Source organism: Stylophora pistillata, chromosome 3, assembly GCF_964205215.1.
Source record: "Stylophora pistillata chromosome 3, jaStyPist1.2, whole genome shotgun sequence".
Classification (NCBI taxonomy): domain Eukaryota; kingdom Metazoa; phylum Cnidaria; class Anthozoa; order Scleractinia; family Pocilloporidae; genus Stylophora; species Stylophora pistillata.
In genome coordinates this window covers 24799790-24920534 of record NC_142521.1, presented here as the reverse complement: position 1 = coordinate 24920534, position 120745 = coordinate 24799790, and the positions used below count along the sequence as shown (strand labels likewise).

At 38.8% G+C, this 120745-nt stretch overlaps 5 protein-coding genes, 1 long non-coding RNA gene and 4 pseudogenes across 20 annotated transcripts; 4 read left to right on the top strand and 6 right to left on the bottom strand.

Annotated features, from left to right (window-relative positions):
* Positions 1 to 1826: 1826 nt before the first annotated feature.
* LOC111335725 (zinc finger protein 862-like) lies at positions 1827 to 4235 on the top strand. The gene has a single exon (XM_022941715.2). It carries the CDS (start codon positions 1842 to 1844, stop codon positions 3960 to 3962), a length of 2121 nt encoding a protein of 706 aa, XP_022797450.2. The 5' UTR covers positions 1827 to 1841; the 3' UTR covers positions 3963 to 4235.
* A 6485-nt stretch (positions 4236 to 10720) lies between these two features.
* Positions 10721 to 29309, bottom strand: LOC111342571 (uncharacterized; annotated as a pseudogene). Its single transcript, XR_015998821.1, has 2 exons — positions 26638 to 29309; positions 10721 to 26105 (listed from the first exon to the last, which is right to left on the bottom strand). The product of XR_015998821.1 is annotated as an uncharacterized LOC111342571 (transcript).
* On the bottom strand, positions 10721 to 33927 carry LOC148735191 (uncharacterized). 3 transcript variants are annotated; one of them, XR_015998824.1, is made up of 3 exons: positions 33844 to 33927; positions 32896 to 33037; positions 10721 to 11009 (listed from the first exon to the last, which is right to left on the bottom strand). It is a non-coding gene; the product is annotated as an uncharacterized LOC148735191 (long non-coding RNA). The 3 variants fall into 3 exon arrangements; XR_015998823.1 differs by having other exon boundaries at positions 32896 to 32953; positions 33844 to 33920; XR_015998822.1 differs by lacking the exon at positions 33844 to 33927 and adding an exon at positions 33692 to 33827 and having other exon boundaries at positions 32896 to 32953.
* Positions 33928 to 48384: 14457 nt separating this feature from the next.
* LOC148735190 (uncharacterized) lies at positions 48385 to 49609 on the top strand (annotated as a pseudogene).
* A 142-nt stretch (positions 49610 to 49751) lies between these two features.
* LOC111342576 (uncharacterized) lies at positions 49752 to 50617 on the bottom strand (annotated as a pseudogene).
* Positions 50618 to 53010: 2393 nt separating this feature from the next.
* Positions 53011 to 53569, top strand: LOC148735189 (uncharacterized; annotated as a pseudogene).
* Positions 53570 to 56392: 2823 nt separating this feature from the next.
* LOC111342572 (uncharacterized) lies at positions 56393 to 57361 on the bottom strand. The gene is made up of 2 exons (XM_022949669.2): positions 57161 to 57361; positions 56393 to 56848 (listed from the first exon to the last, which is right to left on the bottom strand). Exons 1-2 carry the CDS (start codon positions 57359 to 57361, stop codon positions 56393 to 56395), a joined length of 657 nt encoding a protein of 218 aa, XP_022805404.2.
* An 11733-nt stretch (positions 57362 to 69094) lies between these two features.
* On the bottom strand, positions 69095 to 94067 carry LOC111342573 (xaa-Pro aminopeptidase 1). The gene is given in 26 exon segments (XM_088753778.1): positions 69095 to 69845; positions 70435 to 70485; positions 70924 to 70971; positions 71452 to 71528; positions 71762 to 71836; positions 71930 to 72034; positions 72149 to 72218; positions 72698 to 72758; positions 73383 to 73454; positions 74104 to 74181; positions 74518 to 74579; positions 75163 to 75213; positions 78981 to 79070; positions 79214 to 79261; positions 81026 to 81161; positions 81580 to 81661; positions 82388 to 82483; positions 82610 to 82733; positions 83023 to 83045; positions 83451 to 83502; positions 89999 to 90039; positions 90573 to 90677; positions 91306 to 91369; positions 91470 to 91586; positions 93789 to 93850; positions 93970 to 94067. Coding segments are annotated over 26 exon segments (2043 nt in total). The 5' UTR covers positions 94004 to 94067; the 3' UTR covers positions 69095 to 69626.
* A 207-nt stretch (positions 94068 to 94274) lies between these two features.
* On the top strand, positions 94275 to 98045 carry LOC148735188 (uncharacterized). Its single transcript, XM_088753777.1, has 3 exons — positions 94275 to 94980; positions 95337 to 95518; positions 96394 to 98045. Exons 1-3 carry the CDS (start codon positions 94435 to 94437, stop codon positions 97655 to 97657), a joined length of 1992 nt encoding a protein of 663 aa, XP_088609903.1. The 5' UTR covers positions 94275 to 94434; the 3' UTR covers positions 97658 to 98045.
* Positions 98046 to 105267: 7222 nt separating this feature from the next.
* LOC111347601 (secretion-regulating guanine nucleotide exchange factor) lies at positions 105268 to 120395 on the bottom strand. 12 transcript variants are annotated; one of them, XM_088754153.1, is made up of 15 exons: positions 120265 to 120395; positions 117660 to 117708; positions 117087 to 117163; positions 116553 to 116578; positions 113000 to 113999; positions 112779 to 112920; positions 112293 to 112442; positions 111560 to 111651; positions 110448 to 110511; positions 109088 to 109177; positions 108909 to 108977; positions 108335 to 108511; positions 107685 to 107809; positions 107305 to 107341; positions 105268 to 106166 (listed from the first exon to the last, which is right to left on the bottom strand). In XM_088754153.1, exons 5-15 carry the CDS (start codon positions 113054 to 113056, stop codon positions 106000 to 106002), a joined length of 1170 nt encoding a protein of 389 aa, XP_088610279.1. In that variant the 5' UTR covers positions 113057 to 113999; positions 116553 to 116578; positions 117087 to 117163; positions 117660 to 117708; positions 120265 to 120395; the 3' UTR covers positions 105268 to 105999. The 12 variants fall into 12 exon arrangements, with proteins under 12 accessions (XP_088610279.1, XP_088610275.1, XP_088610273.1 ...); XM_088754149.1 differs by having other exon boundaries at positions 119516 to 120290; XM_088754147.1 differs by having other exon boundaries at positions 120150 to 120289.
* Positions 120396 to 120745: the final 350 nt, after the last annotated feature.

Here is a 120745-nt window from a genome sequence, read left to right as displayed (position 1 = left end):
TTCGACTTCAACTCTGATGAGCGGATTGCCACACCCCGTATCATTGTGTACCTTCTCAATCTGTCTAAATTCTATATCTGGCAATCTCGGAATGACTTCCGCTTCCGTAACACCCGTCCTGGCACTGTGGCGGTCGTGGCTAACATTCCGTCTTGTCTCAAACATCACCTTCCCATCTTCTTCAAACACTTCAAGTCAGACAGGCGCCAGCACTTATTCCACCGACAGTGGGGCACCCATGGCATTGTGGCCTCTGCCATAAATAGCTATCTTGTATTCTCCATATAGCTGTTCCCCTCCCCTGTGAGCATTCTCGTTGTGTTCGTCTCTTTGCCCCTTGTGCTGGGTCTCCTTAAATGGTGTACTGCACAGGGGCTCCTGTTTTGCGTCCTGTACTATGTAGGTTTTTTTTTTCATGTGCCACCCCTTGGCTGGCTAGGGGCTATTATTAGTTTTGTTTTTTCTGGCACCACCGCGTGGCTGGCTCAGGGCTATAATTATCAGGGAGTGTGTTCAATTTTTGGTGTGTGTGTTAATTTTTGTTTGAGGTGGGGTTCGATTCCCCAGCGAAGTTGGTGTCTGGTGACCCTCAGTTTCTGGCAGTCCCAACCCTAAGGCCTTGCACTTTAGCCATGGGTTGGATCACATGTGTGTTCGGCAGGCATTGCACCACCCTCACGGGAGCCTGGCCGTCCACCTTAAACACAAAAAACTTTATAATCCAGCGACTGCCTCAAAATGATTCGTTCAACTTAAATATACTCCCTGACTGTTAGCTTTTCTTCTCCTTAGTGTTGGATCTAAAAAGTCACTTGTAACTTGTGACAATTACTTGTGACAATTCCTTGAAGTAAGAATGTACAACATCCTTTCCTTTAGCATTTAATTTACAAGTGATTGCAAAAGATGGTGAAATCTAATTCTCTATTTGTTTGGTTCTTTTTTGAGAGGGGCAAATACAAACTTCTGTTGCTCAGAAAGATGCTGTAAAAGTAGAGCAAAAAACCCATCAAAAGTGTGGAAGAAAAGGAAGATCAAGTAAAGCAGCAAGAGGAAGAAGTAACATAGTTAATTCAGCAAAATCTTAAATCTTTGCTCAAAATAAAAGAGGCTTTTCAGTAGCTAGGAGAAAAAATGCCAGTATACGTTATGCTATGATTACAAATGTCAATTCAAACACTTAGTACAGACGAAAACAGTACATAAAAATATATTAGAATTCATTCATGGAGGAAAAGAAGGGTCAATATGTAGGGCTTGGGATTATATTTCACCTACTGCTAACAATCCGTAGTATGGCGGGTCACTCAGGAATCTTCTGCGTGGCCTGAGTCCAAGTCATCTCGGCCGAGGTTAGTATATTCGTACCGCAAAGGTGTACGCAGGTTTTTTAGGGCTAGGGTTAATAAATTCATATTAGTATTCATAACGTGTAGGTGTACGCGAGTGTTCTTTGCATATATTTAAAAAAAAATAACGGTTTCAAGATGCCGTCCCAAACAAAGGGACCAAAAGATTCCAAGATGGCGTCGGGATTATGCAGTGCTCGAAACTAACGGTCGTTCACTCATCAAAAACGAGTAAAATGTACCATTGGACGAGTGAGAATTACGATTACTCTTACCTTTGGACGAGTAGGCAGTTTCTTGTTTTTATCTGCTTTGTATTTTACGAATTTTAAGTCAATAAAAACATCCATTAAATGTGTGCTTTGTCTTTATTTACGAACGTGCAAAGGGGCATGCCGTGACGCCATTTTGAAAATGGAGAGGAACTGGTTCGAGCAAAGACTTCCTAGCATGCGCAGTAGATAGCAGCATGGCGGGAAATTGATTCGCATCATGGCCGCTTGCCGTTGTTTTTCTTTGCTTGGCTATTTCAGAGGAACAGAGCAAAATACAAAGCAAAGTACAAGCAAAGATAAAGAAGCTTCAACAACAACAGACTGTGAAGATTCTGAGCCAAAAGCTAAAAAAGCCAAAAAGGAAAGGGCTTTTAAGGAAGCATGGAGAAAGGAATTTGCGTGGTTGATGTACGATGATGAGTCAGGGAAAATGTTCTGCCAATATTGCCTACATTTTCCAAACAGCAAAAACAAGCAGTCTTCGTTTTGTTGCGGGAGTCAAAATTTTCAGCTGGACGGGCTAAGATCTCATGAAAGATCTGCTGGACATGTATTGAGTGTGGATGCTAAAGTTGCTAAAACCAAAGGTGCAAGAAAAGGGACAATCGATGCTGAATTGCTAAGACTAGAGAAAGATACTGTTGCAAAGATGGAAAAGCTGTTTAATACAGCCTACTACGTATGCTATCTCAAGATGCCTTTTTCCAGTTTTCCTCATTTGTGTTCTCTTCAAACTAAAAATGGACTTGTGTTAGGACAAACATATAGAAATGATCATGGATGTAAAGAATTTTGTAAGCATATATCCCAGGTCATGAAAGAAGAACAAGCAGCTATTATTAAGAATGCACGATTTCTGTCTGTATTGGCGGATGGAAGCACAGATTTTAGTGTGACTGAGGAGGAAATTGTTTATGTGAGATGTGCTTTGCCATCAGCAGAAACCATAACATTTTATGTGGGACTGAAAGAGGTTCCTAGTGCAAAAGCACCTGGAATTCTTCATGCCATTGAAACAGTGATGGACGAAAAAGATGAGCACTGGAAAGAAAAGCTTATTTCTACCGGTACAGATGGTGCTTCAGTCATGATAGGTAGACTAGGTGGTGTTGTGGCAATGTTGCAAGCCCAAGTTCCACATGTAATTGGAATCCACTGTGTTGCTCATAAATTGGAACTAGCTTTTGCTGACACAGTCAAGTCATGTGAGGTCATGAAACAGGTGAAAGAAGTGCTTACTGGCTGTTGGAAACACTACAGGTACTCTGCCAAGGCAGTAAGAGAACTGAAGGAGCTTGCAGATGCTATGGAGGTCAATGTGGGAAAACCTACAAAGGCTGATGGGACCACATGGGTACCACACTTTTTACGAGCAATTGAAGTGTTAGTTGGGAAAAACTACAAGGTGATAGTTGCACACTTTGCTCATACAGCAGAAGCAAATGATTCATCTGCTGAGATGCAAGGAAGAGCGAAAAATGTCTACAAAAAACTGACTAGCTACAGATTTTTACAGTACTTGCATTTGTTGTGGGATATTGCTTTTGAAATATCCAAAGTCTCCCTTGTCTTCCAGAGAAATGAAGTTGCAGTATCAGATGTGAAACATGAACTAGACAGGGTTGACCTTGCCCTGCATAACATGGCCAGACGTGGAGGTAGGCATTTGCAGTCATTCCAAGAAAAAGTTGGTGATGGAGAAGTATTTCAGGATGTGAATCTCAAGAGAGCAGAGAATGATACAGAAACATTTGCTAGAAACAGGGAAAATATTCTCAGTGATTCAAGGAGATTTGTGCAGCAAAGGTTTGAGAGTTTCTGCTCTCCTGTTCTGAAAGCAGCAGCTGTGATTACAGATCACAATTCATGGCCAAGAACAAGGGATCAGCTAGGAATGTATGGTGAGGAGGATGTTGTGGTCCTGGCCAATCACTACAGAGATGTGCTGAACAGAAATGACTTTGATATTGATGAGGCAAAAGACGAATGGCTATCCTTGAAACTACATGCCTTGAATACCAGGGCCATGGAAACCCTGACAAAGCAAGTCTTCTGGAACCAAATATACAAAGTAAACCATGCACAGTTCTCACATGTGCTTATGCTCGTGGAGATAAGCTTTACCATGGCTGTTTCAACCTCTTGTTGTGAAAGGGGTTTTTCTTGTATGTCAAGACTTAAGACTGAATACAGAAATTCCCTTGACGTGTCCACAGTCTACCACTTAATGGACATTTGTCTGAATGGTCCCAGTCCAGAAGAATTTGTTGCTGAGAAAGCCATTATTCACTGGGTGCAAGAATCACAGAGGGCTCGCCGACCTAACTTCTTGGATTAAAGTTTAAGGGACAGTGACAGATGAAAACACCTCACAATGTTGATTTTCTAGTTATCCTTTATTTCAAAACTATTTATATTACTGTGGATAGATAAGATATCATGGTACTGACAATTTCAGGTCCATCATTTTCCTTGGAAGATAGATGTAACTGCGTATTCTTCTGAGTGAATGATTCAAAACAATATATGGGACTAGTTAGATTCCTTCCAGGACTACTGAAAATTTCCTACTACTTGTCCCGGGAAAACCATTTCAAAAAGTTAGTTTCGAGCACTGTTATGCGCAACACCGTTTTTTGCATTTGAAAACTTTATTGTCACACAACACGGTATTTGATTTGTAAATACGCGACATAAGCCAGAAAGGAAGTCATCATATCTCAATATATTCGTGTTTTTCTCGTTGCCATGTTCCCACCAATAACGTAGCCCCATTTTCTGCCTTTAAAAGCACACACAACCCACAATTTCTCTATTCGCTCTGACGAAGGGCTAACGCTCAAAACGTCAGCTTTTGTAATCGTTATGGTGGCCAAATTACCATTTCAACTTTGTTGATATATCCAAAATATGGGCAAGAGTACCATATAACCCCATACATTAATTATGCATTCAGTCTTTGGTCAATGAAAACAATAGCAATAACAATAGAACTCCACAGAGATTAGTAGTCTTTGTTTTCAAAATTTGGATTTTTTTCCTAAGTCTTTTCTGAAACAGGGTAAATTCGACGAAATTTGAGGCATTTTCCAGAGGTTTTTAATTTTGAAATATAATTTAATGTTCAGTTTCGCGTTGAAAGCTTATGGATGGCCGGAAAATAATATCAAGGCTATCGTCAGGCTGTAAAGTTTGTCAATGCAAAGTTTAAATAAATGTTGTATCTTACCTGTTCTTGTGGTTTTGGTTGATTCTTTCATTATGTTTTCGTGCCCGAGTGATGAAAGTAGATCACAAAGGCCGGTGCATACGGTGATGCAAAGAAACCTTTATTAATATAGTCTTTCTGGCCTTCATGAAGGTAGGCAATATGTTCGATAATGATTCCAAAGGGATCGTTTCCGTAGTGCTGACGCCACATATAATCTTGTAGGTAGCCATCGAGAAGTCCTTTGGATGTTCCTGTTTGGGGCAAACCTCGCTTGATTTCATAACATGTATTTTCGATGCTCTTTGGGAGGGCACCAGTGTCTGGGTCAACGAAGTTTAGGCTGTGGTTTACTGTGCAATGTTCATAGCCCTTGTCATTTAGGCAATTGTAAGCTCTCCATAAGTTGCTCATCATGCATGTCCCCAGCAATGTTTGAGGGCGTATGATGGCCAATAGTGTATCTTTGTCCTTACATTCTGCCGGAACAAGGAAGAAGGCCTTGGTTTCTCGGCAAATGCCACCGAATACCCACTTTCCTTCGATGGCGTGATCTCGGTAAAAAGTTGGAAAGAATCGTCCTGGAAGAATCGATTGCGGAATTAAAAGAGGAAGTAGAAGAGAAAAGAAGAAGTTATGAGGGATTTAAAGAATAAAGAAGACATAGTAAAGTTACAAGAAAGATAAAGAATATAAGGAGGAAGGTGAAACACAAACTACCTTTGACATTCTAGACTTATGAAGTGTTAAACTGTGGTGTGTAAAATGAAGTGATATGTAATGTTTTTTATAAATATGTTTGAACGCAAATGTCTCTCTCGGATTGACTGAAAAGCTGTCATAAAAAAAAAGCATATATAAATCTACCGCTTCATCGCCACATGGTTCAGTGTAGCCATGCCTTCCTTTTACGACTTATCATGGGAATGCGGTTGATGTGAATCGTTTATATTAAAGGACGAAATAGAAAGGGAAAGTCAGCAAAAAGCAGCAGAGTATACACCAAAGCTGCTACAAAAAATCACAGAGCACATAGCGCAAGTCGACTTGAAAGATGCCTAAACAGGTCACTTGGGGTAAAGCGAGCATGTATAAATCAGAAAAAATATGCTTCCAATGTACATCGTGTTGCTATTATACTCCCTATTATCTAATTCGTTGCACGAAATGTCAATACTCTTTACATCGACTCAACAACGAACGACCAATGGATATTCCCTAAAAAACTCTAGGAATACAGTTTATATACGAATATACAAATAGAGTTTATATCTGACCACTTGCAGCCCAGAGGCTGAATTACGGGTGCAGTGTAAGGTTGAGAACAGACGTCAGCAAATCAGGCGCCTCTGGTAGCCGCTTCAGTCTATCAATCTCACCTTCCCACCCATCCCACAACAGGGGAGGACATCCATCACACAGTAATCTCGTGTATGGGAAATTAACGTCTCCTACCCCAACCCTGCAGGAGACAGGACCTCAATTTATTCGTCCCTATACGAGAAGACTAGATTATCTAACCATTTCTTGATGTTATAGAAAGGTAGCAAATTCTTCTCAATTATTTTAAGACCTGGAGTGTTGGTCCGGCCGGGGCTCGAACCCTCGACCTCCCGCACAACAGTCCAGCGCTCTATCCATTGAGCTATCTGGGAGGTGGTGAAATCAGTTTAAAATCAGTCATAGCGAGGACGGTAAAGTGAACGCATCATGACCGACATAAGGATTTTAAACGACTGTGAATTACAGTATCAGAACAAGTATCTATTCGATTTGTGTGCGCCTAAAAAAACTGTGTATTTTGAGGTATGCCAACGTTCCCATCTGCCTAAAGAGATGCCACGAAATCATTTCTACATCGTTTCATTACATGGAGGTGTATTATTTTCTTCGATATTTACAAGCCGTCTTTGAAAAGGAGTTACCATCTCTTGATATAGACGATCTGGCATCTAAACAAAGGTTTATAAAAGCCTGAGAGGAATTATTTGACAAGACGGTCAGAGAAGTCAACGAATGGCCAAATCCAATAGGGGGTCACATGCAGATGTATTTATTCAAGCATTGGGAAGCGTTTGAAATGGGTGAGCGCATGAGGTGGAATAATTTTTGTGGACGATGTGACCGAGGTGTTTGCTTCATTTCGCAATCCCATGATAAGTCATTCAGATACGATGAGTGAAATGGTGACTTTTATTATAAAAAATATTCGCCTGAGTGGTTTAAGAAGACTGCAGAGTCGCATCGCTTTATCAAAGATTGGTGACCATGTCCTAGCGAGGAAGGAAACATTTAAAAAGAGTGATAGAGAGACGCTATCGTCAAGCCATAGTTCGTTGTTTGTACCCATGATCATGTCGGGGTCAAAGAACACCAAACTGAAGCCCATGTTGTGGAACAAATGTTTTCAGCACAATTGGCACGAAATCAGGTTATTGGCAAATAGAACTTCATCCTTCTGCCAGAGAAAAGACTGCTTTTGCTATGCACGATAGTGTGTACAAATTCTTGGTAACACCTTTCAGTCTTACAAATTCTGGACAGAGTTTCCAGAGACTTATGGGCCATATTTTGACAGGATTGGAATATCGGTTTGATATCATTATATTTTCAAAGTCGGTCGATGAAAATTTGGTCCGTTTAGAAGAAATTTTTAAGAGACTTCGTGAAGCTAATATCAAACTAAATCCACAGAAGTGTAATTTCATTAAACAAAGGGTAGAATATCTTGGTCATATCGTAACTCCTGAAGGTATTAGTCCCAACCCAGAAAAGATTCGTGTTGTGCAGGATTTCCCTACTCCAACTAATCTCAAGGAACTCAGGAATTTCTTAGGTCTCGCTAATTATTACAGGCTTTTTGTCAACGGTTTTTCTCACATAGCAAATCCTTTGAATGCATTAACTAAGAAGGCTGCTTCTTTCAATTGGACAGAAGAGTGTGCCGTTGCTTCGACAAGTTGAAACATGCTTTAGTGTCTGCTCCTATTTTAGCTTATCCTAACTTTAAAAAGCCTTCTCTACTGTTTGTCGATGCTAGTTCTACAGGAATAGGATTTACCTTAGCTCAAGTCCAGGACGGTAAAGAAGTAGGGATTGCTTATAACGGTCACGGTTTGAATAGTGCAGAGCGCAACTATAGCACAACTGAGAGGGAAGCACTTACATTATTAGAAGGGATTTAGAAAATTCAGCCCTACCTTCGAGTCACCAATTCACGGTTGTTACTGATCACAGTTCGTTACATTGGTTAATGAATGTTAAGGATGCTTCTGGTCGTCTTGCAAGATGGGCTTTACTTTTGCAACAGTACGATTTTGAGATTGTTCATCGCCCTGGTAAGATGCATGGAAATGCGGGTAGTTTGTCTAGACGTCCTTATGATACAAGGGAACGTAATTCAATCCAAAGAGACGAGCCCCAAGCAGCGAAAGTACGAGAATTGTAAAGGAGTGATTTTGACCTTAGTGAGATCATTGATTACCAAGAAAATGATACTTTACCGTTGGACGATACTGCGGCGTGCAAGCTTTTACTTGTGAGTGACAGTTTTTATATCGGACGTGATGGTTTACTTTACCATTTAGGCAACAATTGAAAGCGCAATTCTTGGGATTCATTTCCTCAGCTCGTTGCACCTCCACCATTGAGATTTGAAATTTTGTCGAACATGCATGACCACATTTCCAACACGCATTTTGGAGTCCATAAGACTTTCAATAAGGTTAAGCAGCGATATTGGTGGAAAGGAGTGTACAAAGATGTTGAACATTGGAGTAAGTCTTGCACTAAGTGTTCCATGAGAAAATCGCCTTGGAATATCAAAAAGGCACCCTTACTTCCAATTCCAGGGGAGAATGCTTTCGATAGAGTAGCTGTGGATGTGTTAGGGCCTTTTCCACCTTCTAACAAGGGTAATAGGTACGTCGTCATTTTCAGCGATTATCTTACTCGATGGTGTGAAGCATTTCCTGTTCCGAGCGTTGAAGCAACTGTAATTTCTCGTCTATTAGTGAATAAGTTCATTGCCAGACATGGTGCACCTAGAGTTCTGTTGTCTGATAGAGGAAAAAATTTCTTATCTAAAGTGGTAGCAGATGTTAGTAAGGTCTTCCATATTCACAAAGTGAACACTTCTAGTTATCACCCGCAAACTGATGGCTCCGTTGAAAGATTTAACTCTACTTTATGTCAGTCACTTTCAACGTATGTTGCAAAGAATCAAAAAGATTGGGATGATTTTATACCGCTAGTTTTGTTTGCCCATAGAACGTCGATTTTAGAAGCCATTGGCGATTCTCCTTATTACGTACTGTATGGCCATGAGCCGCGTTTGCCTGTGGATGTCAAGTATTTACCGCCAGTCAATGACGATGTTACTGCTTCAGTTTTTGAACATCATAAACGAATTGTTGAAAACATTGAATTGGCACAAAATTTGGCTAGAGAAAATTTGCAGCGTGCTCAGCAGAAAATGAAGGATTATTATGATCAGAATACTAAAGAACCAGTGTTCGAACTTGGTCAACGTGTTTGGGTCTATACACCTCGAACTAATCAAAGGCTCTGTGAGCCAACTTGTGAATTGGATAAGCCAATGTAATTTGTGTCGTCAATAGAAATGGGTGTTTGATTTCCTTACTAAGGTATGAATCGTTAGACTGGTAAATGAGCATTATGAGGAATATGATGCGAGACTAAATTAGGCCTCAAAGACAGAAAATATGGCCTGATTAGGATTTGGTGCAAGACAATCACTGTTACAGATTTTACTGTTAAGGTTTGTGGAATGAAAGTTCAAAAGGGTGCTGTTTTGTTTATAATAAAACTAATGTTCCAATATTGAGCTCAGTATTTACTTGCGATGCAAGCATAGGGATTTAAAATCTGGATGGAATGCACAGACATAAGGATAAGCATATATGCATAAGATTATCAAAACGTTGCCTTCTTTTTATGCTTGTACTGTCTAGTTAAGACTTGGTTGGCATAAGCGTAAGGATAAACATAAGCAAAAAACTTTCAGGCAATCAGCAAGCACTATACTGCTTATACCAACCATGTCCCTATTTAACATAACATCGACTGAGCACTTGTGCTCATGTTTATGTTGCCGCTGAACCCACCTGCACATTAGCTTGTTATGTTTATGCCTATGCTTGTGTTGCAACCGAGTAATGCCTTTAAAGCCTGTTTCACACTTCTAGGATAATTATTAGCACGAGGATGAAAAAACAAGTACAAGGATGTTCACACCACTCTAAATTCTATGTTTTTCGGAATTCTTATTGTTAGTCAGTGGATACTCAAAACAAGGATTTTTTCCTTATTTTGAGAGTCAATTCCTTAAAATGTAAGGATCAAGATATCTGCTTATAAGAATTTTATACTCTCCTATGAAAGTTTCTCCGTTTAAGAATACCACCATTAAAAATAAGATTTACATTCCTTGTTTTAAGAATTATGACTTTGAATCCTCATTTTAAGGATACTTCCACTATTGAATAAATATCTCAAGTATTCGTTTATGTAGAAAGGTTCTTCCAACTAGATTTCTGATAAATCCTTGCCAAAATTTCAAAATATCTGTGGAATTGTGCTTGTCAAATTCCCAAGGAAATAGAACTATATATAAGTTGAAAAAAATTTTTACATTGATTTTTCTTTCATATTAACAAAGATTTAGTAATACATTTTTCTTTCAACACACTCAATATCTGTGATTCTTCATGAAACAAGACCACAGTTTTGAGTGCTGCTAGTTTACCCTAAATTATTAGGAATATCCTTGTTGCATCTAATTCACAAAGACTTTTAATTTTAAATGACAAAGTGGTTGACAAAATAAATCCTAAATTTGTAACTTCCAGAAAAATAAGCATGGAATGTAAACTGCTACCATTTGTAATTTTTACTTACAATCATGTGATTATTATACAAAAAATTACTGAACCAGAGTAAAGAATCTCAAACTAAATATAAACCACTTGTTGACAGAAGTAATTCTAGTCATACACCAGCAAGGATATTCATCCTTGTAAAGGGATTGTTGTTGTGACTGTCAACTTATTGTTTTAATCTTGAGTATGATTCAAAAGAAAAGTTACTGTATCAATTTCTTGAAGAATATGTCCTAGGTGTAAAGCCTCTACGATCAGCATTTAGGTACAGGCAAATCTGTGGCAAGATTTTTGACAAAGAGAAAGAGTAATCTTCAGTATGATTCAAAGGAAAGGCTACTATACCTATTCCTTGAGGAATTTGTGTTTATCATGAAGCCGCTATATACTGTTTATTTTAGTATTGGTGAATCTGCATAAAGATTTTTATTTAAGAGTTAAAATTTCAGCATATTAAGTTAACATGTAGCTGTGCCATTTCTTGAAGAGTTGGTGTTAGGTATAAAGCCATGTCACTTTGCTGTTAATTTGATATACATCAAATGAAGCGAGGTGTAACTTAAAGTCTTGCTTCAAAATAAAACTTGCTGCTGTGCAGGTATCTTAAGTTCAAATAATGTAAAACATTTTAAAGAAAGCACATTTTGGGTTTATTAATGTCAGATTAAAAGTTTTTGTTGAGTTTGTAATATGGCCTGGCTAACCTGTGTTACATGCACAAAATATTGATAGAAAGAACCACTTCCTGGAGTTAAGATCTTTGTCTCAAGGACAAAGGGATGATGTATTATTTAACAATCTTTGAGAAGTGCTTTCTTTTGAGATCTTTACTTACTCATTTTGAAAAAAATAGGTCTTACTCTGAGAAACTTTAGTCACCTAATAAGGTAAGCCCTCCGTTATCAGATTTGGGCAGTATTTGTCACTCACTGTCAGTGGATATTCCTTGTTCTGAGAACTGATAATCACCCTCATTTTGAGTGATATCAATTGCCATATTTAAAACTTCCTGTTCCTTACTCCAGGACGCATTTTTATGAAAAAAAACCTTAATTCAACCTATCTGGAAACATACTAACGTAACAGTGCAGTGCGAGTTACACCATTGAAGAAACAGCATATCGATTGATTGAACTTATGCTTAAGCTTCTTTCACTGCAGTTCCCACTTGTGAACCACTTTCCAACGTCGATACAGCTCCAGGAATACCAAACAAGCCTCAAACAAGTCGCTTTACGAGCAGTTGGCCGTGAGCAACACTTCAAAATCGGACTATCGGCGAGCAGCAACTCGAGTTATTTGAGCCCGCGGTTGAAATTACCAAAAGACCAGCGTTTTAAATGTAAAATTTGTATCTAGATAAAGTTTCGCCCCAGGGTAACAAGCTGTTTCAGTGGCCTTATGGTTAAAAGCAATGCGGTAGCTGACATTCTCAGGTTTTAGGTTTGATTTTATTGTATAGTTCTATTACATAATTTGTACACCTTTGCAATTCAGCTTCCAGCTGCTATTAAGGTATTCTTCTCAATAAACGTCTATCTAAAAAAAACGTCTATGGTAGCAACGTAGGTGGTTCAACTGCGACGTTCTCATCTATATTCTGAGTTTGGCTTACCTTTCCTTCTTTATTTTCTTTTTTTTTCTTTTTTAGACACAATAATCATTTTCCTGGATGTGTACATTTAAAAATAGAAGTATTTATGCCATAAATGAAATATACACTGCAAAAGATAAAAGTGTATTCGGAGATTGGGCAAACTTTAATTAATTCACAAATGAAAAACGTATACTTTTTTACTCCTTCAAGATTATCATTGGCTTCTTTTTCACGCCAACACTATTCTTAGCAACAAAGGTCGCCATTTCGCTTGTTTATCACTCGCCAAAAACTATCAAATGCATTCAAAAGCCTAAAATAGAGAAAAGTTTACAGGAATCGACTAATCGAGCGAGCAAGCGCCATTCATCACATCGTACCTACAACTCACTCTTGCGCACGCACAATTCACGAGTTAAAAAGGGTTTATCTAGGAAACTTTTGCACAATTGGTTAGGACCATACAGGATAGTGGAGCAATCATCTCCCGTTCATTTTCATTTCCGCACTGATACTAATAAGAAAGTTACCTTTGCCGTGCATGCAAATCGAATGAAGCCATTTATCGATCCATCTTTACGACCAATTGAACCTCCACTAGTGGATGACCCTAGTGAGCCTTATCTGGATGAGTCTGATATTCCAGATGACTGTTTTGAGTCAGAGGTTCTTCTCAATAAGAATGTTAGTCCTAAACCGCCAGTTTCAGATACTACTAATTCAAGTTCACATTCAGACAATCAGGTCCAGCCTTGTTCGGATTCCTCAGAGAAAGCAACGACAGAATTTTTCAAGCGGAACGAATTCTTAAATCTCGTAAAAAGAAAGGCAAAATGGAATACCTAGTTAAGTGGCATAACTTTCCCAGAAATCAGTCTACTTGGGAACCGGAAGAAAGTATTTTAGATAGACGACTTGTTGATAATTTTAACAATTCGAAGAACTAGCTCCCACGTAATCAATTTATTTCTATTTTGTTCTTCTCCAGAAATTTCAGAATCATAGGCAAAGATTTTCTGTTTTCAAATTGAATTAGGGAGTTTTTGTCGTTGATGAGGATTAATATTGTTGTCTTGGTTAGTGGCCACCTTGCTGTTGATAAGGTTGTTGCTGCTACTGCTGCAACACGAATTAATTCTCTTGTAGTCAACTCATTCCTATTTTTGTTATCCTCCAGGAACTCTAAGACTGTATACAAAGATTTTTGTTTTTATATCAAATTAAAAGATTTTGGGTAAATGGATTCCAGGCTCGCGTCCTGATCATTGCTTTATCTCATATTGCCTTTGTTATTGTTCAGTTTTGTGTGACACATGCTCAAAATTTTGACTCCCCCATGCAGAAAGTAGAATTTTACCCTGCCCCGTTAATGATTGCTCATTCCCCTAAACCGCTTACCCCTTATACTGAGACAAAGTTTTTGAATACTCACACAGTCTTTAATTTTACAGAAATGGAGAGTACTTTTTCTATGAGAAATACATCCTGTTCTGCACCTACAGGAAAGTTTTTTGATCAATTACTCCTGACAATTTGAGGCTTCGAAAAGGTCATTCGGCGACTTCTTTCTTTGCCAGGCTTTTCAACCCTAATGGAGTGCGACACATATTCGCCAAGGTATTACCAGTTTATGGTAGGAAAAAAGTCTCGAGAATGTTGTGTCTATAAGAGCTCCATTTCTGAATGCAAAACTTAGGCGTTAAAGTTCTGTCGCGGTCTGTCAGTTGACGAAAGACAGTGGTTATGAGGACAGAGTCGCACGCGACGTCCGAATTGGATGTGTCACGCAGGTGTTCTAGGTATTTTTCGTGCAATTTGGACTGGGACAGGACACAAATCTCAAGACAACCATGTTAAGAGCCTTAAAGCCACTCTGAGAGCTCTGACTTACGCTATGTCTATTTCGCAAGCTATGATGCGAGTTCTCCACGGAAAGATTGTTTTTTTTTTCAAAATTACTGATCAGATGAACAGCAAACTAAACTTTTTGTCTCAGGATTTAAAAATGGTCCAAAGTACCTTTAATGACTGGCAGAAACAGCTAAAAAATTTGCCAATTCAGCCAAATGCCGCGAGGGAATGACAATTCAGTTTCTCTCTAAGTATACTGCCGAAATTAATCGTGCTTTTACCACATTTCTAAGACTTTTTGAAATCCAAGATACCTTGAGTCAGATATACCATCTACATGAAAAATCATTAGTAGGCTATTCTGATTTACCTAAGTTTATGTCTTCCCACTTGTCTGCCAAACTTTCTGCTGATCATCCATTGAGGTTGACTATAACAGCATTGGAACAAGGTTTGTCTGTTCTGGCTAGCCCAATGGTCAATGTCGAACACAGCGGTCAGGATTTAACTGTCGATATTTTATTGTTAGCACCAGAGATTGCAGATAAAGACAGGTTCTGCGTCGTACAACATTTGACTCCACTTAAGTTTAATATTTCGGGAAAATGTTTTTCAGGGCCTGTCCAACACAAACACCTCGCTTTAATTAATTGTCCAAATGCAAGGCAGGTAGTCTCTTTAGATGGATTAGATAGGTGTTTTAGAAGTCAAGTACGTTTCTTATGCCCTAAAAATGTATTAAAGATAGTTTCTAGCTTGCAATGGTTAGGTTTTGCTTGCAATCCAGACCTGAAACTTTCTTTCCCGCGAAACCATGTGTGGAGGCAGTGTGGCCGAGTGGTTAGAGTGTCAGACTCGTAATCCGCCGCTCCCGGGTTCGAGTCCCACCCTGACCACTGGATTTGTTTCACGGTAGCCCCGAGTTCAGATCCTTGGCCACCCTTGTAAATAGCCAACTGGTTTGCCTCTGGCCAGTTGGGGTTCTTATGATGTGATGATGTTATGATGTTATGTTCAATTTAGACCATTTGTTTCATTTGTTTGCAAGGACCACAATGGAAACTACTGGTTCACCAGTAACTGTGTAATTCTATACAAAGACTTTTAAACCATCAACCTACTTCGAAGTACGACCATATCCACCCATTGGCTCATCTTGGAGGCAGATATTTTCTCTCCACCACTTCTGGAACTTTGGCTTTGAGCAATGCCGAGCAACTTAACATTTCTCCATTGGCCATCTATAACTTACCTTGCAACGTTAACTTCATTGGCATGGAGACTAGTTTGGGCACTTGTCCCTAAAGACTAATGGTATCATTACCTTTATTTCCAACAGACACACTTTCATATGTTCAGTGGGATCCCAACTAAGATGATTTTCCTACATTGGAGTTACATCATAAGTCACTGACCATCCCACCACCTATCAAGATTAATCATACAGTGATCGACGAGTTGTTCCAGTGGCACTTTGCAGACAGTTTTGATTGATCAGATAGACGAAACTACTCAGTTCACTTACATCAAATATATTGCTTTAGTTGCACTTGGTCTATCAGTGGTATATTTCATTGTTCTGTATTCTTTGCCGGTGCATCTCCAGAATATCTGTGCGACACTCCACACCAGCCAGTCCACCTACCTTGCCAACAGCAGTTGCAGAGAGTCACCAACATAAAAATTGCACACATTGTTCAAAGCGCAGAAGGATCAACCGACTGAAAACAACATCCGCAGAAGAAAGTCGTACAACACACAAACCCGGAGAGAAAAGAAGTGAAGATTATCCAACACTAGTCATTCAAGGAACTGAACTGAACTAAACTATTTCTATTTCGATAATGAATTATATAATAACTTTAACTTTTGGTTGATTTTTCCCGAATATTAGATGAATTAACTGCCATCCAGCTAGCGTTGGTTAGCAGGTTGTTCGCAACCTTTAAACATCGATGTGAGAGTCAGCCCCTAGAACAGGTCACTCCCGTATTTCATGTAAACCAATATTTTTCATGGCAGACATTCGATTTATTTTTAAGTTTCTTTTCCGGCCGCGGACGTGCCATTGATTGGGACACTGATGACCTAGTTGAGTTTGTAAATATCAGCCAATACTTCATGGTTCGCGAACAGTTCTTAACTCATGTCTTTCGGGCCCCATTTCTGATAATTTTTACCCCTTGTACGAAGAAAATCAGCTTTGAGCAGTAATGTTCACTTTGAAAGTGAGGAATTACCTTTCAGTAGCCCGTAGCCTTTGAGTTCACACGTCGCGCGAGTACGAGGAAATTTTCGATTTTGATGATCTGTTATTAGCAGATAACACAGACCACTTTAGGCAGTTAGTTAACAACCGTTTGACTGGGTTGCAACCAGACTGATAGGTCTAAATTAAATTAATTTAAAAAAAAAAAAAAAAGAGAAAACAAACCACAACAAAAATTAATTATTTTGTATTAGATGAGTTAAGTTTTCCATGTAATCTTTCCCTACCGTCCGCATCGAGGATGATGCTTAATTTAGGCGGGGAGGAATGTTGTAGAGCATTTCCAAGGATTGATATTTCAAGTATTTTTTAGCTTCCCCTTGTGTTTTATTAAGTCTCGCCTTTTCGCCCCTACGTGCTATTTTGGTAGATCTATAGTTTTGATCATCTATTTTTAGTGTGTGCTTGAACTTGGCTCAGTTCTTACCATGCTAGACATTTTAATCACTTGTTAGGGTTGAGGATAACTAGTTTGCTAGGTGGTCATGTTTGGGTTGGTAAAACTGACCTTGAGTTTTACCCACACTGAATATCCTGTTTTGGAAATTCCCATGGTCGGCTAACCCAAACATGCCTGTGATTTTTACATTAAGTGAGAGGGCACTCCTTGCTGAAGTTAGAAGAGAAATAGCTGTGGTAGTAGAAGGTAGTAACAACAATAGAAGAGAAGAGAATAAAAGAAAAGTATTTGTCTTGGTACCTTTCGTTAATTCGTCCAAGCGAATGGTAAAAGCCCTCAACACACGTGTCACAAAAAAAGAGTCATGATTGGTTAAAGATGTATATATGAAAGGAAGCTCAGCCATGAGACGCCCTCTCACTCTGCTTGTTCCGAACAAAGAAGACCTGAAATGGCGTGTGAAAAGAAACTTAAGGTGTTGATGAAGCAAGAAAAACTATTCTATCTGGTCGACACCATGTGCGATACTTTTATGGTAGACGAGAGCATCGAAGAGATTACAATCTTGAATTCTATTCAAGAAAAGTACGTGTTCAAGCCAGATGAACCATTTTACGGGCACCAAAAGAACCGTCAAGCAAAGACGGACACGATCATGAGTCTACGCAAGTTACTGCGTTTAATTGTTGAGCACAAGCTAGAAGAGAAAATAAAGAAAGTGAGCTTCGCTAAAGAGCAAGACGAAGAGGAGGAGAACAACGAGTGAGAGAGACATTAAAAAAATCATGCATTAAAATTCTTAGTACAATTTTGTAATAAACGTGTTTGCACAGAATCGTGTGTAGTCATTTGTGTCTCGACGGAGTGCGGTAAAGAGCTGGCAGATTCGTATCCCCGTGAACTGTATTATCAGACCTATCAGTGTCCTCACGAAATCTGTAAATTCGATACTCATCCCTGCGCCAAAACGGGTCGCGCACGTGTCTTGTTACATGCCATCTTAGGTTTTGAAGACATCCCATCCTTAGAAATATGTCATCGTCTCATTTCCCACATCTCAGAATATAGAGATGTATGGTTGTTTCTCGTACTCGTTCGCGAGATTTCAAAACAAGACGAACTGTATATACCCCAGAGCAGATATGACGATGAAAGGAGTGGTTTGATCTGGCGGTCACTACCGCAGCAAATGTCGAGGTTGTGCCTTCCATACCACGCCGAACTAATCAGCAGCAGCATCGCGACAATGTACCAGCCCAGACACCAGCTGATTTCTACAAGAGGACAGTTGCTATTACCCTTCTAGACCATCTACAATCAGAGATGAAAACATACTTCCATCCTACTAATGATGCTGTCTTGTCCAGCCCCTTTAATCTTCTTCCTGAGCTGGTAGCCGTCAGAGACAAATCCTGACATTGGAGCAGCGCTAGAGTTTTACGAGAACAACCTTCCTTCTCCTCGTATGGTTGATGTTGAGCTCCTGCGATGGAAGAGAAAGTGGTGTAGCACTGAGGATGCCGACCTTCCCACCAGTGCAGTTGAGACACTGGCAGCATGCCATCGAGAGTTTTTTTCTAACATCCACACCTTGATCCGCATTTTGTGCACGTTGCCGATAACGTCAGCTAAATGTGAGCGCTCATTCAGTACACTAAGAAGGTTAAAAACATACCTGAGGTCGACCATGTCAAGCGAGCGAGAATCTAGGCTGGTGTTGATGAACATCAATTACCACCGAGATATAAATATAGGGGAAGTGATAAACACGTTCGCTCAACAGCAACCAAGGCATCTTCTGTTTGCGTAGCATAAATGCCAAGTCTTGTACGTACGTAATGTAAGGATTTTAGAACTGTGTCCATCAGAACCAATTTGGAACCCCCCCCCCTAGAAATCCTGGCTACACCCCTGAGTGTAGGCACAACAGCACCCCAATGAACTGGGTCTGGCATTATCCTCTTGACAAAGAACATTGGCCCAGTTTTGGGAAAACAACAAACTACAAAGTCGCAATCCGCCCGTCCAGATATCAATAGTTGTTGCTGAACCTGAAAATAGTACTGGCGGTTTCTCTTTAATTGCAATCTGCCATCAATCATGTTTAAACAAGAAGACTTTTTTTCAACATACTTCTTAGTCTCCATCTCGTAGACTATGGGGGCACTTGACTTCGCCACAACCATCTCCGCAGCATGTGCATGTGCACAGAAAATCAGGGTTTGCATGAAGTCATGGCTTTTCTTTATGAATTAAGATCCCACATTTTGTGACTTTAAAATCTTTGTGCTTTTCAGATACTGCCTTTTGATATGCATCAACTGCCTTGGCTTCATTTTTACCTCCATATGCACTTGACTTTGTGTTAACTTTAAAAAGTTGAGGGTAACAAATGGATTTCACAAGTGATACTGAAGGTTGAGCAGGATTTGTGTGAAAGACTGTGACTTTGAGAAGCACAAATTTGACCCGCTGTATGCCTGGAAAAAGCAGTTGATTGCGCTTGGTTTCTGGTATCTTTCTCAAAATTTTCCAGCTCCGTATCAGTAAGAGAGATGTCAAGTTCAGTACATTTCGTCAACAAATCGACATAATTCAACTAGTGTTTTCTAAGTCAAAAAGGTCATTCAGAGCAGGAATAATGCGGCTCTTCAATATGAAGCTATCAGAATATTCTGGAACTAGACTGAGAATAACAGGTTTGTTTTTGCAGTCATTTAACTTGCGGAAAAGTTCATTCATTTTAATTACAGTAGGAAGTAATTTCCAAGGTTTTGCAGGCACCTCATTTTCTGTGCACGTAATTCCTCCAGCGGTCAGTAGACCTTCATCTATTTTATGATCAAGTTCAGCTTTCAAGCGCCTAGCAGACTTGAAATTTATGCCCTTTACCTCTGCATATGGAACATCCTCAACGTACCATGGTAGTAACCACAAACATTTCACTTGGGTACATGCCAATTTGATATGTAAACGTGCCCACGCCTCGACATAAAAAAGTACGCTTGCGATGTATGAGCACGATTCACCCAAACCAGCCAAACATTCAAAACAGCGAGCCGAAGAGATTGTTCCTTCTCGTGTTGAAATAATCCAGATAGGGACTGGTGGATCGTTCATTCTTTGAGAATGTTTCACTTTCCAGATAACAACAAACAAACCATCAATTATTTTGCCTTGCACATCTGTGATGAATCCTGAAACAAGTTGGTTGTAAGCTTCTAAACTTTTGTAGTTCTTGAACTGCTGCATCATGCAAAAGCTTGTTTCTAGGACTAGGTACGAAACCAGATCTATGGCTTCGATAGGAGGAAGACATTCTGAATCGAAAGCGAAGTGTCAAGATTCGCGGGATCAACCCCTATTGCAGTGATTTTATCAATATATCTACATCTTAAATGGCTATCCAGATGTTGTGCATATTCAGATAGCACAATGGAAAGTTTAATTTCAGATTTTGGTCTATTTCATCCTTTTTAAGAGCCAGAATAACTTTTTTGCTTGTCTCAATACAAATTTTGTGGCGCAAAATACAATGCATATGGGGCAAGTTGACATATGCTAATGAGCTTCCTGTACACGAACATGGCGGAGAGTAAATCGGAATACCAGATGTGATGTCACATGCAAGCCAAGAATATTGTTGGTTCCAGTTATATAATTCATCCACTTATCGTTTTTACAGTTTATAATAATAGAACGTTCTATTCAACAGACCAATTTTTCAATGCCTTTCAAACTAATTCTATTTAAAATTGCCCTCTTAAGCTATTATTTTGTGTCTAATAACTAGTCTATTAAGTGCAAAATGTCAGGTTTAAATATAATAATAAATTGTTCAATGCTGTCTATAAATTGTTCTACAATGCCACCTATAACATTCCAATGTTAAACCTCACCCAAGTCCCCACATTACGGTGGCCCAGAAGGGTCACACATGCAAATTAAAAATGTTGCTACAAACTAAAAATATTACCTGCAAATTGAAAATAATGCTGCAAATTAAAAATTTTACATGCAAATTAAGTATAGTACATTCAAATCTAAAATGGCCCAGAAGGGTCACACACGCAAATTAAAAATGTTGCTGCTGCAAATTAAAAATGAAAATTCGTGCATGCGCATCATGAAGGATAAGACCTAGTTCGAGGCGCACGACTTCGCCTTCAGTCTTCATCTATGTTTAGCGCGGGAAAGGAAGAGATTCTAGTTGAGCTTTTTTAATGATGTTCTGCTTATTTTGTGGCAAAAAATGTGTGACTGCTGCAATCTTTTGCCATAAATGTGGAAAAATGATAAGCTCAAGTATGGATAAGGAGAAGGGTTCTCCTAATGGCATGCAAAAGACGTCGGCCACAGGATCAAAGCCGCTCCTAACCTTCTCAACATTCCGATCGAGGAAGGGAGACGATCGTTTGGAGTATCTTAAGCCATCTGCAGTGAAAAGGCTGAAAAAGGAACCGGAAAGGGTTGAAAAAGAAGTTAAAGTCCAAGTTGGAATTGTAACGATGAAGACGGCAGTCTTTCCGTGAAACATGGAGTCACTCTCCCAGTGACTGTCTCATCCAAAAGCAATTCTGATGATTTACTAAAAAAGGCTTTAGAGAAACACTACCCCTTTAACATCAACTTAATTTCATCCACGCTTCCATCATCGAATAGATTGTTGTACCATGACAAATCTGAGGTGAAAACTTTTCCAGATAGTGATGAACGATTTGTATTACAACAATATAGAGAAGAGATCGATAAATCATATGGGAGGTTAACGTTTTATTTATGTTCTTCAGATGACCATCTGGACAACCCTCTGTTCGAAGATGACGATGACAAAAGTTTAGAAGAGCCTGTGTTTGTCACCGAAATCCAGGATATTCCTTCACACGACAACGACAACAGTGACAATGAAGGCAGCCCATCATTGGTAACAGAGGCCCAACTGACATTATCAGAGTCACGAGAAGTGGAAAGTGGAAATGAAAGGTCGATAGGTTGCCCTATATGCCACTCATTATTCCCCCTCTCAGTTATTGAAGGGCATGCTGATCAATGTTCCATGTGGTTACTCGACAACGAAGAACAGCCCTGCAACAGTCAAAGTTATGGTGGTACCTCCAGTGGTGTTGAGAAAACAACCACAGTGTAGGAGCTGAGTGGTCAGCAACAAAAGGTGGCCTTAAAGGATAAAATATCTGAATTATTAGGACAGTTGCTGTCACAGGATACGAAACGTCTTACCGACAGAAGAAAGTTTATCTGGCTAGATTTCAAGTTGGCCATGGAGACTAAAATAGATCCCAAATCAACACTTAAAGTTGTTTTCACTGGGGAGCCTGCTCCAAGGTATCTATATTCAAAGTTTACGTGGCGTGACTCTACTTATGACCTCAGGGACTCTGAAAATAAGCTTAATGTTCCACTACCGCGCACTAATTATTACAGAAAAAGCTTTAGCTACAATGGCGCCACATTATGGAACAGTGTAACACGCGATATAAGGAACACAGAGTCTCTGGGGTTATTTAAACGTAAGATTAATGACATTCTTTAAGTCTAACGCACGGCGTTCACGGAAAACAACTTTAGTGTTATAGTATGTAGTTTTAATTTTAAATATCTTCGTGTATGTGATATGTATTTTTATAGGCTGATGAATTGATCGTGTCTAAATAAAGATTACAATTCAATACAAAACAATACAATACGGTGGACTGAAGAGAGAACTATTTTCAGGTAGGATATACACAAGTCAGCATCGTGGATAAAGTAATAGATTTTGATTGTTATTTTTGGACATGCTAAGAAGTGTTATAGCTCAGTCAGTTCCTCATATATTCAAATCTTCCAGGTGGATAGCTATGCTGTTACTAACCCCTTTAAAAATCAAAGCAATATGATCTTTTCATACCGCCAAAGTTTTCCACAAGCATTTCTAAATTGGTTTCTTTTACTTAATTCATTTTAATTTTTTTTGTCTTATTTTGCAGAGTTGTTAATCATTGTAAAGGAAAGATTTTTTGAGGGTGGGAAACCTGTTACCTCTGCAGTGGCTCTGAATGCAGGCGACTTTAAAACATGTAGAAAAGCAATGGGGATGTCGATATTTCAAGGTGGTCTAGCACCCAATTTCATGTCACCAGATGTAGCATCCTATCTGGTTAGTGAGCCTCTTTCTCCATCACAAAACAAGGACCCTCTGTTAAGAAAAACTTCTGAAAGGGTAATTAATTAGCATTCCTGTATATCTGAATGAAAGTAGTTATTATTGTTAAAGGTAGTACAATGTTAACAATAAAATTATTAAATGATAATATTATTTTATTTTCAATTCATGAAAATCCTCTAGTAAGGTAAGAGCCAGAAAATTCAACAATACTTTTTCTGTTGGAAATAAACTTTTTCAAGGCATGCAGCATATAAAGTAATCATAATCATTTGAGGAACAGTACACCAAACACGTAATTTTAGACAGAACATTCCAAAGAAAAATGTGTTCTGCTTTGTCCTTGTACTTCTGAGAAAGGACAAAATTCATTATTTGCCTAAATTTTTCAAAACAATTCCCACCAAAATAAAGCCACGCAAGGATCTAGGCGCAATAAAAAGTGATTGTAGTTCAAAAGCCCATGGTCTTTAGTTGTATTTCAAAATTTTGGTACTCTCTGCAGACACCAAGGAAGAGAACAAAAAGAATAAAATATTCTGTAATCTTTGTTTTAAGCTATCAAAGGCCATGACAGATGAACAATTGAGAGCTGAGCTGACATGTGACGAGGTGCTTGATGTGCTGGAAAAAGTAGGATATTCAGGCATTCCTCAAAAGGAGACTGTTACTGGAATTCAACCAATCATTCAGTAATGATCATAGTTATACTTCACTAATTATTATAGACATGTGTTTTATTCAGCTGCCTATTGCATAAAAGCACTATTTTACACAAAGGTTCTCTTAAAAGCACACACTAATACTCTTTAATCTTAATTCTCTAGGGCAATTTGCATCAAGGATCAACTATACCAATATCTTCCTCAGCTGGTCCAAATTGAAATTGCCTTGTGTGCATGTGGTATTCTTGGCCACATGAGGAGAGAGAAAGAACTCTGGAAGCCTGTCTTTACAAATGGAAATTGTTTTACTATTACTGCAGATGAATTTCTGGATCAATTTATAGTAAACTTTAGTGAGTCACAGCTTTGTAGAGATTTAGAGTTCAATACATACAAGTTCTTCAGTGATGTAATTAAATCCATTGGTAATGGAGGTAAAATTCTTTTTTTATGAGACAGACAATAAATAGAAAGTAAACCAAGAAGCCTTTACAACAAATTTCAAAATACTAATGATGGCACCAGTGTAAATTTTTAAGTATCAAGTAGATCGAGTATCAAGTATCAAGTAGAATGATGTTATGTCATCATTTACACAATTACTGCATTGGTGATACATGGAAATTTATATTACTTACATGGTAAGGAGGCAAATGAAGCTCTCCGTTACTATGTTTTACTAACTTGTATATGACCACATTATTATTTCTTTTTTTAGATCAAAGCCTCCTTCTTCATTATAGGTGTTAATGGTATAACCTTGAAGGACTTTGTGAAGTGGATGACAGGGTCTCCACAAATTCCACCCATGGGATTTCCCAAGAAGTTCACGTTCGAGTTTGTTCATGGCTGCCTGCAAGGCTGTTGCTGTAGGCCCACAGTATCTACATGTGACATCACTATCAAAATACCAGTCCACATCAGTGATGAACAGACAATGAAGAAAATGATCACCTCAGCAGTGAAAGATTCGTTTGGTTTTGGCCTAATCTAAATGAGCCACTGGAAGTTTCAATCTTTGTGTGAAAATGTTTAAAGAAATTGGCCACTTTCAATAATTACCATAAAGTAAAATTCAGCATGATAGAGAGTTTTAATTATTATCTGCACCCTTTAAGAGTTTCTGTCATGTTGAATTTTAATATATGTCAGAAGTGGTCTTCTGTCAGTTACTTCCTTAACAATGTTTGGTTCTACTTAAATAAAAAACTGTTGACAAAAAATGGGACATGGTTTAATAAGCACAATTTAACAATGTTGAACATTACAACCATACGTCCAGTCAATTTTACAGACTTTATATGTTTGTGCTTCAAAGTGTTGTTATAAAATATAATTATATTTCTGTTTAAACTGTTATCAAAAGGTATCCACAGTGAATCATTGAAGACAAGTTACAATCACTGTAAGTTGAAATTTATGATATTGATGTACATGTACAGTGTAATCTTTAGAACCTTAAGAGTGCTGTAGCCTCCCATGCTTTTTTCCTCCCCTGGACAAACGATCAACTAATCTTTAAGAATGTGTGTTTGGGAGGCTACAGCACTCTCTGAGCAATGCCATTTGCAGTATACTTCACAGGCATAGCACATGCAACTTCATGTTTATAACACTTGTTAAAGTTCATAAACCAATTTAAATTTCTAACAAAATAGTCCTTCCATTTATTTACATTACACATAAAGATTTCAATTGTTGAAATTGAAAGCCTCTTTCATCGAGCTGGGAATCTGCAGGGCTTCATGATCAACGACATAGTCAAAATACTCTTGGTATAAGTCACCTTCATCATCACTGGGTTGCGTGTGCAGTAAATGCTGCTCCATTTCTTGCAAATTGGGGTTTTCAACAGCCTGCTTGCACTCAAAAGCGTCTGACCTCTGTGGTAAGTAGAACAGTACGTCAGGCACTCCTGGTACTGTGCCATGTCCTGAGCGCCTAATACGATGTGTATTCCAGTGCTGCTTAACATTGTCTAGTTCATTTTGAATGACTGCCTCAAAAGAAAACCACAACGCTTCCATTTGCATTACATTACCTACGTCCGATACTCCAGCATTCACCATGTCCTTAAAAAAGTCTATCCACCAACCTGCCCTACCTTTCCTGAAATAAGACCACCAAGCCTTGATTCGCTGGTTTGCAGGTGAAGAACCATACTTATGTGCTCTCTCTCCAGAAAATGCATCTTCTCCATTCTGTCTAAAGTAGCATTGCATTGCAGCCATCACACCATTTTCTGTTCCACAATCAGTTCTTAGCAGAATTGGACACCCACCATTCCCTTTTACACAATCCAAATAGAATTTAGCCACATTTTCTGGTCTATTGTTTGATCTTGTCACTTCCAACCAGAGAATTTTATGGCTGTATCTGTCTATAGCACCATGGATGGGAAAGCCATAGGGTTTGAGTTAATCATACCCTAAAAAGGTAAGCATAATTCCATAATTCTCAAATGTTTACAAAATCATGGCCGAGTAGTTTACCAATAGAATGGTATTTTTCACTCCAAAGTTTTAATTCTTCAACACTTCTATACAAAACAATAAAAGTCAAACTAGCTAATCCTGAAATATTCTGACTTTTGAAATTAATAATTCTCTTATTTCCTAACACCACTATCAGTTCATTTTGCTGTTACAAATACACTTACATTTTAAGCACAGAAAGCTGCCATAGCTATCCTAAAGTAGGTTACATACAATATAAAGTGAGAAGGATTGGTGAGAGGCTTGTTTGTGTGAGAGTAAGCAAGAAAGTATGTAAACATGGTTGTGATGTCACCGAGTCACCTCACCAAAACAAAGTCAGACAGGGCTTTCAAGACCTGTTAGGTGTCTGCTCCCTTAGCTCTCCCTGAAAGCCCCTTCGAGTCTATGAAGAATGTAAGTTCGAATCATCCCACATAGCACCATTACTTTACCAACATAACTAACATAAGCTTGATAAATTACCATCCACGTGCCAGCTGAAGTTTGGACCGCAACTGAGATATTTCCTCTGAGAAAGTCTGCGCCTTCTTCTCTCCTGCACTCCCACTGGGTCTACTTCCTGTAAAATAGTTGCTACTAAGTGGCGAGGGACATAAATTTCATGTACTAGCCTCAAAAAATGCCACACTGCTCTGTATCCTAGTGATTCACCAGAACCACTGATTTCATTCCTGATTATCCCGCAACTGGTCAACATCGACCTCGTTTCCTCTTCTTTTCAACCCATAATCTCGCAGCCTGCATTTAAGAGTACTTAAACTTATTTTAATACTGTGGTAGTCGACCACAAATTGCAAAGTAACCTCATTTTCATACCCAAGATGAAAGTACTTCTGGATTAGCGATCGTTCGTCGTCCGCCATTGCAACATATCAGCGCTCTCCCCAGTATCTTATGGATGCCAATGCATGCGCACGACTTTTCATTTTTAATTTGCAGGTTGTATTTTTAGTTTGCAGCAACATTTAATTATTTGCATGTGTGACCCTTCTGGGCCATTTTAGATTTGCATGTACCATATTTAATTTGCAGGTAATATTTCTAGTTTACATGTAAAATTTTTAATTTGCAAGTACCATTTTTCATTTGCAGCATTATTTTTAATTCGCAGATAATATTTTTAGTTTGCGGCAACATTTTTAATTTGCATGTGTGACCCCTCTGCGCCACCATACTACATTCTGCTTCTTCTTGATCGTTAACAACACACAAATCCTAAGTTAAACCACACAGCAAAAAAAAACAACATCCCAAGCACTTCTCAAAACTACATTTTGTACACTTGTAGTATTTTGAGATCCAAAATTACTAAAAACAAAGTACTGAGCCACAATTCCATAACAACATAACAGAAAAATTACACAACTGTAAACAACAAGCCCAACTCAAAAACAGAAAACAAAAGAAAATGGTACTGTAGGGCGGGGGCAGCTCTAGTGAGAACTATAACTAGTTAAATCTATTTGGTACATCACAAAGAAAAACAGGAGTTATATGGGTGCAATTTGGCCATAACACCGTAGGCAAGAAAACAAGGTATGAAAAATAGGCAGTTATATACACCAACAATTGGCCTCACTTGGACCCCAATAAAACCTGTAACTGTTCAGTTTTAATGTTGGCAGAACCAAAGCTGCTCAAGTAGTTCGAAAACAATTTCCCCTGCATCCAGCAGCTGCAAAAACCATACATAGGTTACAAGGAGATACAAAGACAAGAATTGTAGTAAAGTTTAGTACCAAAAAGACAATACCTCGTATACATTATATAGGGCTTAGCAGGGTAACAACTCTCAAGGGATCATATGTTACTGACTTCACTGAAAACAACATTACAGTAAGTTCTGAACAATTACAAAGACAAGGAACCCTTGACCTTTCCATTTCACTCCTTTACAAAATCAATAAGTCTGTTCAACATATGTTTTCTCAATGCACGATCCCTTCATAAACACATTGAAGATGTACACCAAGACTACAAGTATAAAAATGCAGATTTGCTCATCTTTGCAGAAACCAGATCTTCCTCACTTGACCGAGACACCATGTATGGTATGGACAGATTCACTTTGTTTAGAAATGATAACCACAATTTAAATGCAAGACCCTATGGTGGTACTGCAATTTACAGTCAGCCCTCATTTGTTTCTAGCTTTCCTTTGAAATGTAATATTAATGGGACCAAGATAACTGTTGTGACTATCCACTTTGCTAAACGTAACAGTTAGAGCAATCTACCACTCACCAAACATCTCTCTAGGACTTCTGTGTTCCTCTCTTATCAATATTTTACAAAATGTCATTGCAGTACAAAGTTATTATTGGAGATTTTAATGTCAACTGGATGAATGAATTAGAAAGAAGGCCTCTTTACAATCTGTTTACGCAACAAAATTACAACAACTCATTTCACAGTATACAACTGATAACAGAACAATCACTGACCATATATACACAAACATCCCTTATTTTTAAGTTACTTCAGGAATCTCGGAAACATATTACTGATCACCAGGCCATTTGGTTGTCCCTTCCATTTTAAATTTATTGATGCACATTCCCTTTCAATCTAAAACTCTATTTAAAAATTTGTTTCTGGGACAGTAAGTATTTTACATCTTGTTATTGTCAACACAGAGAACTATGCACAAGTGTATTTTAGAGTATAAATGTTTAAATAATCTAGCTTCCCCTATTTTTGTGATTATTTCATAAGAAATAATCGTAGTCACAGTTATAACACCAGAAACAGTAACGATCTTCATTTACCCGCCCCTAAATTAAGTCTAGGAAAAAACACTTTGAGGTATTCAGGTTCAATCCTTTTTAATAGATTACCTAGAAGATTGAAAGGAGCTACATCACTCTCCAAGTTTAAGAACCTTCTTAAACTATAAGAGATATTGTATATTTTATTAACTCTTTATTCTACAGGATTGTTGTATTTTTATCTTGTAGTAGTTTTTAGCCAGTGGTAGTTTTTCAGTTGTTATGTAGTAATCATTAATTATGCAGGGCTCCTATTGATATCAGCCTAGTGCTGAAAGGGCCACCCTGCTAAAATAAAGATGACTTTGACTTTGTACATCACTAGAAAACTAATTTAATCAAACCTACAAAGCTCAAAAATCAAAATGTTCCTTAAAATAGCAATACAAATTATTCCACAACTCCGTGAGCTAAAATAACAAGTGTTTGTTAATTTACTTTAAATTAATTTCATACTATTAATATTATTACCTTACCTATACTATTTCATACTATTAAATATTATTAACTTACCTATTTACATTCAGGTAAGTATTTTGTCTTTATTTCTTATAGAAACTATGTCCATTCTACAATATTAATATCTCTGTCATTCCTTTTCTAGCCAGGACAACAAATCAGAAGCACAAAGAAAGTGACACTGGCTTCATTTACGATATAACCTTGATGCAAAAATCAAAGAAAGGAAGACATTACTACAACTTCACTTTCCAAACTTCACTCACTAAATACAAAACAGCGGTTAAGTTTGACCATAGATCCCATCAGATTTCAAAACACAAGCAAACCACAGGAAGCCTGACAAAGATACTTGGTGCAAGAGAGAAAAATGAACAACTGTTCATTAATCAAGGAACGACAATTATAGAGGCAAATTCATTTGATATAGACTTCCCCAGCCAGAATCCAACAGCTGTCACTGACTCGAGGACAAATGATCAAGCATCAGATATAACACTAAACCAAATCAGACTTTTAACTAGAAACCAACAAGTGAATGTAAAAGGTGTATTAACACTTGGAGAGTTGCCACCGAAAGAAGTAAAGAAAAGAAACAGAGAAATTGGACATGTCAAGGAGGACTGTGTGATTGAAAATGGCAAAGGAACTTCAACTATACACATATGGGATGACCTTACAAAAACACTCAAAATGGCAAAAGCTACCATGTTAAAAATCTTGTAAGGCACAACTCCCACCACTTTATTAAAAGAGGGTGATGTAACAGTTCCCCTTGAAAAATTCAAAGGACCAGAACTTCTGGCCAATGCAAAGAAACCCATCTCTGTGTGAATCCAAATTAGTTGATAAGCTAAACATATACATTATCTGAAAAATAAAAACATGCAACAAAAAAATGCCACTTATGCCAGGAAAAAAAATTGCACTGTGTTCACATTGTGGTGCTTCCCAGGAAGCAAAGAATGCAATGAAGAATATTACTGCAAGACTCTGTGCTGACTTGGATGAACAAGAGCTTTGGTTTACAGCTTTTACAGACACAATCAACGCATTATCAAGCAAGAAGAACTGACCTAAAGCTGCCAAGTCAGACAAACCAGTGAAGCTCTTCTAGTTCTCAAAGAGATCAACTTCACATATGACTCAACATCAAACCTCATCGCTAAAGTTGCAGAGTGATTCTTACAAATAAGAAACATTTCCAAACCTTTTCTAGTTGTTGATGTTGGTAATATACCACTCAACAAAACACTAATGTTCTGTTGTTGTTATTGTCAAACAAATTTATTTCTTCCTTACCATAATTGTATTATTAAACAGTTTAGTTTGCTTTAAGAGGGCAATGTTGTAGTTCCTTGACAAATTCAAAGGACCAAAACTTTCAGCAAATACAGAGATAACCATCTCTGTGGGTGACATATTCATTAATATGCTTAATGTATACATGTACATTATCTCACTTCGATTGACAAGAGGTTTGGTTTACAATTTTTCTATAAAAATAACAAACATTTTCAAAACCTTTCTAATTGTTCATGTTGATAATACACCACTTAAGTGAGATGTTAACTTTCTGTTCATGTTACTGTTAATAAAATGATATTCTTTAGTTCCAATAAAAATGTTATGTTTTGTTCAGTTGCATAGGCTATTAATGTTTCATTATATAAGAAGCATGTATCCACTGGCAGAAAACTTCAATTCCACAGATAAGATATTTATTTAATGATTTATTTTAAGATAAAATTATTTATTTCTTTTAAGATAAAATAAATCAATGCAAAACATGGATTTCTTGTTGCAGTTTCCCCCACATAAAAGCAACATGCAGCAAAAAAGGCTGTAGACACATGAATACTTTGCATACCTTTTGTTTAATGCCTAAAAAAGAAGTCTGCCAGCCACATAACATTAACCGAGCTCAGCTTCTCAGATGACAATGTTGACAAGTTTGTGAAAAGTTTAGAAACTGGTCATGTCACACAGATCCCAGGGGTATCAGGTGTTTCTCACACAGTCACCAGCCTGGTGTGCCTGGTGTTAATGATTATTGATTTGCACTTGAGAGTTCCCCACCTTTCTCAAAAACTTCACTGGTTCAATGAAAATGAAAATCATGTTACTTTTCAGTTGTCAGATGATGGAGCTCCTAAAACAAATGAGCTGAGAATGTCAATTGGAAGTATGGTGTGCTGGAAATTTGGAGATCAGGTATGAATTAGGGACTTCCAGTACCTACTCCACTGTGTAAGTGTAACAGAGAAAGATCAAATAATGCATGACCTCTGGAAGCAGCACAGTGAAGAGATGAAAATGTTGGAAGGTAATGTTTTGACTGTTTGTTATAAAGAGTGCACCGTTGAATTTCAGCCAGGAGCAGGTATGTCCTGGCAGAGCTAAGCAGCTACATATCCTTCCCCATATGCAAATGTTCATAAAGGAAACATGAACACTATGGAGGGTAGTATTGGAATAGGTAAAGATGACACCTGGGAGCCTAACACTATGGAAATGAAAAGCTAATACTGAAAAGGTAAACAATTTTATAGCCTCTCTTCCCCCAAACCTTTCTGAGAAAAATAGAAATTCCAGAAAGTTACAGTTTATGCCTGAAAATGGCACCTGACAGTTAGGTCTGCCTTGGATTGGGCATTTCCAGACAAGTTAAGGCCAGAACCCATGCATTGTGAGATCAATGCCTGGCAGCATTATATTGATCTCTTCTACTTAAAGGGATCCTCCACTGTTTTCGAAAATATCACTTAAAATGCTCTTTAAGTATCCAAAAGTAGTCCAAAAACAATTCCAAAATTCGTTTCCACAACTTTCCAAATGATGCAGCAATTCAATGAGCTTGGATTCATGCTGTTGGAAGGACATCCTTACCCAAAGACTCACGTCTGTGTTCGAAGCACTTTGAACAGCATTGCTTTGAAGATTTCTTACCCCTTTCCTGTTTTTAGCTTGAATACTACACTCCAAAGCAACGCAATGCGGCACTTTGCCACCAATTTTACCAAGGGCAAGGGGATCGAGCAACAATTTTACGTCATCACCCCTGAGAGCCTTGCACGCCGATCAAAATGGCAACCATGGGATGTTCAAACTGGTCATGAATGCCTCTTTTGAGAGGCCAAAACAAAAAATCTAAGGGGAGAGAACATTTTTCTGTCCGAAAAATCTACTTTTGGACACTTAAAGAGCATTTTAAGCGATATTTTCAAAAACAGTGGAGGATCCCTTTAAAGGCAGTAAGAAGAGGAAAGTTTGATCCTTTTGTTTCTGCTCTTTGTGTTCAGAAGAATTGAAGTTAAGAGTGTAGCCAAACTGGACTCCCAATCTTAGCTCCAGAGGTTTTAAGAGCTCAAGAGGCTTTAAGAAAGTCTGAAAATTGGGACTATACTAAAGATATCTGTGATACCCTAGAAAGTTTAGTTCGGTTTGGTTGACTAATAATGGTTTTAATCTTTATCAACAATTCATTTCATACCTCTACATCCTTCATCAAAGTTCCATGGCCTTTGAGTTGTTTTTTCGTAAATGATTTCCTATTGCAGAAAAAGGCGGATAACAACGTCATATTATTGTGTTAGTCACTTGATCTGTTATTAGTCTTCATTGTTTGACTCAGTCTAGTAAAACAAATAAACCACGCTTTAAGTTTTCGCTTGCTCTCTGACGTTCGACCTTCCTGTGCACTTAGCGGGTGAGCCTTATTGTGTCTTTAAAATAAGTAATTTTATCTCTTTTACCTTGGCGATGCTTATCAGTTTCAAAAATCTAACACACCAAAATTCCTGTCGCCATCTTGATTCCAACGATCAAGATTCCCGTTACAGTCTGTTAACCGTCTATGTAGTCATTTTAACCTTCTGTATACTCTTTACAGTTGTAAAAATAAGATATATGCTTACTGCAAGAAAATAGATTGAAATAATGTGATTGCTTATCGCTGAGTCGACCACGTGTTGCGTTAACTGAGTGCTTCTTCGCAATAAATTTGCTGAAACGATCGCACCAGAGAGTTCTCGACTAGACCTGCGCCTACGTTGAATGGTCCATCGCATCTCGAGATTTGAAATTCTCCAGATCATCAAACCCAAGGGCGATGGGGAATCACGTGCTGAGAGTGATTTTGTTCGGTGACCGTTCAGTCGCCGTATCAGAACAAGTTTGCAGAACAAACTAGCATAATCGAACAAAATTACCAGGCTTTTCTGCACTTGGAGCTCTCACATTTTAAAAAATTAAGTAAGGGAGAGAGTTCGAAATGACCGACTACCTACGTGTGAAATCTGAAGCCATATTCAACGCGTCCTGTAACGAACATTCGATTGAATTCATCGAAGTTCGATGCGAAAGAGACCTTCATTCAGCTTCACGAGACACCTCGGGCGTTAGTTCATATATCATGCAAAGTGAAATGGCTAAGACTAACCGCAATGAACTTGAAATTCTCCCGATGCTCAAGGTCCCTGATCACCGTCCGTCGAGGGCAACGTCAATCAATCGACTGTCGCTTTCGTCACTGTGCCCCCTGCGTTACTCATCACGTAATTTGATTCGTGCGTGACTAGACGCGTTGCCCTTGCTTTAAGCAAATTCAACTCGTCCATCATCATCGTTTTTCAGTGCATTATGAACTTTGAACTTTATTAAATTTGTTGCGCTTACAAAATAACATAAGCAACTAGAGAAGAAAACAGGACGATGTCCCAATTGATATTCAGCCCCAATAAATAATTTACAACATAGTAATATAATGAAGGTGTTGTCTGATCGTCCGGGTGAGTGTAGTCCTGAGAAGGGCTGTAGTAGGTGGTAGTGACTGACGTTTCGACAACCTGTGCGGAAGTCATCATCAGAGTCAAGTGAATGATTGTTGTCAGTAGAATAATAATTGTAATCGTAAAAGTATGGGAATAAAAAATAATAATGATTATCATGATATTATTTACAATCAAGTTAAAAAGAAACGTCATTAACTTACACCCTCACGATTTGGAAGTTTATAAGAAAGGGCTAACGCTCGAAGCGTCAGCTTTTGTAATCATTACGGTGGCCAATTTACCATTTCAACTTTGTTGATATATCCAAATTATTTCGTTACTCCCACCGACGCAGCTCCAAACAGTTTCTTTCGAAACTATCACCCTTTATTCATTTATAAGAAAGGGTTTTATCAGCATAAAAATCTAAGAACCTCCTTTTAAAAGTATGAAGTGAGTTCACACTTTTAATATCCCTCGGTAGTTTGTTCCAAAAATTGATGGACCTGTAATAAAACGAATGTTTTAAATAATTTTGTTTTGCGTGTGGTATTTGGTAGTTTAATTCACTCGAATTACTCGTTTTCTACTGAACTACAGTTTGACAGCGGAAAAATTCTTGGTGACCCAGATCAGTGTAACCTGCTCTAGCGTTATAGATAAGTACCAAGTCTTTCATTTCCCTTCTATATTCTAGTGGTAGTAAAGAAAGTTTTAACAGCCGATCCCTATAGGAGAGAACTCTTGCATAATTCAAGATAAACTTTGTGGCCCTGCGCTGAACATTTTCTAGTTGTAGTGTGTCCTTTGACGTGTAGCGTGACCATAGTTCACAAGCGTACTCTAGTTGTGGTCGAACAATTGAGCAGTATAGAAGTTTCTTGATGACGGGATCACTGAAATCTCTACAGACCCTACGAATAAGGCCAAGCGTTCTATTTGCTTTAGAGGAGATCAGTTTTATATGTTGAGACCATTGGAGAGTGTTGGTGACAGTTATGCCTAGGTCTTTAATTTCGGTAACTGTTACCAGTGGGGACCCGTTAAGATGGTATTCTCGCTTTGTGGAAATTTTCTTCCTAGAGATATTCAAGGCCTTACATTTGGGTATACTGAGCCACATTTTCCAGGTATCACTCCAGATTGAGAGCTGTGTTAGGTCTTGTTGAAGTGAAAGTTGGTCCGATGGCTTTTCAATTATCTTAAACAGCTTAGAATCATCTGCAAATATAGCAACTTTAGAGTCATGTTTAAAGGAATGTCGTCTATATAGACAAGGAAGAGCAGAGGGCCCAATATAGAGCCTTTCGGAACACCGGACAAGACTTGTAACCAGTCGGAATAGGTACCTTCTAGTGCTACTCGTTGATATCTTTTAGAAAGATAGCTCTGAAACCAGTTTAATAGCTGCCCAGATATTCTGAATCGAGATAGCTTATTCAGCAAGGCACAATGAGGAACTTTGTCGAATGCTTTAGCGAAGTCTAAATAAGCTACGTCAATCTCCTTGCCTTTGGCTAGGGCTTGGATCGCTTCGTGGTAGACCTGGAGAAGCTGAGTAACAGTAGACCTTCCTCTAAGAAAACCATGCTGCAGATGATAGAGATGTGGCGAGATGAGGGTATAGCAATAGTTAAAGACACATCTTTCAAAGCATTTAGATACAATACACAGTAATGAAATTGGTCGGTAGTTCTTGGATAAGGTTGAGTCATCAGATTTATACACAGGACAAACATTAGCCAATTTCCATTGGTCGGGAAACTTGCCGAGAGACAACGATAGGTCAGACAAACGGCAAACAGGATAGGCAATTTCAGGTGCAGTTTCCTTCAGCAATCTACCAGGAATGTTGTCAGAGCCATGCGCTTTGTTTACATCAATATCTTGCAGTACTTTAATTACCTCTGGTATGGTAAGGCGGATTGCGCTTAAATTATCAGCAGGTATAACAGATGATTCTTGGTAAAATTCAGAAGTACCATCATTAGGGTTGAATGCTGATTGAAAAAAAATGTTAAGTAAGTCTGCTTTCTTATTATTATTTGTCGCAAAGCGTTGACCATCCCTCAAGAAGCCAGGTGACCGATTTTGTTTGGTCATAGATTTAACTAAAGACCAGAAACGTCTGGTATTGGTGAGTAACAAATCCTTTAGTTTGGTTGCATATTGCTTTTTCTTCATCTTAATCATTGCTTTAACCTCTCGTCTTGCCTGTCTAAACCGATCGCGGTATAGAGTACTTTCACGTTTGATAAACACATTTCTCAGTTTATTTCTTACTTTAATTAAATCCAGAAGTTCGTGATCAATCCATGGGTACTCATTTACATTTCGAGGTTTGCTTGTTGGAATGTGCTGGTCAACAGCAGCGAGGAATGTATCAGACCAGTTTGTAAGAGAAGCGTTTATGTCGTTTTCCTCGAAACACAGGTCCTAATTGATTAAACTGAGTGAATATTTGAGGCCGTTCCAGTCGGCTTTCTTAAAGTTATATAATCGTCGTTTAATATGTGGTTGGCGTTTACTTCGAAGGTCGATAGAAAATTCAACGAGTTGGTGATCTGAAGTCAAAATATCCTGAAATCCGTTAATATTAGAAATCTTGTCTGGAATATTTGTGAGCAGTAGATCCAAAAACTTATCGTTCCTGGTAGGGAAGTCTATAACCTGCCAAAGAAAATGATCCTTAATTGCCTTAGTAAAGAGGGTGTACATCGGACAATCGATAGAGGCAGTCAAGGTAACCCAGTCAACGTTAGGTAGATTAAAATCACCGACAATGAAAAGTTGATCAAATTTGGCCTTGGAAGCTTGGTCCAGAAAGTTGGTAAATTCTTTCAAATAGAGATAATCAGAGGAAGGAGGGCGGTAGAAGACTGCCATTAATATCTTTTTCTTGCACGACGGGCGAAGCTCGCAAACAACAATTTCAGCCAAGGTTTCAATATCAGGCCTTCTAACACATGGCTCTGTATTACGAACTGCTAGCAGGACGCCACCTCCACGTTTGTTGTTATGCTCAAACCTGTCTCTTCTATGAATAGTGAAGTTCATGTTAGACAAGATCTCGCAGCTGTTGATGTCGACGTTCGCTTCTTTGTGTCGAGTTTAAGTCTACATCGATTGGAGGAAATAGCTGTTAATTGTTAGTCGTTATCTTTTACCTCCTGTTTGTCAATTTATCCTAGAACTATTGTCATTATTGGAACTTTGCTTTTTAATCGAAACATCATCATCGCAATCGTCACCACCAGTGTCTCGATCATATGCGTTCTATTACCTCGTTAAGTCAAGTGAACGTGGAATAAATCTGCTTTTAAAATTATATCTTGTTTGAGGTCCTACGCAGTGGATTTTCGTCAAAACAGTCTTGCCGTTCTACTATTTGTTGACTTCCGCAAGGCTTTTGACGTAGTTAACCATTTAATCCTGTTGGAGAAACAGAAAGCCACTGAAATATCGGGGTATCTGTTTTCTTGGTTCGCCAATTATTTGTCTAACCGACATCAGTTTGTCCAGATATCTGGAAAGAAATCTGACCGACAACCTGTGAAGTATGGAGTGTCCCAAGGGTCCATCGTGGAACCTAGATTATTCTCAATATATATTAATGACTTGCCTGAATCCATATCTTATGGTGACCTCTATATGTTTGCTGATGACGCCATAGTTTATACCATTTGTAGGGATACAGACATGATCATCTCTTCACTTTGATGTATTCTATCCCAGCTACAGGTATGGTGCACAGCCAACAGACTAACTGCACATGAATCAAAGACTGAAGCAATGATAATATCTAGATCTACCTTTATAGGCCCTCTGCCAGCTTTAAGATATGGCTTAACTATAGACAATAAGTTATCTTGGCAGGATCATATTAGGGATGTTTGTATTTTATTTAACAAGAAATTGGCTGCTTTGAAGCGAATCAAATTCCTGCCTCGGTCCATCTTGGAATCTAGTTATTTCAATTCAATTATTTCTAGTGTTGTATGTAATATTGTTGTTTGGGGCTCTGCTTCGCCATCACTTATGGAGGATATTGAACGTAATCGTATGAGAGCAATTAGGATTGTTTGCAAGCTACCTATGACCACTCCAGCTGATGAGATCAAGAAATTGAGGCAATGGAATCCCATTTCTTTGTATTATGTTAAAAGACTACTGGTTCTGACTTATCTACCCTATCATAGCTTAAATATGGAGGATCTAAATGTTTTAATTTCTAAGGCAAAAACGAATTACGGCTTAAGAAATTCTCTAAATTTAGAAGTACCAAGACCAAGATCTGAAACTGGCAGGTCTTCTTTTAAACACAGGGCCGCCTTGGTATGGAATCTTCTTCCCCATCATGTCAAGGAATGTGCTAACTTAAGATTGTTTAAGATTAAGGTTAAGGCTAACAAGCATCTTCTCAATAGCATAAATTGTGCCAAAGCTTCCTGCTGTGTTTCAATGAAACATGACTTTCTGTATTTTTAATTGTAAATTTAATATTGTTTTGTATTTAACTTATCTAATTAGAATTGTATGTAAGAAGTAATTTTACTCTGTTTTTCCAATTTTTGTTATATATTTTATTGTGATTGTATTTAATTTGTAGTCAGGCAGGTCCACATCAGGACTTCGGTCTTGCCAATCTTTCTAACCTGCATTGTTAAATAAAGATGTATGTATGTACGTCATTGATTATTGACAGATGAACGAGATGAACGGTGGCCCTACCAATTTAGATATTGTTTTTCCTTTTGGTTCAGTTTGTAAGATTGAGAAAGCAGTAATGGCGAAAGGCTCAGAACTCTCCGTGACATTAAAAAATGCATTGGGCCTGTGGGTAGATTGCTCTTTTAATAACGCCAGATCATAATGCCAGACAACTTGATAACGCCAGATCGAAAACAACTGAAAACAACAACATTTTTGGTTTATCAAGCCGTATTAAGTTAAGTGGTGTGACCTTTTGTGACTAAAAAGGTTAATCTTCTTGTTTCTTCCCGTATTTTTTTAAAAGCCCCAAAGAGTGTTTCCTTACTCGGAACTGGTTAGCTCGGACGACCACCACAAACCGTATAATATTATCCAAGCTTTAATAATTATTCGATCTAAGAGAAATACATTTGTAATTCGAAATCAGAAAAACGTAAATGAAGTCTTAATCTCGTAGCAAAACTCAAGAAAAACGTGATTGGAAACTTACTTCTGTGGCGGGTCATAAGCAGGTTTCTCTCTTCAGGTTAGCAGATTAGGGTAAGCGAAGAGATTATAAACCCCGACTTCTCTCTCTTATTGATTCTTCTGAAAACTGGTTTAAAACATGATCAGCTAACACTTTTAAGTAGTTTAGTTAGGCCGCTAGATAGTTGGTTAGTTAATTAGTTGATTAGTTGGTGAGCTAGTTAATTGGCTAGTAAATTAGTTAAATTCATTACAAGTTTGAAATTTTTTACTCTCATTATTACAGACTACCTTATTAGCTAGTTTCTTCTACTCGTGTTTTAGCGATTTATAAAATTACTGTACAGCGCTATCGGATAGTGATAGAAATAGCGCTATATAAATACCGAATTATTATTATTACTTAAACATAAACATACTTTATTTATTCCAGAAACAGACTATGTATACACTAAGAGGAAAGGGAAAATATGCTTCCAGAAAAGGAACTTAAGAGGTTATCCCTATGTGAAAACTCCCTAAAAGTAAGTCTAAATGAAAATAAAATACTTAGTTATAATTAAATATTTAAGAACAATTTAAGCTGAGATTTAAAATGCTGAAGATTATCAGCTTCCACTATGTTTCTTGGTAATTCATTCCATAATTTAACAATCCTAATGAAAAACGGATGTTTATAACAATTAAGTCTTGCTGGTTTGACGTAAAGTTTGTACTGATGATTTTCTCTCGTACATCTAGTTGTAACGAAATCAAAAAAGTCTCCAAAATCTAAATGGTAAAAACCAAAAACAATTTTATAACACTCAACTAAAGATAGATAAGTTCTACGGTCGGAAAGAGTAGGCCATTTTAGCAATTTGCATCGGTCCTCGTAGGACATGTCTCCTTTGCGTTGATTTAAAGCAAGCCTTGAAGGTTTTCGCTGTACATTCTCAAGAGCATGGATGTCCTTGACGAGGTAAGGACACCGAACAGGTACCACATATTCCAAAATTGGCCGTACAAGAGATTTGTAGAGCATATAAAAAATATTTGCATTAGCGGTGCCTATCGAGCGTTTAATAGAACCTAGGACTTTATTCGCTTTGTTTACAGTTATAGCAATGTGGTTAATCCAAGAGAGGTCCTTAGTTATTAGAACACCGAGATCTTTAAATTTATCTACGTCTTCCCCTGCTTCGCGCCGTTGTGCTCCTCCAAGCCGGAAGCCTGTTCGCAGGCTAGGGCTGTCCTAAGAAATAATTGGTTACTGACTTATCACGTGAATGTGTAATTCGCATACAGTAAAAACAATAAAGGCTGTAGAATTGTCATTTAAGGGTTCCAACGATAAGTACTCTCGTCCCTTTCACATGTGAAATTCCCCTTTATTGCACGTGGTTATTCTCTTATATATTACAATTTACAGGTACTCAGGAATAGTAGTTTTACAGCACGCAGTTGTCACACAATGTAACTATTGTACAGCATATGGTGTGATATGGTTGTTATGGAGATCAATTCACTACAAAGGCCCAAGGATGGTCCCCTGTGGAGTGCCGGAGGTTACATACGACCAATCAGAACAAGATCCCCTAATAACTACACGTTGTTTGCGACCAACCAGAAAATGTCTTAGCCAGTTAAGCAGACAACCGTCGATGCCATTACTTTTTAATTTTAAAAGCAGCCACTTGTGAGAGACACTGTCAAAGGCTTTAGGAAGATGGAGAAATACGACGTCGGTAGGAGCGGAGAGATTTCGTGATTTCGCCCAGTCATTAAACGTTGATAATGATTGAGTTGTAGCAGATCTTCCTCGCAGAAAGCCGAATTGATTGTTGTTGATAAGGTCAATTTCACGCCAGAAATTAAAAATCCTGTCGAAAACATTTTTTTCACCGATCTTACAAGGGATTGAAGTAAGGGAAATTGGGCGGTAGTTTTCTCTCGAAGACTTAGGACCCTTCTTGTGTAGAGGTGTAATATCTGCATGTTTCCATTCATCAGGTGGAAGGCCAACAGAGAACGATTTGTTTAGCATATACGTCAACGAAGGTGCTGATTCCGATGCACACGATTTTAAGATGCACGCCGCGATAAGGTCAGGCCTAGGGGACTTGTTGGGCTTGAATTTTAGGAGGCGGCGGCTCACCTCATCAACACAACAATCAATGTTTGCAAGCTTCTTGTCGACAATACAATCCTGTCTAGGGAAATTTACATAATTTTCAGTGGTAAATTCCGAAGAGAAATATGAGTTCATGCTTTGAGCAATACCAGAGTCGTCTGTTAGAACAGATCCATCAACTTTCAAGGAGATAAGAGTATTAGTACCTCTTCTCTTAGACTTGACAAAATTCCAGAAAGGCTTAGGGTTTTCATTTTCCTACAGATCAAGCGCTAGTTGCTACAAAGTCTCTTAACAGAGTTGTTGAGTTGCCGATACTTTTCCCAGATAACAATTTTGTTACTTCTGCGCGCTCTGTGATTCAACGATTTCTTCTTTTTACACAAAACAATAAGCTCCTTGGTAATCCAGGGGACATTCAATCTCATTTTGCTCTTGCGTTTGGAAATACACTCGTCGACTGCTGTGAATGACAAATCTTTCCAGCAAGCCCAGTTATGATTGATATCGCTGTCAAAGAAAGCGCAATGCCATGGAATGTAGGAGAGCAATGATCTTAGGTGATCCCAGTCGGCTTTACCATAGCAATACAACAGCTTTTTGTGATTTGCGCTGGATATAAGGTATAGCAGATAACAAAAAAGAGAGAGAATTGTGATCTGAGAAGGGTTCCCCAACTGCCAAATTGTCTACAAGGTCGGGCGAAGTAGTGAGAACTAGGTCTAGGATGTTAGAGTCTCTAGTGGGTTCATTTATTAACTGTGTTAGAAAATTATCCTGGACGACGTCCATCATCAGCGTGTAAATGTCAGAGTGCCGTAAAGCTCTATTATTCAACCAATCAATCTCCGGAAGATTAAAATCGCCAAGAAGAATCGACTCGTTTGTCGAAAGTTCTTGCAAAGCAGCTTGCAAGTCCTCTAAAGGCTTGGGATCATTATTAGGTGGTCGATAGAAAACTCCCAAGATAATTTTTCGGTTGTGCGAGAGCAGAAGATCGACGAAGATGAACTCTGAGTCCTTCTGTAGAGTGTCACGAGGAACCGCTTTGATATAACCTCGCGTAGCAATCAATACCCCGCCTCCATGGCGTCCATTGAGCTTTCGGTCCCGTCTAAAAACCGTATAATTAGCAGGAAAGATTTCACCGTCAGGAATTGAGCTGTCCAGATGAGTTTCAGTTAAATCATTGTAACCAGTTACCAAGGATACCTTCGCAAGATGGGTCAGAAATGTGCTGGAACAGTCGGGTATAGATGTTAAAAAATACTCCCCGCACAGTAGCAGAGCCGCTCCAACTTCGCATTGTAAAGCCAAAGGACTAACCTTAACAGAGATCATGAAAACTGCAGGATGGTCAAACGCTCGTACTTTTGCACGATATTATGATAAGCCCCTAGACACAGATGATCTTAACTTTGGAACAGTTTTGTTGAACTCTACAACCAGTAACTAGAGATGGTTGTACACTGTGACACGTTTTATTCATGTAAAGCTTTGTGGACCCAATAAATTGGACTATTGTTTATGAGTTCGCTCTACAGGTCTTTGAAGTCTCATGTGACTCCGTAGTGACGTAAGACTGATGACATGGTAGAATTGTCGATTAGGCGAGACTTACCTGTAAGTTGAATTTTGATTGGGATTCTACCATGTCATCAGTCCGGAACGAAGGAGTCACATGCCCAGCCCACCCTCCCCGTTCTCCTTCGTTCCTTAGCTCTGTATCACTCACGTTAAAGACTGATCGGTATTGCGCATGCGCATCTCATGTGACTCCTTCGTTCCGGACTGATGACATGGTAGAATCCCAAGCAAACTTCAACTTACAGGTAAGTCTCACTTAATCAACAATTTTACAGACCCATTCGAAGCCGGTTACCACCGCAAATCTTATCCACTTGAACGATTTTTTCAAGTTATTTCTTGTGATAAGACTTGGCTGAGTTATTTTTGTAACAGGTAATAGCAAGACTGAATTTAGTGTTATAATCCTGTGAACGTTTTTTATTATTACTGAACCCGATGAGTACGGTGGCCCACAGGGGAGTACAAAAATATTTTCCCCAGTTCAAAAATATTTTTCCTAGTACAAAAATATTTTTCCCAGCACAAAAATACTTCTCCCATTACAGAAATATTTTTCCCAGTACAAAACTATTTATCCCAGTACAAATATATTTTTCCAGTACAAGTGGGGAATGGGAACTAATCTCCCAGAGGTTATTGCGAGCTTCCTTGGAGCACATGTAAATATGGCGGCGACAGAGCTGAATAATGAAATGCTACGTCAGCGGGTGTGCGGTCAACAACGCGGGCTCAAGTGTCCTAGGTCTAAAATTTAGCGAAATTAGCGGAAAATAATAAGGGCTGACCTTTAAAACCGAGGAACTCTGTTTTCGTCGAAGGCACTTTCCTATTTCCAAAGGTCGAAAGGATAAAATTAACTTTTTAAAATGTTTAGGAGGTGTACCAAATTTGTGGGGGTTGTTCTCTAAAAGAAAAGCGGTAAGGAAAGCGACGCCTCGGAGCAACAGAATGGGAAATCAACCATGCGAACGACTCAAAATCCGTGTTTCCGCGACAGGGATAAAAACGTCTGCGCATGCGTGGCGCGAGCATGTTGATTTGGTCCGTGGTCGGCGGGTTGTTCGATCGTCTGATCAACGAAATGTCAGCGCAATTTAAACTATGTATTCATGGATATATTTGCCTTTCAGACTGGAATGTAAGGACGCTATTTCAAATCAACTTCTGTAAACTGAACTCGTCGACAACTTGAACGTATTATTTTGCGAAACGTTCATTTGCTTGCTCAAGAGCCAACTTTCAGAACTCGGTAAGGAAAGGCATTGCAAGCTTAATTTCTTTGAGTATAATTTACCTCCATTTTAGATAATAAGCTAAGATTCAAATTGATATAAGGTAAATAATACCATGCTTTGGTAATAAATGTGAATCTCGAAGAAAAATGGAACTTTTTATCAAGGCGAAACGAAAGCACACCCATCCTACACGGTGTTACATGAACAATTGCAAATCAAAAACGCTGCAAAATATCGCGTTACCCATGCATATCGCTCTCACTGGAACTTAATATTCGTTACAGTCCTAAGAGTGTATTGGAAATTAGTTATTCCCATATGGTATGAGAGGAGCTCCTATGAATGCTGCCGCTCAGCAAAAGCCACATGAAATCCATTGTTCTCCTGGATGTGCAATCAAAAAGAAAAATTTCTGGGAAAGTTGGAAGAAGTATAATAATGTTGGAACTCAAATGAAAACAGAAGCCGGAGTTGCTTCAGGATAAATGCAGACGGAGTTCAGGACAAATAGTTGTATGGTCGATGATTATTGTTCAGTGCTTTAGGGCCTTCCACACCAAAGGTTTGAGGAGTTTTGTGATTGAATCAAAGATCCTGTTGCCTAGTAAGATTCCTTGAACAATTATCTGGTACACCCACGCCTGACTCAGTGGACTGCTTTTTACAGAAATATCTACATTGGATAAATAAAACAATATGCTAAACAAAAGGGAAATAAGTGTACAAGAGTTGCTTCCTGTTCTGCTAAGAACTGTTGACTGTAAAATAGTGCTCAGAAAGAACCAGAAAGTGACATTGCCATGTTGTTGTGGTTGAGTAGACTGTTTTTTTTCTTTTTTTAGAAAAAAAAACTTTTTTAAAAAAATGCAATAGATTTATCTAGCAACCTTTGTGGCATTACATGTATAAAAGTATGGAATCCAAAAGAAAGGGTTCCCAAATCTCCATAAAAATAGTGGGTTAATGATAGGAAAGGAAGGGTGAGGGTGGCAAGAGTTGAAAGTGTGAGATAATGAAAATAAAATGTTAGTTGTTCAAGAGAGAATTTGTACTGAGGGACCTACAAACTGCAAGGCAGTTAGGTCAGTCATAAGGCAGCATTCAAATAAAACTATCAGTAGTTCAATTGGGTACTAGCATCGAGGGTCCACACTTTCACACTCTTATTTTATTTTCTTATATATCTACAAGGTATTCCTTTGACCTGCAGATCGTAGGTCAAATTTTTCTTAACTTAACATAATTACACTGGAAATAAGATGAAAATAAAGAAAAACAATGCAAAAAAAAGACAAAAAGATGAACAAGAAAAAAAAGGAAAATGAAAGATTTTCATTGTAAAGGACTCCATAAAGGAATCTTTAGTCTTTAGAAAGTTGGGAAGCCCTTTTTGCTTGTTTGTTTATTTGTTTGTTTGTTTTTTTTAAAGATATATTCAATGTATCAGTGGATTTTGGAGGCCCATACCCTGATGGACGCTACAACTTAGTAATCATCGACAAGAGAACCCGATATCCAGTTGCAGAACGAGTACCATCAACATCATTCCAAGTCAACAAAGGAAAGCTGAAACATGTGTTTGCTACTTATGGAACCCCAAGAAGAGTAGAGACAGACAACGGACCACCGTTCAATTCCAAACAGTTCAAAGACTTTGCCAGAGAAGAAGGATTTGAGCATCACAATGTGACACCTCTCCACCCAAGAGCTAACGGGGAAGTGGAAACATTAATGGAGACGATAAACAAAACTGAACGAAGAGCTCATCTACAGGGTAAAGATAAACTGAGAAGCCAAAATGCAATTCATGACATGCTGACTGCAGACAGACTGACACCCCACCCAGCAACAGGAACCTCACCATACGAACCGATAGAGGAACATTCATCAGGACCAAATTAGATTACTCAACACCCAACCAGCAATCATCCGAAGAAGATGAAGAGATGAATGTTCCTTGTGCAAGGTCTGTCTCTAAGGGAGATGGTGAAATTGAAAGTATCCGACTCTACACACCACTGCACTCCTAAGGCGCGTTCCATGGGTAGGGGTTCGCGACGGAAATCCAGGTCTTTGATGCCCTCTGCTCTATCGGATACTGGGATCTGCTGGATAACTTCCTTTCTGTTGGACGTGAACTTCTGTAGGTTAAAGCCACCTCGTTTACACATTTCTTTGATGTCCTTCACCAATTCGACTGCCTCTTACACTGATGCCACAGACTTCAATCCGTCGTCCACGTAAAAGTCGCGCGGAGAAAATCTGCGGCCGCGGAACCGACAGCTGCTTCATTGTCATCAGCTGTGGCCTTGAGGGCAAAGTTGGAGCAACCTGGTGATGATGTAGCTCAGAAGAGATGGACAGTCATTCGGTACTCTGGAGGCTCTCTCGATGTATCGCCGTTTTCCCACCAAAGGAAACGCAGAAGGTCTCTGTCCTCTGGTGGTACTCTAACTGGATAAAACATCGCTGCTATGTCGCACATGAGTGCGATCGGCTCTCGACGGAATCTGCAGAGAACGCCATTAACTTATAGGCAAATGATACTTCACAGGTTTAACTTTATGTAGCTTTCACTTGTGTCTACATTAAATATATTTTCAAAAAAACCAAATTATTCTGAGGCTAGTACAGGATTTTTAAAATTAGAGAGGAAACAAGCCACTGTCCATATTTGGTTGACTGTCCCAAACAGAGTCACAGGAATATCTGATTGAAAGATTATAAAATTTCTAATCTTTCCAATTGCCCTCTCCACATGCTTTGCGATTGTTTGTGTTTTGATCACATCATCCTCCTGAAAGCCAACCTGATCTCATAGGAATGGGGGGATATTTAGCTCCAGTTCAAGTTTTTGTAGATCATCCTTTATGTCAAAGCCTTTATCAGCCATGATACAATCCTTCTTTCTAATTTCTCCCACTTTAAGCTTTTTCTTAAGGACATCAAGTAATCCAGATCTTCAGACAATTTCTTTGTCACTGATTGACCCTTCATAAAGTTGAGATACAAATACAACTCCACCATTTGGATCAACAGCAATAAGAGACTTGAATGTAGTATGTGATTTGTAGTTACTGTAGCTCTCACTGTGCTTTTGGAGTGCACTAGGCACAAATCTTAAGTTCTGTAGCATCTATAATTAAAATATTATTTGGGTACTGCTCTATAAATTCTTTTGGTGAGTTTTTTTAAAATGATATCCCAGTGAGGCCACACTTTTAAACAACCAATTACAATGTACAAGTAATTAAACCAGGTAATAAGTATGCAAGCAGTGGTGCTTTCTGATACACAAAATCTCTCTGAAAAATCAAGGTTCGTAAGTCCCATCCTCCGTTTCATTAGTGTCATAAGATATTCATCTTCAACAGATAGTTTATGAACACTTCTGGTTAAAACTTTTTTCGTGTCACACTTATCTTCCTCATGATCATTATCAGTATTGTCCCTGTCCTCGTCAAAAAGCGTTTCTGTGTCAATAATACGAGATTTGGCTGCATAAGTGCCCAAGTAAATCAGTCTTTTCTCGTCTAATCCAGGCAATAAAAACAACAAGCTGTTCTTAAAATCTGCGTAATTGTTGAAACTCGTATAATGTCTCAATAGCTTCTCTTCTTTCCTTGAAGTAGTACATTTTGACAAGAAGTGCACGGCTTAAAATCTGTGCGCATGGGATTCTTTTAGTAGAGTTATCTAAGCAACAAAAGTCGTCCTCAAACCTTTGAGTTTTTCTGGAAATTCCCACGATTCCTGACACAATGTCGCCTTCGCCTTCAGAAGCAGTGTCAGTCGCTTCGTCTTGCTCTTGTCGTGTAGAATTTAACTTTTCTACTGCTGATCGTCTTGGAAGTTGAGAGGTGGTTTCTACTCGAGTCCAAGCAAGGATTCAAGGTACAGCATTCTTCTTAAGTCGGCGTTTCTTTGAAAAAGGATTAATAAAATCTTCAGGCAAAAATTGTTTGCTACATACAGCTGTTTTGAGAAAGGTTGTCCAATAAAAGTATTAAAGCTTACGCGACAATACCGAAAGGCATCATGGGTTGTAGTAGATCACTGTTTCATCGTCAAGTTCAGGAGTTTTCAGCGCGATGGAAGGTGGAACCATGAATATCTGTGTGCGTGTGTTAAAAGAAACAAATAAGAGTAGGTACGACACCTATTCAGTAAAGGGCGTGCCCTCATGTAAAAATGTGTTCACTTTAAAGCAATAACTCCTCGAGAACTGCACAGCGGAAATCGCTCATGCGTCCGACTCAACATTCCAAATTTGGTACTACGCCGATGGAAAGAAAAAGCACTCTATATCATCGGAGATCCAGCTTGCTGAGGCGTTATCCTTGGAAAAGAACGGCATCGTAACGTTGTGGGTGGACCCACATAAAGACCCTTCAAGAGTTCCTCCAGGAAAAAAGAGGAAAGGTATTGTTAAAAAACTCTATAAAACAAACCACGTTCTGCCGCACTTGAAGCTCGACATTCAGGGTTTTCTTTTTTTTCACTGTCATTATCATTTTCTAATATTAGCTAAACCCAACTGCAATACTGCGCTGAGTGAAAGTGAAGAAGATGATGACGAAAAAAGAGAGAGTGGCTATGACGCTTACTTATTGAGACTGCGAAAAAAACACAACCTTCCAGAATTCAAGTTACGATGCTGGGCACGAATGATGGTGAGCCAAATTTAAATTTCCCGCGGATCACTTCCAGTCAGCTGCGACAAATTTAATCCCCATTATTAGAACACAACATTTTAATTTTGTAACGTTGTTGAAATATTAACATTTACTCTAAAAGTAGGAGTTGAAGAAATGTGACAACTATTCATATAAATTTTGGACGAACGCATAAAAGTAGCTCGAGCTGCACGTAGAGTAACGCACGCATTATCCTGCACTGAAACAAAGCAAATATAATATAATAAAAAGTAATTACATTTCTCTTTCTGCGTTAACTTACTTATCTCCGATTTTCCTGAAAACATTGCTTGATACCTACTGTACTTACTATTTTACGACTTTTGAAGCAAACTTCAATTTATTAACTGCCGCTCATAACACTTGGAGCTCATTAGGGTGGCAATCAAAATACAGGTATTGGTGTTGTTTTTTGTTTCAGGTAAACAGAACCCACGACGACGAAGACAATCCCCCTGACGTTCCATTTTTTACTGAGAAGGCGAGAGGTTCTGTTAAACACACCCAACCATCCAGCAATGAAGTCACCAGGAATTCTACGGACTTTGAAAAAAAGGTTGGCATCTTAACATTTATCCTTCAACTGGATTTTTTTGTACCTGCGTGTATTCAGTTTTAATTAATCAGCTGATTTATTTTTGGTTTAGACACGTATCCGTAGTGCCATCCTTCAGCAGTTGAAGGACCTCAAGAGTTTGAAAGACGATGGTGTTCTTGACGAAAACGAGTTTTCCTCACAAAAGGACAAGCTGTTGACAAAACTAATTGAAGACAAATTCAGAATTTACATGAATAGTAACTGTTGTAAAAAAAAAGTCATTAAAAATACTCTGAATGTCGAATATAGCTTTTGATTTCTTCATCTGTAACTTGAAGAAACGCTTCTTCAACCATAAGTTCTGGATTCATGCAAAATTGCCAGGCTACATCGTTTTCCCTGACCCAGCTCTTTACTTGTGCAAAAAGTTCCTCACACGGCATGAAGTCAGGGCTGTGGGGCGGAAGAAAAAGAACCGTGAATCGCTCCCGTTGCATTAATTGCGTCAATCGCTCCTTGCGTGCGGAGGATAGCCGCATTATCTAAAAGACAAATAAGAAGGGAAGAAATGAATTTATGGAGGTGGGCTATCTATAGTGATGTTTTTAACAGAGAATTTGGAGAAGGGTGGAAACAGTTATTTTACAGTCCAATCAAAATCCTAATGTTACCAAAGATTCTCATGTACCCATTATGACCACTGATCGCGGGTTGATTCCATTAAATGGAAGCAAGTTGGGGCACAGCTTTTCATCCACAAAGCCTTCAAATGTTGCTCCATTGACGTTCCCCTGATAAAGGCCAAGATCAATCATTCCTTCCGTACAAATAATAGGGATGGCAGTTATGCGCGGTCCCTAGTTCTGGGCCATACGTCTCACCTCAGCTTTTTTACTGATCGGGCTATAACCATTTGTACGTTTAAGTCTTTTGTCCTGATAAAATAAAACAAAAACAAAACAAAAACGAAGTGAGACCACTAAGCGATCAGGGTTAAATGATAGTAAAACAGAGGAGGAAATGTTGTGTTAGACTGTTAGACAACAAACAAACACATACAAATCCGCTTTCATCCAAGAACATCAACATCTCAGGATCCAGGAGACAAACATTAGACCTAAAAAGTACTCTGCCTGCTTGAGATCTTTGAAGGGCAATTGTTGTCAGCTTTAAAATAAGTGATTATGATAATAATAATAATAATCAAACATGTTTTTTTCTTAAATTTACATAAGCAGGAAAAAAGAAAAGCAGCACTGACAACAAATATTTGACAAACCTTTTTTCGGCTAAAACATTTCCGTTTCAAATACAGCAATATGCTCGAAAGAACTCGTTCTGACCCTGTCTCTTCGTAGATATTCTGTGCAATTTCTGAGAGGGTTTTTTCCGGGTGGTCAAGTACCGTTTCCATCGTTACAAACTGCACGTGCGGATGCATAAGAAAACTGTTTAACGGTCGTCCCGAAGTCTCTGCTTTCACCACAGGGGGCCCATACAATCTGTTTGTGTAGCCGACCGTTGTTTCGTAGTGAATGTACCAGATTTACCGTTTGCCTCACCTAGAGTGATATATTGCTGACTATGTACATAAATCATTGATAAATAAACGTTGAATTACTTTACCTGTGGTTTATAGTCGTCCTTTTGCCTCAAAAATGTTTTTTTCAGAGCGATTTTGAATAAGTCTGATTTCGTCGTTAATGTAATGCATTAAAGAAAAACCAAACGGTAAATCTGGTACATTCACTATAAAACAACGGTCAGCTACACAGACAGATTGTATGGGCCCCCTGTGCTTTCACTTCACCAGAATTTAGGCATTTTGATACTTAGCGAAGAATGGTTTTCGGCCGAGACATGTACAAAGCAGCCGCTACCTCGTCAACGCTATATCCTAAAAACTCTTTCATCCATAATGCCTGCCTTCTCAAGTCTTCGCTGTACGGTCGAGGCATTGTTCTGAGATTTTCTTGAGATTTATTGGATGTTTCCCAGACTACCTTTCGGCATTGTCGCGTACGCTTTTATGCTTTGTTTGGACAACCTTTGTCGAAACAGCTGTATCTTTGTGTACAGTGTTGGATCGAAGTGCTTGGGATGTCTTCGCATTTTTGTGATCCATAGTGACAACAATTTCTTTTGATTGTCAAGAAGTGGAAGACCATGGAAAGAAAGGTCGCTATTTTTCTCAGAACTATTTTTAGAGCCTCCTGAACAGCAATAATGTGGCATTTTTCGCTACGCTAATTTTCCCGCCATGTTCGCCGCCATGTTTGCTTTGATCCTGGTACCCAATTCAGAACACGTGATCCATGTTCGCACGAAAGCCGATTAGGTGTATTACCCTTGACTGCTTCCACTCTTCCAATGAAGACCGCCTCCCGGTTAGCTCAATGGATAGAGCGCTGGACTGTTGTGCGGGAGGTCGAGGGTTCGAGTCCCGGCCGGACCAACACTCAAGGTCTTAGAATAATTAAGAAGAACTTGCTACCTTTCTATAACATCAAGAAATGGTTAGATATTCTAGTCTTCTCGGATAGGGACGAATAAATGGAGGTCCCGCCTCCTGCAGGGTTGGGGCAGGAGACGTTAATTTCCCACACACGAGATTACTGTATGATGGATGTCCTCCCCTGGGGTGGGATGGGTGGGTTAGGACAGCAAGTCCACATCAGCCATTACAGCTGCCAATTAATCAACCGCTTAAACAAATAAATGAACTTCAACTTCAAGCACCCTCCACCTACAGCTCCTGTACCCTTGAGTAGTCCATAAGCACCCTCTGTAACCATACAACTTTGTTTAAGTGGTAATTGAAGTTATCGGTATATTGCTGGGACGTCAGAACTACATTAGTGAATGATTTAGGCTGGCATTATAGGTTCTTCCATCACAGTTTGCCAAATAAGGAAGGGTGCAATACAGTTCAAGATGAAATTAAATGTTTTCTGGGGTACTCTGAAGGTTTTCTTAAACCTTACATCTGAATTGGTATTGCAAACATTTTCCCACCACCAAGTATTTCTTTTCAACCCACCAAAAGCACAAAATGGACAAAGAACTGTGATATCCTTTTGGAAATCAGCAATAATAGATGGAAGCCAAAATCAAAAATGGCTTTCTCCTGGCAGTGAGGTTGTTTCATGCTAACTGCATCAGAAGTCACCTTCGTCTACCATGCTTTATCCCACTTGAAAGAAAAACAAGCACTTCATTTCCACAATTTGTCTTTCCCACATTTTCCCCCCATTCTGGTAAGCAATAACCGCTGACTACCAAAGTGTCATGTTCACTTTTGCAACTAAGTTTAAAACAATGACGTTTAACATTTAAATCAACAACCAAACTTAATTATTTGTAAAGCTAAACATGGTTGTAAAATTACCCATTCATACCGCACTGGCTGTTGAACTAAACACCTCTAAAACCTGTCTAACTAAACTACCTCTGCAAGGTAGTTTAAACCCTGTCTAACCAACATGGCGGAGGAAAGAGAGGATAAAAAATGGGAAAGAACATGGGAGAAAGAAGAAACAGTAATTCTGTTGGAGAAGTGGGGGAGGACAATATTCAGCCACGTCTAAAAAATGTATTCACAAAATGCCTATTTGGCAAGAGATAAGCAATTTTCTAAGCGCCTCTGGGTATTACGACTGGGATTGCGACTCCTGCAAAACAAGAATCCACACATTAATCTCAGCCTACAGGGCTACAAAGATGCCTTGTCAAGGTCCGGCAATGCTACTCTGAAAAAGAAGGCGCCGTTCTTTGATGAAATTCACAAAATTTTATCTGACAAGCCAGCTACCAGACCGGTTATCATCCTAAGCTCAACCTCTCTGGAAAGTGTTCAAAGCAAGGAGACAGAGCTGACGAACAGTGAAAGGAGCCTACAACCCAGCTGCAGTTATCCGACCTTGGAAAAAGAAAAACGAAAGAAAGCCGAGGAGAAGCATCTCTGTTGTAAGTTTGTTGTTGTTTCCATGTTAATAAGAAAAATGTTACGTAGTTTGCCACCTGACCATTGTTACGCAATAAATGTCACATAAAAATAAAAAACCGACAAGTTGGCGCCTTTGTTGTTTTCGGACATCCATGAAAGGCAACGTAAACTATGTACAACTGCAGTCTTCTGAACTTGATTCTTGACCTCAAACCACAGGCTACAGACCTCTAGTTTCACGAAATAACCGAGGAATTTGACAAGGAGACCATGGAGTAATACTGAGGATCAGGAAACGTTTAAACTGCTTTTCACGACCACGGGGCTATAATTTAAGTTCCGTTCCATCTTGACAAGTTTATGATGTTATAGTGACAAAGCTTGAGCACACGATTGCATCTCGCTCGTCTGACTGGGCATACATTAATATTTTTCGATTCCTGTCTTTTTATCGGTATAGTCATTTGCAGAGCTTGTGTATTTTGGATGTTTCACAAGAAGTTTGCATTTTTTCGTTACGAGTAGTTGTTTTCAGTTACAGCTACAGCCTGCCAAAATGCCGTAAACTTACTTGCATCACAAAGGGCATTTGAGCTTAATCAACGGCTGTCTTGCCTTGAAATTTGCTACTTGCTTTCCATGTAATCTTCTAAGTACTTTCCAAATGTTTGCATGCAATTTTTACCATCCTGTTTATTGTTGTAGCCAATTACAAAAAAACAGCACAGACAAGAAGAAAGACCACCCAACGGAATGTGTTGAAGAAAATTGATGACTCCTTGAAGTCATTTATAGAATACCAGCAGCCAGCTGACAGGCTTTTACCTGAGGCCGAAATGGAAAGGGAAAGGAGAGAAGAAGAGAGAGAAGCGAAGAGAAGGAAAGAGGACCAAGAGTTCTTCCTGAAGTTGGCCAAAGTGCTGAAGAATTGAAGTCAAGTTTGTACTTAAATTCTAAACTTAATGACAGACTTGAAAGTTTGTGTTGAAAAAATTCTTTGCACCTGTTCGAAACGTGTTCCGCCTTTTGCACTTTTTTTAAGCCAAATTTTGACTTTTTATAGGCTGTAAAAGTCATAAAATGTAGCAGTCATCTCTCATACGACCAAACTAGTTAGGAGCATGGGTCTATTCTCAATTTGACATTAGAAAGTTACTGATTTGCATCACAGTAAGTCAAACATGCATGCAAAGTTGTTTGTGACATCAAATCAAGAATAGACCCATGCCCTTTACCAGCTCAGTCATGTGACAAATTATGCTTAGTTTATCATAAGTTTTGAAGCCCATAAAGAAGTACAAAACTGGAGATAACGGTTAATTGTTTTAAGAATAGGTGCAAAGTTTTATAATAATTGAAAAATGTATTTTGGGGTAAGGTGCACGAAGCATTTTCACAGAAAACTAGAAAGCCTTTAATAGCCTAACACTGTGCCATGTAATAGCTTTTTAAATTTTTTTTCACAGTTTTTATAAAAGTCATGTATTGCAAAAATGTCATGCTACTAATGGTAATTTTGTGACCAGAGCAAATAAGGTTATGTATCGTAACTTTTCTACTGCATTTATTTTCGCATGCATGTCAACCACATTTTTTTGCAGAGGTTTTTTAATAAACATACCTACCAGAAGGACGCCAGTGATTTATTAAAGTTGAAAGGGTACTGTCACATCATAGTTTACAACAAAATTTTCTCTGATTCTTATTGGTTTAAATTGTTCACGTGATGTGATACTATTCATCTGTGGAGAGACACTATCAGCCCATAGTGCCCGCCCACAGAAAATACCCGGATGGATAGTGCCCGTCCACGGAAAATACCTGGATTGATAGTACTCATCTGTGAAAAGTTTTGAATAGTTTGACGGCCGCGAAGTTAGGCAGATCGGAAAAACAGTGACTTTTCAATTCTGACAGGTATAACGTATTATTTAGCCAATGTACGGTTGCGAATTATTGACATTTGTGACAAGCTGTAGGCGCGGAAGAAAATTTAGTGGTCAACAATAAAGACAATAAAGTGTTTATGTCTCGGAACTATCGGTCTGATAGTTGCCCCTTGGAAATTTGATGTTCTTAAAACTAGCATATTTGTTTTAAGAACATCACATTTCCGCGGGGCAACTATCAGCTGATAGTTCCTCGACAGAAACACTCTATTGATTAATTAGTGTCTGTCTGAGGAAAATACCCAGATGGATAGTACTGGTCTGTGAAAATTTTCTGTAAACAAGTGAGCAAGTGTTGCTTTAATTTATTATCGAGTACAAGACAAAAGTCAGGTGTATGCTTTATCAAATGCAATGCAATTGGGATAGCTATATTTCTCTCATTGGTTTTGCACTTTTTGCTTTGAAAAGGATTGCAGGGCTACTTTTTTTTCTCAGAGTCTCAGAGGCTTGGAAGCATAGCTCATAGTAATTTTTAAGAGCACCTCCCCGTGGAGGGCCTAGGGACAATGAAATTTCCTCAGACTTTACCTTTTAAATATCATGAAATTTCATTTATAGAGTCAAAATTCAGCAACATTTCACCAAATAAATCATGTACACGTTAAACATGTCTGAGCAATGTTTAATGAAGCAATGTTATCCTCAGCTCTTCTAGAAAATTGCAAAATCTATGGGGGGGGGGGATGTAGTATTGAATACGGCCCCCAGTAATTTAGTAAGCATGGAACCGGAAATAACAATCTGTTAATTAAACATCCCCAATTAAAACAACTCTAATAATTTAACATCTGCTTTTTAGTGAAGAACAATTATGCCAAAAATTTGCCCAGTTCAATTTCCATAAACCACTGAAGTAGTTGCATTTTGTGGAATCCTTACATTTAGTAGAAACAGTGCAAACAAAAAAGAAACATTAGACTAGTAATGCATGCTTTATAGGAATGCTTTATAGGAGACAAAACTGGTCTATGAAATAAAATTCTTGAGGGGATTCCTTATATCGATTGCCTCCCTGTCTTGTTTTTCTTCTCTGTCACATGGTTGGATGTTCAGGTGTAATTGCACCCCCTCTAGCCATTCTTCATCAAATTCTTCTTTCATAACCTCACCATAGTTATGAAGAACACAACAAGCTGTGACTGTTGTGGTTGCATTTTCAACAGACTGATCAAGCCTTCTTCCTAGGGATCTAAACCGTCCCTTCAGTCTTCCAAACGCATTTTCCACAACCACCCTTGTTTTGCTGTGTGCTGTATTAAACGCCACCTCCTCATTGTTAAGGTTTCCCCGGTCAGTAAAAGGCCTCATTAACCAGTTAGTGAGTCCATAGGCTGAATCACCAAGAATGGCGAGTGGCACCACAACGTTGGTCATAACTTTGCTTAATCCCATGGGAAGAAACGTTCGTGTGCAGCAGGCATCCTAGAGAGGGGAATTCTTAAAAACACGAGAATCATGAACCTTTCCAGGCCAGCCAACATACACATCTCTAAAAAGATAATCAATATTCACCAAACCTTGAAGGATTACTGAATAAAATCCTTTGCGATTTACATAATCTGCAGGGTTTTCATTCGGTGCCAAAATTGCAACGTGACATCCATCGAGTGCACCCACTACCTGGGGAAATCCCGCACGGTTGAAGAAAGCCACAACTTCCGTTTCAATGTCTTGGCGAGTAACGCACAAGTGAATAAGTCTCTTGAATAAAAATTCAACAATGGCACTACATACCTCCAGCACGATTGGACAAACTGTTGATTTGCCCACACCAAAGAGGTTTGACACAGCCCTATAACTGGCCGTGTCTGCAAGCCTGTACAATGTTATCGCAACTCGCTCGCGAACAGATATCACTTTGCGATATTTTGTATCCCATCTTTCAACAAAAGGAGCCAGTTCTTCACAAAGTTTTTCGAATGTGACCTGGGACATTCTTAGCTCCCGACCCAGACGTTGGCGGTCCATTGGTCCTCAGCCATACACCAAAATGTCTTTGCCCTTCGTTTGACCCAAATTTCCCTGACCGGCAACTGTTGAAGGTAAGCGATCAAATTTACGAAGAACAAAAACCAAACACGTCTTTTCCTCCTTGTGTACCGAATTCTTGCAATAACAGCTCGGTTTTTTTGTACTCTACTTCTCTGTGTAAATAACAGCAACATTGTGTCAGCCATTTTGTTTTTGTTGTAGATGTTTGCATGATCGATAGCGGACATGAGATTTGCTTCACGGGTCTCTCGGTAAGGAAACATTTGGTTCACGCAAGCGAGGTGAATTGAAGCGCACTAAGAATGCATGGAATTAAGCATGTTTCCTCTGTGAGAACGACTTCTACAGCAAAACATGGTTAACTAAACCCCGTTTTATTTAAAAGTGTTTAGGTAAACTTGTTTAACTGGTGTGAAGGGTGTATAAGATTTGTAGATTTAGTTGAAAATAGTCCAATGTTGGCTGAAGGATGATTTCTTACAATATGTATGGGGTTTAGAGCTATTCAGGATTTATTTTATTTAAGATCAACCCAGCACTGAAACTAAGTGCTCTTTGGTCATTGTTAAATATAACACTTCATTATGAAAAAACAAGTTTCAAGAATTAAGTAAGGGTAAGGGTACTACAGGAGACTACTACTTGAAATAAACAAAGATTAATTCTCCTTGATAGAAGGTCAACTGTGAGACCTCATTGTCTTCAAATTTGTTCATACTGATTGACTTCTAGGACCAAAGTAACATTCACATAGGCCTAAAAATGCAAGAAAATACATCTGTGAGAGTCTGTTATCCTAAACTACCCTCTTATACCTAAAATTATTGAAACCCTATTAGATCCCTATTAGATGATGGCTGCAGGGGCTGTGCTCTATGTACTTCTTAATTCATTTAATATTTTTTCATACACGATATGACTTAATTTTATTCTTAAGTAGGTAATATTCTTTGTAAATAATTTTTACCCATTTTATTTGTGTCCCCACATTAGTATGGGATATCTCCCAAACTAGAAGGTTCTTTGACGCGTTAATAAAGTTTCTATCTATCTACCCTGTAATATCATAACATTTAATAAGGCAGCTCTCAAGTGATTTTGCATCTTGAAAGAGATTGACCCTCAGATAAACTTTTCTTCTAACTACTGTGACCTTACCAGACCACGGAGGCCCTCCCCAGGCCTGCACACATGACAGGAGTGCACACACGAAAAGAGCTGTACAACACCAGTGCCAGAAACTCAGACAAAATAACCCTGGAAATAAAGACTATTTCAAATACCTAACTAATAATGTTCTTGACAGTTTTTCACAGTGAGGTCAGAGCCATCTATGTTACTTTGTGAACATTATACTTTCGTATGCCTTATCAGGTGGATTACAGAATGTTTGTCCTTTGTTGATATTCAGAAGCTTTAAGATAGTTGCTACCAAAACTGTTGTGTTATGAAAGTTTTAAGTTGCTTTGGGATGACCCAAATATGCTTTAAATTACAGTTTCTCAATCTACCCTGTCAGGCAAGAGTCTTATCTCTCAAGAAGAGGGTCCTCAAATGAGACAAGAGTATTGACTCCTAAAGAAAAGTCACCCAAGACCATCCATACTAACCATGCAGAGTGTACATGTCTTTCAAAAAGTAGTTTAAGTTAAAAGCTGCACTCAGATGGCATAGATCACACTTGATGCCAAATGGGAAAGATTACCATCTTGAAAAGAAGGCAGAGGAAGTTTGTATAAAACTAAGAATCTTGCAAGATGTGTTGCCTCCCAGATAAAAAGGTCATACTGATTGAGCTTCATTGGGGTGTTATTAGACAAGACACTTGATAACGTAGTGTGCCCACAACTCCTACCTATTTCCTAAGGAGCTATTTTGGAAAAAATCCTTATGTATGCACGGCTGTGCACCCCTAAGATGACCTGTGCAGTTTCACTTCACCTGTGTGGATGTGTAACGTTAAAAGACTCTGATTAAGTACAAGTTCTACAAAAGCAAATGGCTTTTACGGTGGCTGAACACAGTTTTCACGCACGCTTTTGATGATGCAATTCAGTGCATGCACAAGGATTGCAAAAAGAAGCAGGGATGGCGTAGTGGTGAGAGCACTCGTCTCCCACCAATGTGGCCCGGGTTTGATTCCCGGACCCAACGGCATAAGTGGGTTGAGTTTGTGTTGGTTCTCTTCTCTCTTCGAGGGTTTTTCTCCGGGTTCTCCGGTTTTCCTCCCTCACCAAAAACCAACATACAGTTGATTCCTGCTTGCTGTAAGCTGTGCTCCAAGGTCACACATGGACCGTATAGCGGCTGCCAGAGGCGCCACTCTAAGCTTTTGGTTCGACCTTGTTGAGCTGCGTCGTTGCTGTACTTTACAACGGCGATTAGCAGGGACAATTGAAAAACAAACATGCCGTCAATAGAGTGGTCTTTTTATTTACTTGACACGTACCTGCACTATCTGTGCTATTTCTCTCTATAGCTGACATAAGTATTGATGGCTTTAATCTTTTTTTACAAAGATATGTTAGAAAAGGAAAGGTAATGGTGCAAAGAACCCAGAAATTCTCACTTTATTCATTGTTACCGGAAGAACCCAGTTAAATGCAGCACAGGCGTAGTAAGTCGAAAAATTAAGATTGAATGGAAAATTGCTTTCTTGGAAACACACCTACTTCCTGAGAACCACACATCAGAATTTCATGAAATTTAGCACAAAAATACTTTAGGAAATAAGTAACTGGAGTATTAAAAAAAATTAATTTTAACATGGGAAATTCTAGATAACCCAGTGAACGCTCAACAGGGGATCACTACAGTCACACTAAGTGAAGCGTACCCCTCAGGATTACATTAATGATTTGATTATTTGAATATTGAACCCGCTAATCGTTTCAGGAGCACAATAACGAATTCAATATTTGAACATGGAACCCGCTAACCGTTGCAAGAATGCAATAATGGATTGGTTATTTGAATATTGAACGTGATAGCCATATTCATTTTGAAAAGGTGCGGATCTCATTGTTCAAATCAGAAGGTCATTTCTGATTGGATTATGCAAACACGTGATGATGGATCGGAACTATTTCAACATGGCGTCAAACATGGCCGGAAAGGTGAGTTCGAGTGTTGTGTAGAACTTCTTGTAAATGTTGTAGATGGAATGGTATTGAGAGCTTTTTTCGACTATTTACATCTTGACAAACTTGTAGAAATTCTTGTGTGTATTCATGGTCGAAAAAAATAGTTCATGGGCGAAGCCATCGCAAGACTTTTCTATTTCGTAAACATTTGCGATCGACTGTTTTCGCAGTGTTTTTACTGTGCAGTTTGTTCATTTTCAGGATTCCACGTCAAATAGAACAATCTTATTGGACTTTAGAGGATTAAAAAAATTATGTACTGTCAACAGTGATTAAAATGATAAAGTCTCGTTAGTCGAACGCGTTTTTCAAACAAATCTACAGTCATTATCCGACTCTTTGGCACACACTATTGTATCACTGCAGCGGTATGATTCAGAGTGGGACGACCTTGTTGATATCGATATGACTCAAATCAAACACCTTGTTCACATGGTCCAATCAGAAATGGATTTCTGATTTGAACATTCATCCGCACCTTTTCAAAACGGATACGGCTATCGGGTTCAATATTCAAATAATCAATCCATTATTGCATTTGGGAAATGGCTAGCAGGTTCAATAATCAAATAATCAATTCACTATTGCATTCTTGAGTGACTGGCGGGTTCAATGTCCAAATGATCAATTCATTAATGTAATCTTGAGGGGTACCCTTCACTTAGTTTGACTGTAAATATCTCTCTGTTAACTCCTTAGCAAAATCGTGTTAACTTCTGGGTATCATTGCAAGCTCATTGCATGCAAATTATAGAGAAAATCTAATGACTAGATTTTCTACAAATAAACAAAACCAATTTTAATTGCCTGTTTGTACTTATTCGTGTTGACATGGCAATGACACATATGTCACCTTAACTATCAAAAAACCAAAGTTCACATTGTTAACTTGCTCGCTCCCATTTTTGGTGACTGTGGGATCAAGGATTTTAGAGAAAAAGGTAAGTGAAGCAGGTATCAAAAACTGTGTTCAGACACCTTAACCCCGTATGACTATATCCATGTTACTAAGAGATGCGTCAGTTGATAACAATCCAGACAATCGATGACAAATAATCTTGGTCTCAGCATATCAAATTAACTTGCACCAGACGTATCACTTGTCTTCCCTAAACTTCTCTCCTAGAACAAATGTCAAAAACAGAGACTGTTCAAAGCATTCTGAGTAATGTATGAACAGTTCTCGAGCTCCGCAGGGACATTTACTATAAAACAATTTTCCTTACTGTTCAATTGTCATCATCGATTAAATTCGTTTAAAGTACACGAGTCATTTTCTGTTTCATCCTCGCCGGAAACTGGTAAAAAAAAAGGCGTGAATGCGAAGAAGAAGCACGGGGAGATAGAAATAAATCTAAAAGAGCATGAACACTGCTGAAGTCAGGATAGACAGAAAAACCAATACCTAACAGTCCTAACTGCACGATGCAAACTTTCATGACCTTTGGCATTGAAAAACGTGATGCTTAGTAACCGCGTAGTGCGTGAATTGCGACAAGCTCAGTCCCATGTCACATAGATGTCTGTCTACTTCGTTGTAAAATGTAATCTACCTTATTGCATAGCTTATGGTAGCTTTAGATGATGGTTAGAAAGCTCTGGAGAATGATAATATTGAAATAGCGGTATTTTGTGACGTTGCAGAATATCGTCACTTTAGCTAGAGATATAACTTCAAATCGTAATTTTATCAGCAAAGCAGCAAAATATCTCACGTTCATAATTAAACCATCTGCTACAAGTTACAGTTTTTATTAGATGGGGATCTTCTTATAAAAGCTCAGTAGAGCTTCCTAAGATCTCCAGCCATAATATTATAGCTTATTTTAGCAGGCTTATAATTAAAGCTATGTAATGCAATGACAAAATAAAGTTCAACTTATAAAAGGGTACTTTAGTTCGTCCATAAGCTTGACTTTAAGACGTGTGAAAGGGCCGTGCTAAGCAACTGCTAACTTAACTCCCGGAGGGGGAGGGGTACTCGCATATATGGGCCATATAGGTACGTGCCGCGGAAAAGGGTATGGTTTTTGAGGTTCTCGATCATTAAATAGGGTATCTTTTTTTACCCTTTTGTTTCTGTGTCCATGGTGTGGTCCTTAGATAGGGCAGCTTAATTGTATTATCTAATACTGGCGTGTGAAAAAGCCTGCCTAAATGCGCGGTTTTGTTTTTTTTTTTTAACTTGATGTATCCGTTTAAGTATTGTAACAAAATTATTTTGCAACAGAGGTTTAATAACCGTTAAGCCGGTAAATACACGTAACGCCTCTTCAAGCCACATTATAAATTAATGATATGACTGTCGTTCATTTAATTAACAGAACTCTCACAACAAAACTTAGCTTAATGAAATAACGAGTGATAGAAGGGTAATGTTTAGCCGCGATCAAAGTTCAATACGAATAGAGTAGGTAGAGACACTCTAGTACGAATAATCCTGGCTGTAATCCGCTATAATAAAGAGGGACTGAAAGATGTATCATGGTTATGATTGCATATTATTAAACTAGGCTTATTGTAGTATTTTATGCTTGATGCTATACATCTAATGTTACAGAGAAATAAAGTTTTCCTTTTCATGCTCTTAATAATTTTGTTTTTTCCTTGAATAGGGTGTCATTTTACGGCTTTGGGCCTTAAAAAGGGTCTCAGTTTTCGCTTTCTTAGTCCGTCATTTCCATTTGTAGCCATCTACAACAGAAACTACAGGTAACCAAGTGACTAGTTTTGATACCGACCTCTGGAGATTTTGACTAAGCTTAATATTTTTGTGTTCTTTTTTGTTTTTTGTTTTTTGTTTATCCAAAACTATAAAAGTATAAATATTAGATGGTAACGGTACATCGCGTCAATCTAGTACCCGTCACTAAACTGCAATGTTTCTCATCCAAAACATACCTGGACCTAGCAACAATACTCTGCTACAACCATCTCGAACACTGTGATAAGTACACGGTGTAATAGCATTATGGGTGGCTGGACGAGAATTCGCCTTTCTTACTTCACACATTAATGTTTCAACTCTGTCGTTTCCACTTCATAACAGTCTCTCCGCCCTTCGCTATCCTTCCATGGGTCATTGTTCCTTTTTCTGCGTTTTCCTATCTTTTCTTTACCAAAATAATATTTTGGAGGCACGATGCAAAATATAATTGAACATATCCCGAAGAGGCCCCGGAAGTCCATGAAGGTCCAGAAGGGAGAGCTACCTCCTTTCGCCTTTTTGTTGTTCACCGTTCAAAACTATCTTTGGAAAAAAGCACGTCTTAGAGCGCGATTGATTTTACTAGATTGACAAGTTTCTTCATTCTTATTTTTATTTTGTGTTTCACTATTCGACTAATCAGTGATGAACTAATTTTTAAACCTAGTTCACCAGATTAAAATATCACCAACATAAAAAATGAAATACTTTATCTTACAGGTAATTAATACCGTGTATTTTTAGTGAGCTAAATTTTGAGTGGACAAACATCCGTTTGAGTGTCTTCTTTAAAGAAAATCACATTCAAATGTGTTGAAAAATGATGTGGTGCATAAGATGAGAACTTCTCTGTTGTGCATCTTGCATGTTTTTTGGACGACTAAAATTAATTTCAAACTCAAGTTGCTGCAAGCTTTTGTCTACTTATTCTGTAAAATTTTATGTAAAATGACTGAAATAATTTTTCTTCCCAAGTGTGGCTGTTAGAAATTACTTCTTTTTTCTTTCATTTTGTTTCACTTTGAAATCCAATCTCGTATCAGTTTCCAAATTGAACAAAACATCCGAATGCAGTAAATGGCTTGAACCCGGGGGTAACATGTGAAGGTTGAAACATCCGAAGTTTAATTTAGGTTCACCAATAAACAATTGGTTCATGCTTTAGCGTGCACTATCGAGTTATGGAGCACGCGGGAAGTTTGGAGAGCACGAAAGAAGCGTAAGAGTTGCCCGAGGCAATAGCCGAGGGCAACTCTAGCTTCTTGAGTGCTCTCCAAACTTCCCACGTGCTCCATAACTCGATAGTGCACAGCTGAAAGCATGAACCAATTGTTTTAGAACATAGCTGGTGGAATTGTGCATCAAATCCGACGCGAAAAACGGACAGCAATATCAATTGAAGCGAATCGTGACGGCGCTGATGCCGAGTCTCCTTTTCCGTTATTTTTCTCTTTTTCTCTAGCCAAGGGAAAAGGTCGAAAAATTGTCTTCGTTTTGGGACTGGTAGGCCGAGTCTCTGTTTGTATCCATTATTGTCGGGAAATATATTATTTTTCCCTGCGCTAAAAATGGCCGCTCGCGCGAAAAAAAAAAATTTCTGGCGAAGCGATTTGCTCACGCTATCAGCGTGCACTATCGGAATTTTGAGCACGCTTACGTATACTGAATTAGATTGCGCGGCTCTGCTAGCTATGTTCTAAATACCACTTGTTTTCGGGGTTGAGTTTCAGTAATCAGTCACTTATTGCTTAGTGGTCGATTGCTAATTCGTAAGCGGTGCTCCCATATCGACTATCGGTTCTTCCCTGTATTTCGAGGTTATCGAGAGATTTGCATGAAACGAGTGAAGGAAATTACTGGATGATCATTGACGGAAGTTCATTAGAAAACAAAATGCGAAGACACTTGCGAACTGAACAAGCCCAAAAAAATTTAAAGAGGTTGAAAGCGGCGAGAATCAGGTAAGGAAAACATTCCACTGCTCGTGTGTCCGTCAAACACTCACGAATACAATTAATTTGCGCTCTATCTTCTTTCACTGCCATGACTTTGATACCACATTGCAGATTTCTCCTTTCAATTTGAATTCTCATTGTTTATGTTCAGGAAACAATTTCCTCGTAAAAAGGTAGGTATTTATTAAATCGACACATAATGGATTTATGTACACAACAAATGGAAATTTCTCATTTATTTTTGTCACCTCGACAGCTGTTTAATGAAATGGAACTGATGAAACTTACCTGTGTACAGAAAGAATATCAGGCGACTCGTATCAGAGCTCTGAGCTGGAAGCTAGGTCTTCTCGTATTCAGCTTCAGCTTGGCGGTATCAATATTTGTGAATGGACGAATAATGACGGACAACTTCTCTGTTGTCTTAAATGGCCACTACATATACTCTGACATCCCTTTCACTTGGTACATAGTCGACATCGCTGTCAACATCGTTTTCTCTTTTACGGCAGTTATTGGTAACACTTTCATCATCTTTGCGCTTTGGAAACTTTCCCCTCTATGGGTACATTCGGTGCTCGAGGCACATCTGTTCAGTTTTGCATTGGCTGATTTTGGAGTTGGTGCAATTGTCCAACCTCTTTATATCGCGGCCGTCTTAACCTGCTATTAGTAAACTATTAGAGAAAGCTGTACATCTGCAACTATACTCATATCTTTCTGACAATAACCTGCTTTCTCAAAAACAGTTTGGTTTTAGACCGAATTCTTCCAGTGTCACTGCTTCAGCTATGTTTACAGATAAAATCCTTTCAGCCATGGACAAAGGTCAGCTTACTAGTGCCGTATTTATCGACGGGACTAAGGCCTTTGATAGGGTAAACCATTCTATTCTACTATCTAAGCTATGCAGTTTTGATGTTTCGAATACCTCTCCTGCTTTCAATATGTTTGAGTCTTACCTGTCCAATAGATGCCAAGTAACAGTCTGCAACTGCACAAAATCTAGTCCAGAAACCGTTCAAATTGGTGTACCCCAAGGTTCCATTTTGGGTCCCTTATTGTTTACGTTGTATATCAACGATTTACCAGATTACTTAGAACACTGTGATGTAGCCCTTTATGCAGACGATACCGTTCTCTTCATTTCTGAAAAGTCTCTGTCTAATATCAAGTCTTACATGAACTTAGACTTGGAAAAATTGAACGATTGGCTGAAGTTAAATCACTTGACGCTTAGCATAAGTAAATCTAAATTCATGATCATTGGTAGCAGTCAACGACTGAATAAGATTGATTCTATTTCATTTAGGGTTGATAACATGGATCTTGATGTAGTAAGTTCGTTTAAGTACTTAGGTATTGTTATCAATAATCGTTTAACTTGGCAAGATCATGTTGATCAAATGTTTTTATAAGATAAATAAGAAGTTGGGTTTGCTTAAACGTATTCCGCGTTATTGCCTACCTTTAGATGCTAGATTGCTGTTTTTTAACAGCTATATTCTGCCATTGTATGACTATGCAGATATCGTATGGGGGGATAGGGACAATTCCACTTTAATGTTACAACTTCAATCTTTACACAATAAGGCTGCAAAAATAATTTTAGATCTGCCTATTGGGTCATCTGCTAGTGATACCCTGAATAAACTTAAATGGAAAACTCTTGCAAGACGTAGGGCCGAGCGTGGGGCAACTTTTATTTATAAATGTCTAAATAATTTATTTTTACATCGTTTTAATATAAAATTTAATAAAGATAAACGTGATTATAATACTAGATGTAAAAATAATATCCGTAAGAGGGCATGTAGTAGGAAATGGGGGCATTGGACCTTGACAAATTTTGCCTCAAACGATTGGAATACATTAGATGTTTCAATCAGACAAAGGCCATCATTATCTAGTTTTGAAAGAGCGTTAAGAAATGTAAATGGTTTGTAGTCTAACTATTATATATATTTATATTAGTCTATGCTTTTATTTTTTCTTTTATTTTAATTTTTGAGGACTCTTGTAAATCACTTATCAGTGAAATTGATATCCTCAATAAAGATTATTATCATCATCAACGGCAATGAACGGGTAATTTGAATCCTCGCGGACAATCGGGGCGATCTTTAATGTTTTCAACTGGATTCTACCACTTGTGTCCCTCGCGGCTCTTACAGGAATTGCTATCGATCGCTTCTTAGCATTACATTTCCGCTTGCGATATCGTGTATTAGTCACGAAGAAACGAGTTGTTACCTTACTTATCTTGTTATGGCTATTCACCATTGCAGGAACGTCGCTAATGGTGCGGAATCACAACTATTACAACGCCTTTGCTGATGCTGTACTAGCACAGTTCTTGGTTTTGACAACTGCTTCTGACTTGAAGATTTACTTGCGTCTTATACAACAAAATGGCCGTTTATGTCTATTAACCCCTTCAGAGACGTCCACTCGACATCACCGACAACGGACAAAATTCAGGTTCAGTGTAAATAGCTATAAACAAACCGTATACAACATGCTCTATGTGTACACTGCTTTTATTCTCTGTTATCTCCCATTCTTTTGCGTGTTGATCACCATTCATATCAGAAGAGTGGCGGGACAAAACCCTCGAGATGTCTCGATTTGTCAGTATCACTGTAGTTTTCGTCAACTCTTCTCTTAACCCAGTTTTTACTATTGGACAAGTCGGTTTATCGGCGTTCACCAAAGTTTTCTGCTGTTCCAATGAATATAGAAGCTCTGAAACAAGGGCTATTATTATTTTTTTTCTAGTTATCCTTCTTCCTTTTTTTTTTTCGGATTGTAATTCGGCAGGATTGTAAAGCCGTGGAGTAAAAATGAGAGTGTTACTCTCCTATTGTAAAAGAGAGGTAAGATATGTAAAAAGTATATGTGCAAAATGAAGGACTTAAACCACCTTCTTCATCCTCTTCTACCAACACGCTTAGACGATACCTGTCCCTACACCCCCAGACACAAATTAGACCAGCTTTACCTTTACAGAAACGTTACTACCTGTAGAACGAAGCGCACCGAAGACTTTTCCACTCTTAAGTATTTTTAACAAATGCGATGCATGTTCTGGTGTGGTGTATATATCTTGTACTTAATGTGAACAGAAATATACATAGTCGATCTTACTCGGTTTTCATTGTATAAAAACTCGTTAATTCAGTAAGTTACTGCAAGAGAGTTGAATAAACTGTTATTACTCGTTAAAGAAGGCAGAATTCAGAGTTGGCTTGGACTGCGTTTTCGTGGCGGCATGTCTTTATTGGGGGAGGTTGCGATAACTGCAAATACTCTTTCAGGAAGGAAAGGAGTGAGAAGAGAATCCAAAGTCACAAGCAGAAACACATTTGACTTGAACAACGTATGATCCTGGCCCGGTTAGCTCACATCGTAGAGCGCCGGACTGCCGCGCGGGAGGTGGAGGGTTCAAGTCCCAGACCTGACCAATAGTCAGGGTCTTCAAATAACTGACGAGAATGTACTGCCTTTGCTATGGTATCTGCAAATGGTCAGACACTCTGGTCTTCTCGGACAAGGACGAAAAACCCGTCTCCTGCACCTTCTCTGTACCGGTTAGCAGGGGACGTAAAAGAACCCACACACTCATCCTAAAGAGTAGGAACGTAGCACCCGATGTTGTGGCCTGGCCTCGTTGTCAATTATGCAGGCCCCCATCTAAACCAGCTTTAAGCTGAACTGGGCTAGCCTGTCTAAATGTCGCAATTACATACAATACATACATACAAATACATACAACAACAATATTTGAAGTTACAGCCTCTGATTCCAGCTACACTCCGTTCCCACTATCAAGGTCAGGCCAACTCGGTTGTTGGAAAATAATAAAAAAATGTTAGGCTAAAGAATACATCTTTATTGAATGTAGCGGATACCACAAGTACGTTAAGATGCACGAGCTTTCGCGTTCTCCTCTCCTCTTGGTACACGTACAAAACAAAATGATTAAAACTGAATAAAAAGGCATTACTGTTTTTAAAACACTTTGAACTAGTCCATGCAGAACCGCTGATAAAGGATACCTTGTTCACCCTACACAAACGTTGACAAAATCTACGAAACTGTGGTAAAAATGAGTTCAGTTACTATGTTATATTATGTAGTTCAAAATTTTGTTTAGTCTCGTTTTCCTCTTGGCTCGGATTATGGAAATAGATCCGAGTTACACGAACATCCAAAACAAATTGGTTAAGAAGTTTTCAAGCCAAAACAAATTGAGCTACATCATTTGTATCATTGAAACTAACAACTTGGCTGAAATGATAAAATAAGACTTCCTATTACATGAAATGGCTATTCTAACGCTACCTGACTTTCGAAAATCTTCACTGCCTTGGAACAAGTATTCCGTCAGCTAACATGCCGTTTCACAGAAGGGAAAACAAGGAAATGAAAGGAAACGAGATCTTTATAACAGAGACGGCGAGCACCTGTGCACCATTTACTGCGCCACCACCACTTCCTTCCGTGGAAATTGGTTCAGTTTCTTGTAGCAACCATTTATAAACGTCCTCCTTTCCTTGGTCTTTTAACATTTTGCCAACCTTCTCCCGGCACTGTTTGTGGTAATTATTCCGCCAATTAATCTGCAATAAGAAGCAAATGAGTTAGTCACCGATGCCTTTGAGAAAGCTTCATTTCAATTCAATATTTCGATTCCGATTTTGACTGTTCGTTGTCTATTGTTCTCTCAAGAATCGGTACGGATGGGAGGAGATTTGGTCCATCGAGAGAGTAAGAGAGAGAAGAGAGGGGGGGGGGGGGGAGAGAGGGAGGGAGGGAGAGAGAAGAGGAGGATACTAAGCAAGTAGTGTAATCCAAAGCAGAAGAATAATCCCCTTGGGGTGAAAGGGTTTGACTTCTTTTTCAAGAATTTCATAATCATTTTCTCTTTCTCTCTCCTACGCGCTTCTGTTATAGTCAATTTTTTTCCTTTTTCCATGATTTTGAACGGTTGTCTATGTGAAGTAATCGAATGAGAAGTGTTGGAGGCAAACTAAGCCAAAAAAAAATGTCTCAAGTCCTTCAAAAGGAAATAATTCGTAAAGTTGGACGAGAAACCAAGTAGCGGGACCATTAATTCACGAACCAAATCTCTATAGGATAGGTGTCTCCCCCATATCGTGTTTCGCGACCTTTGTTTCTCAAAGTTTACTGCGTGACAACCCTAATTACCTCCTCGGGAGCCATAATGCTCAAGTCGATTAGTTTCTTCCAATACGGCACCTGTCGATCAAACATGTCATGTCAGCGCATTCATGTGCTCTGCCCTCTTTTTGTCTTGCGCCAAATTTAGGATCTATCAGGTGTGATCTGACATCGGTGTCCTAGCCGTTTGGTGCGTATGTCAACGACTGAAAAATACTTCATTTAAACATAACTTCCGTATTACATCAGCGTTATGCTTGCTCACCGCTGCCATTAAATTATATGTTAATCCCATCCCGCCGAACTGTTTCACTCATCCTCTATCATACTTTTCCCTCTCATTATGAATAAAAAAAACGTTGCAAGAGCCAAGAGAAGAAAGACACAAATGTCCTCAGCACTTTACGAAAAAACTCCAAGCTCGAGAAAACCAAACCGTAGGGGAAAAAAATAAGAATTAAAAGTAGTATTTCATTACCCGTCTTGCAATTACAAAGTCGACATTATTGTACTCACAAAGGACACAGGTTCAAATTTCACGTATTTAACATCGTTGAAGGTGTTCTAAGAAAGATAGACAATGAATACCATCGATCAACACAGTGTCGTTACCTCACAAAAGGTATAGACATCTTCTACTTCCGAAGAATAGAACGGTGTGTCAACGAGCTATAGCGATTGCAAGAATCTTAGAAAGGTATTATCTGACCTAAGTATTTTGGAAATGGGCAAACCTATTTAATGGCTAAATAAAGAATGCAATAGTTATGTGACTCCACACAAGGTAAGACCTTAAAAAAAGGTAAGAATTTCTTTTTGGTGTTAAAAAAAACTCTCGCAGCCGTTGCCACACTGACAACCAAGGTAAAAAAAAAAAAACTTTTGTCAAAATTCGCATTTTTTTCGCAACCGTCGTTTGAGCTAATCATGCAAAACGTTCCCATTCTACATCAAGAGGTGTGTTTGGTATCGAGCTGAGATAATTGCTGTGAAGGATTCGTACGACAATTTTACTCTAGCTTTTTGCGTGACCAATCGCCTTACCTTGGTTTCAGCGTCTACAGCCATGATAACTGTTTCCAGTCGGATACCAAACTTTCCATCTTCATAATATCCTGGTTCTGAATAAAAAGGAGTCACCCAATATTTTCGTGTGGGAATATAAAATAACACAAGACTTTATTGCCAAGTAACTTATGTAAATCCCATGACCTATATGACTGCGATTCTCGCACGCACCCTTGAAATATATTCCCTCTGCTACGTTCTTTCTTTCTATCGCATACAGATAGGAGAACGATGCCGATGAAATTTTAACAAGTTCTGACTGCCGAGAAGATCACAATAAGCTTACCATCTGACTGGAACATTCCAGGAACGATAGGTTTTTCCCAAGGCTTTGGACAACCAACGGATATCTTCTGGGGTCCTACACTGTAGATCAGTAAATCAAAATAACGCTATTTTTCCTTTTTTTTTTTTTAATCAGATTAAGATACTCTCGCCATTTTTCCAGCCTCACCTTCATGTACGCTTAAAAACATTCCTATTCCGTGTCCGGTGCCGTGCCTGTAGTCCAGGCCATTTCTCCACAATTCTTTTCGGGCGACAACATCTAGAAATCGGCCTGTTGAGAACGTGGGATGATATTAATTGGCGTTCACAACCAAACAAGTAGCTTTCTACCTCCCAAACATTCTCTTGCACCTCTCTTATCAATTACGGGTGCTACAATACCAACCTTGAGTGGTTTCCGGAAAAATAGTCAACGCGAGGTCAATTTGACCCTTCAAGACACGTGTCTAGGCATTCTGTGAATCGAGATCGTGTGGCACATTAAATTCACAGTCACCTAGTACCTTTTCCATGTAAAAAGAAAGATTTGGGCTCTACACCTTGTGGATCAATGACACCCTCGTTTAAATTTGTGTTCCTTAGTGTTTAAAATTAATAGAGTGCGATAATGAGTTTTAAACAAAAGTAATTGTTTTGGAGCACAAACTCCATTCAAACCTTTAACAATTTCTTTGATATAACTCTGTATCGATCATTTCAAATCGATAAGTTACCTGGATAGGAGGTTTTGTTGCTCAACAATCTTTCAACTCCAACAGACGGTTAAGTCGCCAGTTATATAGAGAAGTTTTCAAAGACAAGCTTGTAATTTTTTATCTACACTTCTAAAGGAACACTTGTCATAAAAATCTTGCATCTGTGAATGGATATTGTTCAACCCTTGCTCTTACAACGGCTATAGGTGAATACGCAGCTTAATCTAGCAAAACTATACCTTTTGATGAGCTGTAGGTGTTCCAAAGTGCACCGTGCGAGTTGTATCCGTAGTTCCGTCTCTGCACGATTGTAATTAAAGTAGTAAAGTGTATATCGTTACAAATCAACAAAGGGGGGTAAGTTTCTATAGAAAAAATTGGTGCGCGTAAAAAGGTAATTTCGTTTTATCAACTGAGTTGATAATGTTAATTGGCCACCGTAAAAAGTTTAAAAATCGACGTTTCGAGTGATAGCCCTTTGAAAGACGGGGGCTAACGGTTGACACGTCAGCTTCTAAACACTTTATGGTGGCCAATTTACATTATCAATTCACTTGATTAAACCAAATTACTATGTATCGTTACGCCTGTTGCATTATTATGGTAGCTCTCTACTGAAAGCCAGAAATAATTTGATCTCCAAGAGAGTGTAGACGACTGTTACCAAACTGAAGTAAGCATTCAAGAGAGTCAATAAACGTTGTCCGACTGTTGCTATTTCAGTTTTCATTATTTAAGCGGGCTTCGAACCGAGTGTTTTAAGATTCCATCTGCCTTTCGAGACAGTGAAAATAGATATAGGTCGTTATGATAGGATATAACGCCTAGGAATGTTGAGAAAGGAATTGTTCCAACAGAAGTTTATCATACAAGAGGGGGGGGGGGGGTTGCGAAGGACGCCTTAGAGGCACAGTTAACACTTACAAGAATTGTGATCCAGTGTCAACAAGGAAGGTGTTCTTATCTGTGATTTTCAAGTTTGTGCTCTCCTCCGGTCTATACAAAGCACATCAAAACAAAGATTAACTAGAAGAAAATATTGAACAACCTTATTTACATGATCATCCAAGACGATCCATTCGTACGGTGCAAGACGTTTTCAAGCCCTTGTTAATTCATGTAATAAACTTTGATCACGATATAATTACAATTGTCAGTCAAGAATTTGTTAACTCTGGTTTGTAACCTCAAGACTAAAAATAAAAGCAACGCAATGAAAAGTTCCTGTGGTGAGAAGAATGAAAAAGACTTCAACGGAAAGCCCGACGAAAGTTTGTTACGGTTTTTTTAAAATGGAAGTATACCAGCCAATAAAGCCTCTGACCCTGTCTACAAAAAGAGAAAATCGCACATGCCAAAAAAAAAAAAAAAAAAAAGGTAGTTTTTTCCACTTTGCCCTTTGTATCAGGGCACAAAGTCCCATTAAAAAGCATGACAAAGCGAATTACTAACGACTCGTCAGTAAAACTTACCAATCTCATGAAACGGGTAGGAAGGTTTTAGTTTCAGAAGAAAAAGTTTACCACAGCTGTTGTGTTGATCTTTTTTGTTTTTAGTAGTATTTTTGCAGTAATTTTTCAGGTCCTCGTATAAATCACGATGCAGAAGGTCATATAAACCTCGCAGAACCCGTGCACCAACCTACCTGTAATGAATAATAGCTCCATTTGGACCAAACCCAGCGATGGTGTCAAAACTGTAGCCCTTATAGCCCTCCTGTGCGCTGATAACATCAATGATATAAAGATGTTAATTTGGAAAAATGAAAAAAAGTTATCGCAAATTAAATAGCAGACCAGTTGGTGCCGTATCTACCTCTATATTCATGTCTGTAACACGGACAGTGTCGAGATTATCCAAAATAGAAAAAAAAAAAAAAAAAAAAAGACAATGACAGCAGAACTTGGGAAGGATAAAAAATCTCTAACGTATACTACCGATAGTTGTTTTAGTGAGCCGGCCATCTTGAGGCCATGCTCTTGTTATGTTAAGTTCTTCGGTGTTGTTACCGTGACTGATCGACAGTACCACAATAGTTACAAAATCACGGAGTAATCACCTTTTAAATTCTTCCAGTTTAGCCACCGATGACAATTCTGTAATATCGTTACCTTTAGCCACCTACCGAAAAAGACACGGAAGCAGTTTTCCACATCATAACTGTTCGATTAAGGCAATTTATAACAGCCCTGATTAGGGTGGTTTACGTTTCTATATTTCTGTAAGGGAGGTTTGAACCCGCTCCCCCACTGAAATTTTTTTTTCCATTTTTATTCTAACAAGATTACCTCTGTTCAGTGCTTGACTTGGGTCTAATAGATAAAATACTTTTTAAAAATAAAGGAAAATACAAATTTGATCACGATAATGGATGATGATAGAACAGAAAAGGAAGGCAATGATAGATAGAACAGAAAAGGAAGGCAAACGCAACAATATCCCATGCCATGTGACACGCACAACAAAAGGAAGATTATATGATCAGGAGTCTGCAAGTGGAACGATACGTAGTAGATTAACAAAATATTACTAACCATCATCTACCATGATAACCAGAGATCCAGCAACTCTCTTAAAACAAACTTTTTCCTGGAGATTCATTAAATCGTTCCTAACCTCACCAGGTCCATACCCTTCCTCAAAGCTGTTAACTTGATGTTTATTGGTATTCACATGTGAGTATGCTTACTTCACACTTACTTACCTCATTCTTTAACCAATAGAAAAACTCTACAATAGCAACGCTGTCCTTAAGCTGTAGAAGAGGAAAGGTATATGTCTCTGTTAACTTCGCCACAAATAACCAATATTTTCATTCAAGCCAAGAACAAAAACAGAACAATAAATAGCGCGATTTGCTGAACGGTAGTTGCGTGAGGGATTAGACAGAAGGATAGGGAATACTTAAAGAAGACTGAGCCTGGAGAAGTAAGAGAATTAAGTGCCACTCCTGCTACGAGCGGTCCTCTTGACTTCTCCTATTAAAAAAAAAAAATTTCCTTAGTTTTTTTCCTATGAAAAGGGTTTGGGACACATGGTTAAAAAATAGTTTGTTTCTTTTCCAATTCTCTTTTTTTGCCTCGCCACGAGCGAAAATTGACTTTTGGCTAGACCATCTGTGTAGCCATCGAAAGTGTAAATTTCACAGCTTTTGTCGAGTGCGCTGCGACTGTAATAGTGTACTTCACGGAATTCTCTCTTGCTTCAAGTTATAAGCTATATTCAGTCAGTTTACAGACAAAATATAGAGACTTCACTTAAAATCCTATTCATATCAGCGTGGTCAGAAGAGACCCTTTCCTTCGACCTTAATTTGTATATCAAAAATTAACAGATTTAAAAGAAAGAATTCTCAAAATGCAGGCGCAAATCGGGCTAAAAAAAACATATCGGAGGATCGTTTATACACCAATGAGGTCACCGATTGCCTCAAACCTGCGGGTATCTCTCTAGCTTTAATCCACCATCATCTTGAAAACAACGCAAATCAATATCTTTACTTAATCACGCATGTGTCGAACCTCATTTGCATAACTCTGAAAAATTACCAAGATATGTCTTTGACCGTTCAAACTTCGTTTGTTTATCTTCTAAGTAAAGTATTTTAGGTTTTCATAACAGTTGGATAGAAAATAAATCGCGAGTTATCCTAAAACGTTGCATAAACATAATCAGTCATAACGCTTGCATGACTTATATTAAACAAAGGCGATCGGAAGGAGCTTCCTCGATAATTTTCCTTGAACCAGGTCAAGAGCCACGTACAGAGAGGAGAAGATCAATATTAAAGAATCCAATTTGGCTTTCTGTTCATTGCAAACATACTGTGTAGCTTAAAAGGACACAAAAACAAGTTAAAATACATGTACGCTGCGGGGTTGTTTACAAAACATTCTTCTGTAAGAATTTTTGCAGTTTCTACCGAGGTTTAGCACACGGAATGCAATCAACAGGCCCTCCTTTCTGAACATTTGCTGCCATCACAAGAAATTTTATGTTGTTACAGTCCTCAACGTTCTTGTGCGGCAAACTTAACCTTTTCCTGCGACTATCAAAACCAGCTAGGCAAATATTGCGTTGCGTGATTGTGCTAATTGATTCGAGTGTCCTGTGATTCAAATGTTAATAAATAAGTATAAAGTCGAGGTATATGAGTATAAGTGACAGGTCCCTTAGCTTCTGTTTCCACTAACTATCCCCACTGCGAATGTAACTTATCTCCGTATATAAAATACATGAAAACTAGATAATGTAACGATCGAAAGTCATGACATGGAATCAAGTACAGAGTTAGAGATAGCCTTCCTAAATTTCTTGGAAACATGTGCATTCGTTACCATGTCACTCAGTTTCTTGAGTAATGTGGCCTTCAAATCTCTGCCTTCGAAACAAATGTCAAAAATAGCACTCATTTTCCTCAGCGTGGTGACTTTAAACTTCCCTAACGTGTCATTTGTAATATGTTCGCAAATATTGTGTCCATCATATAGTGCTGGATGAGCAAGTCCGATTTCGGAAATAACATCCACTACATCCTTTTTCCTTGCTTCGTGTTCGAGGTAACCGCTTTCTTCTTCGATGAAACTTCCGTCGTCGTCGTCGTCGTGGTCATCATTGTCGTTTGCATCCTGCTCTGGATCTCTCGGGACTGTGGCTTTTCTTCGTTTCAAAGCAGAAAACCTCGAGAAAAAGCTTCGAACCTAGCTCTTCGTTAGCCATTCATTTCTGGTGAATTTTCAAGTATCATCTGCCTCTCGCCCTTCTCATTTTTGCTGCAACGTGCGTGGGATCGGCTTTTCTACCTGTTCTTCCACGGGTATGAAAACTACTTGATATATACCCCTTCACTTTCTCGGTAAATCGTGTTCCACTGCCTTTCGGTTTCTGAAGGGCCCAGCCCATCTTACACACTTTAGTCACTTCAACTTCGCCCGTCACTTCGGGTGTTGTTATCTTTGATTCAAGAGTTAGGGAGAAAAATTTCATTGTCCAGTCACGTCTAAGGCCATCGAAAAGGCTCTCTGATGCTTCTCTCTTGCTGTGCTCCCCAAGGTGTACATGATCTTGGAGTTTTTCTGAAGAAGTGAACTCATATTTAGCAGTATCTTTGTCCTTGTCCTCTTAATTATCGCTAAAACTATGATTGCGATTCTGTTTTATGACCCGCGGAACTCTGGCGAAGAAACCATAATTCTCAACTTCTCTGAATACAACGGGGCCTTGCCTCTCAAGAATGAGCTCCGGCTGAGCATGGTATTAATTTGCCCTTGCCAACTTCATAGGCTTTTGAGACACGAAGATCATCCCTTTCACTGGCAAAATTGTGGAAAAAGCTGAAATTATTGATGTACTTAATTTTGACTTTCTTTCTGATTTGCATTAATTTCAAGACAATGGTGGATGAAAGGTAGAGAGATACCCCCAGGTTTGAGGCAATCGGTGACCTCATTGGTGTATAAACTATCCTCCGATATGTTTTTTTAGCCCGATTTACGCCTGCATTTTGAAAATTCTTTCTTTTAAATCTGTTAATTTTTGACATACAAATAAAGGTCGAAGGGAAGGGTCTCGTCTGATCACGCTGGTATGAATAGGATTTCAAATGAAGTTTCCATATTTTGTCTGTGAACTGACTGAATATAGCTTGTAACTTGAAGCAAGAGAGAATTCCGTTAAGTACACTATTACAGTCGCAGCGCGCTCGACAAAAGCTGTGAAATTTACACTTTCGATCTTTGTCTGCACGAGTGGTCTAGCCAAAGGTCAATTTTCGCTCGTGGCGAGCCAAAAAAAGAGAATTGGAAAACAACCAAACTGTTTTTCAAATAGGTGTCTTAAACCCTTTGCATAGGAAAAAATTAAAGAAAATATTTTTGGGGCGGGAAGTCGAGAGGACCGCTCTTAGCGAGAGTGGCACTTAGGTCATCAAAGTAGGAAAAGTGAAAAATAAGCCAATCAAAGGCTGATAGGTTCGATCTTCGTCGGTCCACGACTTTAGTTTTCGTTTCGCAAGGGAGAGGCGAGGGCTCATTTCCCGAGCAGCAGTTGATTATTGAGCCTGGAGCCCAGGGCTCACTGGAAAAATGGAGATAGCGTGGAAAATTGTAAAAGTAGGAACAAATGGAAGATGCAACAGAAGCTCCCTTAAATGTATAGTAAGACGTTCTTTTTTATCTCTCATAAATTTTTTCTAAAGGCGATATCTTTCATAGTTCTACCGTTGGAACCCTGTTATGTTTCAACCATAAAACATGGACGTCAAAAAGCGAATTGTGGTTGGAAGTATCTCCGGAGACAGTTTGGGTTAGACTTGTAGACTTGCAGTGACAGTTCTCTCTCTCTCTCAATGTAGCTCTAACTCAGGGAAGTCATTTCTGGGACTTGTAATCGTACTCAAGCCGGAAAATAGCCACCACTGCGAGGTGGTGGGTTGTTTCTTCTGAACGCTGCCTCCGGAGATAGAATTGAAGGATAGAAATTATCGTTAAAAATGTTATAAACGGAAAACAACGTCAGACTTACGTAAGCGTTCTTCATTCCTTTGATTTCTACGGAGTTTTTGATCGACTTTGGCAATGCTATGGGTGAGTCCTTCAACAGTACCTTGTCTTCCTATCATTTGAAGTAAAAAATAAAGAACTTCTAAGAATATTGTTGAATTGATGTCCACAAAGACAGTTGAGTGGTAGTATACCGATAAACTGTTTACGTCCAAAATCCCTACATCCTTTTAAGCCGCAAAGTTTATTACCTACCTGACCTATTGCGTGCATGGCAGAGTAAGGGCTAGCATACTTGCTCAACTGGTGACGAAAAAAGACAAAAAAAAATGTAATAGCATCGTTAAAACACCACACGTTAAGCTATGGTTGATAGTCCTTATCTGAGAGCTCAGAAACTGGGTGACACTCGGGCAACCGCTTTCTGGTGTACCCGCCATTAGAACTCAAAGCGAAAACTTACAACCAGTTCCTCGTAACCTTCTTGAAGGCAGTGCAACGCTAGCAACTACACTGGATAAGTTTCCATTCAGTAAAGAAGTATTGGCAGACAGAATTACGATCGCCAGGATAGCGACTATCGTGATAGATAGTGCATTTAGAAAGTGCATGTGTACCGGTCAGTAACTATGTGGAACTCATTGCCGACTGCTATCACTGATTGTAATAACCTAGCAATGTTTAGGAGGAAATTGACGATTATCTTTTCCGATTATATTTTCAAATAGTTAATTAAGACTGAGCGCCCTTTTATCGTAGATAATCTTTAATATTCATTTGTAAATTAGGATTGATAGGTAGTTTTCCTATTGTAGACAGTAACCTATGCATTTGTGTAAATTAGGACTGAAAAGCCTTGTCGGAGCCCTAATAAAGATCATTTCATTTATATTTCGCACAGGGGTAAAAAAATCAAGAAAAGAAATGGTCAAAATCAATCACAACTCGATTAAAACCTTCACCGTCCAGTGCTATACAATCTGGGTATCAAGCAATTCGGCGTAGTATCCAGGGCTCGAAATTGCGACCGATACGGTCGCCAATGCGACTAAAACTTTTAACTTGGCGACTAAAAGTTCGAGTTTAGTCGCCACTTTGGCGAGCAAACTAACTTCCTCTGATAAATAAAAGATTGTAGATGAGAAAAATTTCTTAAGTCTCGTTTCTGCTTTTCTGCCGAAGGAAATGCAAATTAAGTCTGTTTACCTTTAAGCTAAAACTTGAAATGGCTTTCAAATTGCGTCTTCCGAGACGACATTCAAGATCGAGTATTTCGGTCTACCCCACAATCGCAGCCACAATCCGCGAGAAGCCGAACAACAACGCCAATTGAATAAGGCTCTAATCTGCTTTCTGATCTTCTACTATCTGGCGACTGCATTTTTGCACTTGGCGACCATTTTTCTCTGATAGTCGCCAAAAGGCGACTTGGAATTTTTTTAAATTTCGAGCCCTGGTATCGGCGTTTTGCACGGGACTTGGAGGGAAGAACAGCGAACAGCTAAAGTATTTTTTTTAACCGAAATCCAGTGTCGGAGCATCGGGACTGCGTGTGTGACACGTGACAATGCATCCTTTTGTTTTCTGCCTCGTTCTTCAAAGCATGCCGACAAGGTGGACCTCAATGGCTCTGTATTCTGTAGTTGCTCCCATTTTTACCACAAAATCGAGAGATTAAAATAGTAAAAGGCCACGCCACATTGGTGATATAAACAGCTGTCTTAGGTCAATGAAATGTTACTCTGAAATCAGAGTACATGAACTGCTCGTCAATAACACAGAACTCATCGCTGATACGTCTCATTGCAGCGTCAGTGACGTGTGCATCATTTTAAAAGACATTGGGAAAGCGGTTATGATCTATTGAACAAAAAAAATTATGAGCTTAGGGTTTCTGCCGTCGTCGAGGGTTTTGCCCCCATCAACTAACTTACGTAGAAATCTAGAGTGAATAAGCTAATTGTTTAATCAGTCTCTAGTTAAAAAAATAGAACAATGCTTTTCCATAACACAACCAAGTACTGTGAAGAGTAAAACCCAGAAGAAATAACGACCGCCTTAACTTACCCATATTTTTGCGTTGGCTTTAGTTGCTTCTGCTTTAATGTCAGCAATCAGAACGGATGTGTTATAAGGACGTAACTCAACGTTGTCTAAATGTTCTCTAACGTCCTCGGTTAACTTGGAGTCTTCAACATAAACTCTGTACAAGAAAAAACACTCGTTTCACTTGGCAACGTTTTGTAACACTTCGCTAAGGTACTGTTGACAAGAATAAACCAGAGAAATCCTGATAAGAAAGCTAAAATGGGTTCCAGTGTATTTTGATACGAAGAATTTCATCGATCAACGACGCTTTTTGCGGAGAAGACGATAAGGAGAAGCCAAATTCTCCAGGACTTATAGGTACTTTTATCTTAAGTAACCAACAATCTCTCCATAACCTTTCAGGGAATCAATTTCCTTCCCCACGTTTCACTAATTCTAGGACATATTTGTTTAAATTGCTTGTGGGTAAAGCTCTATGAAGAACCTACGTGTAAATTTCAGAAATTGCACAATACTTTACGACAACAGTTGCAGTCGAATGTTCAATTGATATTTTCCAGCCTCGGACTTACTTGACTTTGTCCTTGGTGACGATGACGAACGCGAAGAAGAAAGGGTTAGATGGAACATCTTTTCCTCTTAGGTTCAACAACCCTAATAACATCAAATTACCTCATATCAAAACCCGGCATTTCGTGTACAAATTTCTCTGAGACCCTTCGCTGCCATCTTACATATTCGTAGACTTTCAAATACACGAATCAAATTTCAGCTGATGTTCGAGACTAAGGTTCTGCTTCAAGATTGTGCTATGAACACGAAGGCGGTTGCAAACCGATTTGGATATAAATTCCGAATCCTATAACCCACAACAACGAGCACGTGAATGGTCTCAAAACAATTTCAGTGAGACACGAAAGTAATATTCTTGTTGCACCTAAATAACAGGGGCCCATCAAATTTCGCTCAAAACTGCAATCCTGAGTTTGAAATGTACAAAAGGACAAAATAAATAGATGAAAAGGCCTAGAACGCCTTAAACAAGAGAGGGTCCCCAAACACACACTTTCAAATACGTGTAGTTGGATACACGTGATGTACACCAAAAACGCGTTTTCTTGGTATACAGTGACAGATTGTCTGTTGCCACTCCACCGATATCGGGTACAAAATTCAAATTTATTTATACAGGCGGACTAGAACAAGCCTCAGTTGGCTTCATCCCCAGACTTTTAGGGTCTGTCTACCAGTTAGGGACTAAAAAATCACTAGAGCACATAAGCGCTGTGTCTCACGAATTCCCCACAAGGAGCCTTTAATTTTTGTTAACTTCACTACAGCTACGTCTTGAAAATCCAATACCAAAGGCAAGTCACTTACAAGCCACTTCATCAAGTTTGTACACAATGAACGCCGTCGCATTATTTGAGGTCAGTTCATTTTGAAGATCTGTTATTTTGTCTTCCCACGACTTCCCTGGAACAAATTACACAGAAATATTAAAAAGATAAGAGAGGAAAGGTGGAGGAAAAGACCGAAGGAAACGAAGAAAGTCGACATCGCACTATGCTCGCTATTTATGAAATATAAAGTATTCTCAACCTGTGTACTCCATTTCCAAGACGAATATTGTAGCGTTGCTCAGAGGTGGTCTACCCTCTGTCCATATTTCGTCAACCAGATTCTTGGAAACAGCCGTCAATGTTATAGTGGACTTTTCAAGCTCCTATAAGATTGAACGGCGAAAGCTATATGAGACCATGACAGGTGATTTTCATTGCGAATCCGATATCAAAAGTTCCGAATTCAAACATTTGATGCGTGCTCAACTCTCAAAGGTTTCGGTCTTACTGATAAATGTCATCAAATGCACTAAAAAAGACTGTGCAAGGGAGGTGATCCTGACCGTATGTTGCCGGGACATATCATTTACGTGAACGATGCGTAAACTATTCGTAATCTTCGACAAAAGTGTATGGGTTATTTCCCTAAAGGTATCTCTTATTTCTACCTACCTTTTTCATGGTCTCGAACTTATCTGTAAAAACCAGAATGTTTAAAACAATATTAGCAATATCATTCGTATCAGCTGTATCTACTGTGTAACTTACTCTATTTATCCTGAATTCTTAACCGGTGGGATACCCACATGACCAGCTACGTCCCAATTCCAAGCTTACGGAGAGCTCATTTCGATTACGTGGCCTTGAAAATAGACCGAAGTAATGTCACCAACCGATTGCAAAACGAGGATATGGCTGGGAGCCAATAAGAACCCGAACGAGGCGCCTGGAGCGTGCATAGGAGCGAGTGACTATAAGGAAATAAGTTTGCTCTTTTCATGTTATTGGTTGAGGGAAAAACAATATAATGGAATTCCGTATTACTTTGAATACCTCCGTTTAAAAATGCTCTGAATGTTCCATTACTTTTCACAACTCACCGATGGAGAAAAGATTGGCGTCTACCCCAACTTTATCATTGGCTTTAAGTTCCTAAAAATTAATACCAGACAACAGGAACGTTTGGAGATATCTATTCTGGATATAATTAGGTTTCAAGAAAGTCATGGATTCTCAAGACGTGTATCTCGTCATGATACCTCCCTTAAAAGCTCAAAGATACGCTGGTAAATTCCAAAAAGCAACGTATTGGACCAGACCGTGGGTGAACCCTTCTTAATAGTATTGTTAACATTTGGTTCTATTGGCATAAGAGGGTAATAAAATCTAGAGGTAGCCTTTCTCTTAATTGAATTTATTTTTTTTCCAGTTGAACGAAAAGATAATTTTAAGAAATGTGGCATCTGAGAAAGCAAATTTTGGGGGCTGGTAAATTTCTCATCAAACCCTTCCTTTAGCAGAGAAGAGCATGAGTGCATATGTTAATTGAAGGCATGATTGTAAACAAAGGTACACACTGGATTCGTATACACTGGAGTGAATAATGAAAATCCACGTTCACTTCATTGCTGAAAAGATGGCTCGGATGTAACAAATGCCATAGACCATCCCTTCTTATTTTGATTCTTGATAGAGCGATAGCCTTCTGTGAGAACTTTGGTAAAAGACGTAATTTGTAGAGAAAAATCCCACCATCCAATTTTCTAATAGCGATCAGTCACAAACAACAGGGCACTGAGAATATTGAAAAACATGTAATCGAGTGATAATGGCGCCATCCCCAAAATTTCGACATACAAGAATGGTAGAGTCTCAGGCATCTAGTAAAACAAGGACTGGACTGGATTAGTAAAACATGGATTAGTAAAACATGGATTAGTAAAACATGGATTAGTAAAACATGGATTAGTAAAACATGGATTAGTAAAACATGGATTAGTGAAACATTGATTGGTAAAATGAAGGCTAAATAGGGCGAGTTACATTTTATCTTACTTTTAGTAGTATTTTATCTTACTTTTTTACTCTTACTTTTCAACCAAATTATTTCGCACAAAATAGACAGTTTCATTTCAGTACTGATGTTGCCTTTGCCCACCCGCAGGCGGTTTCAGTCGAAAACAACATTCCTTTGCCATTGTTTTATTTGCGTGGAAAGTGACAGTTGTGAAATAAACTGTGCTGACAAAAAAACCGCACGCGACTAAAACGTGACGCTTGAGTAACCGTACACGACTAAAACGTGACCCTGGACGGCCCAGAGTAACCGTTTCCTTCTCTGATTTCCTTCGCTAAGATTATTCAGTGCAAGGAGTATTCTCAAATTTGACTAAACCTTACCTTTGCTGCTCTGAATCTTACATTTATTAGAGGTCAGAAAGCTTTCTCACGCGTTTGCGGCCAATGGTCCCCTGAGAAACCACAATGGACTCGTGTATAATTTCTTGGTACTTCACCATTTTTTCGGCTTGTGAATACGCAGCGTTTTACTATCTTCCGGCGTGTTCCATGCGTTTTCGGAATGCCTCGGCATATCCCAGCTACTAGTTAGCTATAGTTCCTGCATATTACCCCTTATTCATGCGGATTGCTATGGGTTTGAGGGTAAATGGCGAAATACAAGATCTTTTGAGATTCCGGGACATATGAATCGTCTTGCAAAAACCTGATTAACAACTGATCTCTTTTTTTATTCCCGGCTTACTGAATTGCAAGTTATTGCATGACGTTAATCAAATCTGCCTTTCTTACAAGTTAAACTACAATGGATATAAGTCTATAGAAGTGAAAGCCATAATAAAACAAACAATAACGACGATGCCGTCTGGCCACCTTAATGAAGCTGTTTGTCTTCAACTACAAAGATTTTGTAATTGATTTTCCAGTTTGGCGTTGGGACAAAAACTGCATAACCGTAACTTCCACACTTCTTAAAGGGACACTGTCACGAGTTGACATGCGCAGTAGCATACACTCTCTCCGAGACTTGTCGCGCTCGACCGCCATTATGGAAATATCGGTGAGTTGAAGAATTCTGCATATATTTTGCATTTAAATCAAGTTTATCCAAAGTAAATGCTCACGAAAGTGAATTTCTTTACTGAGGAACCATCGGTGATCTTTTGTAAATGTAAAAGTGCTTGTACGACGAATCACAAAGAAAATAGTTCTCGTGGGTGCCCGTGCAAAGGGAGAAACGTGCTGTGGTGCAAATGAATGTAAATGTGGAACAAGCAATAAACCTTGCTGAAACAGGGTATGCATATAAAGTTGAATACATGCATATAAAGATGTATACATTCACTTCTTTTGTGGCTTGAATGTCCAAAATGCGTACGAAATAATTTGTGTATTCCTTTTCTTCAGCCGGATTCGAACGAGCAGTCGTCATCTGCCTATATTTACGAAAGCCGTAGAGTTCGCCCGAGGCTTACCTGTATTCCAATTATAATGTGTAGTAGAATAAACATCTGCCTTGCAAATGCTACAAATGTCTGTGGCAGGTCTGAGGCATTCGATATAAACAGCGGCGTAAAACAAGGATGTGTGCTAGCCCCAACTCTCTTCAACATCTTCTTTTCAGTTCTACTAAATCATGCTTTCAAATCCTCTGAAGAAGGCATCCTGATACGATCTCGTTCTGATGGTAAACTCTTCAACCCTGCACGCCTTAGAGCCAAGACCAAAGTGCGCAAGGTAGCCATCCGTGACCTTCTCTTTGCCGATGATGTTACCCTCGTTGCTCACAGCGCTGAAAAACTCCAACTCCTCCTCAATCAGTTTTACGACGCATGTGAGGCCTTCAGACTTACAATCAGCCTAAAGAAGACGAAAGTCATGTGCCAGGACAATGCAGCCACGCCTGCCGTATCGATCAAAGATTACACCTTGGAAGTCGTCACACAGTTTACCTATCTCGGCTCCACCACCTCAAACAACAACTGCCTTGAAGTGGAGATTGGAAAGAGAATTGGTAAGGCTGCAACCACCATGGCTAAGCTGTCTGCCCGTGTCTGGGAGAACAAGCTAATTACCCAAACTAAAGTTGCTGTTTATCGTGCCTGCATCGTGAGCACCTTATTGTTTGGTAGCGTGTCTTGGACTACCTACGCTAGTCAGGAGAAGAGCTTGAACATCTTCCATATGAGATGTCTTCGTCGCATCCTCTCCGTCTCATGGACAGATAAGGTACTCTAACAATGAGGTACTTGCAAGAGCAAATATACCCTCGATGTTCACCCTGCTAAGACAGCGCAGATTGAGGTGGCTCGGTCATGTGTACTGGATGGAGGATGGGCGAATCCCTAAGGATCTGCTGTATGGCAAGTTGGAATCCGGTCCGAGGCCTATTGGCAGACCTAAGCTGCGTTTCAAGGACGTATGCAAGAGAGATATGCTCGCCACTGGCCTGCCAACAGATAACTGGGAGCTACATGCTGCCGATCGGAGTGATTGGAGGTCTGTGTGCAGTCTGGCACTCCAGGCGGGAGAGGAAAGGCTGAAAGCTGAAGCCGATGATAGAACAGCGAAGAGAAGAGCAGCAATGAACAAAGCAACGTGTGTTCCAGTGGCATGTGTCTTCGTGTGCAGTGGATGCGGCCGTGTCTGCCGTTCTAGAATTGGGCTTTTCAGCCCCGAGAAAGTGTTTGTCGCAATTGCGCTAGTCATGGACATAGTCCGACGACTGCCTACCTACCTAGAATAAACATCTGCCTTGCAAATGCTACAAATTTCTGTGATATCTGGCATTATTTCATTTCCCTATCAGTAAAATCGCTGTAACTGAAAGACTCATAACCTGCATCAAATTTTTCCTGCAGCCACAACTTAAATGTCTTTTCTTCCACTTAAATACGCTTATGGTTTCTCAGTCACGCTTTCTTGTATTCCCCTCTGTCTTCAACCTTTCGTTTCCACCTTGAGTTAATGCTTTACCGCCATGTCCGGATCCTCCGCTAGACACCATTTTGAAGTTTTGAGTGCAACTTGAAAAAGTCAGGATGACTTTTTCAAGTTTCGATCAGCTACGCGAGCATGCGCAGACCGTGACCGTGTCCCCTTAAAGTTCGGACCACAATGAATCTTTTCAAAACATAACCAGAAATATTTTAGTCTTCTACAATCGTTTCATATGGTCGACCAAATCCGTCGAATGCAAAATATTTAGATGAGGCCGTTCGGCCACCTCATTAACGCAACTAAAGCCTGGTTCTCAAAGGTTGCCATCTCGACCGAGAATACAAACGCCGCAAACGCCACAAACGCCCGCTCCACCGAAATTAACATTCCTTTCCCAATCCTAGCCAATCACATTGTACTTTCCAAATTATGGAAAGTGGACCTTGACCGCAAGGTAAACTGATATTTTCTCAGTCTGCATGAAAAAGTGAGAAAGCTTTCTGACCTCTAATAAATGTAAGATTCAGAGCAGCAAAAGTAAGGTCTTGTCAAATTTTAGAATACTCCGTGCACTGCATAATCTTAGCGAAGGAAATCAAAGAAGGAAACGGTTACTCTGGGCCGTCTAGGGTCACGTTTTAGTCGTGTACGGTTACTCAAGCGTCACGTTTTAGTCGCGTGTGGTTTTTTGTCAGCACAGTTTATTTCGAGCCTGAGTTCAGCCGCTGCTTATGCTAAACTCCATCTGAGCAACAGTGCACGATTTCTTGTGTGAGAGTGTACGCCGATTTGAGTACGCGCTGTGATTGGCCCATTCTTACGTGCCATCTGATTGGTCATATATCTCGGATCCAGGTCTACTCGAGTGTCATGATGTTTGTTTTAAGTCATTTCACGTGTTTCTCACCTCTCACCTCTCAACTAGCTAGACCTGGAGTAGAAACAGTTTTTTATTGATGACTGTTCTCTTATATATGGAAATAATTTGTGTTTTGTCTTCTCGGGAGGACTTTCACCACACTGAAAGATATCTTATCGACGGAAAAGCTAAATTCGATGTAAAATGTGAGTTGGAAAGCCTCTCGATTGCTTACGGACAGAGGAAGTTTATTTGCAAGTCTTGTCGTCAACTATTGATAAAACGAAGATCAGTCATAGATCAACAAGCAAAAGTAGAATCAGAAATACACGCTCTATGTGGCAAACCAGAAAATGAAGCTCTTCAAGGTACACGTAAGAGGACTGCATGTAGCGATGCCAACGAGTTAACGCCGAAGAAGAGCCGCATTGAAGTTAACAATGTTTTAGCGACTTAACGCCGAACCAAGCTCGTCGGTCAATTACAACGCGTGATTTTAACAGCTACCCATCGATTCAGAGTGCAAAAGATTCTCAAAATACGCCCAATCTAACAAAGCTCTCCGTAAACACTAATTAATGTAACAATTCACGTAACATTCCAGAGCAAATCTAAATTAGATTTTTGCAAAATCTTGACATTCCTTCGTGCACCAGCCTTAGTTCAGCCGCCGTTTATTCTTAACTCTCTTATCAAAGACTTCCCGTATCCTGTACGCAGGTTAACGAACACATTTTTTTGCTCTAAAAAAACCTCATTGCCTCCTTTTGCTCCGGCAAAAGACTCTCGATTTCAAAGTACCATTTGACTTCAGAAAACGCTTTTTCCCATGGCTCTTGCTTGAATTCAGCCCCCGACGAGTTGGACGTTATGTTGAATTTGACATGAAACATTAAACTAGAACCTTTGGCCAATTAGCAGTAGAGTTAGAACTACCAATCACCAACGGTCACAAAATCCTAGGCAGGGGGTCTTTACACAAGCTTTTGTGCACTGATGCGCAGATGGTTATTACAGGTAATATTTAACAACTATTCACCAAAGTGGAGGTGGTTAGTGGTGGATATTTACCGAGCCGCGAAGCGGCGAGGTAAATATCCACCGCTAACCACCGACACTGAGGTGAATAGTTGTTTTAGTATATACTAAAACAGTGAGATAATATACACCACCGTCGTTAATTTGAGTGATTTTTTCGCTTGTCACGGATGCAACCGGGACGCCATTTTTTCCCGAGTTTCTCGGAGGTAAATAACATAGGATATTCGGAGTTTGACTAGCCAATCAGAGCGCGCCTTCAACGCTATCCACTGTGTTAGTATATACTAAACCTGGATGTACGCAGGCTATTTCACAACTGTCACTTTCCACGCAAATAAAACAATGGTAAAGGAATGTTGTTTTCGATTGAAACTGTCTATTTTGTGCGAAATAATTTGGTTGAAAAGTAAGAGTAAAAAGGTAAGATAAAATACTACTAAAAGTAAGATAAAATGTAACTCACCCTACTTAGCGTTCATTTTATCAATCCATGTTTTACTAATCCATGTTTTCTACTCCATGTTTTACTAATCCATATTTTACTAATCCATGTTTTACTAATCCATGTTTTACTAATCCATGTTTTACTAATCCATGTTTTACTAATCCATGTTTTACTAATCCATGTTTTACTAATCCATGTCTTACTAATACATGTTTTACTAATCCATGTTCTACTAATCCATGTTTTACTAATCCATATTTTACTAATCCATGTTTTACTAATCCAGTCCATGTTTCACTAATCCAGTCCAGTCGATATTTTACTAGGTGCCAGAATCACATTACCTTAGCTAGCCATTCTTCTTGTGACGGTGTGCCTGGCATACCTGGAATAAACATCGATATTCCTTTCATAAATCAAATGCATATCATATGAAAAAATAAGCTTGTTCCCGCACAGATCTAAACTAAGGACTAGTACTTTCGGGTAACGAGTTCGTACAAAATGTCGTTATTTAATCACTTTCACCAGAGTGTGGTGAGGGTCTCACAACAGAGCGAGGCTCCAAATTAAGTGCGTCCAATATCCCACCCATCCCACCCCAGGGGAGGACATCCATCACACAGTAATCTCGTGTGTGGGAAATTAACGTCTCCTACCCCAACCCTGCAGGAGACGGGACCTCCATTTATTCTTCGCTATCCGAGAGGACTAACCATTTCTTGATGTTATAGAAAGGTAGCAAATTCGTCTCAACATTTTAAGACCCTGAGTGTTGGTCTTTTAAGACCCTGAGTCGAACCCTCGACCTCCCGCACAACAGTCCAGCGCTCTATCCATTGAGCTAACCGGGAGGTTATATTTGTTCGGCTATATATATTTGTTATGTCTATGCATTAAGGACTAAAGACAGCCTACCGTCTTTCATTAAGGTCCAATTGTCGTCCATCTGCATACCAGCTTGATTGAAATACCGACCATCAGTCCACATTCCAGCTTTGTTCATTGTTACCACTGCATCACCTACGAGTGACATATGATAGAATTAAGAGACAGAGACTAACATTTGCCTCGCTCTCAACATGAGGCAACGTAACTCAGTCAGTGGTATTACCCAACAAGCCAAGGATGCACGGGACCGAATACCGTCGATGAGTGAATTTTTTCCACGTTCTTTTCTGCAACTTATTGTAGGCAGCTCAGCTGCAAGCATCATGTCTTTACTTGTATACCATCCGCTGGCCAAAAGAATTATTTATTACTTTTAAGTGTGATCAAAGATAGACTTTTAAAAACACTCCGATTTATTTGCGGTTAGTAATTACTTCTTAGATGGAAAAGTAATATATTTCTAGACATAGCCTGTACGTTTTGGAGCCGAAAATTAATATATTTTAGTAACAACCAAAGACAAATTATATCACTATTTTCTGAAGCACTTCAACGGGCAGAAATCTTTAATCCTCTGATCGGCTAAAGGCGCACTCGAAACTGGTCCAACTTTTCTTTTACTACGGTCCACAGTCCGGATTTTTTTTTCGCGCCACTAGTGCCAAAGCAGGGATATGAAACACGATATTTAATAGAGATTATAAACTGAGCCAGTTTATAATCTCTTGATCCTATATAATGGTGCGTTACTAGTACTTGCCGGCGGAGCCTGTGAACCCGGATATGTATGGACGTCGTTCAAAGTGACCAGCAACATATTCACTCTGAAATAAATAAAGGAGAGAACATGTGTTGCACTACTTGTGTCTGCAAAAGGTGACGTAGTCACAACACAGGCGTAAAGTTGCAAGTTAAATCACTCACCATGTGCTGATCAACAGAGGGGATAATGTACGCCTTTATGCCCTCAGCCTTCATCTTCTCTCGCAGCTGCTTCAGACGATCAGTTGTATTCACTTTGGGCAGAGCTGGGGACGAAGCCTGAAATTGAAAGATAGTCGCAAAGTAAAGCTGCGTTAGTGGATAAATACAGTCGTGTTTTGTATTTTCAGTTAAGCGTTGAAAGAGGGAAACTCAGAAACAACATTGTATTTATCTCGTGTTTACCAAACACGCTTTTCATTCTCGTCAGAGTTAGATAGAAAATAACCAAAATTTTCTCTCGAAGTCTTCCCCTGGGGCGTTAAGCAAAGCTCCCATTCAAACTTGAAAAAAAAGGGGCGGGGGGGGGGTAGACAGGGAGAGCGTTGCATGAGGGAACGGCAGCTAAGGTAACAAGAGATCATTCCACACCACTGACAATAAATAAAAAAATGTCGGGCTGCGCTCTAACCCCCGATGAAGACGGGGTGGTAATATGAAGTATTCCCGTCATCCACTATGTATTCGAATGATTCTCTTCGCTTATCATCAGGAAAAAAGAGCCCCTTTCCTTATAACGATAAAATTATTGAAGATCAAAAGTTAATGAAGGCATGTTACACTTAGCTTACTAATTAAGACTGATAAGCGAAGTCACGGAAACTGTCGTTTGAACACCACCAACGCTAGAAAGAGTTCACAATTTTTTTTTAGATATTTTGCGAGGAACAAATTGCCAAGGTGACCTTCGCAGTTTCCAAATTTTGGCTGTGCATCAAACTAATACACTCCAATCAAAACTTTGCTGAAGGGCCGATACGTTAATCACAAACCTATCTTGCTCTTTGGAGCTAATTACTAGGCAACAAAGAATCGTGCTTTCGCTGCCTTCGGGCTTTCTCTTTTTAATTTTGTTCTTCAGCCCCAGAAAAATACCATAACAAATGGTGCACTAGCTTTACTGGGGGAAGTGTCAGCTTATAGATCACGTATTTCCTGTTATAATTTTACTCAGACAATAAATGCGTCTTCCACAATGTGACAGTCACATCAAAAAAAAAAAAAAAAGAAAAAAAAAAAAAAGAAATACGCAAAATGTTGGCAAATTTTAAACTGGGGTCGCGCTTATCTTCCGCTACCTGTTGACAGATTTAAAAATTGCCAACCGGCCTTAGGATTCACCGTATATTAGAAAACAGATGTATGTTGCAAGTGATTGAAGATCAAATGACCTGTCTATCTGTGTTGTTTTTGTTTGCCCCTCTTTGCCTTCTTTACAGTTCTATTTACATCGTGAAACAATTTCCCAGTTGTTATGTTTGTTTTTTTCCTAAAGGCCTCACATGGTCGCGACAAGCAACTGCTCTGCTGCTGTCAAAATGTGACTCGACGAACAAAAGAGAGGCATGAGTACATTTTAATATATTACATGAATTTACAAAGGACAGAAACACGAACCTCGTAAATAACCTTTGGGCTCCCTATTTCTATTCAAGCGATACTAATGCTAACCAAAGCCTCTTGGCGCACGCATGAAAGAAAGCAACAAATATCTTATCAACTAGTTTTAGTTCTTTCTGAAACCTCCCCTTCACTAAAAAGATACTTTTTTTTTTTTCGAGACACCTTAACCATACCTTCATTGCCACAGTATTGTTTCGATGTAGAACCCAGCGCGGCCGGCGTGCAAAGGAAAGAGATGAGTAGGGAATAATCAGTACGATCGCGACGCACAAACGTTAGGATCTCAACGTTTGCGCGTGGAGCTCGCATTTGAATATCTCTACTTTCTTTATCCCCTTTCCGGCCTTGAAGGTCCGCGTAGGTTACACAAGAATCGCAAATATTCACTCGAATCACACCATGATTCAATCCATTAAAATGCCTCAAGGCTCGAAAATATTACAACATATGACTCTAAAGATCTAAGTGAAGTTCGATTGCATTTTGATCAGACTTTTAACGTCTGGAAAAAAAAAACACTCGAGCGGAAAATTATTGCCACTATAATTGTTCTAACACTGAATGGCTGAGAAGTGAGGGGAGCGGAGTTATACGCGAAGAAAAAAGATCCGCCTAAAATACTTTTAGTTATTGACGAGCGAAGGTTTCTTCTGTCCATGTGAAACACATATATCAAAAACTGAAAATATACGGTCAAACACTCAACGCGCCATACATGCTTGACTATTTTCGCAGCGAGTAACCACTCATAAGTTAATTTTTTTCAGGCTCGAGTGACTCACCTTGTCTTTCTCAGAGATAGTCGCTAATTGCTGCATTCTTATTGCAAATTAAATACAGTTAAGTAGAGTCACTCACCCTTCGGTTCCTGACATGTTCTGATACTCTGCAACGTCCAAGGAAGGCGAAGGACAGAATCACTGTAAACAACAAATTGCATTTCACTTTTTTCACCAAATGTGCTAGTCTGCAACGAGGCTTGTAAATGTTATTTCTGCCTTGAAATGTCATTAGATGTCGAAATTTTTAGTTCACTCACCAAAAGCCAAGCAAAAGAGCCCCTGATAATCCATTGCAGCTTTAGTGCGGGCTGGGGTCTGGAAAGAAAAAGAGACGACGCGTAAGGTAATCCGTATGAAATTTTATGGCGCGCCTTTCCAGTCAATATTCAAACAACCTTAATATACAATACATCCATTACATTTCTTTGTCATATTTTTAATTCCTTTCTTTATATATTTTTTTTTTTGCTTCTTTATTTTCCATTTTCCTTCTATATACTTGAAAATCTCTTCGTGTTAATTCACATATACGTGTTTAGCTCATCTATTTTCTATTTTTTCTCCTCATTTTATATGCGTTCTATATTTTTTATATTTATTCCATATGTTTTTTTTCGTTCCGAGTGGGATTTTTTATTTTCTTTCTAATTAGTATGCAAACGTCATCACATGACCGCTAGCACTATGTTTTTTTCCATTCCGCCATTTTGGCTTTCGGCTACATGGAGGAAGAGCTATCGACTGCTTGTCGTGCGGCCGCGGATGCTTTAGAGATTTTAAGTAATTTGAGACCTGGTTTTACGAGAAATGTAATACCTCGGATGAATTCAACGGCAGTCTCTGTGAGTCAGCCGAACAACGGAGATCGTAAGGTAAACAACGAGGAACTTCAGTCCAACGAACGTGCTATTCAGTCCTCGACGTCGCCAGACTCTAACAGTTCTATCCAAGCTCGGCTTGCTACTCTCTTTCCGACAATTGGTTCGAACCGAGCTAGTGGGAAAAGCACTAGTAGAAGGCCAGCAAGGTCAAAGCAGACCATTAAGGCGACCAAAGGCCGCCCATCCAAGACACTTGTTTACAAGGATCTAGTCCTTATTCCCAGTCCCAAGATCAACAAAGTACCTACACACACAACCCGACTTCAGTTAGAAGAGAGAGAACTTGTCTGCCACGAGTTTCCCTTTGACAAGAGCTGGGACGCACATTCCCTCAAAGCTGCTATATTGAATCGATTTCCAAAGCTTTTGCTATTTGAGTATGTCAAGGTGGGTAAGTTTGTGTAGTGGTATAAGTAAGCTTAAGCATTGTTCTACGTTTAATGCATTAATGATAATATCATTGCTGTTCCGTTTATACATTTGGTGTGGCTGCACTATTTTTAAATACGCATCTATACTATTTTGCCAAAATTTTAACCACATAAGAGGATACCTGCAGTGACGCGAGTAATGGACTTCGAATTTTTTGCAGAATTTGTTGGGTTATTTTAGACTTGCTCTGGTATTGCCCCGCTCCCACCCATTTCTCCTTACTTGTGACATAAGCTTAACTACTCTTTCATTGAATTTGCCCTTGACTTTTGCAAGAAGCGTGCAAGTAATGTGTGTTTTTCTTAACCTAGCCATGCTATGGAAAGCTAATAACACCTAAGCTGGCTGAAGGCATAACTCTGGATGCAGAAAGAGTGACCAGGATGGCTGGTCAAGGAGCTGTTTATGTTAGATCACTGGTCCCTTTGGAATCTGAAGACGAGGGTGAAACCGAAGAGGAGCTAGAGAATTCAGTATTAGATGACAGTCCAAGGTGAACTTTTTCTTCTGAATTTTTGCATTGAACAAAATAAAAGCTGTATAGATTTCTTCTAGCTTTTTTACCTCACTGCAAAGGTAGCTTCCCAATGCAGACGGATAACCTTATATATGATAGACTGGGTTCCCAGCTCATACTAGTAGGCATGATAATGGCTTTTGTTGGAAATATTATCCAGTTTGTATAGGTAATCACATGATTTCAAGTGCAATTTGGAATAAATACGCACAAGTAAATTTTTTCAAAGACTAACAAAATTGCATGAGCCCATAGGGTGAGTGCAATTTGTGGTCTTTGAAAAAATTTGCAAGTGCCTATTTATTCCAAATTGCACGAGAAAATCATGTGATTATCTAGTAATAATATACATGAAAAAATACGAGCTAGTTTCTCATAACTACGAAGAAGAGAAGCACGCGCAACACGTGCAAAAATAATTTATTCAAACCTTGCAAGTGACATTGACCTTGACATTGACCAGTCATTCTAAACAATCAGAATGTCTGGTTTGTTTCTTTCTTTGCACTGAATTAACCCTCTTCTGCACTGAATTAACTCTCTTCTGCACTGAATTAACTGAAAACTGCATTCATCTTAACCAATCAGAACTGAGAAATGTTTTCATGTATATCATTAGTCTCCAAATAGATTTTTGTATTTTTTTTATTTTAATGTTTGTTTATTTATTTGTTGGCTCAGATCTTTATTCAATCGTTTAGCAGGACAGGACATGAATTGATGTGGTATTTTGCAACTCCATGTGATTTTGGATATTTGTACAAAGATGAACCCTTCATAGTCTGTCACATCATCGCCACTTAGTTCACTTTGTTTTTTATGGTTTGTGACAAGTTATTATTTCCTTTTAGTGTTAGTGGACCACAAAGAAGCTCTGTGTTGCTTTCATTTGGGGAAAGTGATGGGAGGCCAGATGCAGCTGTGGTGCCCCACCCCTGCCAGGATGTTGCACAACCTTATTGTGTACCATTTCCAACTGAAGCAGAAACATCACATCAAAATACAGAGTTAAATGATATAGAGACAGCCAGCGACTCTGATATTGTTTATGTATCTGAACATGCACCTGTGTCTGTATCAGTACCTGTATCTCAGCTGCCACCAAAACGTATCATCCAAGTGCACAGGCTAAATATTAAGAAGGATTTGATTGACTTATTCCGAGATCCATTAATTATGAGTCAGGACATAGAGATAATTGTTATTGATGCTAGGGGAGTTGAAGAAGTGGGCAGAGGTGTTGGGTTGCTTAGAGATGTTTTCTCTCTTTTTTGGAAAGAAACATACGATTCCCTTTTTGTTGGAGAAAATGAGCGCGTACCATTTGTAAGACATGACTATCAAAGGGATGAATGGGTTGCTGTTGGCAGAATTTTGGTGAAAGGATCTTTAACCTGTCAATACCTACCAGTCCTTCTGTCTCAAACGTTCCTTGCTTGTCTCTTTTGGGGGGAATCTGCAGTAACTAGTGCTATGCTGACTCAATCCTTTAGAAATTACATTTCAGTAGATGAAAAATGTTTGATTGACAAGTGCCTCGCTGGTGACATGAAGTGGGATGATGAAGATGAAATGTCCCAGCTTTTAGAAGTTTTTAGTAACTATGACTGTCGAATTATGGTAAATTCCGAGAATGTTAGTCAAGTTATTGAAGAAATAGCCCATAAGGAGCTGCTGCAGAAGCCACAGTATATTGCAGACTGCTGGAAGGATATAGTTTCTACACTTCTTCCTAGTTTTCCTGATTTTGCAGCAATTTCCAAAAGGTATGAATTGTTAATACCATCCACAAGCAAAATCCTTAGTTGCCTAGAGGCAAACCCTGAGAGTGATGGGGAAAGGGATAGCCTTAAGTTTCTCAAACGGTATATTAAGGGCCTTGACACGCCTCAGAAATTATCAAAGTTTGTAAGGTTCATCAGTGGGTCTGAGTTAATGCTTTTTGATACAATCCAAGTAAATTTTACCAACTTATCTGGTTTGGGTCGCCGACCAATTGCCCACACTTGTAATACTGTATTGGAGCTATCCTCGACTTATCAGTCATTTCCTGAACTTAGAGAGGAGTTCAGTGCAATACTTGCATCAGATTATTGGGAAATGGATATTGTGTAATATGCCTTGTGACTTAAAGAAGACCATTGTGATGGCAAATGCAAGCTGATTTTAAATAGACTGATAATATCATTTTTGTAGTGAAATTGTGTTTTCTGCCTTGGATAGGTATTTACGGTTTTAAAACATTTAACAACTGTGCACAAATTATTTTCTGGTAAATCATACTGGGAAATCATTAGCTAATGGCTGATTTTAGTTTCAAGCTTGCTATCTGTTCAAGTTGACATTTTCAAGTGAGCGCAGCTGTTTAGAACTATTTTGTTGAGATTCTTATGTATTTTTTTCCTTACTGTTGTAAAGGTTAAGTTGCATTAATTTTGTTGTACTATTCTGATCGATACAATTTAAAGGCAAATAATAAACTTCACACTGTTTGCGTTTTCAATCTGTCACAGTGGTACCTGTTTGATAGATGTTAATTGATCTTAATTCTAGGCCCTATTTTCACTCTCTAACGACGGATTTTAGGTTAGTTGAATGCTGGGAACACCTGTTTTAAAGATTGTTACCACTAAAACGGCCTTATCTCAGCAAAGTTTCTTATATGTTGAACTGATTCCTAAGGATGTCCATGCATCTCAAATATTGAGTTCTACCATGTTCACCATCGTCATTCAAAGGGTGACAGGAGACTTCCAAGATATGCAGTTGTTGTGGTGTCAGCCGAACATCAACAGCTGGTATTGAGACCTGGTAATCGTCGTCGTCTAACGGGATAGGTCCATCTGGATCAAACCCATACAATGGAATTTCATTTGGATGTAGAATACTCTCAACTCCAGAGTATCCAGAGTACATGTTTTCCAAAATCCCAGAGGCAAAAATTTGTAGGGGAGATAATTGATGTTCACTAGAGACAGGGTGATTGTTCCATTGACTAATGAAGTGTTGCAATGCCCTATTTATCCTTGGTATGTAGACAAAGTGCAATGAAAATAAATGTGCTTCATTTAACGGGTCAAGAAGACCCATGTCTTCTATTCCACTAAAGATATTGGCAAAGTGACAAAGGACACCAGTGTAAACATCCTTGTGAGCGCGCTCAACACGGCAGTTGTGGACAGAGCTTCCCGTTATGATACTTCCTCTGTTTAGTCCTCTATTTTCCAACATGTACTTTGCCACTCCAACATTTTCCAGTCCATGATCGCTTCTTACTCTTGAAGGTAAGCCAAACTCTTGTACTCCCTTGATGAAGAGCTCCAACACTGTATCTGCTCGGTTGTTATCAGTTAGGGTGGCATATACAATAACCCTTGAATACCCATCAACACAGCAGTGCACAACAAACCTGTACCTGGTGAGCTTGTGGTTTCCGTCTATGTGCCACAAAGCGTTTGGCGTTGGTACAGAGTACTTCCGACGGTAAACTGGAGTACTCCAGCGAAGTGCTGTCCCAAGCGGGTCTTGTCTACGAAGACAGTAACGAACCCTCCATCGCTGGATTCGAAATCCCCTGGCTCGGAGAGCTCCAAGTAATCTTCGTTGTCCAATGGTTGGAGTAATGCTTCTAATTTCTTTGACAGCGTCTTCAAGCTGAGAATCTGAAAAGAAGTTCTAGTTAACGTTTAATTACAAAGTTTGAAGTATCGTACATCATTGTGCGAGATGGGACTTGGGGGAACCTAAAATATTTTGACCAAGGGTATGGCTTCTAAGATTTATTTTATCCGAGATTATATCATCTTTATCCAAACACATTGATAATAAGCTTAAACCAAATAAGCTACTAGCATAGATAACCTCAGTCTGTAAATTACTGCGTACCTGACAATGCAGTCCAGTTTCCGCTGTCATCATCCAAATTTAATTCCCCTATTCTTCGACGTAAAGTACTCTCACTGATACCTAACAAACTAGCGATTTTTACCCAGGAGAAATGCAGTTCACGTAAGAATTCGATCTGTTCTCTTTCGATGACGATTACTGGTCTTCCTGCACTTATTTGTCTCGTGGTAGGACAAGCGAATGAATTTGATATCGTTGCTTCAACGGAATTTCTTTCCTCGTACTTTGTCATTGCACGAAAAACAAAGCGTACTTTTGTCAAAACAGCTTCCATTATTGTCTTGAAATCTTGAAGGACAGAGTCCTCACTTTGCCATACACTATGCAACAGCAACTGTAAAGTTAAAATTGCATCTTCCAGACGCACGTTAGCTTGTTCAAAGTAATCAACGGAGACATCTTGTGTGTTCAAATTCTTAATACCAATCAACAGGGTACGAAGAGACTCTACGAAGTTGTAAAGGCCTCTCTCGTTGCCATCTCTTAAAGTTTCATCCGCCATTTTGCTTTTGAAATTACCGGAAAAGTGCTAGCGGTCATGTGATGACGTTTGCATACTAATTAGAAAGAAAATAAAAAATCCCACTCAGAACGAAAAAAAAACATATGGAATAAATATAAAAAATATAGAACGCATATAAAATGAAGAGAAAAATAGAAACTAGATGAGCTAAACACGTATATGTGAATTGATGCGAAGAGATTTTCAAGTATATAGAAGGAAAATGGAAAATAAAGAAGCAAAATAAAAAATATACAGAAAGGAAATAAAAAATATGACAAAGAAATGTAATGGATGTATTGTATACTAAGGTTGTTTGAATATTGACTGGAAAGGCGCGCCATAAAATTTAAGTCCCCTAGAAATTAGATACTTTGTGTATTTTTCAAAGACACGCTTCAATGAGCCTCGTTCCCAGGTTCCGTCTTCGATCGACTTCAGACTCAGCAGGTATGCGATTTTGCGAATAAATGAGTCATAATTAATCTCGTCAAATAAGGAACATAAGCTACGTGTCACATGTGCTCAATGTTAACTTTATTTTGTAGCTTATGTCGCTTAATTGGAATGGGTTAAACCTTCGCCTGTGTTTGGTATGATCAAAATCAATTTTGTTGGTAAAATTAAAATGAATGCAGTCTTTGCGGCGACCAAAATCTAAATTCTCAAGTTCAAGGTGCGTGGCTCTGAGGAGAAAGAAGGGTTTTCAGCTGGGGGGAGTCCTACAAGGCTTGCAGGGTCTTCTTCGTTTGCTTTATAACATTACGACTTTGTTACGGATTCAAGATTTCACTGCATGTGTGTGAAAACTGAAACATTTCTGATGGAGAGAGCAATCAATTCATAAATTTCAAGTTTATCGCGATTACTCCCGAGAAAAAGGAAAAGAGCTGATTTTGAAAAATCAAGTTGTACCACTAAGCCACAAATGACACTTTTAGGGCGGCGAATAAGTCAAAGGCATCATCTTTCTCATGCATCACGCTACTCTCCCGGTTTCAACATTGAGGGCGTGACCGGCACACACGAGTTACAGGTTTGTGTGTGTATATCACAGGCAGCCCAAGCTCACTACTAGAAAAGCGGACGTCACTCTTACCGTGTTGCGCAACGTTTTATATTTATAAAGGTTTGTATGGGATGTTCAATTTCGATGTTGATTGGTCGATCAAAACAATGCGGTCTTGACAAAACCTCTCGAGGGGACCAGGGGAGCTAACTGGTTTGTTTGTCGACTGCAGGCCGCTGGCTACCCTCGCCGGGCTTATTTATGTTACCCAACACACTGTGCGATCGGCGAACGGGCCCAAAAATGTTTCAACCAGCCAAATTCGAAGTTGGAAAGCCGATCGATCTGTAGACAAAAGCATCGCTAGTGAAAGATCTGTGGGAGGAATTGGGAATCGAGTGAATAGAAATGCAACTGCAACATCTCTTCTTTGATTTTCTGGAGGAATCGAGACTGGTGGTAATTTTTTGGCGGAATTATTTGCTTCGGGCGACGGACACTTCTAAAATAGGTTTCCGGCCTTGTCTTTCATCTAGCAGTTGAACACCAACATAGCGCTAACTCGCCGAAAACGCTTCAAAATAGCCTGAGACGCTAGGAATCAACAATGAAAACAATAAGGCAATAAGGTAAGCCCATTTTATTCACTCGATTCCCAATTCCTCCCACAGATCTTTCACTAGCGATGCTTTTATCTACAGATCGATCGGCTTTCCAATTTCGAATTTGGCTGGTTGAAACATTTTTGGGCCCGTTCGCCGATCGCACAGTGTGTTGGGTAACATAAATAAGCCCGGCGAGGGTAGCCAGCGGCCTGCAGTCGACAAACAAACCAGTTAGCTACCCTGGTCCCCTCGAGAGGTTTTGTCAAGACCGCATTGTTTTGATCGACCAATCAACATCGAAATTGAACATCCCATACAAACCTTTATAAATATAAAACGTTGCGCAACACGGTAAGAGTGACGTCCGCTTTTCTAGTAGTGAGCTTGGGCTGTCTGTGGACAGACGTGTTCGGCCTTGTCTTCTCTTTAAGAAGAGAAAACCAGGATTAAAAGAAAAACGATTAAATCAAGTGAAATCGGTAAAATAACGACACCAGGAGCAAGCAACACACGTATGGAATAAGGTAAGCCATTTTTATTTAATATTTTCACTTTTAACTATCTCTATGGCTATCTTGTAGAAAATCCCATACAAATCCTTATAAATCGATATGCTTGTGTTCTTTGTGTGGTTCTCAAAGAGAGCTTGGGCCGCCTGTGTGTGTCGATATACTTGTGTTCTTTGTGTGGTTCTCAAAGAGAGCTTGGGCCGCCTGTGTGTGTATGTATGTGTGTGTGTGGGGAGGAGGGGACAGGGGGGTCGCCGTCTCCCGCTTCCCGTGCCACGTTCTCCCGTCTCTCGTACTTGTGTGCCCCCTTGCCTCCGACTCCCGCCCTCCATTGTGTTGCTCCCGTCTTAAGGTTAATCAAGAGGATCAGAAACCCGGGTTTAACTTTCAAACAGAGCTAAAAGGTAATATTCTTGTTCATTTCGGCTGGCCTTTGTTTTGGCTGGGGATCATTAGTTCCCGATGAAAGCTACTACTGGTCAGTTTATTAAACTAAGTTTCGCTAACCGGGGTATCACAGTTTGATCGTCGCTTCTGACATCTCGTCATAGAGACGAAAGTCTCAGCTCAATATGTGATGTAATAGCTATTGCCAAATCAAAATCAAATGAAAAAATTAAGAGGTAGACGTAACGTTTAGAGTTTGCTTCTTCTGTATTCGTGCTTGCTTTCCCTTTTTGACGTAAGTAGGACTAAGTATTCGTAGTTAGTACATCAATCAGTTGAACCGTTTGCATTTTGAGCGTTCAGTTTAATTGCTAGTGAAGCATGATTGAACAGTCTTGTTCGACCGATTATCAGATTTGTTCGAAGGGTTGAAATCTTCTTTTAACCTTTGCGGTTAGAAAACGTCTTCCATGAGCCGGGGAGGCCGCACTGACCTCTTCCTACTCCAAATTTTGGTTAGAGCCTCTTCTTCCTCCGAGTCAAGATAACATTCTTGGTTTTCTTCAGTTTCATTTGTTTCTAAGTCACATTCCCCTCGGCAGTCTGAAAGGTTCTGCCAAAATCTTTCTTTAGTTAGCTCTAAACGACCGTTGAATAATCGTATCGAATCTTCACTAATTTCACAAATAACGTCACTTTTCTTGCATTTTGCTTCTTCGCTAGATGTTTCGAAGAGAAAACAGCTCTCATCTATTATGACATATGTAGTACCAAAGAAATCTTTTGCGTCTATCGCACGTGAAATGGAGATAGAGAAAAACTTGGATTTGCATTTGATTGCGTAAATTCTAGTATGTGATGACTGATACGTCTTGTGATCATACCCAAGCAAGGGTACGGGCTCTACATCGCTTCTATAGTTAGTACTTAATGGATGCACCGGTGTATCTGCCTCCTTTTCAGAACTCACAGCCTTAAAAAGCTCCTGTATTGATGTAAGAGCTTGTTCCTCGGTGCTGTCGTGTCCATCCACTGAGGTGTACATATAGAAGAGGAGAGTGCCAGCTTTGTTTTTCGTGAAAGAATTTCGCACGGACTGTTGCCTGACCCCTCGTTCAAAATCATTCCTCCAATCGTTAAGGCGTTTGATGTTCTCTTTATTCAGGAACGTAGTTGGCTCTCGTTGCACCGGAAGTAAGTCTTCGTACGTGATTGAAAACTGTGATGGTAGCTCATAGTGTTATTTCTCCCGAGTGAAGCAAATGTAACCAGGCCAAGCAATTCTCTTTAAGGTCTCATCTGCTCCCTCAACGAAATTCATCGCACAATCCAGCACAGTAGGTGTCTGTCACCTGTCGCATTTCACTGTTGAAATACTCGTTAACGAGTGTAATAGAAATGTTCTTACATCAACAACTTCGAGCAGATGAGGACATTCTTTACTTAATCGCGTTCGGAGGCGATGGAGAAAGTTCTTGATGAAAGTTTCTGAGGCGACTGTCTTCTCAGCTGGGGTTCCCTGCGTCGAAAAGTGGACCACTCCGCACTCTCCGGCGCGCTCACTGAAACGGCATTCCTTTGAAACAAGTTTGCACCACGAGGCAAACTCTTTAGTAATTTGGGAGGTGCAGTGATAAGGAGCGAGCTCCCAAAAAGGTCTTCCATGAACGGATTTTTCGTGGCCACAACGGAAAATACTAAGACCGATTAATATGGTCTTTGACGACATTTGTCACAATTGACCTGAATGACCCTGAATCACTTTCTTTGTTGGAGATTTTCGACAGCTACAACTTACCAGACACTGTACATGTCATGCTATCTCATGACCAATGACGTAATCAATTTGAAGGGATTCACAAATTTACCGGAAGTAATGCTGTTTTTCCAGCCCAGGTACAAATTTACGCTTTCTTGCCTCCAAAAATGTTTTTAAGCATTGGTAGATGTTAACTGGAAATTTCAAAACCTTGCTAGGTAAGTGTTTACGACTGAGTAATACCCAGTAGTAAACAACAAACTATCGCCTTATTTATTTCTGCTCCCGGTTCTCGCCTTCATGTAGATACCGCTTCCCTCCCTCTCCTGCCCCTTGTTCTCTCGCTTCCCTCCCTCTCCCATCCCTTATTCTCCAGGGTTCCCGCCCCCCTCTACAGGTTCGGAAACAAAAAGAGGATAAAGCCTTTCAAAGCCAAATTCTGAAAACGTCATGTCCTGGTGTCAGTTTGAGAAACAACCTTTAAAATTTTCACCTTTTTTCAAGAAGAGTATAAATTATGAAGCTTGTTGAAGATTTTAAGGAATTTGAGGGGTGTCGTGTGGAGCCCGAGTGAACTTGAATTCACGTGATTTTCCGTCGATGCTTTCAAACCCGATCTGGTTTAAGAACACAGTTGTTCATTCCGTACCGAATTGTAGACAAAAATTGTGTATATTGAACTTATATCAACCGGCTCTGAGATCAACTTCTAACTTATTAAGATACGAGGTTTAAATTAGATTTAAGAGCAAGTCTACGTATCTCACGCTACGATACCAGACACCGTCAAGCTTAAACCCTGTTCAAGGCCTCCAGTTCAGAAGAACGCCTTTTTTTATACACTGAACGTTAAAACTGTATACCCTGTTAATGTACTCAATACCCTGAAAACCACACCCTGCCAAGAGGCACATTACCTTTCAGGCCAAATAACGTAATGACTCCATGCAGGTATAGAGCAAGTTTAGTCACTTTTCACGTTGTCCAAGTTGACACAAGATATTTTCAGTTTCAATTTAGGGCTGGATATAAACGAATACTCTCAGAGTGTTTTGGTGTGCTTTTTTAATTTTATAAACTTACTTATCATTCGTCTTACAACTGTTATTTTTCAACGATGATAAAAGAAATTTCCGACACGCATCCCCGACCATTTCATATGTAATTCCTCTTGAATATGCCACAAGTATCGAATCATTCAGTTTTCTGTTAAAATAACCAAACAAGTTATCAACCACATAAGCGTAAGAACAAACGTATTTTGTTGGCTTTTTCGATGCAGTTTTGCTTTCTTTTGATGTCTATACGAATTAACCTCTGCATAAAAATTCAACCAAAAAAAGACATGAAAATTATGTTTTACATATAGAGGAACACCACTCACGGGCACCTCACTCTAACAGTCAAATGTTTTCCTAGTCTGGACAGAAGATCCACACATTCTATCTCGTTTGACCCTCTCTCAACATGCTGGAAATGGACACGACAGCATGTTTCAGATAATAAAATGACCTTTTGTCCAGGGCCATCTTTTAAGTGAAAGATAAAACGCGCCACAAGCAGAGTGTCTCGCTTAACTTGACAGCTCTACCCTGCTCGCAAGAAAAAGCCTGACTGACAGACAGAATCGGTCCTATACTTTGTGCTTCCAACCAGCAGGAATCCAATCCACCAAATCAACCTCTAGCCATTGCTATACCAGGTACTGGACACCATATCTTCCAGACTATGCTCAACAACTTGAATGACCACACATTTCTTCTCAGCTGTGGGTAAATTGCTATCTCTTAACAACAGCAAAACTGTGTCCTCCTCCACATCCGATCAAAGAGCTGATATAATCATGCAGCTCATAAACCACACTCGGTTGATGAATATTTCTAGTTTCACTCTCTCTTCCACAAATTCCATGTTCATTCCAACCCCAAGTCCTGATTGAACCAGAATCTGACAACAGAAGAATTAAATGTTTGTACCCAAATTAAGACAATTCAATTTTTGGTCTGTGAATCATATCATTGATACCAATACAGTACCAAAGATTACATACTATGCCTCCCCACAAAATCAGTCATAATAATCAAGTCCATTAGTAATCAAGTCCCCTCTAGAAATACTAGGTACGCTAAATTTAATTTAGTTTGTCTTAAGTAAATACGCGAGACAGAAGGTGGAAAGTCTTTCTTAATCAGAGCTTGCAGACTATGAAATAAATTATCTTTAGAATTAAGACGTAAAAATTCTCTTCCTGCATTTAAGAAGTCCTTTAAATGTAACTTTTAAAGAACTGTGTAGTCTAAATCATTTTACTATTTAGCTTAACATTTACTCTTATTTTCAATTGAGGGCCACAAGTTCATTAGCTTTTAGCTATTTAGCGCTACCCTCTATAAATAAAGTGTTTACTTACTCACTCACTCACTCACTCACTCACTCACTCACTCACTCACTCACTCACTCACTCACTCACTCACTCACTCACTCACTCACTCACTCACTCACTCACTCACTCACTCACTCACTCACTCACTCACTCACTCACTCACTCACTCACTCACTCACTCACTCACTCACTCACTCACTCACTCACTCACTCACTTACTTACTAGTGGATCACATAACAATGATTTGAAAGTCAGGTAATACCACTCTCTCCAAAGAAAGAATTTATCCTTAGTATCCAGGTAGTGTAACTTTTTTTTATTTAAAACTGGATCATTGGATAATGCAATTCAAGACTTTTTATTGGCTTAGCCATTATGGTATATCAGCCAATATACCATAATCTACAAATATGGTAAGCGTACGTGCCAGCTTAAAATCAAAAGGGAGCTAAAAAATCCAGTTTCTTCTTACAAAATAATAATTTCTTGGGGTAGTTTTTAATAAAACAATTATTCCACTCGCGCTTGTTGGATATGAGATGATTATAGCCAACTCGGCACTACGCGCCTCGTTGGCTATCTATCATCTCATATCCAACACGCGCTCGTGGAATAACTGTTAATTATAACTAGAGCCAGACTTTGACAACTTTGCCTCAGTCAGAAAAAATGTAGAGATATTATATTAGTTTGTTACTGACCTAACAGAGCCATGTTGTGTTCAGCACCACACAAAACCTAAAAGTAACATATTTACCATATAGGGCAATCAGGACACTCACAGTTGTTACAGTAGAGCTTTGTATTCTTCTGACTTAGAAACCATAAATGCATAATTCACACTTTTTAAAGGTTAGTAAACCTATCTTCTATTTTTCTGTTTATCTGTCTGCCTTTGTCCTAATGTAAATACACTTAACTTTTGCTCTCAAAGAGAGAATAAGGCCATTTTGTCACCCTTTAAATTGTGAGCCTTTGTTGGATACAGCAATTTAAGTACTTCATTTTGCTATATACTGGTTGAGAATCTATGAAAAACTATAATTTTGAAGGTTGTTTGTCAACCAATAAAAATGCATACCTGATTAGCTCCTCTGACAAGCACAACCTCTGCTGGTTCACTACAAAAGCTGAGTTGTACAACCTCATCACCCAAACCTAACTGACCATAGTCAGCACGGCCCCATGAAAACACTCTGACATCTTCTGTTGGAAGACACATCAAATTAGTGGAGCTTGTATGCATTAACTACACAAATGGAGCATCAAATGTTAGGAAAGTATCGTACAACCGCGAAGCTGAGAAATTTGAAGGAATGATAATGAATGGCTTACCATTCCCATACAGCTGACTAACATGTGAGATTGTCACACTATGTAGACGCTCCCATTGACAACTAACTAGCTTTCAATCAATGCTGTTTGAAAAATGGTGCATCTGTCCTGCACTTAGTTTTCTATTCTGATGTTCAAAAATTGGATCAAAATCAGATGGTATTGCTTTGAAAAATTCTGATTGAAATTTTTGTTATCAGGCTTTCCCAACAATATACTAAGTACAATATTAATACAATAATCAAATTTTATTAATGGTCTTAGGATACAAAATTTCTTATCACCAACACCACTCTACTTATACATTTCCTGTTAGATATTTATCATCTCATATCTGATGTTCCCTTTTAAAATAATACTTGCCAAATATTTTCCTTCAGAGGATGGCAATGTTACCTGTGACAGCCAGCAGGTGGCTCCAACCTGTGTGGACTTGGGTTACAGTAACACTTGATAATAATCCACCAATCAGCTGTGGTGTCATAAACATTTGATGCTCAGTTGATTGGGCATCTGGGGGTCTGCCACACTGTCCATGTTGATTTGAGCCCCAACAAAAAACTTGACCTGAAGCTAAGCAAATTCAAGTTGACTTGAATTTGGAGTCAGATTTACTATCATCACTCTCTCACAAACCATCCTCACTCACAACATGTCAACTCATGGTAGTTGAGCTGAAACAATACCTTTGGGAAAAGAGGGAAGCTACAGATATGGTAAGACCCAATATTATTTTACCTCCACCAATAGAGAAATCTCTCTAATAACACCTTCCCAGAGAGCACCAGTTTGCCACTCTCTGTTAAATTATTTTGTACATATTGGCATGCATGTCAATAAGAAGAAAAGAACTAACTAAAAAAATGGTCAAAACACTGTTATGAACATTGGTTTGGATGAGATTTTAACAAAGAGACCACCAGGATAATTTGATTGAAAAAGAGTATTTATAAAATAGATAGATTCTTACTTGTTAATGCTGCTGAATGGTATGCTCCTGCCACAACCTCAGTTATCTGCTGACCATCTGAGAACAGAACTATAGGCAATTGTGGAAAATCCATCAATACTACGGTGCTGATATATGGAGATTTCATAATGATGCAGCACAAGCAAAATTACCATGACAGGCAAAACAAATACACTAACCCTGTTGAGGAGTTGAACAATTGCCATCAGTTTTTCCCATGCCAAGCTGTCCCTTCTTATTTGCTCCCCAAGACCACACAGATCCATCAGCTTACATGAAAGATAAACATTACAAATTAGAAGATGTCAACAGTGCATGAAATTGTATGGACTTTGCACTGAACCCTTTGTTATGAACATCTAAGTTACCAACTATGCCACTTTTTTCTCCAAACTTTTTTTTTCTCAAACCCCTGCTGCCTCAACCAATTTTTCATTGTCCCAAGTATTCAAGATCATGAGGTCTACACTGTAAATGTCACATTTATATTTCGGGCTCTGTTAGCTGCTCAGTACATTTAAATGTACATGAAGTGACACATCTACAATACTATGTTTATGCAAATTAAAGTCTTAACACAAGTATCACTTGTTATTATATACATACTGAGATTTAGACACGGAAAAGCCGCAGATTAAATTTTCGTTCGCAAACCGATGTAAACCAATCAAATGTCACGTATTGCTTTTCCCACATGTGAGAAAAGCGATACGTCCAATCAGGAGCTGCATATCATGTTTTTTCACATGTGAGCCGTGCGGCAAGTTGAAGTTTTCATTCAAGGCTGGTTGGCACGGTTTTGTACACCGCACAAGCCATCGCTTTGCAAATAGTTTTTATTCGCATTTCTTCCATCGCTAATATTGAAAGTTCCTGTCATGGCGAAAGCCATGAGTGAAAAGCGTTTCATTATCCACGATTCATAACTTTTGGATTTTACACACCGCATTTTGTACACCGCACAAGCCATCGCTTTGCAAATAGTTTATATTTGCATTTCTTCCATTGTTAATACTGAAAGTTCCTGTCTCGGCAAAAGCCATGAGCGAAAAGCATTTCGTTATCCATGATTCATAACTTTTGGATTCATAACTTTTGGATTTTATTTGAGCTCTTTCCCTTTTTACAAAGCTGCTTTCTTTCAGTGATTGTTGTTCGACCACATTTGTTTAAATAAAGCTTGTCATAATTTAAGGAGGGTGTTCAATCTCAGTGTGTATATAACAAACATAATACCACATGGAAAGTGCTTTGCACAGCGTTTACACACTCGTTGTTTTGTATCAGAAATCTCACTCGTTCACTTTGCTCACTTGTTCGATTTCTGACACGCCACAACTTGTGTGTAAACACCGTGCACTTTCCATGAAGTATTCTATATTTACAACCCTATACTCCCCTTCCAGCTACTTTACCCTTCCTTGCACATTGTCTAGGGGATTCTGTTATATCAGAATGATATCCCCAAAGCTAATAATTTTGTCTCTCTTTACATATTTACCGGAGCATGGTTTTCTTTTGAAGTTTTATCTGACTCACCCAATGTAATTAAAGAATGCCTTAGTCCTGCTGTTATACTGATAACTTGTTCATTTGTGAAATACTACTAGAGAGTAGATAAAGAAGCCAAATAAATAAAAATTCCTAATATACACTTAAATAAGTGATGGTGTGGCTGACTGAAAACAAAAAATTAGAAATGGAAACTTCATTTTTTAAAACAACAAGGCTGGATGAAGAGGCCAGATGGGTGGGACTCAAAATCAACAAAGAAAAGACAAAAGCGATGAAGATCAATACAAAGAACCAAGAAAAGATCATAATCAATGGACAGGATATTGAAGATGATGATGAGTTCGTGTACTTAGGGGCCAAAGTTTGCAGAGAGGGTGGTGGTATCACTGAGGACTTGAAGAACAGGTTATCAAAAGTCAGAGGTGCCTTTAACAAACTAAAGAAGATCTGGATCTCTAATAACATCTTGAGGAAAACAAAACTGAGGCTGTATAAAACTCTAGTAGTGCCAGTGTTACTCTATGGATCTGATACATGGAAGACAAACAAAGGAGATGATAAAGCAGTGAATGTATTTCATAATAGGTGCCAACGAAGGATCCTCCGAATCTGATGGCAAGACCATGTCAGCAACAAAGAGCTACTGGAAAGGGCAGGCACAAAGCCACTGAGTGTGGAAGTGATGTCTCGTAGATGGAAAATGATTGGTCATATTCTTAGGAAAGATCGTAATAATGATTGCCATGTTGCTATGAGCTGGGCGCCAGAAGGTAAAAGGAGAAGGGGAAGACCAAAAACCACTTGGAGACGTACAGTAGAGAAAGAAAGGCAAGAGGCAGGTTGGAGGTCGTGGGAGGAGGTGCAGACAGCAGCAACCAATCGAGAGGAGTGGAAAGCTCTGTTAAGGCCCCATGTGCCACAAGGCATGAAAAGGATTGATGATGAATATACATGGATTATATTGAATAAGTGATGGTGTGGCTGACTGAAAACAAAAAATTAGAAAAAGAAACTTCATTTTTTGCTGTGCTCATGGATGTTAAAAACAATTTGTGAAAAGCATAGAGACAATAGATACAACTCTTCCCAAAGAGTGAAGGTAAATATTAAAAATAAAGAGGAACAATTATGGATACCTGAGATTTGGCAGGAGTGGTCAAATGACCACCAAATCTTCCTGTCCCTAGCTGTCCAAATGCATTTGAGCCCCAAACAAACAAACCAGCCTCTGAAAAAATGATTTGAGTGACAATAAAAGTAGAATTTAAACTGAATGAAAGGATGAGTGTGTAGCTGTGAGAAAAGCGGTCCTGTTTTCTACACATTGATGCTTTCAGTAACCTTTGGCGGTCATCTTTGGAAGTATTAAGGAAAGTTCAGAAGTCCTCATTATACAACCAGTAATTTTTGGAAGTACAGAATATTCCACAAATTTAGGTAATACAGATGTGGATATCACAAGCACTTGACTTGAGAAAGATGAATGTAGAGTGTCTCAAGATATACACTGTACTTGAGTAACAAGAAATTATGCACAAAAAATATTTCAAATTCTATAAATACTTCAGTAACATGTAATTAATAAGGAATAACAGATGTGGATATTACAAGGATTTGAATTGAGAAAGGTGACAATAGTGTTTCAACAAATACATTCTACTTGAGTGAAAAGAATAAATAATACAAAATTATTTCAAATACTAGAAACATTTCTGATCAACAACATGTGACTAAATTTGTAATGCACAAACAATAATTGTTCATCAAATAGAAAAAGAGTAGCTTTTGTTGTTTCTGATTCATCAAGCTCAATAAGTTACTTGTGATTAAAGCTGTATAACTTAAAGCAAATTTAAAACTGAGTGTTACCAGTGACAGCTAAGGTGTGATTCCATCCACATGAAACTGTTTTGACACAACCGAGACCTTGAACATGACACAAAACTTGTCTATTCTCTGTATCACCAAGTCCCAGCTGACCTTTGTTATTCCAACCACACATAAACAGCTCACGGTTGTCTGGATATTATTTCAAAAAAAGTTATTGGATGAGATTACGGTAGGCAAAATGTTAATTTTGCAATGTTCTAGGGCTGACAAAGTTGACTTGTTGATTTAACATCCAAACTTATTTTAGCGCATCAGATCCTCACAGCTTAGGGGATGGATATGATATGGAGAACTGTGGACACAAATATGCATGAGCAAAGAGCAGTTAAAATATATATAATTTATGGTACAAGAGTAGTGGACCTTTACTTTTAGGCAGTCATTGGCTGGAAACACGATGGGCTTTCCCCCAACGAGAGAGAAAATTGCATCTGAAAAATTGATGAAAAATTGCACGTATGTAACCTGTGATAATTGCTGTATGTCCTCCACCTCCATCTATCGCCACTACAACAAAGTTTTCTGGGTAGCAACTTGCATCAACGTTTTCAGGAAGTGAGACATCCTTCTTGTGGCCACAACAGAGTTGTCTGTAGCTGTTTGCCCCCTAAAAATCACGATGCAAAAAATCCTGCTTGTGAGTCACTCTTTGTAATTAAATCTGAGCTCAAGTATGCCTTTCTTACCCACGAAAACAGTTCACTTTTTACTGCTTTCTCTAAAGAAGTCCCGTACTCCGCCATCTTTGTTTCGGCAAATAGGTGGTGTAACGGCTCTTAATTGTCTAAACCCGGCATAAGAAACTAAAAGGGGCTAGGGATAGGAAGGAATGCAAGAGGAATGTTCACCCATCCACATCAATTTCAAGCCTCCAATAGAAACAGCTCGTTCAATTTTACAAATACTTGAAAAGATGATTCTCTTTACACAGATACCTCCCAAATGAATTGCAAATCAAGACAAGAATTTCCAAAGCCAACATGCACATGTCACTGATGTGCTTTCAGGCAAGATGAGACAACCATGACAGAAAAAAATTGATTGAGCAAATGTTCAGTGGGAATACTAAGGGATAAATTCTTTAACCTATAGGGGTTACAAGTAATCTTCCCTTCAATCTGCTTTCTTTGGAGTGGAGACTGCATGATGAAGACAAGTCACCAGTCACTACTTTGCATTCCACCTTCATAAGACATAACATAAAAGATGCCTTCAAGACTTTATCTCAAGCAAAAGGAAGCTTATGTTGCTTCAAACCCGATAATTTTCCATGTACTGAAGTTACAATATATATATATCAATTTAGAAATACGCAGGGCCATTAACACTGAGAATGCTCTTCTATCCAATTGCACTACAGTATCTGGCTATTAATAACTCTTGAGTACTTGCAAAACAAGCAAAGAAATTGTTACTCAGGTGGTTCAAGGTTGTTAATTGCCTGCTGTCAAGATATAGGACCAAACAACCACTTATTTGGGATTAATAAATTTTATTACAAGCAGTAACTCTTACAAAATGATTTTTAACCTCACATCATTTAATTTTAAATTCAGACTGAACAATAGGAGTGAATAATAATTATGTAAGTTCAAGTGAGGATTGCAAAAGAAAATATCCAAAGACTGAGACTGGATTTCCTTCTGCCTCCATAGTAGTGTGTTTGGCATGTCCTTTATGTTCCCACTGTAAGATAAGGAATAACTACATGTAAAAAGGGTAGCCCCAAATATTTGTTATATTCTTTTAACACATCTGAATCAGAAAAAGCAGCAAAACAAAAAAAACCTAGAGCAGTTATTCTCCATTAAACCAAAGAATTGTCAACAATAACAACTTAATCAGTAAAGAAACCTTACACAATTAATTTGGTAAGATACAAAACAACAAAGCAGCAACAATAAAAGCAAAAAGAGAATAGCACAAATCCTTGTTCAAATCACAAGTCAATTTCTGATTTGAACTCATCCTTGAAGAGCCCCTGGGGACATTGTCTTACAAGACTAGTTCCAAACGGTCCCAGTCATTCTGCCATCTGATTGGTGCCAGAAAATCTTTGTGTTTTTCTGCCCAATCAGAGTGAAGTGTGCTCTGGAGTCCTTTCGTGTGTTGTAACACAGACAATTAACAATTATTCCACGAGCGCGCGTTGGATATGAGATGATAGATAGCCAGCGAGGTGCGTAGCGCTGAGTTGGCTATAATCATCTCATATCCAACAAGCGCGAGTGGAATAATTGTTTTATAAAAAACGTTGAATTAAATTATTAAATTTTATTAAATTTTTAGCTCCCTTTTAATTTTAAGCTGACACGTCCACTTACTATATTTGTAGATTATGGTATATTGGCTGATATACCATAATGGCTAAGCCGATAAAAAGTCTTGAATTGCATTATCCAATGATCTAGTTTTTAATAAATACTAATAGCTCAGTTGGTCGCTATGTTTGTTGGGGCCGTGCGACAGAGATTTGCTTGAGGTGAAAATTTCAGTCTCAGCACACAATGTAAGAGAAATCGATCAGATTGTCCGCGAAAATCTTACCGGAAATTATACTGAATACTTTCGTAGGTATCACTAGAGAACGTGTTTTAAAGTTTGCGAGGTTTGTATACAACACGATGGTTGCAGTCATTGATATGTCGCTTTAAACGTTAAATGAGATTTAAGCTTCAATCTTTTCTAGATTTTTTGCATAATTTGCTGTGACTGAAAATTTGCCAATCCCGTGAAGTTATTTCATCGCACAGGCAGGTGTGTCGAGCAACTGGTACTTGCGCAACTTTCTGTGCGTGCCAAAATCTAATCTCATCTTCACCTGAAAAAAAAAAAAAAAAAAAAAAAAAAAAGCAAAGCATGGAAACTTTTGCTTATTAGATGTGGGTAGATGACCCTGTACTATTAAGCTGACGTTTGCCATAAAGCAAACCCGCCCTTTCCATCCATTATCTCAAGCGAGGCCAGAAAGGCTAATTTAAATTCAAACAAAAGAATATTAATCCGGCAGCCATTTATGAAAGTGGTCAAGGGGACTAGAAGAAAATCCGTTGCCTTCCTAGCTCAAGAATTTCAACACTCTAGGTAGCAGTTGAAAGATTAAACTCTTTCCAAACCCCTTCCGTGACTGCCCGAAAAAATCTCTCCGTCCCACGATATTCTCGTAAATAAGTTTTTGTTCAGATTTTAATTAGCTACCCGGAAACACAGCTAAGCTTTCTCTAAGCGCTTGCTGGAGGTCGTCCACAAACTTAAGCCGTATTGTGAACGACTTTACTACAAAGCGAAGATTAGATTTTGTCGCGCAAAGAAAGCAGAAAGCTAGGTAGGCAAAAGCGCCAGTTGCTCGACATACCTGCGTGGCCCGTGCGATGAAATAACTTTACGGGATTGGCAAAGTTTCAGTCACAGCAAATTACCCAAAAAATCTAGAAAAGATTAAAGCTTAAATCTCGTTTAACATTTAAAGTGACATATCAATGACTGCAACCATCGTGTTGTATACAAACCTCACAAACTTTAAAACACATTCCCTAGTGATACCTACGAAAGTATTCAGAAAAATTTCCGGTAAGATTTTCGTGGACAATCTGATCGATTTCTCTTACATTGTGTGCTGAGACTGAAACTTTTCACCTCAAGCAAATCTCCGTCGCATGGCCTTATCAAATACAGCGAGCAACTGAGCTATTCCTATTTGTCCGTGTTACAACACACGAAAGGCCTCCAAAGTACACTTCACTCTGATTGGGCAGAAAAACACAAAGATTTTCTGGCACCAATCGGATGGCAGAGTGACTGCAACCGTTTGGAACTGGTCTTGTAAGACAATGTCCCCAGGGGCTCTTCATGCCCTAACTTGAAACCGACCTACAGCCCCTGGGTCTCCGAGGATGATTTGAACTATGATCAGTGCCTTTTCAAAATGAATACAGCTATTGTAACGTGTTCACTAAGACAGACAGTGAAACACCAGAGACTCTAAACACAACATTTAATCTTGTAAGCTGAGTGCACATCAAGCGAAGCAGACAAATACATCCGGGAACTCAGATGCAAGGTAAACTGTATAAATTAACTCAACATACATAAATTAACATCTTTACAGCTATCTAGTTCAATACTCAAATAATAAATCCATTATTGCAGTCTTGAAATTACTAGTGGGTTCAATATTCAAATAATAAATTCATTATATAATCTTAACTAGTGTGTAAATGACATAAGACATATTCAAACCTGATAAAATCTTTTGTTCATTGTCACTAAGAGAAAGAAAAAACATACCCTGCTTAATTTTTCCATTTCCAGACTCTACAATTTGACAAAAAAAGCTAATTTTGTGATAGCTCTGCGAGGTTACTTTTAATCAGATGTTCATACGAACGAGACATAATCTCTTCACTGCCCATCACAACTTTATTACTGCAAAGTACATGTAGATTAATAGAAACAAGATTCACTACAGAAAAGTCCAATGATGGTAAATCTATAAGGCTAGCACAAGCTTGAAATGTCCTTAAAATATTTCTCCACTTGAAAAGAAAATTGGATTAATGTTACAACATTCTGTGTTATTTTGAGCCTTTTATCAACAATGAAGAAATCCTCAAAAAATAGCTGGTGAATGGCAAATGTTGGCATATCAAGATACAGATTAAATCTACTTTAGGTAAAATGGGTTGTATAATCCATTTTATACCATGGGTTAAATGAAATATTTTACTTTTGTCAGCATTAACTTATTCATATTGCTGTCACAAAAAAACTTACCTTTCAAAACAACCTTATTTTCTGACTTTCCTCTTGAACTGCAATGTTTTCTCAGTCACCCCTCACCATTTTCAGATCTGCAGTACCATAGAGGGAAGTGGATGAGCAATAAAATAAATTTGACGGAGAAATCCGAGACAATGCAAAGACTCTCTTCATTTCTCATAAATGAGACCTGAGAATGTCATGTACATGCTTAATTAGAGCAATTCATAAACAATTGTCAAGAGTAATCTGAGATCACACTAGTTTTGCTTTTCCTTGGACTCTAAGGTTGGTGTACAAAACTACATGTGACGTAACCTTCTCTGGCAGTCAGATGCAAACTGAGAATTGAATGTAGGTTTGTTACTTTGATTTCCCTCCTTTTCAAACCATTTAATTGAAATAAAGTTAAAATTGGAAAGTGACATGATACAGGAAGTTTATCATCAGCAGACATTCACATTCCTCACAAGCAATCAGAACAGGTCTGTGAAGTATCTCATCACATGACAAACACACTAACATACTTGGATTACTACAAGGATACCAAATAAAGAGAACTCAACATGCTCAGAGAAAACCACTTACAAGCATAGTGTAAACCACTCTGTACTGCATCACAAGGCTTGGCCAAAATCTTGGATAAACATAGGAAAATCTCATTAGGAAACTTTTTTCAAGTATAACCAAAGTGGTGTAATTTCACTGTTTCCTGAAACAGTCAAAACAAAATTTTTACATATGCAAGTCAAATGTAGATCCAGCAAAATCAAGCTGGATTCACATCATAGCTAATTCACTTTTAATCAAGAAGAAAATTTTGGGCGTGCCAGCTACTCGGATCCAAATAATAAAAAAAATAAATACTTTGTTTTGCAACCAATGGCAACTTTTCCATTTGCGACGCCTACTCCCCCTTGGGTAAATATATTCCGAAATAAATAAAGTTTTCCTTAAAGTGCCAAGTGTCCACAAATGTTTTTGACTGAATAAACTTGAAAATTTCATCAAGAATTTTGCCACACCATCGCTTGAATCTAGTTGCAGACGTCACTTGAACGTTCGAACGTTTAGCAGGCTCGAATAAAACAGGGTCAGATTGTGAGGCAGCAGTTATGGACAAAAAGCAATCTACATATATGAGGCAACATCCTCTGTACACATGTGCAAAATGGTGGAAAAGTGGCAGCGTGGGCTGGCTGAGATGTGGCAGCTGGCAGCGCCAAAAACTAAAAAGAACTAGACGCATAGCTGCGTTTATAGGGGACTGCCATATTGCCATTGTTATTGTCGTCGCCCCATTTCGTCACTGCTGGTCACGAATAAGTCTACTTGTGTTTTTTGTTTTTTGTTGTCCGCTGGAGTGTGATGAATGTTGTTATGGTACTAGACAACAATCAAAATAATATTACCAAACAGGAGTAGGTTCCTTGAATTTCAACCTTTGGCATCTGTAGGACTTTTCAATGACTTTGTAGGCCAAGTGTTAGAAAATTGAAGGACCACTTTTGGAAAGGTTTGCATAAGCAATTTTAAAATTATTTAATATTATTTCTCAGCTTTTCAATGTAAGTACAGTAATTTTCAACTTGAAAATCGCTAAAGAAAAAGCATTGCAAAAATCAACCCCTAGTCCTCACATTCAAGTACTGTCAAGGTATTTAATTTTTTATTTTTAAATTCAAGCATCTTCAAAGACTTTCAAGACTTTAACGAACCCTGAGCAGGTAATGTATTTGCCTTAAACTGCAAGGAGAAGGGAACTTTTTATCTATTATAGGTGCCGAGTCATAGTTTGTTGTCAAATGTTAACCCAAGGGCAATTGTCAGAAATCAGTAGATTGGAGCAATATTGCTGTTCAATAATTCATATTGTTTTTAGTAGGAAAATCTCTAAATATTGAGTATTGCTGAAGGCTACAACAAGAGGAGCATGCAGTGCTATCTACAGTTTTAGTATATTAAATTAGAGGCATTTGACTTTCATTAAATACCAAGAGGGAATACACATATTTTGACCTTTTTGTGGGTTTAAAAATACATGTCATGCAAAAAACTGAAAACCACATCAAAAACCTTGTGCATTCACTATTATTTCCTACAAAATTTTCAAGAATTGATTTTCTGTCAACTGAATCAGACAATATTCTTTCACTGTAATCACTTTTAGAATCTAAACTTATTTCAATTCCACAAATTTTAAAGAATTTTCAAATATTGCAAGTAGTGTAAATCCTTAATCATTATAGCTTTCTGTTACGATTAGTCATTTATTATATGACTGAGAAAATTACAAACATGCTTGCATTCATTAGCAATGCAGTTCAAATTAAGAATTAGTGATAAATTTGCCTGCTATCAGTTAATCATAAAGAGGTAATTTTCTCAGTCATATAATAAGAACTGAAACCTTCTGGTGTGCAATATTTTTAAAATCAACTTACCCCACACATGAGACCTTATGGACAAAATGGTGTGAAGAAGCTAGGTGACACGTACTTCATGTGTGCCATTTGTTGTTGTGATTGTACTGGCGAAATGTCTCAGTGTGGAAAAAGTGAAACAAAGAAAACACAAAAATGTCTGCATGCAGACTAGAACAAACCTTATTCCAAATAAACAGCTCAAGAGAAAATTCTTGTTACGACATAATAACATTCTTCCATAGGAATATGATCCTGTTTCATCATTGAATAAACATATAGAAATCCTTTTTTTTTTTGTAAAGCATATTAATCACAGAATATGTCATGCATGTACATTATATATATATATGACACTGCGTACTGTTTTGTAAATAACATGGTGTGGTTGGCTCATCAAAACTTTAAATGCATCTCAATATTTACAATATACTCTGGCCTAGCTTACTGACTTAAGTGAGTGATATGTCAGATTTTCCCAGCCAAAATGAATTTTTTCACAAGTCAGATAATTCATTTGTTGTTTAGGTTTTGGCAAAAAATTGTTAGCAAATATACTGTTGCATGCTTCATTTGAGCTCACAAATGCTGTAATTGAAACTCTCAAAACTGGTGGCTTTGGAAAAGTTCAATTAGATACATTTTAGATATCTACCTTTCATCATCCACACTTCGATCAGGTTTTGCATTTGCGAAAGCAAATGGCAACTAAGCCCAGTTTGATTTTTATCAGAATGCTGTTTGAATTGCACCACAAATGATCCAACTACCTGGTAGTCACCATTTGTGCGCACCATGAGGAAAAACAGAGGTAAAGCATAACGGGTAGTTTTGTATGTGGCATCCAGTAGACAAATGTTGCCATATCTTTTCTGGAGTCTGTGCTGCCAGGCACTTTGATGGACAAACAGAAGGGTGCTGGGATCCTGTTCTGTAGTGTGGTCTTCTTTATCTGTTGTGGCTGAAGAGACATCTCCACATGGCTGGAAGTAGATGAAGTCCTCCGGGCTAGATGCTTTCCACTGGATAACTTTTTCTGCCACATTGTCTTGATCAGAGTCCTTCATTCAAGTAAATAGGTCCGGAAACATTCTTCTGCTTGTCCAGCGAAATGCTTATTAGTCTGCAACTCCGTACACTAAAAAGATGCCTGGCCTAGTCTAAGCTTACAGCCTGCAATCGTGCGCAACACAAACTACTGGTTTCACGCTTACGCCGCCATGTTAATTTCCGAAGTTTAGATTTGCGGTA

Coding starts and splice junctions, on each gene's coding strand:
- LOC111335725 (XM_022941715.2), top strand. CDS start 1,842: ATGGCCGCTTGCCGTTGTTTTTCTTTGCTTGGCTATTTCAGAGGAACA.
- LOC111342572 (XM_022949669.2), bottom strand. CDS start 57,361: ATGTCCCAGGTCACATTCGAAAAACTTTGTGAAGAACTGGCTCCTTTT. Junction 56,849..57,160: donor TTTGTCCAATCGTGCTGGAG/GTATGTAGTGCC, acceptor TCCCCTCTCTAG/GATGCCTGCTGCACACGAAC.
- LOC148735188 (XM_088753777.1), top strand. CDS start 94,435: ATGGAGGAAGAGCTATCGACTGCTTGTCGTGCGGCCGCGGATGCTTTA. Junction 94,981..95,336: donor TGCTATTTGAGTATGTCAAG/GTGGGTAAGTTT, acceptor TTCTTAACCTAG/CCATGCTATGGAAAGCTAAT. Junction 95,519..96,393: donor GTATTAGATGACAGTCCAAG/GTGAACTTTTTC, acceptor ATTTCCTTTTAG/TGTTAGTGGACCACAAAGAA.
- LOC111347601 (XM_088754153.1), bottom strand. CDS start 113,056: ATGGCGGAGTACGGGACTTCTTTAGAGAAAGCAGTAAAAAGTGAACTG. Junction 112,443..112,778: donor ACATACAGCAATTATCACAG/GTTACATACGTG, acceptor AATAATATCCAG/ACAACCGTGAGCTGTTTATG. Junction 108,978..109,087: donor TTGTTCAACTCCTCAACAGG/GTTAGTGTATTT, acceptor AATTGCCTATAG/TTCTGTTCTCAGATGGTCAG.